The 137,788-nt window shown below is 61.0% G+C and overlaps 4 protein-coding genes across 8 annotated transcripts; 2 read left to right on the top strand and 2 right to left on the bottom strand.

Moving 5' to 3' along the window:
- The first annotated feature begins 36,150 nt into the window (after positions 1-36,150).
- TMEM198 (transmembrane protein 198) lies at positions 36,151-40,818 on the top strand. Its single transcript, XM_048868769.2, has 4 exons — positions 36,151-36,395; positions 37,199-37,774; positions 38,281-38,471; positions 39,352-40,818. Exons 1-4 carry the CDS (start codon positions 36,233-36,235, stop codon positions 39,496-39,498), a joined length of 1,077 nt encoding a protein of 358 aa, XP_048724726.1. The 5' UTR covers positions 36,151-36,232; the 3' UTR covers positions 39,499-40,818.
- Positions 40,819-47,646: 6,828 nt separating this feature from the next.
- Positions 47,647-115,440, bottom strand: OBSL1 (obscurin like cytoskeletal adaptor 1). 4 transcript variants are annotated; one of them, XM_075117662.1, is made up of 29 exons: positions 115,094-115,440; positions 114,142-114,360; positions 111,242-112,371; positions 103,262-103,531; positions 102,600-102,860; positions 99,800-100,105; positions 99,108-99,383; positions 97,881-98,156; positions 95,538-95,810; positions 90,147-90,419; positions 87,182-87,454; positions 77,622-77,897; positions 76,661-76,933; positions 75,651-75,926; positions 74,925-75,200; positions 71,487-71,762; positions 64,618-64,893; positions 60,323-60,598; positions 57,657-57,932; positions 57,215-57,481; positions 55,583-55,852; positions 54,061-54,327; positions 53,288-53,554; positions 52,797-52,909; positions 52,309-52,462; positions 51,939-52,100; positions 49,889-49,993; positions 49,354-49,620; positions 47,647-48,370 (listed from the first exon to the last, which is right to left on the bottom strand). In XM_075117662.1, the coding sequence occupies exons 3-29, from the start codon at positions 112,296-112,298 to the stop codon at positions 48,363-48,365; spliced, it is 7,350 nt and encodes a 2,449-aa protein (XP_074973763.1). In that variant the 5' UTR covers positions 112,299-112,371; positions 114,142-114,360; positions 115,094-115,440; the 3' UTR covers positions 47,647-48,362. The 4 variants fall into 4 exon arrangements, with proteins under 4 accessions (XP_074973763.1, XP_048724601.2, XP_074973764.1 ...); XM_048868644.2 differs by having other exon boundaries at positions 114,248-114,360; XM_075117663.1 differs by lacking the exon at positions 95,538-95,810 and having other exon boundaries at positions 114,248-114,360.
- A 9,290-nt stretch (positions 115,441-124,730) lies between these two features.
- On the top strand, positions 124,731-128,869 carry INHA (inhibin subunit alpha). Its single transcript, XM_048868777.2, has 2 exons — positions 124,731-125,933; positions 128,006-128,869. The coding sequence occupies exons 1-2, from the start codon at positions 125,687-125,689 to the stop codon at positions 128,767-128,769; spliced, it is 1,011 nt and encodes a 336-aa protein (XP_048724734.1). The 5' UTR covers positions 124,731-125,686; the 3' UTR covers positions 128,770-128,869.
- A 2,107-nt stretch (positions 128,870-130,976) lies between these two features.
- On the bottom strand, positions 130,977-137,340 carry LOC125644591 (gap junction gamma-1 protein). Of its 2 annotated transcripts, none has more exons than XM_075117664.1 (3): positions 137,249-137,340; positions 132,698-133,869; positions 130,977-132,545 (listed from the first exon to the last, which is right to left on the bottom strand). In XM_075117664.1, exons 2-3 carry the CDS (start codon positions 133,842-133,844, stop codon positions 132,538-132,540), a joined length of 1,155 nt encoding a protein of 384 aa, XP_074973765.1. In that variant the 5' UTR covers positions 133,845-133,869; positions 137,249-137,340; the 3' UTR covers positions 130,977-132,537. The 2 variants fall into 2 exon arrangements, with proteins under 2 accessions (XP_074973765.1, XP_048724714.1); XM_048868757.2 differs by lacking the exon at positions 137,249-137,340 and adding an exon at positions 136,210-136,724.
- Positions 137,341-137,788: the final 448 nt, after the last annotated feature.

The following is a 137,788-nucleotide window of genomic DNA, read 5'->3' as shown; positions in this document are numbered from 1 at the left end:
GTAGTCTGTTTCCACTGGCTGAGCAGCAAGGTGATGCTGCCTAAGATAGGAGACAGAGTTTGTGCCACCGTGGGTGCAGCTTAGGAGCCTGCAGGATAGATGGACGGACAGACGGTTTGTGTTTCTGCTTAACAACATCACAATGATCATGCAGAGAGCGTGATGCCTGGGGAATAGCAGTGCAGGGGAATAGCTGAACAGAGAAGACACAGAGTTGGGGGAGGGCTCTGAATGCAAGGACTGGAGCCCTGCTCAGTCTGTCTGGGAGCTAGAAGCTCAGCAGATGGGTAAGTCGCATCCCAGCTCTGAAAGCAAATTTCTTTGTGGTTTAACTGGAACAAGAGATAAAATGTCTGAGCTGGTTTAATCACAGGTTTCTCCGGGTCAGGGACGTTTGACTTCCTTCCCCTGTGATCTGGATACAGCTAATTGTCTCTCCCTATGGTTTGTAGCTGGCAGTAAGCGGCAGCAGATGACGGCTGCATATGGGATCTGCTCCCCGCCTCAGGAGCTCAGACTGGAAACAGCCCTGCTCAAAGCCAGGTCAAAGCAAATCCAAGGACATTTAAACAACCACAATCTCCTCCACTAATCTCCATCCAAGGGCACTCTTACTGGGGATCAGAACTGCTTCCCTCTCAGCGCTGGGCCGGGGCCAGTACTTAAACACTCCCTGCTCCTTTACATTTGAGCATCACGAAACAGAAGCAATATTGACAGAAATGTGAATATGGATTGATTCTGAGACATCCCCGTGGGCTCACTGATGGGAGGTCTGGCTGATCTATCGAGCTAGGGCCTTTCTGAGCTGTCTGCGGGTCTGAGAAAAGAGTCCAACTCCTGCTCTATCACAGGACTTCCAAGAAAAGCTGTGATGTCCACAAGAAGTGACTGGATCCTATCCACTCCCTTGAGCCTGCCGGCTGTAGCAGCTTGTAAGGGGAATTGGGGACTGCTCATGACGTCAGCAGCTGCCTGGCACTCAGCCAGGCTTTCAGACTTTGTGGGGAGCTGTGATGAACGCAGGCGTTTTGGGTCACATTTTTATTAGCCATATGAGTGTATCAGTTTACCTGCTCACGTTGTACGGCTACACGGGGAGTGGGCAGGGAACGAGGACGGGCAGCCTGTCTGAGCTGGGTGCAAAGGCACCCTCGAGAACTGAGTGAAATCAGTGCCTATGAATGGAAGGCCCAGCAGAGACAATGGGTGCCCCAAGGACTGAACAGTGGCTTTCCGGCCCCTCTGCATTAAAACAGACTGAGCATGTGAACGCAGCGTGGCCGGAGCTGGAGAACAAAGGGACGAGGTGCCAGGTATCTGTGTTAGGAGCTGGGTTTGTAGTCTGAGCATAGGCACCAACTTCCCCGCTTTCCCATGGGTGCTCTACCCCCACTATGCTCCAACTCCACCCCTTCCATGAGGCCCCGCCTCTTCCCACCCCTGCCCCACCCCCATTCCAACCCCTTCCCCAAATCCCCAAACCAGCCCCGCCTCCTCCCCGGAGCACGCCACGTTCCCGGTCCTCCCCCTCCCTCCCAGAGCATGCTAACGGCACCAAACAGCTAATTTGTCCTTGTGGGTGCTCCAGCCGCGGAGCACCAAGGGAGTTGGCACCTATGAGTCTGAGAGAGAGACAAGGAGATGGATGGATTTGAGGAGTCTCTGGAGGGTGTCCCACAGGATTCTACTAACATGGGCCACCTCTCTGCTACAAACTGCAGCTGACACAAGTTACGTCATTGTACTACTGCTGAAATACGTATATGGTTGAGGCACGTGCATACTTGGCTGAATGTACTCACCAGGTGTGCTTGCATCGATATAAAGCATGGTGCACCATGGGAAGGTATCCTGGTGTGCCACATGCCCCTGTCCAGTACACGCTGTCTTTTGGGACATTTTTGCAGTGTTTCGGGGGGACAGTAACAATTTGCCCAGGGATCCTGGTTGTTAGGGGTCAAGTTCCCAACATGCAGCTTTCACTGTCCCATAACTTTTGCACTGGTTTTTAACAATTTCCCTAACCTGGTGGAGTTTAAAATGTGAGCAGAGTGGTCACTGTCGCAGAGACTGGGGCATTGTGGGTCAACAGGTTATTCAGTGTCTAAATCACACTGCACCAACCATGGCTTTGTGCTATTTGGGGGTGCCATTTTATTGCACTGTCGTAATGGACACTTACACAAGCCAGAGACAAACTGGAGTGTAGACACATGCCAAGTTAGGTCAGCACAAGAAAACTTCTGTCATAAGAACGGCCATATTGGATCAGACCAGTCATCCATCTAGCCCAGTATCCTGTCTCCGACAGTGGTCAGTGCCAGAGCTTCAGGGGGAGTGTACAGAACAGGGCAATTTTGGAGAGATCCCTCCCAGCTTCTGGCAGTTGGAAGTTCAGGGCCACCCTGAGCATGGGGTTACATTGTTATGCTGATAAGAAGCACATGGGGTCTTTTTCAAGGGAAAAGGCAACACGCCCCGATTATTGGGGATACAACAATTAGCATGTGCATTCAGTCACACACACGTACACACACTCTCCCGCCAGTCGATGTTATAGTAACCAGTCCAGAGTCCGGATCAATCTAGTGGCCAGCTCAGTTGATCACAGGTAGGGAGGAGCCAGGTTCTGTCAGTCGCGACACAATTCTCTGGTTAAGTCTTGGCAGGTTGAACCCAAAGTTTCATGGCAAGGCACCCGGTTTATATAGTGATCTTCCTTCATTGGGACCAATGAATTTTGCACTGTCATGTTGTAATCAATCGCTGTTTGACATGTGCTCGTTTTCTTAAATTGTTCTTCTCGTTCTTTATCTTGTTCTTTTATCAGTCTCTCAAGGAGTTACCCCAGGCTGGTTTTGATCACAGCTATCTTGTCCCCATTGAAAGATGCCTGTCTCATCTTTAGAGTTGTCAATCTGCCCTCCTCTGACATCTCATTAGAGGCGTGTTGCAATCTCCTCGTGCCTTTCCATCTGTCCTCGATTCCTCCCTAGAACATCTGGTTCAGTGATGGCCTTCACACTTATCTTCTAACACACACATTCCTCATTCACACACAAAACATGATTGATTTACATAGAACATTTGAATGGGAACATCAAATTGCAATGCAGGAGAAAACAATCATTGCAGTCTCTAAGGTGCTACAAGTACTCCTTTTCTTTTGCGAATACAGACTAACACGGCTGCTACTCTGAAACCTGCATTCTTTTACTTATTTCAAAATACTAATTTTAAACCTACAACAAAGTGGTGACCCTAAAGGTCTATTACTGCCTTGAAATCAGCTTCAGATACAAGATTCTGGCTGATGCATCTTTACCAATGGCACACTAGGCCATTCCTTTCTGCTTTCAGAAAGGGTGGCTTGCAGGATATGGTCACATCAAACATCCTTCGTTCTAAATTATACAAAATACAAACATAAAATCCTACTACTACAACATCCCTGATCCTCGTGGCTAATAGCCATTGATGGACCTGTCCCCTGACTGACCAAGGGGTCTGATAATTCTGTTTTGTCATCCTACCGTTAGAGTGTAGAGCAGTCCATGGACTCTGACTTTAGCTTTGCTTCTCCATGCTGACCTGAAGCCTCTCCAGTGTTGTACTCCAGGTGATTAAGGAATGCTGCCTTGCTTTGAAAAGGCTGCCCTGCCTCACTGCCAATACGCTGCTGGTGGCATCACTCCCTAACAGACAAAGCCTCTCTCTGGAGTCTGAACGAAATTGGAGTCACTGTTAAGAGTCATGGTGACAAACAAGGGTGCTGGAGCTAAAGGGCCCAGTCTTGGAGCCATTGAAGGCCCATGGGCTGCCCTCATGGAAAGCTAAGCCTGCACAAAGAGACTATATAAAATCTGTGGGGCATAGTGCAGACTTTGTCAATCCAAAGCTGAACTTGCCACACTGCTTTGCAAGCTGTGGAGACATTTTTACATAGCTGGCCAAGCTCGCAAGGCTCTATGCTCAATTCAATGACGTTTCTCCGTGTGTCTCTTTGGATGCAATGCAGTGTAATTTCTGAATGCCATGTCCACTCAATTCCAAAACATCAGGGATGTACTATGTAGAGTCATAGATTCTAAGGCCAGAAGGGACCATTGTGATCATCTTGTCTGATCTCCTGCAGAGCACAGGCCAGAGACCTGCCCCAACATAGTTCTGAGAGCAGATCTTTTAGAAAAACATTGATTTAAAAATGGTCAGTGATGGAGAACCCACCACAACTGTTGGTAAATTGCTGCAATGGTTAATTACTCTGTTAAACATTTACGTCTTATTTCCAGTCTGAATGTATCTAGCTTCGACTTCCAGCCCTTGGATCACGGTAGACCTTTCTCCGCTAGACTGAAGTGCCCATTGTCAAATATTTGTTCCCCCTAGAAGTACTTCTAGACTATGACAAAGTCACCTCTTGACCTTCTCTCTGTTAAGGTAAATAGATGGATCTCCTTAAATCAATCACTGTAAGGCAGGTTTTCTAATCCTTTAATCATTCTCGTGGCTCTTCACTAAACCGTCTCCACTTTATCAACATCCTGCTTGACTTGTGGGCACCAGACCTGGACAATAAAATAACCTGTCTACTCCTATTCAAGATTCCCCTGTTACTGCATGGAGACTATTTAAAAACACCATAACAGAGTCTCAAACCCCACATGAAAAAATGGTTCATTGTCTGGAGTGTGACAATGACTAAGGCTACGTTTTAGTCCCGGGTATTTTTAGTAAAAGTCATGGACAGGTCACAGGCAGTAAACAAAAATTCGTGGCCTGTGACCTGTCCAGGACTTTTACTATATACTGCTGACTAAATCTTGGGGATGGGGGGCCCGCAGGTGCCGCGAGTGCTTGGGGCGGGGGGAGGCCTAGGGGTGTCAGGAGGCAGGCGGTGGCATGTGGCCCAGGACCTGTGCTGGGGATGGGGGCAGCAGCGCACAGCCCTGCCGGGACCTCGGATGGTATGGGGGGGAGAGTGGAGGTTGGCAGAGCCAGCAGGCTCCCTACCTGGCTCTGTGCCTCCCCGGAAGTGGCGATACCCCCCTCACTCAGCTCCTAGGCAGAGGTGTGGCCAGGCAGCTCTGAGCACTGCCTCCACCCTGGGAACCTTGGCCAATGGGAACTGCAGGGGCGGTGCCTGCAGGCAGAGGCAAGGCACAAAGCTACCTGGCCACGCCCCCACCTAGGAGCTGAGCGAGGGGGATGATGCCGCTTCTGAGAAGCCCCCCGGTCAGTGCCGCCCGGAGCCCACCTCACCCCATCCCATGCTCCAACCCCCTGCCCTCTCCCACATCCAAACTCTGCTGCTGCCTTAGCTGCCCCCAGGCTAGGCACACCAGCCACTGCAGAAGTGACGGAAAGCCACAGAATGCGTGACCTCCATGACCGACTCGCAGCCTTACTCATGACTGAGTGCCGAGCTCAGGGCAGGCTGCCAAAACCAGGCGAGCCACCCCAAACAGGTGGTGTGTTCTATAATTAGATTTCACCAAGCCAGTGACAAATGTGAATTCCTGGATCATTGCAGTAGTCTTATCCTGGAGTCACAGGCAAGTCCCCTTAGACTCTCCAGTCTATCTTGCCACCCTGACAAACTGGATTTAGTGATAAATGGTCATTTAAACCAAAAATCACAAACTATTCAGGTTGCTTCCAGTCCTAAGAGACCAGTCACTTACCCCAGATCAATTGGTACCCTAGATCTTACACCAAAGACAAGACCTGTAGCCAATCCTGTAACAAACTATCTAATGCTTTATTAACTAGGAAAAATAAACGAGAGACTTAATTTACAGGTTAAAGCAAGCAAACATATACACACAACTGAGTTACCATCTAAATCCTAAGAGTGACATATCTGTAGCGATCTGTCAGTTCAAAGTGTCTGGCAGACCCAGGGGCATAGGCAACGCCTTCCCCCGGCCCAGTGGATGCTCGCCCCCCCCCCCGCCCCTGCCCCACCTCTTCCCGTTCCTGCACTGCCCTCGCCCCACCCACATTCCACCCCTTCCCCAAAGTCCCCACCCCACCCCGCCTTTTCCCCAGCTCCGTCCCTTCCCACCCCACTTCCCCCAAGTCCTTGCCCCTGACCTGCCTCTTCTCTGCCTCCTCCCCTGAGTGCGCTGCGTCCCTGCTCTCCCCCTCCCTCCCGGAAAGTCCTACACCCCGCCAAACAGGAGCGGGGATGTGGCGCACTGTGTGGGGGAGAAAGAGGCAAGGAGGGGGGAGCTTGACTGCCAGTGGGGTTAGTTTTTTTCCCCATGGGTGCTCCAGCCCCAGAGCACCCACGGAGCTGGCGCCTATGCCCAGGGGTAACCCCTGGGGATCTCTGGCTTAGTTTAGTGTCTCTGGCTCTGAGAGAGTTCAAACAGCAAAGAGATGACAAATTTTCTTGTGACCCTATTTTATCTTTTACATTTGACTATCCAGTCCAAGAGAGGAACTCCCTCACACATAGCACTTCCAGGGTGTGATAGGTTTCAGAGTAACAGCCGTGTTAGTCTGTATTCGCAAAAAGAAAAGGAGGACTTTTTTTGCCTCTGTTTTCACTAACAAGGTCAGCTCCCAGACTGCTGCGCTGGGCATCGCAAAATGGGGAAGAGATGGCCAGCCCTCTGTGGAGATAGAGGTGGTTAGGGACTATTTAGAAAAGCTGGACGTGCACAAGTCCATGGGGCCGGACGAGTTGCATCCGAGAGTGCTGAGGGAATTGGCGGCTGTGATTGCAGAGCCATTGGCCATTATCTTTGAAAACTCGTGGCGAACGGGGGAAGTCCCGGATGACTGGAAAAAGGCTAATGTAGTGCCAATCTTTAAAAAAGGGAAGGAGGAGGATCCTGGGAACTACAGGCCAGTCAGCCTCACCTCAGTCCCTGGAAAAATCATGGAGCAGGTCCTCAAAGAATCAATCCTGAAGCACTTGCATGAGAGGAAAGTGATCAGGAACAGTCAGCATGGATTCACCAAGGGAAGGTCATGCCTGACTAATCTAATCGCCTTCTATGATGAGATTACTGGTTCTGTGGATGAAGGGAAAGCAGTGGATGTATTGTTTCTTGACTTTAGCAAAGCTTTTGACACGGTCTCCCACAGTATTCTTGTCAGCAAGTTAAGGAAGTATGGGCTGGAAGAATGCACTATAAGGTGGGTAGAAAGCTGGCTAGATTGTCGGGCTCAACGGGTAGTTATCAATGGCTCCATGTCTAGTTGGCAGCCGGTATCAAGTGGAGTGCCCCAAGGGTCGGTCCTGGGGCCGGTTTTGTTCAATATCTTCATAAATGATCTGGAGGATGGTGTGGATTGCACTCTCAGCAAATTTGCGGATGATACTAAACTGGGAGGAGTGGTAGATACGCTGGAGGGGAGGGATAGGATACAGAAGGACCTAGACAAATTGGAGGATTGGGCCAAAAGAAATCTGATGAGGTTCAATAAGGATAAGTGCAGGGTCCTGCACTTAGGACGGAAGAACCCAATGCACAGCTACAGACTAGGGACCGAATGGCTAGGCAGCAGTTCTGCGGAAAAGGACCTAGGGGTGACAGTGGACGAGAAGCTGGATATGAGTCAGCAGTGTGCCCTTGTTGCCAAGAAGGCCAATGGCATTTTGGGATGTATAAGTAGGGGCATAGCGAGCAGATCGAGGGACGTGATCGTTCCCCTCTATTCGACATTGGTGAGGCCTCATCTGGAGTACTGTGTCCAGTTTTGGGCCCCACACTTCAAGAAGGATGTGGATAAATTGGAGAGAGTCCAGCGAAGGGCAACAAAAATGATTAGGGGTCTGGAACACATGAGTTATGAGGAGAGGCTGAGGGAGCTGGGATTGTTTAGCCTGCAGAAGAGAAGAATGAGGGGGGATTTGATAGCTGCTTTCAACTACCTGAAAGGGGGTTCCAAAGAGGATGGCTCTAGACTGTTCTCAATGGTAGCAGATGACAGAACGAGGAGTAATGGTCTCAAGCTGCAGTGGGGGAGGTTTAGATTGGATATTAGGAAAAACTTTTTCACTAAGAGGGCGGTGAAACACTGGAATGCGTTACCTAGGGAGGTGGTAGAATCTCCTTCCTTAATGGTTTTTAAGGTCAGGCTTGACAAAGCCCTGGCTGGGATGATTTAACTGGGAATTGGTCCTGCTTCGAGCAGGGGGTTGGACTAGATGACCTTCTGGGGTCCCTTCCAACCCTTATATTCTATGATTCTATGACTTGTGGCACCTTAGAGACTAACCAATTTATTTGAGCATGAGCTTTCGTGAGCTACAGCTCACTTCATCGGATGCAATGTGTGATTGGTGTGATAGGGCCTTTCACCAATCCTTTGTATTGTGATGTTTCTTAATGGCTCATTTATTCTTGATAGGCCTCTTTCATATGGGGGGAGGACAGGATTCCCATGCCTGGGTCCACAAGGACAGAGCAAACATTTTTAAAGTTGTAAAGCAAAACTTGCATATTTCCTTATAGCTGTGGTCCCCAAACTTTTTCTGTCATGTCCCCTCCTTACCTGTAATGGAATCTGTTTGTACCCCATCTGGGGTGACCAGATGTCCCGATTTTATAGGGAGAGTCCTAGTATTTGAGGTTTTGTCTTATATAAGTGCCTATTACTTCCCACCCCCGTCCCGATTTTTCACACTTGCTATCTGGTCACCCTAGCCCCATGGGGAGCTGGGAGCAGAGCGCCCACCGGGGCTGGGGCCGAGAGCAGGGCTGGAGTTGGAAAGGGGGTCGGCGCAGCTAGGGCTGGAAGGGGGGTTGGAGCTGCGGCTGGAACCAAGGGCGTGGCTGGGGCCAGAGCTGCGGCTAGGGTGAGGGCTGCAGCTGGGTGGCGCTCCCTCCCCATCCCCATGGGGGCTGGTCTAGACCCCGCCATACCGGTTAGTATATAGGCTTGTTTGTCAGCCTGGGATAGAATTTGGGGTTTGTCTTTTTGATACTCTTATATTGTATACTAATATGTGTAAACAAAGGACAAAGACTGTGATGTTGCTTCTGCCTAGTCAGCTGGATTTCCTAGTACAATGGAAACAGATAAGAGCAGTTAAAGTGTTCCTCAGAGCACACTTGAAGATTGCCTCAACGCCTATCTCAAGGCAAAGTCAAGCAACCAGTGGGGAGGGACAAAGGGCTTGTGGGGGAGAAGGCATAAAACACGAAAAGATCAAAGAAATGCCCGTAGCACAACCTCACTCCTTACCCCTCCCACGGGGTAAAAAAGTGGTGGGACGAAGACCCCAGACCCAAAATGGAACATGACCCTAAGTTGTAAGGGGTGGGACTGTAGGCATGCATTGCAGGTGTATTTGGGCTTGCTAAGAAGGAGGAGTGGGGAATAGGGAGGGGGGAATGGGGAACGGGACACAGGCAAGGCTCTGCAGCATCAGAGCTGGGAAGGGGGACATGGGGTAAACGCTCTGCGGCGTCAGAGCTGGGAAGGGGGACATGGGGTAAACTCTCTGCGGTGTCAGAGCTGGGAAGGGGGACACTGGGGAACAGACTCTGCTGGCGTGTCGAGCTATGGATATGTCTGCTGGAACTAACCCCAATAAACATCGCATTGTCTGCACTTCGAACTTCTGGTCTTCTGCTTTCTGTCTGTGTGACAAGAACCAGGGGAGGGGGTGAAGGGAAAGCCCTCTAACAGTGCCCCCACGAATGTTCCCAGGGTGCACCCCACAGTTTGGGGACCACTGCCTTATAGCCTGGACTACAGGCCTCACACATGAGATTAATGCATGCAGCAATTTACAAGCATTTAATTGGCTATGTCTACACTACATGACTTACTGCGGTGCAGGTGCACGGATGCAGCTGCTCCACTCTAGCATGCCCGGTGAATTTGCTCTAAGCCGACAGGAGAGTCAACAAGCATGTGGACAAGGGCGATTCAGTGGGGATAGTGTAGTTGGACTTTCAGAAAGTCTTTGATAAGGGTAGGAATAAACGGTCAGTTTTCAGAATGGAGAGAGATAAGTCGTGGCGTCCCCCAGGGGTCTGTACTGGGACCACCCACACAACATAGTCATAACTGATCTGGAAAAAGGGGTAAAGCGTAGTGCAGAGCTGGGCAGGGTCCATGCTTCTGTCGGAGCTGGCGGGCAGCCAGGAGGGCCAGGAAGGTTTGTGGGGTATGGAAAAAAAGGCACAAAAATTATGGGCTACAGATACCATTATGGGATGCAAAAAGAAAAGGAGGACTTGTGGCACCTTAGAGACTAACCAATTTATTTGAGCTGTAGCTCACGAAAGCTTATGCTGAAATAAATTGGTTAGTCTCTAAGGTGCCACAAGTCCTCCTTTTCTTTTTGCGGATACAGACTAACGCGGCTGTTACTCTGAAACCTGTCATTATGGGATGGAGACAGTTGCAAACTGGGAAGTTGACTCCACACTCCCAGTCACCCCTGTATGACTCATTTCGGCCCCATCATGCATTGCCAAAACTTCCCACAAGACAGTGCACTGAGTTACACACTCAGATACCTACCTAAGGTGCACCCCACCCTGCACTGACTCAAGCACTGCTGGTGAGCGCTCGCACGGCCAGCACAAGGAGTCAGGTATGCATGCACACAAGTGATGTACTGACTGCTTCCTTCCAGACAGCTAAACCTCTCATCTGAGCTCTCTCCATCTTGCATCTGAATTACTGCAGCATCCAGCTCTCTGGCCCTGATGAATGCAGTCCTGATCCATGCCCAGGAACTAACGCAGGGCAGCAAATATTTGCAGTGACACCAAGCAGCCTTTGCAAACAGAGGCAGATTTATTAGTCACCTGGACACAGCACTGGGAGACCTTGGGTTAGCTCAGAGAAAGGAAAGTTAAAGCATCATCCATTCCCACAGCCAAGCTGTAGTGGATTATTCCATCTCAGGCTCTGTCTCTCTGACCCCTTAGTCAGTCCCAGGAGAGAGCAGCCAGGCTCCTGTCTTTCCTGTCAGACACATCTCACCCTTTGTTCTGCCCACGCCATGCTGAGTTCACAGCCCCCTGCCAGGTTTCAGAGGAACAGCCGTGTTAGTCTGTATTCGCAAAAAGAAAAGGAGTACTTGTGGCACCTTAGAGACTAACCAATTTATTTGAGCATGAGCTTTCATGAGCTACAGCTCACTTCATCAGATGTATACCGTGGAAACTGCAGCAGACTTTATATACACACAGAGAATATGAAACAATACCTCCTCCCACCCCACTGTCCTGCTGGTAATAGCTTATCTAAAGTGATCAACAGGTGGGCCATTTCCAGCACAAATCCAGGTTTTCTCACCCTCCACCCCCCCACACAAATTCACTCTCCTGCTGGTGCTAGCCCATCCAAAGTGACAACTCTTTACATAATCAAGTCGGGCTATTTCCTGCATAGATCCAGGTTTTCTCACATCCCCCCCACCCCCATACACACACAAACTCACTCTCCTGCTGGTAATAGCTCATCTAAACTGACCACTCTCCAAGTTTAAATCCAAGTTAAACCAGAACATCTGGGGGGGGGGGGGTAGGAAAAAACAAGAGGAAACAGGCTACCTTGCATAATGACTTAGCCACTCCCAGTCTCTATTTAAGCCTAAATTAATAGTATCCAATTTTCAAATGAATTCCAATTCAGCAGTTTCTCGCTGGAGTCTGGATTTGAAGTTTTTTTGTTTTAAGATAGCGACCTTCATGTCTGTGATTGCGTGACCAGAGAGATTGAAGTGTTCTCCGACTGGTTTATGAATGTTAGAATTCTTGACATCTGATTTGTGTCCATTTATTCTTTTACGTAGAGACTGTCCAGTTTGACCTCAAACTGGACAGTCTCTACGTAAAAGAATAAATGGACACAAATCAGATGTCAAGAATTCTAACATTCATAAACCAGTCGGAGAACACTTCAATCTCTCTGGTCACGCAATCACAGACATGAAGGTCGCTATCTTAAAACAAAAAAACTTCAAATCCAGACTCCAGCGAGAAACTGCTGAATTGGAATTCATTTGAAAATTGGATACTATTAATTTAGGCTTAAATAGAGACTGGGAGTGGCTAAGTCATTATGCAAGGTAGCCTGTTTCCTCTTGTTTTTTCCTACCCCCCCCCCCCCAGATGTTCTGGTTTAACTTGGATTTAAACTTGGAGAGTGGTCAGTTTAGATGAGCTATTACCAGCAGGAGAGTGAGTTTGTGTGTGTATGGGGGTGGGGGGGATGTGAGAAAACCTGGATCTATGCAGGAAATAGCCCGACTTGATTATGTAAAGAGTTGTCACTTTGGATGGGCTAGCACCAGCAGGAGAGTGAATTTGTGTGGGGGGGTGGAGGGTGAGAAAACCTGGATTTGTGCTGGAAATGGCCCACCTGTTGATCACTTTAGATAAGCTATTACCAGCAGGACAGTGGGGTGGGAGGAGGTATTGTTTCATATTCTCTGTGTGTATATAAAGTCTGCTGCAGTCTCCACGGTATACATCTGATGAAGTGAGCTGTAGCTCATGAAAGCTCATGCTCAAATAAATTGGTTAGTCTCTAAGGTGCCACAAGTACTCCTTTTCTTTTAGCCCCCTGCCAGAGCTTCAGACTGCTGAGTCATGAGTGATTGCAGCTGGCATTGTCTCGCTGGACCCCCTGTTGATCTGGGTCGGTTTCAACCAGTTCCTTAATGACTCTATTCCACCCAGACAGTGTGGTGACACACACACCTGTGTCTCCTGGCCTGTTCCAGGCCTGTTAATCCTTTTGCCCCCACTGGGTAGCAATGCAAAATATAGAGAGAAACTGAGGCGCACACAGGATTCATAAAAATGTTACAGAAAATTCCTACTTCACCCCAGGTGTGTTCACAGGAGCGTCGTATGTAAGACATGGGAGGTCACTGTCCCCCTCTACTCAGCACTGGCGAGACCTCAGCTGGCGTCCTGTGTCCAGTACTGGGCACTGCACTTTAGGAAAGGTGTGGGCAAACTGGAGAGAGTCCAGAAGAGAGCAACAAACCTGATAAGAGGGTTAGAAAACCAGCTGCGAGGAAAGATTGAAAGAACTGAATACGTGTAGTCTAGAGACGAGAAGGCGGAGGGGAGACCTCATAACTGTCTTCAGATACGTACAAGGTTGGGATGAAGGAGGAAAAGCATCACAGAAGAGCTAGGTCTCTCGTTGTTATTCAACTGGACGGTGATCAGTTGTTCTCCAGGCTCAATGGGGGCAGGACAAAGGATAACGGGCTTAACCTGCAGCAGGGGAGCCTTGCGTGAGATGTTAGGAAAAGCGTCCCAACTCGGAGGCCAGCAAAGCTCTGGAAAAGGTGGCCCGGGGAGGCGCCACGGGAATCCCCGCCACGGGAGGTTCTTCAGAACAGGGTGGCCAGACCCGGGGCAGGACCAGGTTTACTTGGCCCTGCCTCAGTGCCAGAAGAGGCACTAGCAGAAGAGAGGTGCAGGACTCTGCCCCAAGAAAGGGGCCGGCGAGAGGCCTGAGTTCTAAGTGGGGCTCTCAAGGCAGCCATGAAAGGGACAGAGATGCAGCTAGCTCTTAGCCTGGGGCAGGGGAGAAAGGAGGAGGCAGCGCCCCGGCAGGAGGTGGGTTTGCAGGCAGGCCCTGAAATAGAGGGGGATGGGAGGGTGCTGCACAGGGCCCACTGGTTTGTGCAGTGAATGCTAAGTCTGCACTGCACATACACCCACACCCCCCGCACACCCACACTGCACACCCCCATACACACCCACAGCCCTGCACCCACACACGTCACACACACCCCTGCACGCACACACTGCACACCCCCATACACACCCACAGCCCTGCACGCACACACTTCACACCCACAGCCCTGCACACCTGCACACCCCTGCACGCACACCCACAGCCCTGCACGCACACACTTCACACCCACAGCCCTGCACCCACACACTGCACACACACCCCTGCACGCACACACTGCACACCCCCATACACACCCACAGCCCTGCACGCACACACTTCACACCCACAGCCCTGCACGCACACACTTCACACACACCCACAGCCCTGCACGCACACACTGCACACCCCCATACACACCCACAGCCCTGCACCCACACACTTCACACCCACAGCCCTGCACACCTGCACACCCCTGCACGCACACCCACACCCCTGCACGCACACACTTCACACCCACCCACAGCCCTGCACGCACACACTTCACGCCCACCCCTGCACACCCACACTGCACACCCCCATACACACCCACAGCCCTGCACGCACACACTTCACACCCACAGCCCTGCACCCACACACTGCACACCCCCATACACACCCACCCTGCACACCCGCACACCCCCACACAGTCACTGCCCGGCGGCTCCCAGCTCCCACATCCCGGGCTCGGGGCCGTTTGTTCCCGAACGTGCCCGAGCGTCTCCCGCTTCTCACCCGCCCCCCCACGGCCCCGCCCGAGGCCCCGCCCCCAGCCCCGCCCCCGCGGCCGCGAGCCCCCCGTGACGCGACGCGGTGACGTCAGGCGGAGCTGTCCGCTCAGCACCGCGGGCCGGGGCCATGCGCCGGGGCGGGGCCGGGGGCGCAGGTAGGAGCCGGGGGGGGCCCTGGGAGCCGGGGGGGGGCTGGGCAGGCGGGGGGGCCCTGGGAGCCGGGGGGGTGGGGGGGCTGGGCAGCCTGGGGGGGCTGGACAGGCGGGGGGGCCCTGGGAGCCGGGCGGGTGGGGGGGCTGGGCAGCCTGGGGGGGCTGGACAGGCGGGGGGGCTCTGGGGCCGGGGGGGTGGGGGGGCTGGGCAGCCTGGGGGGGCTGGACAGGCGGGGGGGCTCTGGGGCCGGGGGGGTGGGGGGGCTCCGGAGAGGCTGGGCAGGCGGGGGGGCCCTGGGAGCCGGGGGGGTGGGGGGGCTGGGCAGCCTGGGGGGGCTGGGCAGGCGGGGGGGCCCTGGGAGCCGGGCGGGTGGGGGGGCTGGGCAGCCTGGGGGGGCTGGACAGGCGGGGGGGCTCTGGGGCCGGGGGGGTGGGGGGGCTCCGGAGAGGCTGGGCAGGCGGGGGGGCTCTGGGAGCCGGGGGGGGCTGGGCAGGCGGGGGGGCTCTGGGGCCGGGGGGGTAGGGGGGCTCCGGAGAGGCTGGGCAGGCGGGGGGGCTCTGGGAGCCGGGGGGGGCTGGGCAGGCGGGGGGGCACTGGGGCCGGGGGCGTGGGGGGGCTCCGGAGAGGCTGGGCAGGCGGGGGGGCCCTGGGAGCCGGGCGGGTGGGGGGGCTGGGCAGCCTGGGGGGGCTGGACAGGCGGGGGGGCTCTGGGGCCGGGGGGGTGGGGGGGCTCCGGAGAGGCTGGGCAGGCGGGGGGGCTCTGGGAGGTCGGGGAGCCCGGGGGAGGCTGAGAAGCCGGGGGGAGCTGGGAGGTGGGGGGCTCCGGGGGAGCTGGGGGGCCCGAGGAGAGACGGCCCTGGGGGGACGCTGGGGGGCAGGCTGGGGCTCCGCAAGGTTTATTTCCAGGCTTCTCTGCCCAGGGACTGGGGCCGACTGGTTTGGAACCGGTAACGTTGTCGCCACCCAACAGACAGCCCAGAAACGGCACCAGCACCCCACAGCCGGGGACTGCAGGGGCGCCGGCTGCCCCAGTGCGGGGGTGACAGGGATGGATGGGGATATCTGCCCTGGTGTGGGGGTGGCAGGGGTGGATGGGGATAGCTGCCCCAGTGCGGGGGTGACAGGGATGGATGGGGATATCTGCCCTGGTGTGGGGGTGGCAGGGGTGGATGGGGATAGCTGCCCCAGTGCGGGGGTGACAGGGATGGATGGGGATATCTGCCCTGGTGTGGGGGTGGCAGGGGTGGATGGGGATAGCTGCGCTGGTGTGGGGGTGGCAGGGATGGATGGGGATAGCTGTCCTGGTGTGGGGGTGGCAGGGGTGGATGGGGATAGCTGTCCTGGTGTGGGGGTGGCGGGGTGGATGGGGATAGCTGTCCTGGTGTGGGGGTGGCGGGGTGGATGGGGATAGCTGCGCTGATGTGGGGGTGGCAGGGATGGATGGGGATAGCTGTCCTGGTGTGGGGGTGGCGGGGTGGATGGGGATAGCTGCGCTGGTGTGGGGGTGGCAGGGGTGGATGGGGATAGCTGTCCTGGTGTGGGGGTGGCAGGGGTGGATGGGGATAGCTGTCCTGGTGTGGGGGTGGCGGGGTGGATGGGGATAGCTGCGCTGATGTGGGGGTGGCAGGGATGGATGGGGATAGCTGTCCTGGTGTGGGGGTGGCGGGGTGGATGGGGATAGCTGCGCTGGTGTGGGGGTGGCAGGGATGGATGGGGATAGCTGCCCTGGTGTGGGGGTGGCAGGGGTGGATGGGGATAGCTGTGCTGGTGTGGGGGTGGCAGGGGTGGATGGGGATAGCTGCGCTGATGTGGGGGTGGCAGGGATGGATGGGGATAGCTGTCCTGGTGTGGGGGTGGCGGGGTGGATGGGGATAGCTGCGCTGGTGTGGGGGTGGCAGGGGTGGATGGGGATAGCTGTCCTGGTGTGGGGGTGGCGGGGTGGATGGGGATAGCTGCCCTGGTGTGGGGGTGGCAGGGGTGGATGGGGATAGCTGCCCTGGTGTGGGGGTGGCAGGGGTGGATGGGGATAGCTGCGCTGGTGTGGGGGTGGCAGGGGTGGATGGGGATAGCTGTCCTGGTGTGGGGGTGGCGGGGTGGATGGGGATAGCTGCGCTGGTGTGGGGGTGGCAGGGGTGGATGGGGATAGCTGCGCTGGTGTGGGGGTGTCAGGGGTGGATGGGGATAGCTGCGCTGGTGTGGGGGTGGCAGGGGTGGATGGGGATAGCTGCCCTGGTGTGGGGGTGACAGGGGTGGATGGGGATAGCTGCGCTGGTGTGGGGGTGACAGGGGTGGATGGGGATAGCTGCCCTGGTGTGGGGGTGGCAGGGGTGGATGGGGATAGCTGCCCTGGTGTGGGGGTGGCAGGGGTGGATGGGGATAGCTGTGCTGGTGTGGGGGTGACAGGGATGGATGGGGATAGCTGCCCTGGTGTGGGGGTGGCAGGGATGGATGGGGATAGCTGCCCTGGTGTGGGGGTGACAGGGGTGGATGGGGATAGCTGTGCTGGTGTGGGGGTGACAGGGGTGGATGGGGATAGCTGCCCTGGTGTGGGGGTGGCAGGGGTGGATGGGGATAGCTGCCCTGGTGTGGGGGTGGCAGGGGTGGATGGGGATAGCTGCCCTGGTGTGGGGGTGGCAGGGGTGGATGGGGATAGCTGTGCTGGTGTGGGGGTGGCAGGGGTGGATGGGGATAGCTGCGCTGGTGTGGGGGTGGCAGGGATGGATGGGGATAGCTGCCCTGGTGTGGGGGTGGCAGGGGTGGATGGGGATAGCTGTCCTGGTGTGGGGGTGGCAGGGGTGGATGGGGATAGCTGCCCTGGTGTGGGGGTGACAGGGGTGGATGGGGATAGCTGCCCTGGTGTGGGGGTGACAGGGATGGATGGGGATAGCTGCCCTGGTGTGGGGGTGGTAGGGATGGATGGGGATATCTATGCTGGTGTGGGAATGGCAGGGGTGGATGGGGATAGCTGCGCTGGTGTGGGGGTGGCAGGGGTGGATGGGGATAGCTGCCCTGGTGTGGGGGTGGCAGGGGTGGATGGGGATAGCTGCCCTGGTGTGGGGGTGGCAGGGGTGGATGGGGATAGCTGCCCTGGTGTGGGGGTGGCAGGGGTGGATGGGGATAGCTGCCCTGGTGTGGGGGTGACAGGGGTGGATGGGGATAGCTGCCCTGGTGTGGGGGTGACAGGGGTGGATGGGGATAGCTGCCCTGGTGTGGGGGTGACAGGGATGGATGGGGATAGCTGCCCTGGTGTGGGGGTGGCAGGGGTGGATGGGGATAGCTGCGCTGGTGTGGGGGTGACAGGGGTGGATGGGGATAGCTGCCCTGGTGTGGGGGTGGCAGGGGTGGATGGGGATAGCTGCGCTGGTGTGGGGGTGGCAGGGATGGATGGGGATAGCTGCCCTGGTGTGGGGGTGGCAGGGGTGGATGGGGATAGCTGTCCTGGTGTGGGGGTGGCAGGGGTGGATGGGGATAGCTGCCCTGGTGTGGGGGTGACAGGGGTGGATGGGGATAGCTGCCCTGGTGTGGGGGTGACAGGGATGGATGGGGATAGCTGCCCTGGTGTGGGGGTGGCAGGGATGGATGGGGATAGCTGTCTTGGTGTGGGGGTGGCAGGGGTGGATGGGGATAGCTGTCCTGGTGTGGGAGTGACGGGGGTGGATGGGGATAGCTGCGCTCTGGTGGGGGTGGCAGGGGTGGATGGGGATAGCTGCGCTGGTGGGGGTGGCGGGGTGGATGGGGATAGCTGCCCTGGTGTGGAGGGGGCAGGGGTGGATGGGGATAGCTGCGCTCTGGTGGGGGTGGCAGGGGTGGATGGGGATAGCTGCCCTGGTGTGGGGGTGGCACGAGTGGATGGGGATAGCTGCCCTGGTGTGGGGGTAGCAGGGATGGATGGGGATAGCTGCCCTGGTGTGGGGGTGGCACGAGTGGATGGGGATAGCTGCCCTGGTGTGGGGGTAGCAGGGATGGATGGGGATAGCTGCCCTTGTGTGGGGGTGGCAGGGATGGATGGGGATAGCTGCGCTCTGGTGGGGGTGGCAGGGGTGGATGGGGATAGCTGTGCTGGTGTGGGGGTGGCAGGGGTGGATGGGGATAGCTGTGCTGGTGTGGGGGTGGCAGGGGTGGATGGGGATAGCTGCCCTGGTGTGGGGGTGACAGGGATGGATGGGGATAGCTGCGCTGGTGTGGGGGTGGCAGGGGTGGATGGGGATAGCTGCCGTGGTGTGGGAGTGGCAGGGGTGGATGGGGATAGCTGCCCTGGTGTGGGGGTGGCAGGGGTGGATGGGGATAGCTGCCCTGGTGTGGGGGTGACAGGGGTGGATGGGGATAGCTGCCCTGGTGTGGGGGTGGCAGGGGTGGATGGGGATAGCTGCCCTGGTGTGGGGGTGGCAGGGGTGGATGGGGATAGCTGCCCTGGTGTGGGGGTGGCAGGGGTGGATGGGGATAGCTGCCCTGGTGTGGGGGTGACAGGGGTGGATGGGGATAGCTGCCCTGGTGTGGGGGTGGCAGGGGTGGATGGGGATAGCTGTGCTGGTGTGGGGGTGGCAGGGGTGGATGGGGATAGCTGTCCTGGTGTGGGAGTGACGGGGGTGGATGGGGATAGCTGCGCTCTGGTGGGGGTGGCAGGGGTGGATGGGGATAGCTGCGCTGGTGGGGGTGGCGGGGTGGATGGGGATAGCTGCCCTGGTGTGGAGGGGGCAGGGGTGGATGGGGATAGCTGCGCTGGTATGGGGGTGGCAGGGATGGATGGGGATAGCTGCCCTGGTGTGGGGGTGGCACGAGTGGATGGGGATAGCTGCCCTGGTGTGGGGGTGGCAGGGATGGATGGGGATAGCTGCCCTTGTGTGGGGGTGGCAGGGATGGATGGGGATAGCTGTGCTGGTGTGGGGGTGGCAGGGGTGGATGGGGATAGCTGCCCTGGTGTGGGGGTGACAGGGATGGATGGGGATAGCTGCCCTGGTGTGGGGGTGGTAGGGATGGATGGGGATATCTATGCTGGTGTGGGAATGGCAGGGGTGGATGGGGATAGCTGCGCTGGTGTGGGGGTGGCAGGGGTGGATGGGGATAGCTGCCCTGGTGTGGGGGTGGCAGGGGTGGATGGGGATAGCTGCCCTGGTGTGGGGGTGGCAGGGGTGGATGGGGTTAGCTGCCCTGGTGTGGGGGTGGCAGGGGTGGATGGGGATAGCTGCCCTGGTGTGGGGGTGACAGGGGTGGATGGGGATAGCTGCCCTGGTGTGGGGGTGACAGGGGTGGATGGGGATAGCTGCCCTGGTGTGGGGGTGACAGGGATGGATGGGGATAGCTGCCCTGGTGTGGGGGTGGCAGGGATGGATGGGGATAGCTGCGCTGGTGGGGGTGGCGGGGTGGATGGGGATAGCTGCCCTGTTGTGGGGGTGGCAGGGGTGGATGGGGATAGCTGCCCTGGTGTGGGGGTGGCAGGGGTGGATGGGGATAGCTGCCCTGGTGTGGGGGTGGCAGGGGTGGATGGGGATAGCTGCCCTGGTGTGGGGGTGGTAGGGATGGACGGGGATATCTATGCTGGTGTGGGAATGGCAGGGGTGGATGGGGATAGCTGCCCTGGTGTGGGGGTGGCAGGGGTGGATGGGGATAGCTGCGCTGGTGTGGGGGTGGCAGGGGTGGATGGGGATAGCTGCCCTGGTGTGGGGGTGGCAGGGGTGGATGGGGATAGCTGCCCTGGTGGGGGTGACAGGGGTGGATGGGGATAGCTGCGCTGGTGTGGGGGTGGCGGGGTGGATGGGGATAGCTGCGCTGGTGTGGGGGTGGCGGGGTGGATGGGGATAGCTGCGCTGGTGTGGGGGTGGCAGGGGTGGATGGGGATAGCTGCCCTGGTGTGGGGGTGGCAGGGGTGGATGGGGATAGCTGCCCTGGTGTGGGGGTGGTAGGGATGGACGGGGATATCTATGCTGGTGTGGGAATGGCAGGGGTGGATGGGGATAGCTGCGCTGGTGTGGGGGTGGCAGGGGTGGATGGGGATAGCTGCCCTGGTGTGGGGGTGGCAGGGGTGGATGGGGATAGCTGCGCTGGTGTGGGGGTGGCAGGGGTGGATGGGGATAGCTGCCCTGGTGTGGGGGTGGCAGGGGTGGATGGGGATAGCTGCCCTGGTGTGGGGGTGGTAGGGATGGACGGGGATATCTATGCTGGTGTGGGAATGGCAGGGGTGGATGGGGATAGCTGCGCTGGTGTGGGGGTGGCAGGGGTGGATGGGGATAGCTGCCCTGGTGTGGGGGTGGCAGGGGTGGATGGGGATAGCTGCGCTGGTGTGGGGGTGGCGGGGTGGATGGGGATAGCTGCCCTGGTGTGGGGGTGGCAGGGGTGGATGGGGATAGTTGCCCTGGTGTGGGGGTGACAGGGGTGGATGGGGATAGCTGCCCTGGTGTGGGGGTGGCAGGGGTGGATGGGGATAGCTGCGCTTGTGTGTGGGGTGGCAGGAGTGGATGGGGATAGCTGCCCTGGTGTGGGGGTGGCAGGGATGGATGGGGATAGCTGCCGTGGTGTGGGGGTGACAGGGATGGTTGGGGATAGCTGCCCTGGTGTGGGGGTCGCAGGGAAGAATGGGGATTGCTGCGCTGGTGGGGGTGGCAGGGATGGATGGGGATAGCTGCGCTGGTGTGGGGGTGTGACAAATTGGGGATTTTCCCTCGTTATGTTGTATGTGAGTCTTACTTTTGAGCCTATGTGAGTTTTACTGTTTTGCATGAATACTGTGTGTGCCTCAGTTTCCCTGTGTGCCGCACCAATCGCTCGGTGGTGGGAAAGGGGGCAGGCGACTTTGGCTGAGACCTCTGGGGCAGGTGAGGCTGCTCCAGGTGCCTGCACATATCCTATGACCAGTGCTCTTCCTAACCTGAGACCCAGGAAGGGGATGCAACCAGGTGACGACCAGGTGACTTTTGGCCCGGGAAGGGAGACAAAAAGGAGGAGGAACAATGGGGTTGTCTGCGGTTGCATTGCTGGAAGCTGGCAGTCTGCTTGGCAGGACTGGATGAGGAGTCCAGGCTGCCTGGCCCGGGACTCCCCAAGATGGACTTGGCTGAAAGTCACTGATTTCTGTGCTAATAGGTTCTGTTCTACGCTGCATTCCTGTCAACTAATAAACCTTCCATTTTACACTGGCTGAGAGTCACGTCTGACTGCGGAGTTGTGGGGGCAGGACCCTCTGGCTCCCCCAGGACCCCACCCGGGCGCACTCGCTGTGGGAAGCACGCAGTGTGAAAAGGGGATGCTGAATGCTCCGAGGTCAGACCCAGGAAAGTCAAAGCTGTGTAAGCCTGTTGCCCTGTAGACAGTCTGCTCAGAGAGAGGAGGCTCCCCCAGAGTCCTGGCTGGGTTCATATGGAGCAGTTCCAGAGCATCGCCCTGGTGACTCCGTGACAACTGGTGGTAGCGGTGGGATAAACAGCACCCTGTGGACAGAGCATCCTGCAGTAAGTGACTGGGGAGCAGTAGAACGAAGGGGGATTAGCAGGCGTGCTGAAGGCTCTGAGAGGTGCGGTTCCAGGAGGCAGAGGAGCCTATGGCTTAACCCCGAGAGAGAGTGGACCCCCGGGAAGGGCCCTTCAAGGTCACTGAAGCGGTTCCTCCCAGTGACTGGAGGGAGCTGAGAGAGCACAGGCCTGTGAGTCCGTGACCACTTGGGAACAGCGTGGAGACGGCTTATCACCATCCCCTTAAGAAGGACATTGTAGAGCTGTGCAGAGAGAGGGCCGCACATTGCAAAGCTCCCTAAGGCACAGCTGATTGTTCAGTTGGAAGAGGAGGACTGCTCTAAGGAGCCGGTTCCTGACCCAGGTGGGAGTGCAAGAGAGGATGGGAGCAGCCAGGCAGCCCCAGGACCCGCATTGGTTCCTGACCCAGCTGGGGCTGCGAGAGAGGCTGGGAGCAGCCAGGTGTCCCAAAGACCCGTGTCCCAGACCAGCGGGGGGTCTCCACCGGGTTCTCTGTTGGTGGGTCTGAGATGGAAGGAATTGGAGCTGAGATCGAAGGAGTCGGAGGACCATGAGAGACAGGGAAGGCATGAAGCAGAACAGCAGGAGAGACAGCGGCAGCATGAACTGGCGATGGCTGAGCTGAGAGGTAGAAGGACCGGTCCAAGGGATCCTGCTCCTATAGTGGCCGAGGATTTGAATTTGAATCCAGGGAACCAATCAGCTGAGAGTGAAGGGGTCAGTGGAAATGCAAATGACCTGGCTGGCAGCAGGGAGGAGCGGCTAGGCTCAGGATACCTGCCTGCCTGTAACCAGAGCCCTGGAGCTGAGAGGGACAGAGCGATGCTTCCCACCCCCCTGCACATGGGGGAGGTGGCTCACACTGGCTCTGATGCTGTGAGCAAAGCAGCAGGCTCGCTGCCTGCCCTCACTAGGACATCAGGGGCGAAGCTGAGCCCAGGGGGATCGGAGACCCAGCTCAGTGTGGGGAACCACAGCCAGGGCAGGACAGCTGCCAACCAGGGCTGCCTTGTCCAGAGTGCAGAAGGCCTGGGACAAGGGTAAAGCAGCCTTGGGACACCTGCCTGTCACAGAGGAGCCTTTTCAGAAGGTGGCCCTGGGCTTGGCGGCGGACGGATGGGCGGGGAAGGCCTCCCCCAGTGGAGAATCAGTGCTGGAGCATGGACTGACTTTCCGGGAACAGCTCGCTGAGCTCATGGGTCCAGCCAGGGAGAACCTAGCCAGGGCCCAAGGGAGGCAGAAGGTCTGGTACGACCGCTCAGCCTATGGCACCGGGGACCAGGTGAGGGGTCTCATCCCGGTGAGGAAGAATAAGCTGCAATAAGCCCTGGCATGGGCCCTTCAAGGTCATCAAGCAGCTGAATGAGGAGAAGGATGTGGTGGAACTGCCCAACCGGGCTCACAGCCACCGAGGGGACCAGGTCAACGCGATGGAACCGCACTGTGACAGGGAGAGGCTGGTCCTGGCCATGTGTGGCCAGAGGGAGAAGGGAGAGGATCCCCTGGAGGGTCTCTTCCCTGAGACAGGAGCCGGCCCCTTGCTGGAATCAGTTCCCCTCTCTGACCAGCTCACCCCTGCCCAGCAGGCAGGGATCAGAGAGACGCTGCATTCGTACTCACAGCTGTTCTCCAACCGGCCTGGGCTCACTAACTGAGCTGTCCACTGGGTGGAGACGAGAGCCAGCCCTCCCATCATGTGTTCCCCATTCAGAATAACGGGGAACACTGCCCAGACCCTGGAGGGAGAGGTCAGAGACATGCTGGCTTTAGGGGTGGTCGAGCCACCCACCAGCCCCGGGGGCCTCTCCCATGGTGCTGGTCCCCAGGAAAGATGGGTCAATCCGCTTCTTTGTGGAGTATCAGAAGCTCAATGCCATCACCATGTCTGGTGCCTGCCCATGCCTAGGCCTGATGAGATCCTAGACAAGTTGGGGGGGATGACTCGGTACCCCTTGACCAGGGATCTCACCAAAGGTTACTGGCAGGTACCTTTGGATCCAGATGCCAGGTTGAAACCTGCTTTTATCACCCCATTGGGGCTGTACAATCCTTGGTCCTACCTTTCAGCTTCAAGGAGGCGCTGGTCACCTGCCAGTACCAGGGGGATCAGCTACTGAGAGGGATGGAGAATTGTACCCTAGCGGACATTGACGATATTTGTGACATAAGCCAGACCTGGGAGGACCAGGTGTCCCAGGTGAAGAGGGGGCTGAGTCGCCTCTAGGACGCATGGCTGACTGTGAAAGCTGGCAAGTGCAAGGTGGGGATGGCAGAGGTGTCATACCTGGACCACAAGGTGGGGAGAGGCTGCCTAAAGCCAGAGCCAGCCAAGGTGTGGGCGATCAGAAACTGGCCTGCTCCCCAAACTAAGAAACAGGCCCAGGCCTTTATTGGGATGGCAGGGCACTACCGGAGGTTTGTGCCCCACTTTAGCTCTGTTTCAGCTCCCGTCACTGAGCTATGCAAGAAGGGGAAGCCAGATAAGCTGGTCTGGACCGCGGACCGGGCAGTGCCAGAGGGCTCTCTGCACGCTGCAGGAGGATCTGGTCAAGGACCTGGTGCTGGGAAACCCAGACTTTCAAAAGCCCTTTATGATGTTCACCGATGCCCCAGGCACAGGGCTGGGTGCGGTGCCGAGGCAGGGCAACGCAAAGGGGGAGAAACACTCCATCATGTAGCTGAGCAGGAAGCTGCTGCCCGGGAGCAAGGCTATGCGGCCATAGAGGAGACGTGACTGGCCATGGAGTGGACTCCTAAAAGGCTGCAGCCGGATCTGTTTGGGTGGCACTTCACTGTGTACTCGGACCACTCGTCCTACCATGCCCGCACCAGATGAGAGAGGCCAATGCCAAGCTCCTAAGGTGGAGTTTGTCCTTCAGGATTATGAGACGAAGATGGTCCAGGTTAAGGGGAGTGCAAATGTTATAGCCAATGCGTTGTCCTGGAGAGGGGGGCCTGAACTTCCCCAGGCCACTGGTTAAAGTGACCCCGCTCAGTTCGGTCTCAAAGGGGGGAGAGATGTGACGAAGTGGGGATTTTCGCTTGTTATGTTGTTCATGAGTCTTACTGTTGAGCCTATGTGAGTTTTACTCTTTTGCATGAATACTGTGTGTGCCTCAGTTTCCCTGCGTGCTGCACCAATCGCTCGGTGGTGGGAATGGGGGTGTGTGACTTTGGCTGAGACCTCTGGGGCAGGTGAGGCTGCTCCAGCTGCCTGCACATATCCTATGACCGGTGCCCTTCGTAACCTGAGACCCAGGAGGGGGGATGCAACCAGGAGATAAAGAGAAGGAGGAGGAGGAGCAAGGGGGGTGTCTGAGGTCTGGGTGCAGGAAGCTGCCAGTCTCCTTGGGGGGACTGGAAGATGGAGTCCAGGCCACCTGGCCCACGACTCCACAAGATGGACTTGGCTGAAAGTCACCGATTTCTGTTCTATTCTGTGATCCTGTCAACTAATAAACCTTCCAATTTACGCTTGTTGAGAGTCACTCTGACTGCGGAGTTGGGGTGCAGGGCCCTCTGCCTTCCCCAGGAATCTCTGAGGTCAGCTATCCCAGTATGGGTGGTGTGGTGTAGGGTGTCAGGGATAGATGGGGATAGCTGTGCTGGTATGGGGGTGTCAGGGATGGACGGGGATAGCTGTCCTGGTATGGGGGTGGCAGGGGTGGATGGGGATAGCTGCCCTGGTATGGGGGTGTCAGGGATGGACGGGGATAGCTGTCCTGGTGTGGGGGTGGCAGGGGTGGATGGGGATAGCTGCCCTGGTATGGGGGTGTCAGGGATGGACGGGGATAGCTGTCCTGGTATGGGGGTGTCAGGGATGGATGGGGATAGCTGTCCTGGTGTGGGGGTGGCAGGGGTGGATGGGGATAGCTGCCCTGGTATGGGGGGAGGTGGGATGGCAGGGTGGATGGAGTGACCAGGTGGGGCAGTAGTAATTTCTCTGCACCTCACCAGCCCATGGCCTTGGCTTCCGATGAGTGTTTGGGGTTCAGAGAGCACGTAAGCACCTTTGGGGTCATGGCTCCATCAGTCTCTGCGCTCCGGCCCAGGCCTGGAAAACGCCAGGGTGAGTGGTTCTCTGCTCCGTTCTAGGAAGGCTCCAGGGCCCAAAGGGGCAGCAGGAGTCCAGCCAGCAGCCCCAGGTGGGAGCAGATGGATAGTGGGGGACACTGCCCGTGGGGTAACGGGGCTCCCATCCTGCTCCTTTCGGTGCACACTCGAGTGTGACTGGGACCCTCTGGCAGTAAGAGGCCTTCCCTCCAGAGACCCCTCCGAGCCAGACAAAGAGAGGAGGAGCCCTCTCCAGAAGGCTTTGCAGCACAGTATCCTAGCAACACCCATCCTTGCCGTAGCTTCCTGCCTTCTGGGAACATCCTGAGGGTGCACCTGGATGCTGGAAACAAATGAGACATTGTCAAGTGGCAGGATGGGATGGGATGGGGGAGGTGGGGTATGGGGATGGAGAGGGGAGGCCCTGGGACTGAACGGGGCAGAGAGCATGATGTGGTATGGGGCAGAAAGGGGAGTATGGGGCAGGACACTGGAGCATTGGGGGCACGTATGGGCAAGGGCAGAAAGCCTGGGACCGGGATGGGCAGCGCATATCTGCGCTGGGTGGAGTGAGCAGAGCAGAGTGGGCTTGGATGGGGCAGGAGAGGGTGGTGCAGGTCGGTAGGGGGTGGGACAAGGTGGGGAGGAGTCCAGTGGGTTGGGACGGAATATGGCATAGTATTGTCTGCATGGGTGGGTGGGACAGGGCAGGGCAGCATGGCTGGGGTGGGCTGGAGCATGTGCTGGGGAGGCGGGGGGGCGGGTTGGGATGGCGTGCGATGGGGCAGTGGAGTGACATGGTGTTGGAAAAGGGAAGCCAGAGTCCCAGTGGTGTGAGCAAGACGGGGGCCTGGAACCGTGTGGCGTGGAACGGGGCAGGTTGGGGTGGGACGTTTGCACTGACTGAGAATGAGCCTGGGCCCTGTAATTTAGAGCCTCAATTGCAATGATGCAGGCACGCGAAGGGCCGAGCCAGGGAGGCGTGGGAATCTGGGTGCTATCCCTTCCCGACTTTCTAGTGCTGAAACATGCAAGCCCAGCCCCTTGCTGGTCCAAGAGAGGGCAGGCCAGTGGCGCTGCTGGCAGGAGTAGGCGCAGTCATGGCTCCCGTCTCTGCGTATCCCGTGCTCCTGACTCCGGCAGTCCCAGGGCTCAGCTGGCCTGGGTCGGGTGGAGAACAGCACACACTGAAAGGCGGCTGGTGAAGGGGAATTGTCTGCTGCTGGCAGTTCACAGCCTCTGGGTCCTTGTGGCCACAGGGACCCCCAAGTTTCAGAAGTGCCCGTCTTCCTGCCAGGAGGCTGGCCCTGTGCTGTCAGATACAGGAGGGACTTTCAATCACTCCCAGCCTGGGGCCAGGCGCAGAGCAGGGGCAAACGCCCGAGCCAGCCAGTCCCCAGTGCTGGACCTTGCGATAGGAGCCGCAACAAGCCCTTGCTGTCCAGCCTCAAGGCTGGGGCCACCATCCACACTGTACCTGGTTCCCTAGGCTCCTGCCCTGCCCTCTGGGGCTCCTGCAGCCCGGCAGGCATGGAGCAGAGAGAAGGACTCCTCTCCCACGTGGCGTGGCAGGCCACCAGCAGGTGTGAATGCTGCTGAGCAGAGACAGGGGAGTGGCCGCAGCTGGCCCACCCCAGAGCGGCTCCCGCCTCCCCTCAGCCACGGAACTGACTGAAGGGCCTCAGCTTAAAAAAGCTCACATAGCTTCCACCTTCCTGGGTCTGACCTCGGAGCATTCAGCATCCTCTGCCCCTCTGTGCGCTTCCCACAGTGAGTCCGCTCAGCCGGGGCTCCTGGGAAAGCCAGAGAGTCCTGCCCCCCAACTTCGCAGTCAGACGGGACTCTCAACCAGACAGTAACACAGAAGGTTTATTAGACGACAGGAACGTGGTCTAAAACAGAGCTTGTAGGTACAGAGAACGGGACCCCTCAGTCAGGTCCATCTTCAGGGGGCAGGGAGGCCAGAGGCCCATCTGGCCCTCCCTCCATTTCCCCAACCCACTCTCCACCCCAGCTCTCTCCAGCCGTCTCCCCCAGCCTCCCTCTGGCTCCTCCTCCAGCCTTTGTCTTTTTCCTGGGCCAGAAGGTCACCTGATCTCTTTGTTCTCCAAGACTTTTAGTTGGCACCTCTGCAGAGGAGGGGCCCAGGCCATCAGTTGCCAGGAGACAGGGCACCGGCCTTTCTCTGTGCAGACACCATCACATTGGCCCCCTAGGGCTCCGGAAAAATTCGCACAGCTTACCCCACCACCTAGATACTTAAGAAATGCTTAGGGGAAACTGAGGCACCCACAAAGTATTCAGAGAGAACATAAAGAACAGTCCCACTTCGTCACATCCACCCAAAGCTCTCATTAACAGCTTTGCTGCAGGCTGCCAGTGTAATCTCCAGGGCTGGGAGAGGATGAAGCTCGGATGATTCCCTTCCACAGATCCATCCTGCCATCATTACCTGCACCATTCTCCGCAGCACCCTCTGCCGAGAGCGGCCGAGACATCGGAGAGCTCTTCCAAGCTAGCGCTCCGGAGCCATGCTCTAGGAGGGGCTGGCCCACAGAAAACCTTTACCACACATCATCAGTGCAAAGTTTCTGTTCCCCTGCGAGGAGCATCCCTTTTCCCAGGGGTTCGTCCGTCCGTCTGTCACGCCTGGTGTCTGGTATCTAAGCTGCTATCGCTGGTCCGTCGAAGGAACATGGCATTCTACTGCCCGCAGTGCTGGAGATGGCACAGGGCTCACGCTGCATGAGCCTGGAGCATAATCCCCGTCAGAGCCTGTAACGAGGCGGGTTCTGGCGGGACCCCACGGAGAGGGGCCAATTCAGGACCAACTGCTTCACGCAGGGCAGTCACAGCCCCAGGCTGGGGTTTTTCCACCTCTACGGCAAACCCAACCAGCCAGACAGAGAGGACTTTGGTTTTACCCTTTGGGTAACCACAAGTCACACAAGCAATTCCCTTAGACACTCAAGTTTCCCAGTATCCCTACCAGGGCCACTCGTTATGGGGACAAATGGTTACGAAAACGAATACCCCAGTAAAAGAACAAAGGTTCTCTCGATCCCAAAGGACCAAGCCCCAGACCCAGGTCAATATACAAGTCAGATCTCACCCACAAATCATGCCAATCCTTTAGAATCTAAAATCTAAAGGTTTCTTCATAAAAGGAAAAAGATAGAGATGATTTAGTTGGGATTGGTCCTGCTTTGAGCAGGGGGTTGGACGAGATGAACTTCTGAGGTCCCTTCCAACCCGGATATTCTAGGATTCTATGAGAGCCAGAATTGGTGAAATGGACTCAGTGACATACAGTAACGGCAAAGCTCTTGGTTCAGGCTTGTAGCAGGGATGGAATAAACGGCAGGTTCAAATCCAGTCTCTGGAGAACATCCCCAGCTGGGATGGGTCCTTCAGTCCTTGGTTCAAAGCTTCAGTGTAGCCAAGTCCCTCCAGAGGTCGGAAGCAGGACTGAAGACAAGATGGAGGAGCTGCAGCAGCTTTTGAAAGTCTCTTGCCATGTGGCCTCTTTCTTTGTCCTAAGGACAAGCTGCCCATCCCATGGCCTGGAAACACCTCAGAGTCCTGTCCCTAGGCAGGTCCCTGCACACCTGGCTGAGTCCCCAGGCGTGTCTGCCTTCTCTCAATGGGTCAGTTGTGTCGCTGATGGTCCTTAATGGGCCACCCAGCAGGCTAGGCAGAGCTGACACCAACTTGTCTGGTTTCAGAGTAGCAGCCGTGTTAGTCTGTATCTGCAAAAAGAAAAGGAGGACTTGTGGCACCTTAGAGACTAACCAATTTGTTTGAGCATAAGCTTTCGTGAGCTACAGCTCACTTCAACTTGTCTGGGGTGTCACCCAGAAGCAGAGCATAAGTTTGAAATACAGACAGTACAGAGCCAATATTCATAACTTCAACTACAAAAATGATACACACATGTAGACAGCATCATCCTAACCAGCCAACCATCACCTCGTCTGAGACACCTCATTTGACCCCCTTTATACAAGATTTGGTGCCACTACAGGACCTTGGTTGCAACGATCTATACGGTCCCAGTTCATGTCAATAACGTCACAGAGCACCACAGAAGGGTCAGTCAACTACCATCACTGCGGCCAGCTGTGCAATCACATGAGGCAGCTGTCAGGAGGCTGCAGACATGGTCTGTGAAGCCCCAAGACACAAATTCACTCCTGGCCCTGCCCCAGGGAGCTAGATGGGAATTGCAGACACCAGGACTTGTTTGGTTTCAGCTAGCTCAGCTCCTCGTCCAGGACAGGACCTTCTCTCCCTTTAGTGGCTAGTCCAGCCCAGCTGTGCATGTTCCAAGTGAGGGGTGTGTTCCCATTCCTTTCCCGGGAACAGGGCTCCCCCCAGTCCCCAGGAGTGAGCTCCTCGCCTCCCCTGTGACCCTAGATCGGAGAAAGGCAGTGCCCCTGTGTGACAAAGTGGGACTGTTCTTAATGTTTCCTTTGAATAGTGTGGGGGTGCCTCAGTTTCCCCTAGGCAGTTCTTAAGTATCTAGGTGGTGCGATAAGGGTGTATGATCGTTGCAGAGCCCTAGAGGGCAGGTGTGTGCAGGGGTCTGGACACAGAGAATGGCCGACACCCTGTTTCCTGCTAAAGGGTTGGAGAACAAAGGAATCAGGTGCCCTCCTGGTCGGGGAAAGGGACAAAGCCCAGAGGAGGGGGGGCTGGAGAGAGTTTCAGTTTGGGGCTGGCTGGAGACATGGAGGGAAGGGCAGACGTGGTTGTCTGGCTCACTGCCCCCCAAAATGGACCCAGCTGAGGGGTCCTGTTCTCTGCACCTGCAAGCTCTGTGTTAGACCATGTTCCTGTCGTCTAATAAACCTTCTGTTTTCCTGGCTGGCTGAGAGTCCCGTCTGACTGCGGAGTTAGGGGGCAGGACCCTCTGGCTTCCCCAGGAGCCCGCCTGGGCGGACTCGCTATGGGAAGCGCCTGGAGGGGCAGAGGATGCTGCATGCTCCGAGGTCAGACCCAGGAAGGGGGAAGCCGGGTGAGCTGTGTGTCCTGCAGACAGGCTGCTCCCCGAGAGGAGACTTCCCCAGAGTCCTGCCTGGCTTCATAGGGAGCAGTTCCAGAGCATCGCCCGGGGACTCCGTGACACCCTACGGTCAGATCCGGTGGCGGGGGTAGAGGCAAGCCTGCGGGCTCCAAGGGCGCTGGGAGTCCCTGCTCTGAGGTTATCCCTGTTTGTTACAGGGGGTAATGGGACTTGGGCTGGGTGCAAGGAGGGACTGTTCCAGGAGCCGTACACCCACATAGCTCTCGACGGTTTTCATCCTCCAGCAAAGGCCAACATTAAACTCCGTCACCAACAGACTATTTACAGGGCTGGAAACATAACAAAGCAAAGTGCATGCAGCAGAACCTGAGAAGATACAGTGCTGGGGCCTTTGGGGGACTGGAGATAGCAAAGGTCCTGTCATGGAGGCCCTTAGGTAATCAGCAGCGCCTGGATTTCAGGGCATGGAACTGCCAGCCAGCAAATCGCCTCTCCCCTGTGTGTGTGAGGGGGGTGCTCGGAGTCAGCACCTGTCTCCCAGCTGGTGCCTGCTCCAGCCGGAGCTCAGCCTTTCGCCAGGCCAGGATGAGACCACGGGCGTTTCAGTTTCCTTTCCCTTTGCTGCAGCACTGGTGCCTACCCTAGCGGAGGTGGACCTGCACCTGTGCTCAGCCCTGTCCCTGTGGGAAACTTCTCCTGATGGTTTGGAGCCCCAGACTTGCACAGGTGCAGAGGGGCTGCCCCCCAGCCCTGCCTGGCAGCCCCGCCTGGCAGCCCCGTTGGGTGGGGGGTTGGGGGGGGCAGCAAGGCTGCTCCCCCAATTCCCTAACCTCTGATCAGATCCAAACTGTATGTTAGGGGGTGTGGGTCAGTACTGAGGAGCATCAGCAGAGCTGCGTGTGGATGGGGAGTCTCGGGCTAGAATACCAGAGAGGCTGCCAGGTGGGGCCCGGGAGGGGCGGAGGAGCATCACCAGGCAGGGCTGGATGGGGGCATCTGGCAGGGCAGATGCAGGGGCAAGGACACCAATGGGCAGACCTGGGGAGAAGGTGCGGCTAGGCAAGGCTGGGGGGCAGGAGGAGGGGAAGAGCTGCTGTAATAGGCAGGGGGCAGGCAGGGCAAGAAGGGATGCTGGGGGGCCAGGGGACCGGTCAGGCAGGGCTGTGGGGGGAGGTGGAGGGGCAGGGCTGGGGTAATAGGCAGGTCTTGGGGGGCAGGCGGGGCTGGGGGGGGCAGTGCTGAGGGGGAGGCAGGTCAGGGAGGGGGCCGAGGGAGAAGGGGCACTGCCAGCTGGGGCTGTGAGGCCTGGGAGGGAGGTAGGGTGGGGGGAGGTGGAGGGGCAGGGCTTGGGGGGCAGGCGGGGCTGGGGGGGCAGGTGGGGCAGGAAGGGGGCGGGGGGGCGGGGGGGAGGTAGGGTGGGGGCAGGTGGAGGGGCAGGGCTTGGGGGGCAGGCGGGGCTGGGGGGGCAGGTGGGGCAGGAAGGGGGCGGGGGGGCCGGGAGGGAGGTAGGGGGGGCAGGTGGAGGGGCAGGGCTGGGGGAATAGGCAGGGGGCAGATGGGGCGGGAAGGGGGTGGGGGGGTCGGGGTGGGAAGTAGGGTGGGAGCAGGAGGAGGGGCAGGGCTGGGGGAATAGGCAGGGGGCAGACGGGGCGGGAAGGGGGTGGGGGGGCCGGGGTGGGAAGTAGGGTGGGAGCAGGAGGAGGGGCAGGGCTGGGGGAATAGGCAGGGGGCAGGCGAGGCGGGAAGGGGGCTGGGGGGCCGGGGGTAGGTAGGGGGGGCAGGTGGAGGGGCAGGGCTGGGGGAATAGGCAGGGGGCAGACGGGGCGGGAAGGGGGTGGGGGGGCCGGGGTGGGAAGTAGGGTGGGAGCAGGAGGAGGGGCAGGGCTGGGGGAATAGGCAGGGGGCAGGCGAGGCGGGAAGGGGGCTGGGGGGCCGGGGGTAGGTAGGGGGAGCAGGTGGAGGGGCAGGGTTGGGGGAATAGGCAGGGGGCAGACGGGGCGGGAAGGGGGTGGGGGGGCCAGGGTGGGAAGTAGGGTGGGAGCAGGAGGAGGGGCAGGGCGGGGGGAATAGGCAGGGGGCAGGCGAGGCGGGAAGGGGGCTGGGGGGCCAGGGGAGAGGTAGGGTGGGGGCAGGTGGAGGGGCGGGGCTGGGGGGGCAGGTGGGGCAGGAAGGGGGCAGGGGGGCCGGGGGTAGGTAGGGGGGGCAGGTGGAGGGGCAGGGCTGGGGGAATAGGCAGGGGGCAGGTGGGGCAGGAAGGGGGCGGGGGGGCCGGGGGGGTATGTAACAAGAGGCGGTAGCAGAGCACACAGCTGGTGGGTAGTTTCCCTGCAGCCAATCAGCAAGTGTCTTGCCTCCCTTAGCAACAGCGAGCGCTCCAATGGGTGGCAGTGGGGCTCCCCCCACACCCCGCCCGTGGCCCGGGGATCCCCAGCCAGGAGGGGTCACTCCAGGGCCCTGCCCGTCCTGGGGAGCCGGCCCGAGCCGGCGTCTGCGGGACCCTCCTCCTGCCGGAGACTGCCCGGCCCCAGCGCCCCTGAGCTGGCCCCACAGCCAGGCCCCCTTGCGGGAGGGCGGCGAGGGGCGCACGGTGCAGTGAACCCAGACCCTGAGAGCAGCCCAAGTCCCTGCCATGCTGGGCACCCCTCGCCCCCGGCCGGCCAGCTCAACCGCGGCACGGCACCCCTCGCCCCCGGCCACCCAGCTCAGCCGCGGCACGGCACCCCTCGCCCCCGGCCGGCCAGCTCAGCCGCAGCACGGCACCCCTCAGCCCCGGCCAACCAGCTCAGCCGCGGCACGGCACCCCTCGCCCCCGGCCACCCAGCTCCACCGCGACACAGCACCCCACAGCCCCGGCCAACCAGCTCCGCCGCGGCACGGCACCCCTCAGCCCCGGCCGGCCAGCTCAACCGCGGCACGGCACCCATCGCCCCCAGCCACCCAGCTCAGCCGCGGCACGGCACCCCTCGCCCCCGGCCGGCCAGCTCAGCCGCGGCACGGCACCCCTCAGCCCCGGCCACCCAGCTCAGCCGCGGCACGGCACCCCTCGCCCCCGGCCACCCAGCTCCGCCGTGGCACAGCACCCCTCGCCCCCGGCCACCCAGCTCCACCGCGACATGGCACCCCTCGCCCCCTGCCACCCAGATCAGCCGCGGCACGGCACCCCACAGCCCCGGCCACCCAGCTCAGCCGCGGCACGGCACCCCTCGCCCCCGGCCACTAAGCTCAACCGTGGCACGGCACCCCTCGCCCCCGGCCGGCCAGCTCAGCCGCGGCACGGCACCCCTCGCCCCCGGCCGGCCAGCTCAGCCGCGGCACGGCACCCCTCGCCCCCGGCCACCCAGCTCCGCCGCGGCACGGCACCCCTCGCCCCCGGCCACCCAGCTCAGCCGCAGCACGGCACCCCTCGCCCCCGGCCACCCAGCTCAGCCGCGGCACGGCACCCCTCGCCCCCGGCCGGCCAGCTCAGCCGCGGCACGGCACCCCTCGCCCCCGGCCACCCACCTCAGCCGCGGCACGGCATCCCTCAGCCCCGGCCACCCAGCTCAGCCGCAGCACGGCATCCCCAGCCAGCTGGCTTAGCTGCAGCACTAAGGGCTCTTCAGTCTGGCAGAGACGTCCAGAACCAGAGCCCCCGGCTAGACACTGCAGCTGGACAAATCCCAATTAGAAATAAGGTCCCGATGTTTAACCATGCAGGTGCTTCACCCGTGGATTCCCCTTCGCTTGAAGGCTTCCCATCCACCCTGGGGCCCTTCGGGGGGATGCCATGGCTGAACACAAGTTACTGGGCGCAGTGCGGCGGTGGCTGGGTAAAATCCTCTGGCCAGGGCTTCGCGGGAGGTCCGACTAGCGCTCCGAGGTCCTGTCTGGCCTGGAGTCCTGTGGGGCGGTGCTGTGGTGTGGGCTTGCTCGGTTAGCGCCCTGTGGCTGCCTTCTCTCGGATCAGTGCCGCCAGGCGCAGTGAGTCCTGTCCGTTCGGGTTGGGTTCTCTCTGTGCAGGGCGGTGCTGTTGGGTCAGGCTGGAGATCTCTCTGTATCAAAGCCTCTGGGTTAGTGCCCAGGCTTTGAGTTGGGTTCTTGAGGGGGTTAGCACCTGTAACAGTTCTTACCTTGCCAGCATTGCTGCCTCAGTTTCCCTTCTGGTTTACATCTTGCTCTTGTAGTGGGGCAATTATGGCCTCAGTTTCCCTCCTCTCAGAGTAGTTTGGCCCTTGAGCCAAACTAACAACCCTTCACTTCTGGGGGAGCCAATAGGACCAAAACAAAACAGCCCTTTATTGACTTTCCTGAGCCCCAGTTGCCCTCCATCGCCTCTCCAGCCCCAGTCCCCTCCCAGACACTGGGGGAGCTGCTCCGTGGCCATCCCCGGCCCCAGTCCCCCCACAGACACTGGGGGAGCTGCTTCATGGTCCTCCCCACCCCCACACAGACACTGGGGGAGCCGCTCCATGGCCAGCCGCAGTCCCCCCCGCCTCAGACACCCGGGAAGTTGCTCCATGACCCTCCCTGCCCCCCTCCCTCCAACGCAGGGCAAATGGCTCTCTCACGCTAACTAGCCTTTTACACACGCTGTAGTATGGCAAAGCCATCCCTGCAGTCTCCCTTCCAGGGGCCCCTGTCTCCTGCCTGCCTGGATGCAGGGGGGTTCCTCGCACCTCTGCTGGGAGCCCTGGGCTGGGCCCCCATCAGGAAGCTCCCCCTGGGTTCCCATCCCAAGCCCCCTTCCCATAGCCTCCCCCAGCTCCTGTCAGAGCCCACTGGTCCCTGAGCCTTCCTCCCCCCAGCCACTCCAGGGCTGCCTCCCTGCTCCAGCCTAGCTCCCCTGGTGCCATCACAGGGTCCCGCTCTGTCCCACGACCTGCGAGGACACCAGGCATGGGGGGCGGGGGCGGTGTGCAGCTGAGCTCCCCGCACTGTGGGGATCAGGGGGGCTCTGGGGCGGGCAGCCAGCCTGCAGTTCTTGCTACGGAGGTGGGTGCTGCGTGGGGCCGGCAGGCGCTGGGTGCTCGGGGCAGGCTAGCTCTTACCCCCTCCCCTGTCGCTCTGTCCTCTCTCCAGCTGCAGGAGGCTCCTGGGTGCAGCGCGGCCTGTGGGGAGTGGGGGGGGCGTGGGGCATCTGACCCCCGCCAGGAGCGCCGCGAGCCATGACTTCAACTGTGCAGACGCTACGGTTCAAGCTGCTGCCGCACGGCACCGAGCAGGAGTGGGGGCACAGCTGCCAGCAGCAGCTCGAGCGCCGGTACCAGGTGGTGCCCTCGGCCGTGTGCGCCATGTGCTGCGTCTTCGGGATCATCTACTGCTTCTTCGGTGAGTTGGGCGGGGCCGGGCGGGCCGCCTCGGCTGTGCCACAGGGGCAGGGAGTGTGGGGAGCGGGGCACGAGATGGGGGCTCGGAGAGCGAGGGTGACGGGGAGGGCCGGCCAGAGAGTGGCAGCAATAAGCGGCATGCTTTGCAGCCCTTCCGTCCCCTGTACATGTGGGGACACTGAGGCGCAGGGGTGGGGCCGGCCTCCCTCCAGCTTACAGCGAGTCAGTGGCAGAAGTGAGAAGTCCTGGTGCCCAGCCATGCTGCTCGGGCCCACTTGAGCCCACTTCTCTGTGCCCTCCCGGAGCCGGAGAGCAAGCCCGGGGCCCCTGGCTCCCAGCCTGTGTTCCTCCCCACAGCCCGGGAGAGCGAGCGGATGGGGCTGAGGCCGAGTTGGGGGAGAGGAGCCTGGGGCTGGGGGCAGGGCCAGGGCCAGGGCAGCAACTCCCAGCTGAGGCTCCAGTCTGACCCTCAGAGCTCAGGGGTTCGGGCACCACAGTGATGGGCATTGCCCACGAGGGCCCGGGAGTGGGAATTCGTTCTGCCATGGACTCGACGTAATTCTCCATGTGGTGTCATTTTATCACGTGCTGAAAGCCGCCGGCTCGTCAGCCAGGCCGTCACGCGGTGTTTAACGCCGCCGAGCCGCAGCCAGCATCTCTGGCCGAGCGCATCTGTGCTGCGCCAAGACTGCCTGCGGCGAACCCTGGCGCTGCCCCCCCAGCAGGAGCCCCCCTGCCTTCGGGGGGCTCCTGCCAACGCTACGTCCCCGCTGGCCGGGCAGTGACCAGCCCGGCTCTCCCTAGGCTACCGCTGCTTCAAGGCCATCATGTTCCTGACCGGGCTGATGTTTGGCTCCATCGTCATCTTCATGCTGTGCTACAAGGAGCGGGTGCTGGACACGCAGCTGAGCGTGGAGGCCTCGGTGGGCATCGGGCTGGGCATCGGGGCGCTGTGCGGGCTGGTCACCATGCTGGTGCGCAGCGTTGGGCTCTTCATGGTGGGGCTGCTGCTGGGGCTGCTGCTGGCGCTGGCCACGCTGGTGGCCATGGAGCAGTTCTACCACCCGCCCACGGTGTGGGTCCCCATCGGGCTGCTGCTGGGCGTGGGCATGCTCGGCGCCGTGCTCACCCTGCAGTGGCAGAAGCTCTTCACCACCCTCTCCACGGCCGTCTTCGGCAGCGCCGTCATGACCGTCACCGTCGACTACTTCACGGAGCTTCTGCTGCTGCTGCAGTACGTCTACGAGCGCGTCCAGGCGGCGCCCGCCCGGCCCATGTGCTGGTACAGCTGGGTCATCCTGGGCGTCTGGCCCGTCCTCGCCACGCTGGGCGTGCTGGTGCAGTGGAGAGTCACGGCCGAGGGGTACTCCCACACCGAAGGTGCGGCGGGACGGGCAGGCGAGGGACACGGGGAAGGTGGGATCAGAGGTGGTGGGTGTTGTGGGTGGTTCACGGGCTCTGAGTGATTGGGGGGTGTTGTGGGGAGGGAGTCACAGCTCTCAGTCATTGGAGGGGTGACACGGGGGGCAGGGTTGCAGGGTCCGGGTACCGTGCACGGCAGGAGTGCAGGGTCCAGGTACTGTTGGGGGGGGTTGTAGGATCTGGGGGTGGGGGGGTCGCAGGGTCCGGGTGCTGGTGGAGGGGGGTGGGGTTGCAGGGTCCAGGTACCTTTGAGTGGGGGGGTTGTAGGATCTGCGGGCAGGGGGGTTTGCAGGTTCCAGGTGCCAGGGGGGCGGTGCAAGTTCCAGATGCCAGGGCATGTGCGGGGTTGCAGGGTCTGGGTACCATGCAGGGTGGGATTGCAGGGTCCGGGTGGTGAGGGGTTGCAGGGTCCAGGTGCCATGGAGGTGCAGAACAGACCCCTCACTCCCCATCTCGCCATGCAGTGGTTATCAGCCGGCAGCAGCGCCGGGTGCAGCTGATGAGGATCAAGCAGCGGGAGGAGCGGAAGGAGAAGAAGAAGAAGCGGAGGCTGCCCCATCCCTCTCCCCACCCACACAAGGCCCACCTGCCCGAGCCCAGCTACCGACGCAAGCCAACCCCCGTGCGCCGCTTCGACGGGGACGTGCTCTCCCCCGTGAGTGCCGTGTCCCGGGCAGAGCTCTCCCCAGGCACTGGGGCTGTGTGTGGGTCAGGGGGAGGCAGGAGCCCAGCGCTCTGGGAACGGGTGGGCTTCTTCCCTGGCACCCCAGGTGGGCTCTGCCCTCCACACTCGCAGCTTCGCCTCATTCTGCCAGAAATCTTTACAGCAGAGTGAAACAGAATAAACTGGGGGAGGGACTGAGCCAGCCTGCAGCCTCCTTGCCCTGTGACTTCCCCATGGGCATCAACCCCGGCTGGGGACCCTTTGCCTTCTCCCTCCAGTGTCAGGGGTTCTGGACAGAGCCTGAACCAGAACTGAACCTGCCCCACTTTCGGGGGGTGGGGGTGAGGAGAGCTTTCCCATCCCCGGTCCTCAGCTACAGCTGACGGGGGAATGCCAGGTCCTGCACCCCAGTGTGAAGGCATCAGACACCCCCAAACAGCCCCAGTGCCTGCCAGCCAAGGGAGCTTCCCAGTGAGCCGTAGCAGGGCTGTGCCAACCCCCGGGAGTTACCCGGGCCTAGACTCCCCCTGTGGCCCCACCCCTGGGGGGGGCCAGTGACAGCTGCCTTTTCTCCAGACTCCCACACGCTGCCCCAGGCCGCAGAGAGCGGGACCCATTGAGCAGAGCGGGCAGGGGAGAACCACCTGGCTGCAGCAACCTGAACTCGGGCAATTACTTCCCCTCCCCGCGGGTGGGCTGGGGGGTGTAGCGGCGGCCCCACCTGCAGGGGAAGGGCTGAACTGCAGCAGCCTGGCTGGTCCTTCCCCCAGACACGGGCAGCAGAGACCCAGAGCTGGGGAAGGGGAGAGGGGCTGAGGTGGCAGCGGGAGGGCTGGGGACATGGCGCCCATTTCCCTCCTCTCTCCTCCAGAGCTACATCCAGAGCTTCCGGGAGCGGCAGACGGGTACGTCGCTGAGCAGCCTCATCACAAGTGCGCACGCCGTGGTCGACCTGGACTATGACTGCGGCTCTACCGTGCCCTTGACCATGGGCTCTGGCCCAGCTCTTCGGGTATAGCCCAGACCCCCCGACCCCTAGTGACACCAGCAGCAGGGCCCGCGCAGGGCCAGCTTGGACCGACACACAGAGCCCGCACGGACCAGCCCTCCAGTCACCCCGGGGCCCAGCCAGGGCCCGCACGGACCAGCCCTCCAGTCACCCCGGGGCCCAGCCAGGGCCCGCACGGACCAGCCCTCCAGTCACCCCGGGGCCCAGCCAGGGCCCACACGGACCAGCCCTCCAGTCACCCCGGGGCCCAGCCAGGGCCCGCACGGACCAGCCCTCCAGACACACCGGGGCCCAGCCAGGGCCCACACGGACCAGCCCTCCAGACACACCGGGACCCAGCCAGGGCCCGCACGGACCAGCCCTCCAGTCACCCCAGGGCCCAGCCAGGGCCCGCACGGACCAGCCCTCCAGTCACCCCGGGGCCCAGCCAGGGCCCGCACGGACCAGCCCTCCAGTCACCCCGGGGCCCAGCCAGGGCCCGCACGGACCAGCCCTCCAGACACACCGGGGCCCAGCCAGGGCCCGCACGGACCAGCCCTCCAGTCACCCCGGGGCCCAGCCAGGGCCCACACGGACCAGCCCTCCAGACACACCGGGGCCCAGCCAGGGCCCGCACGGACCAGCCCTCCAGACACACCGGGGCCCAGCCAGGGCCTGCACGGACCAGCCCTCCAGTCACCCCGGGGCCCAGCCAGGGCCCGCACGGACCAGCCCTCCAGACACACCGGGGCCCAGCCAGGGCCCGCACGGACCAGCCCTCCAGTCACCCCGGGGCCCAGCCAGGGCTAGCACGGACCAGCCCTCCAGTCACCCCGGGGCCCAGCCAGGGCTAGCACGGACCAGCCCTCCAGTCACCCCGGGGCCCAGCCAGGGCTAGCACGGACCAGCCCTCCAGACACACCGGGGCCCAGCCAGGGCCCACACGGACCAGCCCTCCAGTCACCCCAGGGCCCAGCCAGGGCCCGCACGGACCAGCCCTCCAGTCACCCCAGGGCCCAGCCAGGGCCCGCACGGACCAGCCCTCCAGACACCCCGGGACCCAGCCAGGGCCCGCACGGACCAGCCCTCCAGTCACCCCAGGGCCCAGCCAGGGCTAGCACGGACCAGCCCTCCAGACACACCGGGGCCCAGCCAGGGCCCACACGGACCAGCCCTCCAGTCACCCCAGGGCCCAGCCAGGGCCCGCACGGACCAGCCCTCCAGTCACCCCAGGGCCCAGCCAGGGCCCGCACGGACCAGCCCTCCAGTCACCCCGGGGCCCAGCCAGGGCCCGCACGGACCAGCCCGCCAGACACACCGGGGCCAGCAGGAGTCAGATGCCGGGGGGGGGGGGGGAGTTTGAGGGGACTGCAGTGGCCCGTTTGGGGCAGGAAGGCTATCCCTGGGGCGGTCTGACGGGGCATGCGCAGGACCCTGCCCAGGGATCCCGAGCCGGCGAGCAATGCAGGGAGAGGGTTAATCCCACTCGTTGGCACAGACACTGCATGCTGGCATGGTACACGTGGACTCCTGGAGCAGGGTGAGCGCCCCACCGCCACACCCTGAGGGGGGCACAGCCCATGGCAGGGGTGATGAGCCACGGCCCCATGTGCCAAAGGGGCCCCAGAGCACCTGGTACTAGCCAGCTTTCTCCCAGAGGCCCCCAGGAGCAGCTCCCTGCATGCCTGCCCTTAGCCCCCCAGTGTCCCCCAAGCAGCTCAGTGAGCAGCTTCCTGAGTGCCTCTTTCCCCCACTCCCACCCCCCCAGCACAGCTCCATGGTGCCTCTTTCCCCCACTCCCACCCCCCCAGCACAGCTCCATGGTGCCTCTTTCCCCCACTCCCACCCCCCCAGCACAGCTCCATGGTGCCTCTTTCCCCCACTCCCACCCCCCCAGCACAGCTCCATGGTGCCTCTTTCCCCCACTCCCACCCCCCCAGCACAGCTCCATGGTGCCTGTTCCCCCCTCTCAGCCCCCCCCAGCGCAGCTCCATGGTGCCCCTTCCCCCCACTCTCCACCCCCCCAGCGTAGCTCCATGGTGCCCCTTCCCCCACTCCCACCCCCCCCAGCGTAGCTCCATGGTGCCCCTTCCCCCACTCCCACCCCCCCAGCGTAGCTCCATGGTGCCCCTTCCCCCACTCCCACCCCCCCAGCGTAGCTCCATGGTGCCTCTTTCCCCCACTCCCACCCCCCCAGCATAGCTCCATGTTGCCCCTTCCCCCCACTCTCTGCCCCCCCCCCAGCGCAGCTCCATGGTGCCTCTTCCCCCCACTCTCCGACCCCCCGCAGCGCTGCTCCATGGTGCTTGTTCCCCCCACTCTCTGCCACCCCAGCATAGCTCCATGGTGCCCCTTCCCCCCACTCTCTGCCCCCCCCAGCGCAGCTCCATGGTGCCTCTTTCCCCCACTCCCACCCCCCCAGCACAGCTCCATGGTGCCTGTTCCCCCCTCTCAGCCCCCCCCAGCGCAGCTCCATGGTGCCCCTTCCCCCCACTCTCCACCCCCCCAGCGTAGCTCCATGGTGCCCCTTCCCCCACTCCCACCCCCCCCAGCGTAGCTCCATGGTGCCCCTTCCCCCACTCCCACCCCCCCCAGCGTAGCTCCATGGTGCCCCTTCCCCCACTCCCACCCCCCCAGCGTAGCTCCATGGTGCCCCTTCCCCCACTCCCACCCCCCCAGCGTAGCTCCATGGTGCCTCTTTCCCCCACTCCCACCCCCCCAGCATAGCTCCATGTTGCCCCTTCCCCCCACTCTCTGCCCCCCCCCCAGCGCAGCTCCATGGTGCCTCTTCCCCCCACTCTCCGACCCCCCGCAGCGCCGCTCCATGGTGCTTGTTCCCCCCACTCTCTGCCACCCCAGCATAGCTCCATGGTGCCCCTTCCCCCCACTCTCTGCCCCCCCCAGCGCAGCTCCATGGTGCCTCTTTCCCCCACTCCCACCCCCCCAGCACAGCTCCATGGTGCCTGTTCCCCCCTCTCAGCCCCCCCCAGCGCAGCTCCATGGTGCCCCTTCCCCCCACTCTCCACCCCCCCAGCGTAGCTCCATGGTGCCCCTTCCCCCACTCCCACCCCCCCCCGGCGTAGCTCCATGGTGCCCCTTCCCCCACTCCCACCCCCCCAGCGTAGCTCCATGGTGCCCCTTCCCCCACTCCCACCCCCCCAGCGTAGCTCCATGGTGCCTCTTTCCCCCACTCCCACCCCCCCAGCATAGCTCCATGTTGCCCCTTCCCCCCACTCTCTGCCCCCCCCCCCAGCGCAGCTCCATGGTGCCTCTTCCCCCCACTCTCCGACCCCCCGCAGCGCCGCTCCATGGTGCTTGTTCCCCCCACTCTCTGCCACCCCAGCATAGCTCCATGGTGCCCCTTCCCCCCACTCTCTGCCCCCCCCAGCGCAGCTCCATGGTGCCTGTTCCCCCCTCTCAGCCCCCCCAGCGTTGCTCCATGGTGCCTGTTCCCCCCTCTCAGCCCCCCCCAGCATTGCTCCATGGTGCCTGTTCCCCCCTCTCAGCCCCCCCCAGCATTGCTCCATGGTGCCTGTTCCCCCCTCTCAGCCCCCCCCAGCGCAGCTCCATGGTGCGTCTTCCCCCCACTCTCCACCCCCCCAGCATAGCTCCATGGTGCCCCTTTGTCACGGAGTCCCTGGGCGATGCTCTGGAACTGCTCCCCATGAAGCCAGTCAGGACTCTGGGGCAGTCGCCTTTCTGTGAGCAGCCTGTCTGCAGGACACACAGCTCACACAGCTTCCACCTTCCTGGGTCTGACCTCGGAGCATTCAGCATCCTCTGCCCCTCCGTGCGCTTCCCCCAGCGAGTCCGCCCAGGCGGGGTCCTGGGGAAGCCAGAGGGTCCTGCACCCCAACTTCGCAGTCAGACGTGACTCTCAGCCAGCCAGTAACACAGAAGGTTTATTAGACGACAGGAACATGGTCTAAAACAGAGCTTGCAGGTGCAGAGAACGGGACCCCTCAGCTGGGTCCATTCTGGGGGGCAGTGAGCCAGACAACCACGTCTGTACTTCACTCCATGTCCCAGCCAGCCCCAAAACTGAAAACCCCCCCAGCCCCTCCTCCTCTGGGCTTTGTCCCTTTCCCGGGCCAGGAGGTCACCTGATTCCTTTGTTCTCCAACCCTTTAGCTCTCACCTTGCAGGGGGGGAAGGGCCCAGGCCATCAGTTGCCAGGAAACAGGGTGTCGGCCATTCTCTGTGTCCAGACCCCTGCACACACCTGCCCTCTAGGGCTCTGCAATGATCATACACCCTTACCCCACCCCCTAGAGACTTAAGAACTGCCTAGGGGAAACTGAGGCACCCCCACACTATTCAGAGGAAACATTAAGAACAGTCCCACTTCGTCACACCCTTCCCCCCACTCTCCGCCCCCCCCAGCGTAGCTCCATGGTGCCTCTTCTCCCCCCCACTCTCCGCCCCCCCCAGCGTAGCTCCATGGTGCCTGTTCCCCCCTCTCAGCCGCCCCCAGCGCAGCTCCATGGTGCCTCTTCCCCCCACTCTCCACCCCCCCAGCATAGCTCCATGGTGCCCCTTCCCCCCTCTCAGCCCCCCCAGCGTAGCTCCATGGTGCCTCTTCCCCCCCACTCTCCGCCCCCCAGCGTAGCTCCATGGTGCCTCTTCCCCCCACTCTCCGACCCCCCCCCCAGCGTAGCTCCATGGTGCCTGTTCCCCCCTCTCAGCCCCCCCCAGCGCAGCTCCATGGTGCCTCTTCCCCCCACTCTCCACCCCCCCAGCATAGCTCCATGGTGCCCCTTCCCCCCTCTCAGCCCCCCCAGCGTAGCTCCATGGTGCCTCTTCCCCCCCACTCTCCGCCCCCCAGCGTAGCTCCATGGTGCCTCTTCCCCCACTCTCCGACCCCCCCCCAGCGTAGCTCCATGGTGCCTGTCCCCCCCCACTCCCACCCCTCCAGCATAGCTCCATGTTGCCTATTCCCCCCACTCTCCGCCCTCCCCAGCGTAGCTTCATGGTGCCTCTTTCCCCCACTCTCCGCCCCCCCCAGTGCAGTTCCATGGTGCCTCTTCCCCCCACTCTCCGACCCCCCCCCAGCATAGCTCCATGGTGCCTGTCCCCCCCCCACTCCCACCCCTCCAGCATAGCTCCATGTTGCCTGTTCCCCCCACTCTCCGCCCCCCCAGCATAACTCCATGGTGCCTGTTCCCCCCCACACTCTCTGCCCCCCCAGTGCAGCTCCATGGTGCCTGTTCCCCCCACTCTCCGCCCCCCCCAGCGTAGCTCCATGGTGCCTGTTCCCCCCACTCCCACCCCCCCCAGCGCAGCTCCATGGTGCCTGTACACACCCCAGCTGCCTGAGAGCTGCCCCCCAAAGGCCTGGGGCAGAGCAGCTCCAGCAGAGGCCGTTCCCGCGGAGCACTGGCCAGGGTAGGTGCTGTCCCATGCCCTCACCGTGTGTTCGCCTGCCAGGCTCTGGGCTGGGGGCTGCGGGCGCCACCCGCCCGGAGGGGCAATGCGAGCATGGCAGCTCTGCGCCCCAGTGCACGTGAGGGATATTCTCGTCCCCGGGACTGGGCCACCACTCCTGCCCCAGGGCCAGCTGCTGCCTGGGGCTGGGGCAATTCCAGCTGTGTATGTGGCCCTTCTGCAGGGGGCAGGTCTGCCCTTCGGCCTCCCGGCAGCCGGCCCTGGGGCCAGGCTGGGCACCCAGCACAGCCCCTGCCACCTGCATCTCGCTTTCCATTCTGCTGGCAGAGAACAAGAGGCGCCTGGCTGGCATGAGGTGGGGAACGTTCCCCCCGCAGGGGACCCTGCCACTGAACCTGGTCGGGATGGGACAGGCTGGCTGCGGGGCTCAGGAAGGGAAGCCGGGGTGCTGGTTATGGACCAGTCCCAGGGCCGGGGGACTGGCTTGCTCAGGGATATGGGGCCTTTCACCCCGGGACCAAATCGGGACACTTACTGGCGCTGTTTGCGGGTGACTGGATTTCTCATGGGGATGGGGGCGGGAGGGGGCCCCGACTGTGGGCTGGGCTGGGGGATTGCAGAGCTGAGGCGGGTGCGCTGGGAGGCTTGGGGCTGCGTTTTGCAGCTGGGGCAGGGGGGGCACAAAGAAGCGTCACCTCCCTCCAGCTGCTGCAGGACCCCCTGCCCCAGGCGTCGCGGGCTGCAGCCAGCCCCAGCCCATGTGCTCTTTGTGTTGCTGTGAGTTGTATTGATTTATTACTGACTGAACGGGGACATCCAACCTGGGATGACCCTGCCCTGCCCCCGGACTGGAGCTGGGCCCCAGGAGGCTGCTGGATCTGGACAGAGCCCGAGGAGGCTGGGGCAATGGGGCCGTTTGCTTGGCGTGGTCGGTGCAGCCCGAGGGGCTCCCCCGGCTCGCGTCCCTCCCGCCGTCGCGGCCCCATCCGTCACTGGGCGTGCCCTCAAACGCCCCCCAGGGAGCCCAGCCAGCGGACAGGAACCGCTGCTGCTTCCTGCCCCCCAGCAGAGGGGCCCCAGCAAATCGACTGGGACCAGGGAACTCCTGCCCCCCCTTTCCTCGGGGTAGGGTCATACCTGCGCGCTCAGCCACAGCCTGGCAGGCCCCCTCCCCGTCTAGCCGTGGGACGCTGCATGTTTCTCTTGCCCCGATGCCCAGGCCCCTCGCGCCCTGGTTTCTTTCTCCCTTTTCAGTCTTTTTGTAAATGTGCCAAACGCTGCCGGGCCAGAGCCGCGCAGTAAAGAGCCTTTTGGAGCCGCGCCCCTCTGTCTGTGCTTGTGGGGCTGGGCTCGGCGCGGAGGGGCTGCAGCTGGTGCACCTGGCAGCTCCCACCCCCCACCCCATGGGGTGCCTCAGAGCCCTGCTCGCAGAAGAGCCAGGATTGGCCCAGGGTGCTGTCAGTCTCTGCAGCACTGGGTGGGACAGGGTTCCCCAATGACCCCCACGTGCTGGTGGCAGGGGACCAGGGAGGGGGGCATGGAATGGGGACCCGCCGCAATGGGCCTGGCAGAGTCACCAGCCTGGGGACCAGGGAAAGGCCCCACCTCCATGTGCCCCTCATCCCTCCAGCTCTCACTATGGGGGGGGGTGGGGGTGGGGGGCATGGCCATGATTGAGGGGAGGGGAAGCTGCCAGGTGATCTGGGGACCTACAGGGGCTGGGCAGTGCCAGGTGATTGGGGGGGGGGGGGGGCTATGAGGGCTTGGCCCTGCCAGGTGATTTGGGGGCATATGGGGCTGGGCAGTGCCAGGTGATTTGGGGGGCATACAGGGCAGGGGAACTGCCAAGTGATTTGGGGACGTATGGGGGTATCCTGGAGTCCCAGGCTGGGGGCTCGGGCACCCACTGAGTGACGCCAGCCAGGGCTCTGGGGCAGCGTCTCCCCTCAGGGCCACTCCCCAGGGCCAGGAGCCTGCCTGGCTTCAGCCCCTCCTCCCCCTGCTCCCCACCCCACAGCGAGTCCCCCTGGACAGGACCCCTGGGGAGCCTGCCCCCCACTTGCAGATAGCCATGACTCCCAGCCAGCATGGGACACAGACGGGTTATTAGTCGTGGGGACCCCAGCGTAGGACAGAGCTTGTGAGCACAGTAATCAGGGACCTGCCGCAAAGTCCAGCTCGGGGGGACCCAGAGCTCCGGGTGTCCCCTCCCCGCAAGTCCCCAACCAGATGACTGACTCGCTTCCAGGAGCCCGGCCTCCGTCACCCCCAGCTGCCCCCCTGCGGCCTTTGCCTCCTTCCTGGGCAAACAGGTCCCCTGGTCTCTGTTCCCCAGCACGCCGGCTGGCTCTGGCAGGGGAGGGGCCCTGCGGTCAGCTGCCGGGATTCAGGGTGTCGGCTGGTCATGCCTCCACGTAGGAGCCGGAGAAGGGACATGCCACTGCTTCCAGGAGCTGCTTGAGGTAAGCGCTGCCTGGAGCCTGCACTTTTGACCCCCTCCCATGCCCCAACCCGCTGCCCCTGCCCTGATCCCCCTCTCGCCCTCCAAACCCCTTGGTTCCAGCCTGGATCACCCTCCTGCACCCCCAAACACTCATCCCCAACCCCACCCCAGAGCCCGCACCCCCAGCCGGAGCCCTCACCCCCTCCCACACCCCACACCCCAATTTTGTGAGCATTCATGGCCTCACCATACAATTTACATACCCAGATGTGGCCCTAAGGTCAGAAAGTTTGCCCATCCCAACCTAGATACTTGAGTAACACACAGGGGAAACTGAGGAACACACAATATTCAGAGAAAACATGAAGAACTTTCCTAATTTGTCACAGGGGCAGGAGCACTGCCAGGTGATTTGGAGGTGTACAGGACGGGGGATGGAGGGAGAGTCTGTGGGTGCTGGGGGCAGGGGACACCTGCTCCCTTGCCCACACAAGGGCACCATCTGGATATAGTTCCTCTCTGTTAAGTCCCAGCCCCCCCCCACCCTCCCCCCCAGTGCTGCCCCACCCAAGTGCGTGGAAGCTGCTGGAGGAGCCCCTGTTGGGGCTCAGCACCCCCACCCCAGGGAGAATTGCCGGCCCAGTTCCTTTCTGCCCATACCCCCATGGGGCTTTGTGGGGGAGAAGCGGGGCCTTTCCCTGGTCCCCAGGCTGGTGACTCACTGCCAGGCCCCTCAGCTGCTCCCCCCCGCAGCCCCTCTATCGCAAGGTGCAGGGGTGGGGAGCGGAAATGGAGGCCTGCCCTCATGTTGCTGAGGAACAGGGAAGTGTAGGGTCCCACTGGGAGGTCAGTTCAGCCACGTTGGGAATGGGGGTCACCCCAGAGCACCCCCTGCCCAGGGCCGGGCAGCCCTGCTTGCTCAGGACACCGCCCTGCTCAGGGGGTGGGGGGGCAGCAGGACGTCCCCCAGCAACGTGGGGCACTGGAGTGGTTAATGGGCAGCCTCCGCCGTGGCCAGCCAGGACCCATCTGTCCAGCCGCAGTCAGGTTCCTCCGATGCCAGCACCTAATGCCCTGCAGGGGAGAAGGGGAGGTCAGGGAGCAACTGACCCACCCCCGTCCAGAGACCCCCTCCCACCATGACCTGGCAGGGCCACGGACCCCAATGGGTGGGGCGGGGCCCCGTGGCAGAGACGGATCCTGGGTGGGGGCGAGGGGGCCCCCAGCACAGTGATTGACCCCAAGCGAGGCATGGAGGGGCCCCGCGGCAGAGCGATGGACCCTGGGTGGGGAGGGAGCCCCATGGCAGAACGACGGATCCAGGCCGGCTGGGGAGGGGGCCCCATGGCAGAGCGACGGATCCAGGCCGGCTGGGGAGGGGGCCCCATGGCAGAGCGACGGATCCAGGCCGGCTGGGGAGGGGGCCCCATGGCAGAGCGATGGATCCAGGCCGGCTGGGGAGGGGGCCTGCGGCAGAACGACGGACCCCGGGTGGGGAGGGGGCCCCACAGCAGAGCAAAGGATCCAGGCTGGGCGAGCAGAGGCCCCGTGGCAGCGACGGACCCTGGCCAGGGGCCCCACAGTCGGGGGACAGGAGTTGCCCGGGCTGCCAGGCACACCCATGGTGGAGCCTCGGTGCTGCGCCCACAGACGCGGCTGGGACACACGCGTACCTCGCACGGTGAGCGGGGCCTTGGAGCGGGCTCTGCCGACGGAGACCTTCAGCTCACCGCTCGTGCTGGGCGAGGGCCAGCGCAGAGCCAGCCTGTGCTCGTGGCCCACGCTCGCCATGCGGCAGCACCTCTCCGTTCGGGCTCCACGGGGCGTGCGCGGCGGGGGGCGGACACCTCGCACTCAGAACGGGCCCCAGCGGGGGCCAGCACCTCCACGTTCCGCAGCACCCGGAGCTCCTTGGCTGCAAGGCCACAGCGGCCCGCCAAGGGCGCGCCCAGCCTGGCCCAGGCAGCTCCCAGTGGCACCCAGCCCCACGAACGGTGCCAGCCCCCTCCCGCCCAGGGCCAGCCCCACCCTCCTGCCCCGGCCCCCCTGCGCCTCACCCTCCACCAGCAGGCGCGCGGTGCAGCGGTCGTCAAAGGCGTCGCAGGTGTAGGAGGCCTCGTCCTCGGGCCCCACCCGGTGGATGATGAGGGTCCGAGAGCCGTCCAGGCTGCAGATCTCGTACTTGTCGCTGGCGAAGATCTCGGTGTCTCCGCGGAACCAGCGCACACGGCCGCGCGCCTGGGACACCGTGCACTCCAGCGTGGCCTTGTGCCGCACCAGCGCCGTCTTGTCGCGCAGCGGCTTGACGATCCGGACAGGGAGTGCTGCCGAGGGGAGGCGCCTGTGAGCCGCGGGGATGGGAGGGGACCAGCGAGGGGCTGGGGCCTGGGGTCACTCCCACCTCCCTCCCCCGGAACCCAGTGCTAGCCCTCCCAGCCCTCAGCAAAACCCCAGCTCGGCGCTCGCCCGGCCCTCAGCCGGCACCTACCAGGCGCACTACACCTGCCATCCACTCGCCCCTTCCCCGCACACCGTCCAGCCCCCCCTGCTGCCCCCCTAGTCACCCCCCAGGGCTTTGTGGGGACACATTACCCTCCACCTGCAGGCTGGCTTCGGAGGCAGCTGCCTTGGCGACAAACCGGATGCATCCCGCATCCTCCGGGCGCACGTTGCAGATGAGCAGGAAGTGCCTGGGGCCTGTGGAGGAAGGCGCTGGCGTGACGCCGTGCACCGCGACCCAGCCGTTGCTGGGACGACGGGTGAGCAGCCCCCTGCCCCTGGCTGGGACGGGCAGATGGGGAGGGATAAGCAGGGAGATCTCCTTGGGGCCGGTGCCCCACCCTAGAGAGCCACAGAGTCTGGGGCTAATACAGGGTTAATGAAGGGCCCAAGCCTGGCGGGTGTGAGTGACCTCAGCTGGACTCTGGCGCCCCCCCGCGCTGAGAGATGCCTGGGGCAGCAGGCAGTGGGAGAGGCAGTGTACGTGTGCGTGTGAGCGTGTGCGTGTGCGAGCGTGTGTCACAGTGAACCAGTGTGCCCGTGTGCATGTGCATGTAACAGTCACCATGTGGGCATGTGTGTGAACTAGGCACCAGCTTGTGCATTCGTGCATGTGCGAGGGAGCCAGTGTAGGCACCGGTGAGCCACGGCGCTGTCCGTTCACCGTGTCTGGTGGGCTGAGCAAAGCGAGGCCTTAGGCTTGTCTCCAGGCAGCCATTCCTGCGACCCGAGCCTGGGTGACTCTAAAGCGCCCAAGCTCCCTAACGTGTGGAGATGCGCAGCCTGGGTGTGGGGTCGGTTAATCTGGCGTGGCACCCTGCCTGCGGAGCCGGCACATCCACAGGGAAAGCTGCTGTGCCAGAGCTGCCCGGGGCTTGTTCCCATGTAGACAGGCTCTTGCGGTGAGGACACACTGTCTAATGGGCGAGTGCCACCAGCCCATCGATTCCAGCCCGCTGGGGACTGGTCTGGGCCTGGTTGGGCAGAACCCCCTGAGCTGGGTGACAAACACCACCAGGAAACGGACACACGGAGCGCCTGGCACCTGGCGAGCAGGGTCACGGCTTCAGCCACCTCTGTAACTGTCTATAGACCCACGAACTATCTGGGGGCAGCTGCTGACATCGTCCAGCACAGCACTCCCCCAGCTTGTCTCTGCCCCGCTTTCCCCTGGAGTTTAAACCCTGGCGCATATGGTGCGTCTACACCGCCAGGGAGGTGCCAGTGTGGCATGGGACGGCAGAGCCCAGCCAGCGTTAGTCTGGCTAGCACGGGTAACAGCAATAGTGTAGGCACAGTGGCACGGGCTAGCAGCCCACGCACAAGCCCCCCGGGGACCCTGTGTATGTATTCGAGTGGCTAGCCCGTGCCACCACGTCTGCACTGCTGCTGGTACCCAGGCCAGCGAGATTAAATACCCCTGCTACAATCTCACCGTCTCTTCCAGTTAGACTTACCCCGGCAGACAGGGAAGAAATGAAGAAGGGGGAATGGCCATGCACACAGATCCCCTGGTGGGGGAAGAAGTGTGTGGGGGGGTCACACAGAGGCCCTAGTAGGGGGAGAAATGGGGGACACACACAGAGCCCCTGTCAGGAAGAGAGAAGGGGGACCTGCCATGGGGAGGAGGGGGAATGGGGACACACAGAGCCCCTGGCCGGAGGAGTGAATGGAAGACATGGGAGGGCATTGGGGACCCTCTCAGGAGGAGAGAAGGGGGACCTGCCATGGGGAGGAGGGGGAATGGGGGCGCACAGAGCCCCAGAAGGTGGGAGGGTCTGGGCTATGTTGCAGGAGTCACTGAGGTTGCGGATGGGGTGGGGCACAGGGAGCTGCGGAGGGGGTTGGAGGAATGCAGGAGCCCCAGGGAGTGCCTGAGCTCACGCCACTCCACGCCACTCCAGGAACTCCCTGCGGTGAGTGTCGGTGTGGGTGTGAGTGACAGTCCTGTGGCACCTGACAGACTCACAGACGTCTTGGAGCATCAGCTTTCGTGGGTGAATGCCACAGGACGCTTTGCCGCTTTTACAGATCCAGACGAACACGGCTACCCCTCTGGTGTGAGTGAGGCAGGCAGAGTGGGACAGTGAGCAGCAGGGACACCAGGGCCCCCGGGAGCGGCCTGGCTGGGGGGGACACTCACCCTCTTGCCGAATTTTCACAGTGCTGGTGACTTTGATTTTCTCACCGCCTCTGAACCACTCGCCCTTCACGTCCTCGTGCGACACCTGGCAGGTGAAGACGGCGTTCTCGTTCTCGCGCACAAGCACGTCCGCCAGCTCCTGCACAATCTGCACCTGGCGCTCTGCAAGGGGGACAGGGCCAGAGCGTGGGCCCCGGCGGGACAGGAACAAACCCCTGGGGTGTCCACCCCCACACAGCTCTGCAGGGGCCCTGGTGTGACTAAGGGAAGCCCCATGCCCCAGCTCAGAGCCCAGGGGCCACCCCCAGCTCTCAGCCTCCCCCCCACTGTCCCCCACCCCCCGGGAGTCCCCTCGGCTGCCCCGTCGTACCATAGACGCGCAGCGTGGCGGAGGCCCGGCAGCTGCCTGCATCGCACGTGTACTCCCCTGCGTCGTCCAGGCTGCAGTGGCTGAGCTGCAGAAAGCGCCGCCGGCCCACTGAGTAGATGCGGCACTTGGGCCCCGCTCGCAGCGCCGTCCCGTCCTGCCAGGGAACGCGGAGCAGGACGCAGTCACTGGGCTGCCGGGGGGCTGGGGCCATGCAGGGGGCAGGGGCCCCGGCAGGCAGCCTGGGAGGGACGGGGCAGGACGAGGGGCTCGGGGCTGAGCTTGGCCATGCAGTGACACCGCCCGCCAGGAGGCAGGGGAGCCCGTGGCTGGGGCACCCCCCTGCAGCTCGTCCCCACGTGGGCCACCCTCCCTCTGAGCTTTAAGCTGGTCCTGGCCCAGGGCAGAACGCCTGCCTGCAGCCCAGAGGGGGCCCGGGCCGGGTGAGGCCAGGCCCTGGGGCCCAGATGTTTTCACACAGCCGCCCTCACCTTGTACCACTTCACCTCCGCAATGGGGCGGGACAGCTCACACTCGAAGCTGGCAGCCCCTGTCTCAGGGACACCCACATCTCGGGGGGCCTTCACCATGGCAACTGGTGGCTCTGAGAGGAGAGGAGACACAGGCCCAAGAGTTAACCAGATGCAAGGAGCTCAACTCAGGAGTGGGACCAGAAGGGCACAGGACGCTGCTGTGGAGAAGTTCACAGCGCTGGCGTCCCCAGTGGGGCACTGCTGCGGAGAAGCTCACAGCACTGGCGTCCCCAGTGGGGCACTGCTGCGGAGAAGCTCACAGCACTGGCGTCCCCAGTGGGGCACTGCTGTGGAGAAGCTCACAGCGGGGAGGTCGCGGCTGGGCCCTGCTTCGCTGCAAGTGCTGGCCCGTGCCTGTGATCTGCTCTTAGGGCAGGGGCTGCAGACCCCAGTACACAGGCTGCAGCAGCAGGGTCTGACACGTGGCCCGACCCACAGACAAGCCCCACCTCTGACAGTCAGGTGGGCGCTGGAACGCAGGGTGTCGGCGGTGAAGGTGACGGTGCCCGAATCCTCCAGCGTGAGCCCCAGCAGCCTCAGGCTGTGCACGCAGCCCGCGGCGCTGACCCGGCAGGTCCGGCTCGGCTTCACCCGGATGCCGTCCCGTGTCCACATCCCGGGCACATCAGCATGGGACAGCTCCAGCTGGAACGTGGCCGTCTCCTTCTCAAAGGTCTCCACGTCCGACAGTGGCTTCCGCACAGACACCTTTCGGGCTGCAGGGGAGAGAGAGCGGCGCCAGGGGGCAGGGATGGGTCCGCACCCGGACCGGCGCCAGGGGGCAGGGATGGGTCTGCACCCAGACCGACACCAGGGGGCAGGGATGGGTCCGCACCCGGACCGGCGCCGGGGGCAGGGATGGGTCTGCACCTGGACCAACACCGGGGGGCAGCGATAGGTCTGCACCAAGGGGATGGGCCAGCCATGAGCCCCCACAGCCCATCCCAGGGATGACTCCCAGCCAGCTGCAGCTGCCAGGGAACTTCCCCGAGATACAGCCTCAGACGCTCAGCTCCCATTTGAATCCCCTGCCCACCTCAGGCCACCCCACAGCCTCCCCGCACCACCCCCACTGCCCTCTCCAGGCCACCCCACACACACCATTACCTCCCCTCCGCACCACCCACACCCTCCCCTCCCTGCAGCCTCTCCCATCCTTGGCACGGCCTGGCCAGGCCCTACTGCAGTAAAGCTGCCCCAGAGCCAGGGCAGGGTCACCTACGCTCCACTCTCAGCTTGGCCTGCGTCCGGTCATGGAGGCTCTCGCAGCGGTAGGTGCCGCGGTCCGAGGGGCTGAGGCTGCGAATGGTCAGGCCCCGTCTGCACCCAGCCTCCTGCAGCTGGTACTTGCAGCCCGGCTGGATGAGCACCCCCTGCTTCAGCCACTGCACCTCGCCGGCCTCGCGGCTCAGCTCCACCTCGAGCAGCACGTCCTGCAGCTCCTCGGCCACCACATCCTGCAGCTTCCGCACAAACAGCACCTGGGCCTCTGCAAGGCACCGCAGGGCAGGACTTCCAGCGGGCCCGACGGGCAGCCCTGGGAAGCCCCCGCCGCCCAGACCCTGTGAGAGACCCTCTGGGGAACTACCCCCCAGGAACTACGCTCCCGTCCAACAGCCCAGAACGTGTGAGAAACCCACCCTGCCATTCCCGCCACCCCCAGGAGACCTCTTGGCACCCACCCCAAGCCATCCTAGACCCCTCCCATGAGAGACCCCTCCCAACAAAATACCTCCCTCTGGGAGAGACCCCCTGTGACGAAGTGGGAATGTTCTTAATGTTTTCTCTGAATACTCTGTGCGTGCCTCAGTTTCCCCTATGCAGTTCTTAAGTCTCTAGGTGGGGGGATCAGGGGGTGTGATTGTGGCAGAGCCCTAGAGGGCCAGTGTGATGGGGTCTGCACAGAGAATGGCCGACACCCTGTCTCCTGGCCACTGATGGCCTGGGCCCCTCCCCTGCAAAGGGGCCCACTGAAGGGGTTGGAGAACAAAGAGATCAGGTGGCCTCAGGGCCTGGGAAAGGGACAAAGCCCAGACGAGGGGCGGGAGAGTTTCAGTTGGAAGCTGGCTGGGGAAATGTGGGGAGGCTCAGAGGTCCTGTCCTCTGTACCTACAGGCTCTGTGCTGTGTGAGCTTCTTGCCCTGGGAAGAGGAGGCTTCCCCAGAGTCCTGACTGGCTTCGTATGGAGCCATTCCAGAGCATCGCCCGGGGACTCCGTGACACCCCCAAACAGGATGGACCCTCCCTGAGACTCCATCCCCAACGAGACAGACCCCGAGAACCATGTCCTGACATCCCCTCGCATCCCTCTGTCCCTCAATGAGATTCCCCCCAAGACACACACACTTGGCTAGGATGGGCTGTGGCCAGCCCCAGGCCCCTACCCTTGACACTCAGCCAGGTGGGCCCACCCTAGGCTCCTCCCCTTGCACGCTCAGACAGGCCACCCCACCCCAGGCCCTCCCTTGCACACTTAGCCAGGCCACCCCGCCCCAGGCCCCTCCCTTGCACACTTAGCCAGGCCACCCGTGCCCCAGGCCCCTCACCTTGCATGCTCAGGTGGCCCCACCCCAGGGTCTTCACATGCACGCTCAACCAGGTGGCTCCGCCCCATGCTCCTCCCTTGCACACTCAGACAAGTGGCCCCTCCTCCAGGCACCTCCTTAGCACACTCAGAGAAGCCACCCTGTCCCAGTCCCCTCCCTTGCACACTTAGCCAGGCAACCCCGGCCCAGGCCCCTCACCTTGCACGCTCAGCCGGGCTGTGCTCACAAGGCCCTCAGCGCGGGCTGTCACGGTGGCTGCGTCCCCCAGCTGGCACTGCCGGATGGTCAGGGCGTGGCACAGCCCGTTCCTGGTCACCACCAGCCGCTCGCAGGGGGTGACAGCCTGGCCGTTCAGCTGCCACGTCAGGGCCACGTCATCCGGGGACACCAGGCACTTGAAGGTGGCATCATCCCCCTCCAGCACTGTCCGGTTGAGCAGCTCCGAGATGATCTCCACCACCCTGGGCACTGGGGTCAGAGCAGGTGAGAGCGGGAGGCTCCCTCTGGGCCTCTGGCCCATCTCCCCCCACATCCCGCTCGACCCCTCCCTCCCCCACACCTGCTTGCCCCCCTCCCCCGCTCACACCCCATCCCCACACCCTGCTCGCCCCCCTCCCCTGCACCCCGCTCGCCCCCTCCCCCCACACACCACCTCCGCCAGCGCCCCGCTCATCCTCCTCCCCCTGCACACCACACAGCTCTCTCCCCCAGCACCCCTGGTTCCACTCTCCTGACCCCCCACTTTCAGTCCCTGCTCCCTCTGGCCCTGCCCCCTCCCTCCGTCCCGTTCCACATCACTCAGCCACTCCCGGCTGCTGGGAGCCAGCGTGGGCTGCAAGAGGGCGCCTGGCTCTGCACCCCCACCCCGGGCACAACCTACACCCCCCAGTGCCCAGCCAAGGGCAGCGCCCAGGCTCAGAGCAGCTGAGTGAAGGGCACCCTGGGCAAGAAATGGGTGATGCTGTTCGGAGGAACTCATGCCCCCTCCCCCGGCGCATGGCACCCACCTGGGATTGGTACGTCCCTCCCCAGATCCAGAGAGCCACGGCCACAAAATACCCCCTTTCCCTGGGCCGGTGTGACTGGGCTGTCAGTGCGTCCCTCCCCTCCCATGGGGCACAGCCCAGCCATGGGGACCCGCCTGCCTCACGCCAGCTTGGGGACTGCAGTGCACTCTGTTGGGGGTCAGGCCACTGGGCTGGGACAGGTCTTGGGAGGGGGGCTGGGTCACAGAGGCTGTGTCTGCTGGGGAGTTGGAAGGTCCCTGGAGCTGGTCTGGTCTCGGGGGTTCAGGGCCCTAGGGCTGAGGGCTGAGCCCCGGTGGCTGGGCTGGGCCCCAAGGGCTGGGCTGGGTCTCAGGGGATCAGGTCCCTGGAGCTGGTCTGATCTGGGGGTGTCAGGGCCCCAGGGGCAGTGGATCAGGGCCCCATGGCTGAGGGCTGGGTCTCAAGGCTGAGGGCTGGGCTTTGGGGGCTGGGTTGGGTCTCGGGGGTTCAGGTCCCTGGAGCTGGTCTGGTCTTGGGGGGTCAGGGCCCCCAGGCTGAGGGCTGGGCCCCAGGGGCAGTGGATCAGGTCCCTGGAACTGAGGGCTGGGCTGGGGGGGGTCAGGGCCTTGGGGCTGAGGTTGGGCCCCAGGGGCAGTGGATCAGGGCTCCGGGGCTGAGGACTGGGTCTCAAGGCTGAGGGCTGGGCCTCGGGGGCTGGGTTGGGTCTCGGGGGTTCAGGTCCCTGGAGCTGGTCTGGTCTGGGGGGGGTCAGAGCCCCGGGGCTGAGGTTGGGCCCCAGGGGGATCAAGTCCCTGGAGCAGGGCCCCATGGCCCCGTGACTCACCCTGCACAGTCAGCGTGGCCAGCGTCCGGTCATCCTTGGACTCGCAGGAGTACTCGCCGGCGTCCTCAGGCCCCACATTGCTCAGAGCCAGGGAGCGCTCCCGCCCCTCTGCCTTGATCTCCCACCTGCCGCTGGACTCCAGCTCCTGCCCATCCTTCAGCCACACCACCTGCCCCTTGGCCTTGCACAGCTCGCACCACAGCAGCACCGTCTCGCCCACGTGCGCCTGCACGTCCGACAGGCCTCGCACAAATTTCACCAGCAGCTCTGGGAACACGAGCAGAGGCCAGTCGGTATCTGTGCCCCAGCTGGGGGGCCCAACCTGCCTCCAGCACCACTGGATCCCCGCTGCCATGGGGTGGCCCTGTCCTGCCCCAGCCCTGCTCTGCCTTGGGGCTGCAGGGCTGCTGCCTGGGACTCCCCCCGGTGCCGCTGCCCTCACCTTTCACGCTCACTTCAAACTGCATCTGGTCATGGCGGGAGAGGCAGGTGTAGAGGCCGGCGTCGTCCTTGCCCACGTTGCTCAGCACCAGGCTCTGCACCCGGCCCTCTCGCCGCAGCTCGCAACGCTGCCCTGCTGCCAGGGGCTGCCGGGGGCCCCTCCAGCTCACTGAGGCCTGCTCCTTGGAGACAATGGCTGAGAGCACGGCACTGCCCCCCTCCAGCACCAGCACCTTCTCCGGCTTCTCCTGCTTGTTCACAAACACCACTGGAGCCTCTGCGGAGACAGAACCATGAGCAGGGAGCCGGGCGCAGGCAGGAGCCGGGCCAGGGAGCCAGGCAGGGGCCAGGCGCTGGCTAGAGCTGGGCAAGGAGCTGGGCACTGTCAGGATCCAGGCATGTAGCAGGGCAGGGAGCCAGGCAGGGAGCTGGGCACAGGCAGGAGCCGGGCAGGGAGCCAGGCAGGGAGCTGGGTAGAGAGCCGGGCACAGGCAGGAGCAGGGCGGGGAGTCAGGCGCTGGCAGGGAGCCAGGCATGGAGCTGGGCGCTGGCAGGGAGCCAGGCAGGGAGCTGGTTGCTGGCAGGGAGCTGGGCACAGGCAGGGGGCCGGTCAGGGAGCTGGGCAGGGAGCCGGGCACAGGCAGGAGCAGGACGGGGAGCCAGGTGCTGGCAGGGAGCTGGCAGGGAGCCGGGCAGGGAGCTGGGTGCTGGCAGAGAGCTGCGCAGGGAGCTGGGCACAGGCAGGATCCGGGCAGGGGGCCGGGCAGGGAGCTGGCAGGGAGCTGGGCACGGGCAGGAGCAGGGCGGGGAGCTGGGCAGGGGGCCAGGCAGGGAGCTGAGCAGAGAGCCGGGCACAGGCAGGAGCAGGGCGGGGAGCTGGGCAGGGGGCCGGGCAGGGAGCTGGGCAGAGAGCCGGGCACAGGCAGGAGCAGGGCGGGGAGCAGGGCAGGGAGCCGGGCACAGGCAGGAGCAGGACGGGGAGCCAGGTGCTGGCAGGGAGCTGGCAGGGAGCCGGGCAGGGAGCTGGGTGCTGGCAGGGAGCTGGGCACAGGCAGGATCCGGGCAGGGGGCCGGGCAGGGAGCTGGCAGGGAGCTGGGCACAGGCAGGAGCAGGGCGGGGAGCTGGGCAGGGGGCCAGGCAGGGAGCTGAGCAGAGAGCCGGGCACAGGCAGGAGCAGGGCGGGGAGCAGGGCAGGGAGCCGGGCACAGGCAGGAGCAGGACGGGGAGCCAGGTGCTGGCAGGGAGCTGGCAGGGAGCCGGGCAGGGAGCTGGGTGCTGGCAGGGAGCTGGGCACAGGCAGGAGCAGGGCGGGGAGCTGGGCAGGGGGCCAGGCAGGGAGCTGAGCAGAGAGCCGGGCACAGGCAGGAGCAGGGCGGGGAGCTGGGCAGGGGGCCAGGCAGGGAGCTGAGCAGAGAGCCGGGCACAGGCAGGAGCAGGGCGGGGAGCAGGGCAGGGAGCTGGGCAGGGAGCTGGGCACAGGCAGGATCCGGGCAGGGAGCTGGCAGAGAGCCGGGCACAGGCAGGAGCAGGGCGGGGAGCTGGGCAGGGGGCCAGGCAGGGAGCTGAGCAGAGAGCCGGGCACAGGCAGGAGCAGGGCGGGGAGCAGGGCAGGGAGCCGGGCAGGGAGCTGGGCACAGGCAGGATCCGGGCAGGGAGCTGGCAGGGAGCTGGGCACAGGCAGGAGCAGGGCAGGGAGCTGGGCAGGGGGCCAGGCAGGGAGCTGGGCAGAGAGCCGGGCAGGGAGCTGGGTGCTGGCAGGGAGCTGGGCAGGGAGCTGGGCACAGGCAGGATCCGGGCAGGGGGCCGGGCAGGGAGCTGGCAGGGAGCCAGGCACAGGCAGGAGCAGGGTGGGGAGCAGGGCAGGGAGCTGGGCAGGGAGCTGGGCACTGGCAGGATCCAGGCAGGGAGCTGGCAGGGAGCTGGGCACAGGCAGGAGCAGGGCAGGGAGCTGGGCAGGGGGCCAGGCAGGGAGCTGAGCAGAGAGCTGGGCACAGGCAGGAGCAGGGCGGGGAGCAGTGCAGGGAGCTGGGCAGGGAGCTGGGCACTGGCAGGATCCGGGCAGGGAGCTGGCAGGGAGCTGGGCACAGGCAGGAGCAGGGCGGGGAGCTGGGCAGGGGGCCAGGCAGGGAGCTGAGCAGAGAGCCGGGCACAGGCAGGAGCAGGGCGGGGAGCTGGGCAGGGGGCCAGGCAGGGAGCTGAGCAGAGAGCCAGGCACAGGCAGGAGCAGGGCGGGGAGCAGTGCAGGGAGCTGGGCAGGGAGCTGGGCACTGGCAGGATCCGGGCAGGGAGCTGGCAGGGAGCTGGGCACAGGCAGGAGCAGGGCAGGGAGCTGGGCAGGGGGCCAGGCAGGGAGCTGAGCAGAGAGCTGGGCACAGGCAGGAGCAGGGCGGGGAGCAGTGCAGGGAGCTGGGCAGGGAGCTGGGCACTGGCAGGATCCGGGCAGGGAGCTGGCAGGGAGCTGGGCACAGGCAGGAGCAGGGCGGGGAGCTGGGCAGGGGGCCAGGCAGGGAGCTGAGCAGAGAGCCGGGCACAGGCAGGAGCAGGGCGGGGAGCTGGGCAGGGGGCCAGGCAGGGAGCTGAGCAGAGAGCCAGGCACAGGCAGGAGCAGGGCGGGGAGCAGGGCAGGGAGCCGGGCAGGCAAGGACGGTCCCCACAGCCTGGCTCACCTCTCACTCGCAGGGTGAAGTGCACCTCGTCGTCCCCAGTGTCACAGCTGAAGGTGCCGCTGTCGCCCGGCTCCGCCTGCTTGATGGTGAGTCTGCGCGAGGGCCCCTGGCTGCCCAGGAGGAGCCGCGCCCCGGAGCCCAGCGCCCGCTTGTTCTTCAGCCACTGGACTGGAGCCTGCTCCTGGGAGAGCCGGGCAACCAGCGTGACGCTCTCCCCTTCCAGGACCTCCACGGGCGTCTTGGCCTCCTCCTTATTCACGACCCGAATGGGGGGGGCTGGAACCAGAGGGGAAAGGAAATCAGCGGGCAGCCCTGGGACAGGTTTTCCGGGGCGCTGTGGGGAGCAGGCTGGGAGAGGGTGGCTATATTCCCAAAGGGAAAACAGGACACCGTGAGGAGCTGGCCTGAGCCACTCGCCGAGCCCCCCTCCTTGTGCAGAGCTGGCCCACACTGCTCCCCCAAGCCCCCCGCCCGCACCTGAGCACGGCCTCCCCCCGCGCGGGGCTGGCATCGCCGCTCACCCTCCTGCACGCTCCTGCACACCCCACTTTTCTGACAAAAATGGCCATTTGTCCCCCTGATCAAGTCAGCAAAGCAAACAGCACAAATACCCACTTCAGCAGGTGGCGCCGTGGGGAGCGGGGTAGGGGGTCACTGGCTGTGGGGGGGCACTCGCAGCTACCCCAGCCCTGCCTCTCCCAGCAGGGGGCGCCGTGGGGAGCGGGGCAGGAACGCTGGCTGGGGGGGCACTCGCAGCTACCCCAGCCCTGCCTCTCCCAGCAGGGGGCGCCGTGGGGAGCGGGGCAGGAACGCTGGCTGGGGGGGGCACTCGCAGCTACCCCAGCCCAGCCTCTCCCAGCAGGGGGCGCCGTGGGGAACAGGGTAGGGGGTCACTGGCTGTGGGGGGGCACTCGCAGCTACCCCAGCCCTGCCTCTCCCAGCAGGGGGCGCCGTGGGGAGCGGGGCAGGAACGCTGGCTGGGGGGGCACTCGCAGCTACCCCAGCCCAGCCTCTCCCAGCAGGGGGCACCGTGGGGAGCGGGGCAGGAACGCTGGCTGGGGGGGCACTCGCAGCTACCCCAGCCCTGCCTCTCCCAGCAGGGGGCGCCGTGGGGAGCGGGGCAGGAACGCTGGCTGGGGGGGCACTCGCAGCTACCCCAGCCCTGCCTCTCCCAGCAGGGGGCGCCGTGGGGAGCGGGGCAGGAACGCTGGCTGGGGGGGCACTCGCAGCTACCCCAGCCCTGCCTCTCCCAGCAGGGGGCGCCGTGGGGAGCGGGGTAGGGGTCACTGGCTGTGGGGGGGCACTCGCAGCTACCCCAGCCCGGCCTCTCCCAGCAGGGGGCACCGTGGGGAGCGGGGCAGGAACGCTGGCTGGGGGGGCACTCGCAGCTACCCCAGCCCTGCCTCTCCCAGCAGGGGGCGCCGTGGGGAGCGGGGCAGGAACACTGGCTGGGGGGAGCACTCGCAGCTACCCCAGCCCCGCCTCTCCCAGCAGGGGGCGCCGTGGGGAGCGGGGCAGGAACGCTGGCTGGGGGGGCACTCGCAGCTACCCCAGCCCTGCCTCTCCCAGCAGGGGGCGCCGTGGGGAGCGGGGCAGGAACGCTGGCTGGGGGGGGCACTCGCAGCTACCCCAGCCCAGCCTCTCCCAGCAGGGGGCGCCGTGGGGAACAGGGTAGGGGGTCACTGGCTGTGGGGGGGCACTCGCAGCTACCCCAGCCCTGCCTCTCCCAGCAGGGGGCGCCGTGGGGAGCGGGGCAGGAACGCTGGCTGGGGGGGCACTCGCAGCTACCCCAGCCCAGCCTCTCCCAGCAGGGGGCACCGTGGGGAGCGGGGCAGGAACGCTGGCTGGGGGGGCACTCGCAGCTACCCCAGCCCTGCCTCTCCCAGCAGGGGGCGCCGTGGGGAGCGGGGCAGGAACACTGGCTGGGGGGAGCACTCGCAGCTACCCCAGCCCCGCCTCTCCCAGCAGGGGGCGCCGTGGGGAGCGGGGCAGGAACGCTGGCTGGGGGGGCACTCGCAGCTACCCCAGCCCTGCCTCTCCCAGCAGGGGGCGCCGTGGGGAGCGGGGCAGGAACGCTGGCTGGGGGGGCACTCGCAGCTACCCCAGCCCTGCCTCTCCCAGCAGGGGGCGCCGTGGGGAGCGGGGCAGGAACGCTGGCTGGGGGGGGCACTCGCAGCTACCCCAGCCCAGCCTCTCCCAGCAGGGGGCGCCGTGGGGAACAGGGTAGGGGGTCACTGGCTGTGGGGGGGCACTCGCAGCTACCCCAGCCCTGCCTCTCCCAGCAGGGGGCGCCGTGGGGAGCGGGGCAGGAACGCTGGCTGGGGGGGCACTCGCAGCTACCCCAGCCCAGCCTCTCCCAGCAGGGGGCACCGTGGGGAGCGGGGCAGGAACGCTGGCTGGGGGGGCACTCGCAGCTACCCCAGCCCTGCCTCTCCCAGCAGGGGGCGCCGTGGGGAGCGGGGCAGGAACGCTGGCTGGGGGGGCACTCGCAGCTACCCCAGCCCTGCCTCTCCCAGCAGGGGGCGCCGTGGGGAGCGGGGCAGGAACGCTGGCTGGGGGGGCACTCGCAGCTACCCCAGCCCAGCCTCTCCCAGCAGGGGGCACCGTGGGGAGCGGGGCAGGAACGCTGGCTGGGGGGGCACTCGCAGCTACCCCAGCCCTGCCTCTCCCAGCAGGGGGCGCCGTGGGGAGCGGGGCAGGAACACTGGCTGGGGGGAGCACTCGCAGCTACCCCAGCCCCGCCTCTCCCAGCAGGGGGCGCCGTGGGGAGCGGGGCAGGAACGCTGGCTGGGGGGGCACTCGCAGCTACCCCAGCCCTGCCTCTCCCAGCAGGGGGCGCCGTGGGGAGCGGGGCAGGAACGCTGGCTGGGGGGGGCACTCGCAGCTACCCCAGCCCAGCCTCTCCCAGCAGGGGGCGCCGTGGGGAACAGGGTAGGGGGTCACTGGCTGTGGGGGGGCACTCGCAGCTACCCCAGCCCTGCCTCTCCCAGCAGGGGGCGCCGTGGGGAGCGGGGCAGGAACGCTGGCTGGGGGGGCACTCGCAGCTACCCCAGCCCAGCCTCTCCCAGCAGGGGGCACCGTGGGGAGCGGGGCAGGAACGCTGGCTGGGGGGGCACTCGCAGCTACCCCAGCCCTGCCTCTCCCAGCAGGGGGCGCCGTGGGGAGCGGGGCAGGAACGCTGGCTGGGGGGGCACTCGCAGCTACCCCAGCCCTGCCTCTCCCAGCAGGGGGCGCCGTGGGGAGCGGGGTAGGGGTCACTGGCTGTGGGGGGGCACTCGCAGCTACCCCAGCCCGGCCTCTCCCAGCAGGGGGCACCGTGGGGAGCGGGGCAGGAACGCTGGCTGGGGGGGCACTCGCAGCTACCCCAGCCCTGCCTCTCCCAGCAGGGGGCGCCGTGGGGAGCGGGGCAGGAACGCTGGCTGGGGGGAGCACTCGCAGCTACCCCAGCCCCGCCTCTCCCAGCAGGGGGCGCCGTGGGGAGCGGGGCAGGAACGCTGGCTGGGGGGGCACTCCTGGCTACCCCAGTACAGCTGTGGTGTCTGCACTGGTCCTGCTGGTGACACAGGGCAGGAGGCTGGGAATCCTCCATCCAGGCGTCTACGGCAAACAGGAGCAGGCTGCGGGCTGGGCTGGGCATGGCAAGACAGCAGGGCGTATCCAGCCGAGCCAGCACCTCTCACTCTGCCCTCTCCCGTGCGCCCGCTGGCAGGGATTGGGGCAGCCCCTCCTGCACTGCCAGGGCTCAGCCTCCATCAGAGGCCAGGACAGTGTCTTCAGCCCCAGCCCCACCCCAGGGAGCAGGGACACCTCACGCACAGCCCTTTACCCCGGCTGATAAACGCCCAGCTCAGCCCCTGGCAGCACCAGGAGGGGCACCTGGGAGCCGGCCACGGTGAAATGTAACCAGCCCCCGCAAGGCTCCTGCTGCTCTAAGGGGGCCGCCTTGCTCCTCTGGCTGCTGGGAGCAAGCGGCTGGGACCTGCGCATGGCTCCCGCAAACCCTGAACAGTGAAGGCGGAGCTCTCCCCGTTCCCCCACCCCACGGGCTGATCCCCAGAGCCCCCCTTCTGTTTGTATGGGGAGCCTCCGAATCAACAGCGAGGGGAGGCATGGGGGGGACATTTGCCATGGGGCCGGGGCTCCCAGCCCAAAGCCCAGGCCCCGTAAGACAAGGCACACCTAGCCAGTGAGAGCTGACAGGCCCCCAGCCTGGTTGGGACCGACAGCGTCCCAACTCTGCTCCTCGTCCGCCCAGCCCACCTAGCTGACATGTGCAATGCCCCCTGCCAGCTCACCTGCCACCACCACGGCCGTCACCATTCGGTCACTGACAGCGTCACAAACATAGGAGCCAGAGTCGCTGGGCCGGGCCCCGAGGATGGTCAGCTGCCTGAAAGATCCCCGGTCCTCGATCCGGACTCGTTCGCTGGCCACCAGCTCCTGGCCGTCCCTGAGCCAGCGGACGGCAGCGCTGGGCCGAGACACCTCGCAGGCCACCACCAAGTCATCACCGGCCACCAGGCGCTGCTGCTTGCGGACCCGCTTGCTCCTCACAATGCACACAGGGGGCTCTGGGGAGTCAGAGAGAGGCAGCATCACTGCATGGGGCAGAGGCCAGGCTCGGGGCAGGGTGTGCCTCACGTCCCACAGAGTATGGCACGCAGCAACCAGAGCGACCCACTGCGTGCATGCTGGGCAGGCTGGCACACAGACAGCATGCCAGACAGCCTGACAGACAGCACTGCCTGGACCACCAGACGTACCAGCTGTGCTGTGGAGGGGCCGACTGACACAAACAGGCAGACTGTACAACAGGCAACTGACAGATGGAAGTAACAGCCACAGACTCCAGACAGGCCAGGGAGAGACTTTGGCCAAGTTCCAGCTGGTGGGGAGGCACACCTTTGAGGAAGGGGGACTGTTCTTAATGTTTCCTCTGAATACTGTAGGGATGCCTCAGTTTCCCCTAAGCATTTCTTAAGTCTCTAGGTGGTGGGATAAGGGTGTAATTGTTGCAAAGCAAAGGGCCAGTGTACCTAAATGGCCGACACTCTTGTCTCCTGGCAACTGATGGCCTGGGCCCTTCCCCCCTGCAAGTTGATAGCTAAAGGGATGGAGAACAAAGGAATCGGGTGATGTCCTGGCCCGGGAAAGGGACAAAGCCCAGAGGAGGAGGGAGTGGAGAGAGGGGGAGTCAGTTGGGGGCTGGCTGGGGATGAGGAGTGAAGGGCAGACGTGGTTGTCTGGCTCACTGCCCCCAAAAATGGACCCAGCTGAGGGGTCCTGTTCTCTGTACCTACAAGCTCTGTGTTAGACCATGTTCCTGTCGTCTAATAAACCTTCTGTTTTACTGGCTGGCTGAGAGTCCCGTCTGACTGCGGAGTTGGGGGCAAGACCCTCTGGCTTCCTCAGGACCCCGCCTGAGCAGACTGGCTGTGGGAAGCGCAGGGAGGGGCAGAGGAGGCTGAATGCTCCGAGGTCAGACCCAGGAAGGGGGAAGCCGGGTGAGCTGTGTGTCCTGCAGACAGGCTGCTCCCCAAGAGAAGACTTCCCCAGAGCCCTGCCTGGCTTCGTAGGGAGCAGTTCCCGAGCATCGCCCGGGGACTCCGTGACAACACCCCCTGCCTCAGCTGAGCTCCCCCACTCCGCTCCAGAAGGTACCCGGGACAATCCCAGCCGTGGCTGAGACAGCAGGCTGGGGTCAGAGCCCCACTCTGGGGCACGGGGAGAGGGGCTTCTCCAGGGGCTGCAGGGGGATGTCTCAGCTGGGAGAGACCTTCCCCTGAATATTTCACTGGGGCACAGCTGGAAGAGAGGTTTCCTATAACTGTCCCACACACGGCTGCCTATATTCTCCCAAATACCCCCCAAGGCTGCCTATATAACCCCCCATCCCCCACACACCAGGGCTGCCTATGACCCCCATCCCGCCCCACATCAGGGCTGCCTATAAACACCCCATACACAGCCACACCAGCCTATAACCCCCCATCCCCTCCACAGCAGGGCTGCCTATAACCCCCCATCCCCCCACGTTTGTGACCTCCCAGCGTCCCCCTGCCCAGAGGTCCTGGGCTGACAGCACTTGCCCCACTAGCCCCGTAGTCCTGTAGTGGCTTGGCCTGGAATAACCAGCCTGGAGTGAGATTCTCTCCCCACCTCCAGCCCTTAGGGCAGGGGTGGGGCAAACGCTTTGGCCCGAGGGCCACATCTGGGCATAGAAATTGTGTGGCAGGCCATGAATGCTCACAAAATTGGGGGTGGGGTGTGGGAGGGGGTGGGGGCTCTGGTTGGGGATGAGGAGTTTGGGGTGTAGGAGGATGAGCCAGGCTGGGACCGAGGGGTTTGGAGGGCGGGGTGGTGGAATCCGGGCTGGGGCAGGGGGTTGCGGTGCGGGAAGGGGTGCAGGCACTGGCTGGGGGTGCGGGCTCTGGGGTGAGGCTGGGGATGAGGGGTTTGGGGTGCAGGAGGGTGCTCCGGGCTGGGATCGAGGGGTTCAGAGGGCAGGAGGGGGATCAGGGCTGGGGCAGGGGGTTGGGGCACAGAGGGAAGCTCAGGGGTACAAGCTTCCCTCGAGCAGCTCCAGAAAGCAGCAGCATGTCCCTTCTCTGGCTCCTACGTGGTTCCCGGCCAGTGGGAGCTTCAGGAGCAGTGCTTGGGGTGGGGGCAGCGTGCAGAGCAGAGTCCCCTGGCTGCCCCTATGCGTAGGAGCCTGAGGAGGGCCATGTCGCTGCTTCCAGGAGCCATGTGGAGCGGCCCCCGACCCTGCTCCCTGGCTGGAAAGCCAGAGCGGGGCAAGCCCCAGACCCTGCTCCCGAGTGGGAGCTCAAGGGCCGGATTAAAACGGCTGACAGATTAAAACTGATTAAAATGGCCGTAGTTCGCCCACCTCTGCTCTAGGGCTAGGATGGGTCGCGTGGGCTGACAGCCCTTTCAGGGCTATTATAGCTCATATAACTGGATGTTCCCAGGATCCATGAGAACACTACTGCTCTTTGAATCCCACTGACCTCTTGGCCTCAAGGATACCATGTGGCAGGGAGTTCCACAGGTTACATGTGCATTGTCTAAAATACAACAGCATTTCCTGATGCCGCTATTAAATATACTGCCTTCCCATTACACTGAGCACCCCATGTTCTGCTGTTAAGGGAGGGGCAACCAGCCACGCCCAATCCCCCTCTCTGTGCCGCTCATAGAGACACACCTCATCAGCCTCTGGTATGGGTCTCCTCTAAACCAAACTGCCCCAGCCTCTGCAGTCTCTTTATACGGAAGCTCACCCAGGCCCCTTCCCCCACCCGGGACCCCACCAGACCCCTTCTAAAGCTGGGAGACCACAGCCTGGAACTGCACCCCAGGCTCGGCCTCCCAGTGCGATCGCAGCAGATGCTGTCCATGCACTCTCCAGCCCTGCGCGGCTGCAGCTGGGGATACTCTTGGCCCATGGCCATGCATCAGGTGTGCGTGGGGCTGCCCAGGGCTCTCCCCTGAGGGGTCACAGGGAGTTCAGAGGCCAGGGCAGAGTGTGAGGGTCCAGATTACTCCTTCCAGTGGAAAGAAAAGGAGGACTTGTGGCACCTTAGAGACTAACCAATTTATGTGAGCATAAGCTTTCGTGAGCTACAGCTCACTTTATCGGATGCATTCAGTGGAAAATACAGTGGGGAGATTTATATACACAGAGAACATGAAACAATGGGTGTTACCATACACACTGTAAGGAGAGGTTTCAGAGGAACAGCCGTGTTAGTCTGTATTCGCAAAAAGAAAAGGAGTACTTGTGGCACCTTAGAGACTAACCAATTTATTTGAGCATGAGCTTTCGTGAGCTACAGCTCACTTCATCAGATGTATACCGTGGGAACTGCAGCAGACTTTATATACACACAGAGAATATGAAACAATACCTCCTCCCACCCCACTGTCCTGCTGGTAATAGCTTATCAATACCGTGGAAACTGATAAGCTATTACCAGCAGGACAGTGGGGTGGGAGGAAGTATTGTTTCATATTCTCTGTGTGTATATAAAGTCTGCTGCAGTTTCCACGATATACATCTGATGAAGTGAGCTGTAGCTCACGAAAGCTCATGCTCAAATAAATTGGTTAGTCTCTAAGGTGCCACAAGTACTCCTTTTCTTACTGTAAGGACAGTGATCACTTAAGATGAGCTATTACCAGCAGGAGAGCGGATGGGGGGGGAACCTTTTGTAGTGATAATTTCCAAATGGCCCACCTTGATTATCACTACAAAAGGTTTTCTTCCTCTCCCCCCTCCCTCCTACTGGTAATAGCTCACCTTTCCTGATCACTCTCCTTACAGCTCTCCAACACAAGTTTCTACAAGCCATTACCCTATGATCCCACTGAGAGTTACCAAAAGCAACTACAGCATTTGCTCAAGAAACTTCCTGAAAAAGCACAAGATCAAATCCGCACAGACACACCCCTGGAACCCCGACCTGGGATATTCTATCTACTACCCAAGATCCATAAACCTGGAAATCCTGGGCGCCCCATCATCTCAGGCATTGGCACCCTGACAGCAGGATTGTCTGGCTATGTAGACTCCCTCCTCAGGCCCTACGCTACCAGCACTCCCAGCTACCTTTGAGACACCACTGACTTCCTGAGGAAACTTCAATCCATCGGTGATCTTCCTGATAACACCATCCTGGCCACTATGGATGTAGAAGCCCTCTACACCAACATTCCACACAAAGATGGACTACAAGCCGTCAAGAACACTATCCCCGATAATGTCACGGCTAACCTGGTGGCTGAACTTTGTGACTTTGTCCTTACCCATAACTATTTCACATTTGGGGACAATGTATACCTTCAGATCAGCGGCACTGCTATGGGTACCCGCATGGCCCCACAGTATGCCAACATTTTTATGGCTGATTTAGAACAACGCTTCCTCAGCTCTCGTCCCCTAAAGCCCCTACTCTACTTGCGCTATATTGATGACATCTTCATCATCTGGACCCATGGAAAAGAAGCCCTTGAGGAATTCCACCATGATTTCAACAATTTCCATCCCACCACCAACCTCAGCCTGGTCCAGTCCACACAAGAGATCCACTTCCTGGACACTACAGTGCTAATAAACAATGGCCACATAAACACCACCCTATACCGGAAACCTACTGACCGCTATTCCTACCTGCATGCCTCCAGCTTTCACCCTGACCACACCACACGATCCATCGTCTACAGCCAAGCTCTACGATACAACCGCATTTGCTCCAACCCCTCAGACAGAGACAAACACCTACAAGATCTCTGTCAAGCTTTCTTACAACTACAATACCCACCTGCAGAAGTAAAGAAACAGATTGATAGAGCCAGAAGAGTTCCCAGAAGTTACCTACTACAGGACAGGCCTAACAAAGAAAATAACAGAACGCCACTAGTCATCACCTTCAGCCCCCAACTAAAACCCCTCCAACGCATTATTAAGGATCTACAACCTATCCTAAAGGATGACCCAACACTCTCACAAGTCTTGGGAGACAGGCCAGTCCTTGCCTACAGACAGCCCCCCAACCTGAAGCAAATACTCACCAACAACCACATACCACACAACAGAACCACTAACCCAGGAACTTATCCTTGCAACAAAGCCCGTTGCCAACTGTGCCCACATATCTATAGAGGGGACACCATCACAGGGCCTAATAACATCAGCCACACTATCAGAGGCTCGTTCACCTGCACATCCACCAATGTGATATATGCCATCATGTGCCAGCAATGCCCCTCTGCCATGTACATTGGTCAAACTGGACAGTCTCTACGTAAAAGAATAAATGGACACAAATCAGATGTCAAGAATTCTAACATTCATAAACCAGTCGGAGAACACTTCAATCTCTCTGGTCACGCAATCACAGACATGAAGGTCGCTATCTTAAAACAAAAAAACTTCAAATCCAGACTCCAGCGAGAAACTGCTGAATTGGAATTCATTTGCAAATTGGATACTATTAATTTAGGCTTAAATAGAGACTGGGAGTAGCTAAGTCATTATGCAAGGTAGCCTGTTTCCTCTTGTTTTTTCCTACCCCCCCCCCCCAGATGTTCTGGTTTAACTTGGATTTAAACTTGGAGAGTGGTCAGTTTAGATGAGCTATTACCAGCAGGAGAGTGAGTTTGTGTGTGTATGGGGGTGGGGGGGATGTGAGAAAACCTGGATCTATGCAGGAAATAGCCCGACTTGATTATGTAAAGAGTTGTCACTTTGGATGGGCTAGCACCAGCAGGAGAGTGAATTTGTGTGGGGGGGTGGAGGGTGAGAAAACCTGGATTTGTGCTGGAAATGGCCCACCTGTTGATCACTTTAGATAAGTTATTACCAGCAGGACAGTGGGGTGGGAGGAGGTATTGTTTCATATTCTCTGTGTGTATATAAAGTCTGCTGCAGTTTCCACGGTATGCATCTGATGAAGTGAGCTGTAGCTCACGAAAGCTCATGCTCAAATAAATTGGTTAGTCTCTAAGGTGCCACAAGTACTCCTCTCCTTACAGTGTGTATGGTAACTCCCATTGTTTCATGTTCTCTGTGTATATAAATCTCCCCACTGTATTTTCCACTGAATGCATCGGATGAAGTGAGCTGTAGCTCACGAAAGCTTATGCTCAAATAAATTGGTTAGTCTCTAAGGTGCCACGAGTCCTCCTGTTCTTTTTGCGGATACAGACTAACGCGGCTGCTACTCTGAAACCTGTCCTTCCAGTGGGTATGTCCTGCATTGCCCACACTGAACTTCACCTGCCCCCACTGCAGCCCGCTTCCCTGCCTGGCTGGGCCCTCTGCCCCCACCCCACACCTGGCTGGGCCCTCTGCCCCCTCCCCTCAGGCTGGGCCCTCTGTCCTTCCTCAGTCCCCTCTGATTTTAACTAGCCTAAGTCATGTGGTGTCATCACCCACCTTCCTATCGCCCTGCGCACCCCCTTCCCCCCTTCGCAGACCATTAGTCCACTGAATAAGGCTCCTCACACCCTCATTCTGTGTGGCCCAGCAGCAAAGGGCCTGTCCCTCCAGAGGGGCTTCCCGGCTCCTGCATTGCTCCCCAATGCCAGGCAGGGCCCTCACCCACCCGCCGGACGGGAAGTCGGCGGCAGGCCAGCAGGTGTGGGGCCAGCTCAGCCGTACCTTCCACGGTGACACAGAAGATGAGGCTGTCGTCGTGGCTGTCACACAGATACTCCCCTGCGTCCTTGCTCTCCATGCCCAGAATGACCAGTGCACGCCGTGCCCCGTCCTCCTCCAGACGCACGCGCCCCGTGTCCTGCAACTTCTCACCATCCTTGTACCACTTCACCTCTCCGTGGGCATGGGAGAGCGTCACCTCCAGCACCAGGTCCTCCGCGGCCAGGCAGCGGCGGTGGGTCTGCAGCTCACCCCGCCCCAGGATCGTCACGGGAGGGTCTGGCAGAACCAAGACAAACAGCAGGTAGGATTAACCAGCCTATGGAACTCCCTGCCACAAGGTTTCACGGAGGCATCAGAAGGGTTCAATGTTTGCATGCACAACAGTGACAAGAGCCCCCATGATACTGCACAATATACAAGGGCACTGAACCTTCCCGCGCCAGTGTAGGGGATAAGAAGGAGATTCCCCTGGGCCCATCCCCCATGGCAGGGTTGTTGTACCTTCCCCAGAAGTGCCTGGGGCTGTTCGCTGTCAGAGACGGGCACCAGATTAGAGGGGACCTGCTCCACTCCAGCCTGGAAACTCCAACACAAGCCCAGGACTCGGCCCGCTCTGAGCGCAGGCCCCCCGGGACCACGGTGGGCACAACTGGTAACTGAGCATCCTGACAGAAGGGGCCTGCAATTAGCCTGTTTCATGTCACACCCCTCGGTTCCCGGTTGGGAGGAGACAACCAGCTCAGCTGCCAGGGCTCTGGCAAATTGGGCACTGCACCACTGGCCTGCTGTGCCCAAGTGGCAATTGTCTGTACTATTTTTATCAAGTCTGTGTCTGCCTCAGTTTCCCCTATATGCTGCATTGTTACCTATTGGGAGCAGGGGAAGAGACAGGTGTGAAGGGCTCCCAGTTGTCTGGGGCCTGAGGTCCCACATCAATGGAGCTCTGGAGAAGACAATGGCAAATCCAACTGCCCAGACACGGATGCCTAGCAACCAATGACTCAGAGAGATCTGCACTCCCCACCACTGGGCAGGGGGCTGAGCCGCATCCCTCAGCTTGGGAACAAAGGGCTGGGGGGTGGGGAGGGAGTTGTGTTGGATGCAGGAAGCAGTGGCGGGTACACTGGGGAGTCTGACTGAGGAGGTCAGTTGGAGTGACAGAGGGATGGGGCTTTGGGCTCCCCAAGGTCTCCCTGTGCTAGATCCAGGTGACTAGTAACCCAGCTGTCGGCCCGCACTGGATGCGTGTCCCTGCAGATGCTGGCAGAGGGGGCGTTGACCCCTAAGATGGTGTGACACTGTGGGTTTTTCCTCCTTATTATGTTGTACGTGAGCCTATGTGAGTCTTACTGTTTTGCATGAATACTGTGTGCCTCAGTTTCCCTGCACACTGCACCAATGCCTAGGTGGTGGGAATAAGGGTATGTGTCCTTGGGGACAGGTGAGGTGGCTCCAGCCACCTGCACATAAGCAATGGACAATGCCCTTCATAACCTGAGACCGAGGAGGGGGTACGACCAGATGACACTTTGCCTGGGAAGCGAGACAAAGATCAGGAGGGCGATGGGTGTGTCTGAGGTCAGGTTGCTGGAAGCTGGGCAGTCTGCTATGCGGGACTCAGAGAGTGGGGAGTCCAGGGCATCCAGCCTGGGTCCCCCCCAAGATGGACTTGCCTGAAAGTCACTGATTCCTGTGCTAACAAGATCTGCTCTACGCTGTGCTCCTGTTGACTAATAATCCGTCTGTTTCACCGGCTGGCTGAGAGTCACGTCTGACTGCGGAGTTGGGGGGCAGGGCCCTCTGGCTTCTCCAGGGGTCCCATCCAGGTGGACCCGCCAAGGGGAAGTGTACGGTGTGAACAGGGATGCTGACTGCTCCAAGGTCAGTCCCAGGAAGGCCTTAGCCGAAGAGGCTCCTTGCCCTGAACAGCAGCGTGCCCGGAGGGTCCTGCTGGCTTCGTACAAAGCAGTTCCAGAGCATCGGACTTGACTCCGCCATACATGGTACACCTCTCTCTCAGGGTCTGTCTCCGTGGGACTCGTTGCCCAGGGGTCCAGCCCCAGGAGGCAGTTAAGCCGCGTGGCTTCCCCTGGAGGCGGAGTGAGACCCCTCGGGGGCATGGCCCACTGACGGGGCCTCCTAGAGCCTGTCCCCATGCGGGGGCCATGGCCCCCATCCTGTGGGTCCGTGACACCTTCCCCACCCCATTGCTGACCCCCCACAGACTCACCATGGCTCTCCAAGCGCTCCCAGTGGGGCCTATGCCGGGGCGCAAGCCCTGAGCCTGAGTGCGCAGATGCAGCAACTGTCCCTGGACACACTAGCCATTGGAAACAGAGCAGACGGGCAGAGCCCACATGAACACCAGTGCCCCGGTGCATGCGGCTGCCACACAGGCAGCGACAGGCATGCCCAGGCCTGCGCATGGGACTCGAGTCTGGTTCTCAGGGGGCAGTGTGAGGCGGGGGCAACAGACTCGGCCTGGGACAAGAGAGGGTTGTGGGGACACCACTTGATAGCCTGAATCTGGCTGCAAAGGTGTGACGGAGTCCCCGGGTGATGCTCTGGATCTGCTCCCCATGAAGCCAGTCAGGACTCTGGGGAAGTCTCCTCTCTGGGAGCAGAGTGTCTGCAGGACACACACCTCACCCGGCTTCCACCTTCCTGGGTCTGACCTCGGAGCATTCAGCCTCCTCTGCCCCTCTGTGCGCTTCCCTCAGCGAGTCCGCCCAGGCGGGGTCCTGGGGAAGCCAGAGGGACCTGCCCCCCAACTCCGCAGTCAGACGTGACTCTCAGCCAGCCAGTAAAACAGAAGGTTTATTAGACGACAGGAACATGGTCTAAAACAGAGCTTGTAGGTGCAGAGAACAGGATCCCTCAGCTGGGTCCATTTTGGGGGGGCAGTGAGCCAGACAACCCCGTCTGCCCTTCACTCCATGTCCCCAGCCAGCTCCAAACTGCCTCTCCCTCCAGCCCCTCCTCCTCTGGGCTTTGTCCCTTTCCCAGGCCAGGAGGGCACCGGATTCCTTTGTTCTCCAACCCTTTAGCCCTCACTTTGCAGGGCGGAAGGGCCCAGGCCATCAGTGGCCAGGAAACAGGGTGTCGGCCATTGTCTGTGTCCAGACCCCTGCACACACCTGCCCTCTAGGGCTCTGCAATGATCATACACCCTTATCCCACCACCTAGAGGCTTAAGAACTGCCTAGGGGAAACTGAGGCATTCCCACACGATTCAGAGGAAACATTAAGAACAGTCCCGCTTCGTCACATCAGGCACCTCCTTCAGTGCCAATGCCCCCACCCAGGGGCCAGTTCTAGGCCCAACTCATGCTGCTGGAAACTCGCTTCCCACAGCACTGCCCTGCTCCCTGGGCCAGTCACCAGCCCACCCCCAAGCAGCTACTCAGGTCTCTGGGCTCTCCCCAGCCTCTCACTCACCACACACTTGGACAGTAAACGTCCTGGTGTCATCAGCCGCATCGCAGACGTACTTCCCAGAATGCTCCACTCCAGCTGCAGGGATGACCAGCCGCCGATGGGCACCCTCCTCCTCCAGGATCAGGCTGCCACCAGCCTCCAGCCTGGTGCCATCCTTAACCCACTGCACTGGCATGTTCCCGCGCGAGAGCTCGCAGGCCAGAGTCACCGTCTCCCCCAGGACAGCCTTCAGGGTCGGGGGAGCTCGCCGCGGCTGCAGGATCTTCACTGGGGGCTCTGAAAGGAGAGGGCAGCGCTGGCCCAGGCAGCGAGGGGACAATGCTGCCCCACCCTGCCCTGTTGGTTTGAATCAATGTCCGGCACAGCCATTTTCTCCTTTCACGCCACGACAGAGCAATGGTGGGCGTAAGAGCTGGAGGGAGCAGATCACGGGATGGCTCCTGGGGACTGAGGAGACACAGCGCGTATGGCTGTGCCTCGGGGCACGTGTATGACACAGAGCGGCGCAGCAGAAACTCACCACTGGCAAACGTATGGGCCACTCTCCCCAGCTACTCCGTGACCATAAGCAGAGCGGGAACCCAGGAGACATCAAGTGCAGCCGAGAGAGGGAGATGGATCCGGAGCAGGGGAAGAGCTTTGCTCAGTTTATCGAGGACAGTCACAGAGGAGATGTCACAGAGATGAGGAAGCTGTGCCCCACGTTACCTGGCCCCCCACGCTCACCTGACACCCTGATGTCAAAGGAGACAGACTCGTCCCTTGTCTCACAGATGTACTCGCCGGCATCCTCGGCCCGGGCCTGTGGGACAATCAGCCAGCGCTGGGCCCCCTCTGCCCGCAGCAGCAGGTTCTCTGTCTCATCCACCTCCAGCCCGTCCTTGAACCAGCACACCTGGGCATCTGCACTAGACAGCTCACACCTCAGCTCCAGGCGCTGCAGCACCAGAGCCCGCAGCTCCAGGGAGCGCTCCTGGGGGTGCAGGATCCTCACTGGGGGCTCTGTCGGGCACATCGAACGGAAGGGACATGATGGGTTCAGGGAGACCCAATCTCTACCCGCTGCAGGGCAGGGGGTCTGCTTTACCTAACCCCAGCCTGCCTGCTCCCATGGGCCCCACTCTGCTCTAGCGAGACCCCCGGCCACTGCCCGTGTCCATCAGGAGGCCTGGGCTCCCCGGTGCTCTGGGAGATATGGGTGGGTGCTGGGGCTGCAGCCTGATGGTCTTTAGGAAAAGTCTCTGCCAGCCTTGTGCTACATGTAGGGAAGCAGCTGCCCACGGAGCACAGGGGTTACAGCCTCTGTCAGATCCAGACCCCAGTTCTTCCAGGGCCATTGTGGGCTGGGCACTGACGGGGCGCAGGGCTCTCCCTGAGGGGCAGGGTCCGGGCGCTGATGAGGCGCAGGGCTCTCCCCTCACGGCCAGGGGCCGGGCGCTGACGAGGCGCAGGGCTCTCCCCTCACGGCCAGGGGCCAGGCGCTGACGGGGCGCAGGGCTCTCCCTGAGGGCCAGGGGCCGGGCGCTGACGGGGCGCAGGGCTCTCCCCTCACGGCCAGGGGTCGGGCGCTGACGGGGCGCAGGGCTCTCCCTGAGGGCCAGGGGCTGGGTGCTGGTGAGAGCCCTTCCCACCTGTCATCTCCCCCCAGGGGACCGGGGCTGTCACTGACCTGCCAGCTGGGGTAACGGGGGGGCGCTGCTGACCCACCCGCCGGGAGGCCAGGGGACATCACCGACCTGTCACCGTGATGTTGTAGAAGACGGAGTCGCCGCCCGCGTCGCACACAAACTCCCCCGTGTCCTGCGGCCGGGCCGAGGGGATGACGAGCCTGCGATGGGGCCCCTCGCGCTCCAGGAGTAGGCAGTCACCCTCCTCCACCTCCACCCCATCCTTGTACCACTGCACCGGGCCGTCGGCACGGGACAGCTCGCATGCCAGCACCACGCGCTCCGAGGCCAGGTAGGTGTGCGCGGCGTCCTCGTTAGAGCTGACGATCCTCACAGGCGGCTCTGGGCAGGGAGACAGGATGGGCTCAGCAGAGAGGATGCCGCCTGGGTCACTCACATCCAGCCGCCCCGCCCATCCTCCAAGGCAGGATGCCCAGAAAGAGGGTGAGGAAGTGATCCTGGGGGTAGCTATCTGGGGCGATGCAGAGCCTGGACTGACCATCCCTCATCAGGTGGGGATGTGGCTCATTCTGCTTTAGATGGAGCTGCAGAGTCGTTTGCATTCTCCATGTCTGGAGGGAGCTGCTGCTTCCCTCCATTAGGGCCCAGCTCCCTGAAGCCACCCCCGTGGCAGAGAGAGCCAGGGCTCAGGACTCTGAGGGTCTTCATTTAGCTTCAAGGCAGAGCTGGGCAGCAGGCTGGTCCCCCGCTGCCCGCACAGGGGACCTGGAGTCAGAGCCCAGGCCCTGCTGGGGCTGACAACTGCCAGCTCTGGTAATGCACCGTCAAGCCCAGACGCTTCACTGGCAAGCCCCCTGTGCCATGCCTGCTGCCCTAGCTGGGGTCCAAGGCAATGGCAGCGCTGGGTACAGGATCAGACCCACAGAGTAACTGACCACCAGGCCAGGCAGCACCTCAGGGCAGAGACCCCAGCTTCCTGTCTGAGTGTAAGGCTTCGGCCCCCCCAGCACTGCCTGTGGGCGTTCACCCTGCTCCTGGGGAGGGGACCGTCGCCCAGCCCCCAGCTCACCAGTCACGGTCACTGTGAAGCTCAGCGCATCCTCGCCCACGTCACACGTGTATGTCCCGGCATCCGAGGGGCGGGCAGAGCGGATAAACAGCCTCCTGGCGCAGCCCTCTGCCTGCAAGGCGACGACGTCGTCCGCGGGCACAGCCTCCCCGTCCTTGAGCCACTGCACAGGGGCGTCGGGCGCGGAGACCTCACACTCCAGGAGCAGGGGCAGCCCTGCCAGGAGCTCCCGGAGGCGCTGGGCCTCGGGCACCGAGGCGATGCGCACCTGCGGGGCTGAGAGAGCAGGTTCTTTATCACACCAGTGCGGCAGCACCCTCAGAGGTAGGGCTATTTTGAAGCCCAGAGGAGGCTGCGGTCCCAGCCCCACGGAGCTCACAGCCACAGGCCGTAGGAGCACCGTGCCTGGGGTGACATTGCTACACACACTAACGGCCTGCAGGCTGCACTCCCAGGCTGGGGGGGACAAGCAGCCAAGGGCTGAGCCCACAGGACTCCCAGGCAGCAGTCCCAGGGTGAACGGGGGAGAGGAGGTGGTGGTCTGACACACCGGCTGGAATGGGGGGCAGAAAGCAGGGAACTGGGGAAGGGGCATGTGGGCGAGCCAGGAGGGACGGGGCAGAGCGGGGCAGGGAGGCCGGGAGGGAGGGGGCTGAAGAGTGAGGAGATAGGTGAGGATCCTCCCAGCAGCTGTGTCTTAGCAGGGGTTGCAGGGTGTCTGGGAGGCTGCAGAGCAGAAGGGGGCAGTGATCTGGGGGGAGCCTGGAGAGAAGCATTCGCCATGCGACCAGAGGATCTTGCCAATTTCTGCCAAGAGAAAGTTGGTGAAATGTGACCTGCCCTTCCCCCTCCCCTCAGCTCGCCTGCCCCTCCCACAACTCTCCCCCCTCCTCCCCAGTCATACAGAGTCTCTGCTCTGCTCCTCTAGCCCCTCCACTTGTTCCCAGGACCCCATCCAATCCCATCTCCTGGTCTCCCTGAACCCCCCTCCTCCCTCCGTTTCTCACTCTCCTCTGGCTCTTCCCCTCACAACACGAAGTGCCAATCACAGCCACCCTGCCCCACTTGCCTCTCCGACTATCGCCCCATCTCCCTTCCTCCCCAAGCTCCCTGCACACACTGGCTGGAGTTCCTCTCCTCCTGCTCCCTCCTGGACCCGCCAGCCCCCAGCATGCCACAGAAACTGCTCTTGCTCAAGTCGCCAGTGACCCCTTCTAACCAAGGCTCAGGGCCAGCACTCCATCTTCATCCTCCCCGGTCTGTCAGCCGCCTTCACACAACTGGCCATGCTCCTCCTCTTGGCTTCCCTGATTCTGGCCTCTCTGGGTCCCTTACTCCCCCTTAAATCGCTCCTTCAGAGGAGCCTCCAGACCCAGGCAACAGCCGGGCATTGCACAGTTCTGAGTCTGTGCCCAGGGACATGTCCAGACGGGCTAAGACCTTGCTGGCAGCCACAGCTATTGTGGGGTGGAGGGATGGAAAGTTATCAAAGAGTGTGGGGGAGTCAGAGCCCTGCACCCCTCACTTCCTGCGATCCACTGTGACTCTCAGCCAGCCAGTAAAACGGAAGATTTATTAGACGACAGGAACACAGTCCAAATCAGAGCTTGTAGGTACAGACAACAGGACCCCCTCAGTCATGTCCATCTCGGGGGCAGGGAGCTTAGTCCCAGCCCTGGGGCTTCCTCTGTTTTCCCAGTCTCCTTCCAAACTCCAACCCCCTCCAGCTGTCTCCCCCAGCCTCCCCCCGGCTCCTCCTCCAGCCTTTGTCCAGCTTCCCGGACCAAAGGTGTCACCTCGCCCCAACCCCCTTCTTGGGCTCAGGTTACAGGCTCAGGTCTCATCCCTCCAGTGAAGCCCTCCCCTGCTATCCCATCCCCAATGCCGACAATCCCAGTAAAACTCCACCGCAGCATCCCCAGGTCAATCCTCCCCACTCCCTGATCCATCACAAAAGTATTTCCAGAGATATGTACCGCAGACGATTGTGTTCCAAAGCTGCTGAAGGCCAGACAGTCCCGGGGCGGGGAGGTTCTCAGAGCTCCCAGTGAGCACAATTGACACCCTTCCCCCCAGCCCAGCCAAGAGTTTACAGGCCAGACAAGGTGGGGACTTGGGCCTTAACACAGCACTAAAGAGCCCAAGAAAAAGACCTGGAACAGGGGGGCCATCAGGAGAAAGAAGGCATGAGATTGTATGCTCTGCCAGCGGGAGAGTCTCATGAAAAGTGTGGACCCCAGCTCTCTGGACTGGCCCAGCACTGGCCAGATGGGCCAGTGGGTGAGAAACACCTTCTCAGACAGGAAAGGAGCTTAACAACATAAGAACAGCCATACTGGGTCAGACGAATGGTCCATCTAGCCCAGTATCCTGTCTTCTGACAGTGGCCAATGCCGGTGCCCCAGAGGGAATGAACAGAACAGGGAATTGCCCAGTGATCCATCCCCTGTTGCCCATTCCCAGCTTCTGGCAAACAGAGGCTAGGGACACCATCCCTGCCCATCTTGGCTAAAAGCCATTGATGGACCTGTCCTCCATGAACGTATCTAGTTCTTTTTTGAACTCTGTTATAATCTTGGCCTTCACAACATCCTCTGGCAAGGAGTTCCACAGGTTGACTGTGCAGTGTGTGAAGAAATACTTCCTTTTGTTTGTTTTAAATCTGCTGCCTGGTACTTTCATTGGGTGACCCCTAGTTCTTGTGTTAGGAGGAGTAAATAACACTTCCTTATTGACTTTCTCCACACCAGTCATGATTTTATAGACCTCACTCATATCCGCCCCTTAGTCATCTCTTTTCCAAGCTGAAAAGTCCCAGTCTTATTAATCTCTCCTCATAAGGCAGCCATTCCACACTGCTAATAATTTTTGTTGCCCTCTGTGACGAAGCGAGACTGTTCTTAATGTTTCCTCTGAATAGTGTGGGGGTGCCTCAGTTTCCCCTAAGCAGTTCTTAAGTATCTAGGGGGTGGGGTAAGGGTGTATGATCGTTGCAGAGCCCTAGAGGGCAGGTATGTGCAGGGGTCTGGACACAGAGAATGGCCGACACCCTGTTTCCTGGCAACTGATGGCCTGGCCCTTCCCCCCCTGCAAGGTGAGAGCTAAAGGGTTGGAGAACAAAGGAATCTGGTGACCTCCTGGCCCGGGAAAGGGACAAAGCCCAGAGGAGGAGGGGCTGGAGGGAGTTTCAGTTTGGGGCTGGTTGGAAACATGGAATGAAGGGCAGACATGGCTGTCTGGCTCACTGCCCCCCAAAATGGACCCAGCTGAGGGGTCCGGTTCTCTGCACCTACAAGCTCTGTGTTAGACCATGTTCCTGTCGTCTAATAAACCTTCTGTGTTACTGGCTGGCTGAGAGTCCCGTCTGACTGCGAAGTTGGGGGGCAGGACTCTCTGGCTTTCCCAGGAGCCCCGGCTGAGCGGACTCGCTGTGGGAAGCGCACGGAGGGGCAGAGGAGGCTGAATGCTCCGAGGTCAGACCCGGAGGGGCAGAGGAGGCTGAATGCTCCGAGGTCAGACCCAGGAAGGTGGAAGCTGTGTGAGCTGTGTGTCCTGCAGACAGGCTGCTCACAGGAAGGCGACTGCCCCAGAGTCCTGACTGGCTTCATGGGGAGCAGTTCCAGAGCATCGCCCGGGGACTCCGTGACAACTGGTGGTAGAAGTGGGATGTACTGCACCCTGCAGATGGCGCTTTCTGCAGTAAGTGACTGGGGAGCAGTAAAATGAAGGGGGATTGACGCGGACCAGGTGTGCTGAAGAGTCAGAGAGAGACGGTTTCAGGGGGTGGTTAACCCCTGGGAGTGTGTGACCAGAAAGAAGGACTTTTGCAGTAACAGGGTTCCCCTGGGGATTGCAGTGAGCGGTCCCAGGAGCGGAGGAGTCTGCACCTCAACCCTGGCAAAGGGGGGGTGACCTCGAGAAGGGCTGGCACACTAGGGGTTCTCCCTGGTGACCCTGGGGAGCTGAGAGCACACAGGCCTGTGAGTCCACAACAACTTGGGAAGAGCGGAGTGATGGCCTGTCACCGTCTCCTGAAGGACATTGTAGCCCTGTGCAGAAAGAGAGGGTTGAGCATTGGAAAGTTCACCAAAGCACAGTTAATCGTGCAGCTGGAGGAGGATGACCGCTCTAAGGGACAGATTCCTGACCCCAAATGGGGCTATAGCAGGATCTGGGAGCAGCTGGAGTGGTAGCCAGGCACCCCCAAGACTCCTGTCCCCAACCAGACGAGGGTCTTCACGATCAGGTTCCCCATCGGGGGATCGGAGACGGACGGGATTGGAGCTGAGTCCGAGAGAGCAAGAGGACTGTGAGAGACAGCGAGAGCCCGAGAAAGAGCTGCAGAAGCAGCAGCAGCATGAACTGGCGGTGGGGGAGCAGAGAGGCCTAGGGGACCTCCCCGGGGTGAGTGGGGATAGACCCCGGGGGGCCAGTTCCACAGGGAACCTCAAGACTAAATTGTTGCCCCTGGTTAAGGAGGGGGGGATGTGGATGCCCACCTCACTGCCTTTGAGCAGGCTGGAGATTTGAACCAGGGCGACCCTGCGGAAAAGCCCCGGTGTCTAGCTCCCTTGCTGGGTCCCAAGGCCATAGACTCCATCAGCCAGATGGGTGGGGAGGTAGACAGGCTCCCACTCCCGACCCCAACCTCTATACCTGTGTGGAGAATTGGGACAGTGAAGGAAATGGGTCTCTGTCTGTCAGGGGTATTGACTTGCCCATGGAGGGAGCTACCCTAGTCTCCAAGCAGTTGTCTGTGACCAGCCTTGTGTGCTGGGACAAGGGGAAAGAGATCCCAAGCTCTGTGTCTGGGAAAGGAGAAAGTGTGTCCGGCTCTTCTTGGTCTGCGGAGCAGACAGAAAGGGCCTTTCAGCCTGTGATGGTTGAGGATAGTGCAGTTGTCTCAGAGCTGGTTCTGGATTCAGCTAAAGCCCAGGAAGGGAATGGCCCTAAGTTTGTGTCTGCTCGGGAGAATGGCCCTGTAACTAGGTTGCATCCAGTTAGTGTCTATGTAAAATCCCAGAGCCCAGGCAATTCTGGTGCTTGTATTTTGCCTGTTGCTAGTGTGTTGTTGGGAAACTGTGTCGCAACTCTGACTAATCAGGGTGAGATCCTAGCCAGGGCACAAGGAGAGCGTGAAGGTGATTTGATTGTGTTACCTACTGAGGGTGTGAAAAGATTCCTGAGCTTGTGTGTGGCAAAGGGAAGGAGAATGTTTCTAACCTTTTACCTAGGAAGTCTGACAGTTTGCCTGAAAGGGGATTGTGTAGGAATCCGCCGGATGGGCCAGAGGTAATTCTGGATGTAAGGGAGACCCAGAAAGAGTCTGTTGTTGCTCAGGAAAGTGTTCCTCTAGAGCAAGCCCTAGGTGAAGAGGGTAAGGGCAGAATTTCTGTGAGGAGTAAATTGTTGCATAGAAAAGCCCTAGGGAAGGGAATCCTCATGGAGTCTTTGCAAGCAGTTTATGGCAACTGAAGGGTGTGAAAGTGATTTAATCAAGAAAGGTTTCAGAGTAACAGCGGTGTTAGTCTGTATTCGCAAAAAGAAAAGGAGGACTTGTGGCACCTTAGAGACTAACCAATATATTTGAGCATGAGCTTTCGTGAGCTACAGCTCACTTCATCAGATGCATGTGAGCTGTAGCTCGCGAAAGCTTATGCTCAAATAAATTGGCTAGTCTCTAAGGTGCCACAAGTCCTCCTTTTCTTTTTAATCAAGAAAGTTTCAGTTCCTAACGGCCAGAAATTTTCTGTTGTGAATGGATCCACTGACTGTCCTGTTGAAAGACCCAGTGTGGAGAGCTTTGAGAAGGTCTCAGATGAAGTGAAAGTGGTTAAGAAAGTTAAACAGTCCTATAACCAGGTGGCTGTGTTTCACCAGCTTGTTGGGGAGAAGACCCAATCCCAGTTTGACCCCCTTGGGTTTTGGGGTGGCCAAAGGGCACGGGCCGCATAAACCTTCCCACATGCGGCCTGCGAGTGCTATCGACCACCCCCGACCTAAGGGAGGGCGTGAAACTGGAAGGGCCTGGAGTAACTCCTACCAAGGAATGGGAGAGATGCTGGGGCATCCATGGGAACCTTGGTGGCTTCGAATTTCACCAGGTTACTGGCTAAAGTGACCCCACTCAGTTCAATCTCGAAGGGGGGAGAAATGTGATGAAGTGGGACTGTTCTTAATGTTTCCTCTGAATATTGTGGGGGTGCCTCAGTTTCCCCTAGGCAGTTCTTAAGTATCTAGGGGGAGGGATAAGGGTGTATGATCATTGCAGAGCCCTAGAGGGCAGGTGTGTGCAGGGGTCTGGACACAGAGAATGGCCGACACCCTGTTTCCTGGCCACTGATGGCCTGGCCCTTCCCCCCCTGCAAGGTGAGAGCTGAAGGGTTGGAGAACAAAGGAATCTGGTGCCCTCCTGGCCCAGGAAAGGGACAAAGCCCAGAGGAGGGGGGGCTGGAGGGAGTTTCAGTTTGGGGCTGGCTGGGGACGAGGAGTGAAGGGCAGACGTGGTTGTCTGGCTCAGTGCCCCCCAAAATGGACCCAGCTGAGGGGTCCTGTTCTCTGCACCTGCAAGGTCTGTGTTAGACCATGTTCCTGTCGTCTCATAAACCTCTGTGTTACTGGCTGGCTGAGAGTCCCGTCTGACTGCGGAGTTGGGGGGCAGGACCCTCTGGCCCCCCCAGGACCCCGCCTGAGCAGACTCGCTGTGGGAAGCGCACGGAGGGGCAGAGGAGGCTGAAGGCTCCGAGGTCAGACCCAGGAAGGGGGAAGCCGGGTGAGCTGTGTGTCCTGCAGACAGGCTGCTCCCCGAGAGGAGACTCCCCCAGAGTCCTGCCTGGCTTCGTGGGGAGCAGTTCCAGAGCATCGCCCGGGGACTCCGTGACACCCTTTTCTGAACCTTTTACAATTCCAACTTTCTAACAAGTAGTACAAGCTCTGGACTGCGGGTTGCACAGGCGCTGACTTTGCGGGGGGTGCTGGATCCCCCATCTCTGCCCCAAGTCCCACCCCACCTCTTCCTGCCCCCACCCCACCTCTTCCTGCCCCGTTCTCCTGAGCATGCCTTGTCCTTGCTCCCCCCCCCCCCCCCAGCCTCCAGCTGATCGTGGCAGGCTGGAGGTGCAGGGAGGGAGAGGGAGATGCTGACTGGCAGGGCCCACCAGCGAGCAGGAGGTGCTGAGGGGAGGTGCTGATTGTCACGGAGTGTGGGGGAGTCCGGGGCCTGCACCCCTCTTCCTGGGATTCACTGAGACTCTCAGCCAGCCAGTAAAACAGAAGGTTTATTGGACAACAGGAACACAGTCTAAAACAGAGCTTGTGGCTACCCCCAGGACCCCTCAGTCAAGTTCTTCTGGGGGAGCAGGGAGCTTAGACCCCAGCCATGGGGTTCCCTGTGTTCCACCCCCCAGCACCAAACTGAAACTAAACCACCCCCCCCCACCACCCCCCCGCCCCTCCACAGGCCCCCTCCTGCAGCCTCGTTCACATTCCTGGGCAGAGGTGTCACCTCCCCCTCCCCCTCCTGGCTCAGGTGACAGGCTCTCAGGTCTCCCCTCCCCAGGGCATATTCCCAGGTCAACACTCCCCCCTCCCTGCTGAGTCACATCGTCACACTGATAGGGAGGCTGCCAGTGGATGCTCAGCCATTTTTCCCCGTGGGTGCTCCAGCCTCAGAGCACCCATGGAGTCGGTGCCTATGCTATTACCAGCAGGACAGTGGGGTGGGAGGAGGTATTGTTTCATATTCTCTGTGTGTATATAAAGTCTGCTGCAGTTTCCACGGTATGCATCTGATGAAGTGAGCTGTAGCTCACGAAAGCTCATGCTCAAATAAATTGGTTAGTCTCTAAGGTGCTACAAGTACTCCTTTTCTTATGGCAGGTTGTGTTTTTGTTTGGTCTGTAGCCAGATGTTTCCAGCCCATCTCCTGGCTTCTGTCTGAATCTCTCTGCAGCTTTGTCAAAACCCCTGTTTGGTTTTACTGCAGCCCCGGCTACGTGCTGGGTGCTGAGGGCTGAACGGAGGGGAGCTAGTGAACGGGGGCCCTGCTTGCACAGAGGTAGCAAATCTGTGCATTGTGGGGGCCAGGAGTTGAGGCCTGGGCATTGGGGGGGTGCGCAGTGGGGTGCACAGACAGGCTGGAAGGACCTGTGCCAAGCTCAGGGGGTAATGATCTCCAGAGATTTAGCCACAGGTTCTCTGTGCTGCCCAAGGCCTCACTCAGGGGGCCGTGGGCTGCGGGTGCCAATTGCTGGCCTGCAGAGGGAAAAGCGGGGCTCGCGGAGCCCGGAGGGGGGCGCTCATGTAGCCAGCAGCAGTCGTTTGGGGCGAGTTTCCCCTGGTGGGCACAGACAAGGATCCCCCACGCTGTGAGCAGGGGGTAGCGAGTCACCTTGGGTAACCCCAAAAGTGTCACACCCCCTCCAGCTTCCTGAGGGAGTTCCACAGGGCTCTGGCCTTGGTCCCCCACCCCATCATGTCTCTGGGTAATCTCATCTGCAAACACAAATTCCCACCCCACCTCCTGTGCTGACAGCTCACAGCCCAACTCCCACTCCCCAGCTGAGTTCTTCCCTCCAAACTAAGATCTCCACAGCATGGGATCTGACCTCTCCTGGGGGATGTCTAGCCCTCAGCTCGAATCCAACATGGCTACAATGGGTTCTTCATGCCCCAAGCCCTCCGGCTGCCTTACTTCTCCATCTCTGTGGGAGGCATCCAGGCCCGTAGCTAGGCATCGGCTTCGCCTTAGCTGGGATGTGAGGCCCTGGAGAGACCTGTGGCCAAATCCGGCTGATTCGGCCTGGATAGCATCTCTAGAATATGGCCTTTCCTACCCACCCACCCAGCTAACCCTTGTGTCCAGGCCTCATCCTCTCGTCTCTCTACCACTGCAACAGCCTGCTCTCTGGCCCTGACGAATGCATCCTGCCCCACTCAGCTGCTGCTGCCATGGTCATTTTCCTGGCCTGTCACTGTGGCCATTTCCCCCTGCTTTGGTTCTCCCCACTGGCTCCTCCTTCTCCATCACACCAAACGGAAGTTGCTCCTTGTCTCACATCCAAGGCGCTTCGTGACCTCTCCCCACGTACCTCCCACTGGCTGTCAACTCTTCCCTCCGATCGGCACATGGTGCCTCCACGGCCCACCGGTTACATGTGCAAACAAGCCCCTTTGTGCTTCCGCCCCGGCTGCCCCTCCCGCCTGGGCAGCGCTCCTGGAAAGAGCCGTAAGGCGACCTCATTACACCCCCTCCAAACTCTCCTTTGCAGGGAGGCCTGCGAACAACGTGACGACGGTAGGCTGCCGGTGAGCAGTGACCACTGCCCATCAAGCTGCCCATGCTTCTGTGTGTTCTCCCGTCCGTCCGTCTCCTGGCTCACACTCGGACTGTGAGCCCCTTTGGGAGGCACTGCCTGTGATCTGTGTTTGTACCACACCTAGCAGAGGGGGGCCTGGGCCATGACGGGGGCTGCTGGCACTTTGAGCGGGGCGGGAGCAGTGAAGAAAAGGGGGGACAGCTCAGTGGGGGGAAGCCGGAGCAGGGAGGAGCCGACACCGACCTGTCACCATGATGTTGTAGAAGACGGAGTCGCCGCCCGCGTCGCACACAAACTCCCCCGTGTCCTGCGGCCGGGCCGAGGGGATGACGAGCCTGCGATGGGGCCCCTCGCGCTCCAGGAGTAGGCAGTCACCCTCCTCCACTTCCACCCCGTCCTTGTACCACTGCACCGGGCCGTCGGCACGGGACAGCTCGCACGCCAGCACCACGCGCTCCGAGGCCAGGTAGGTGTGCGCGGCGTCCTCGTTAGAGCTGACGATCCTCACGGGCGGCTCTGGGCAGGGAGACAGGACGGGCTCAGCAGAACGGCTGCCGGCTGGGTCACTCACAGCCAGCCGCCCGCCCATTTCCCCAGCACGGGGAGGAGAGATGGGAGCCCAGCCTCTCCAGGACATCAGAGAGGGTGTCGCTCCCCGTGGCTCTGTCACACCTGACCCTCTTCCCACAAAGCAGCACCATCCCACCCGGGCCCAACAGGACGTGCCCCTGTGCTCTCAGGCGTTCCTGCGGGCCAGCCTCGCCAATCCCACACGCTAGAGCCAGGCTAGAGCAGCTCACGGAGGGGAGGCTGCAAGGCACAACCCCGGGGCTGCAGAGAGGGGGCGGGGGTTCAGCAGTTCAGCAGGGGGCGCTCTCCCCCGGCGGTAAGTGCTGGCCCCAGCATGGCACTAGAGGGTGCTGTGCTGCAGGGAGGGGTCAGGGACTCCATGGGGGGGGCTCTCCCCTGGCAGTCAGTGCCAGGGCCACCGGGGGGGGGAGAGAAATGGGGCAATTTGCCCCAGGCCCTGGGCCCCGCAGGGGCCCCCACAAGAGTTTTCAGGGGCCCCCACGAGAATTTTAGGTGGCACTTCGGCGGTGCATCCTTCAGCGCCGCCGAACACACCTGGAGTGAAGGACCCGCCGCCGCTTCTTGGGGTCCTTCCGCTCCATGTCTTCGGCAAAGTGCCCCGAAGACTGTCCCCTGAAACAACCCGGAGCGGAAGGAGCCCCGCCGCCAAAGAGCCGAGGCCCCCTGAGTCCTCTGGGCGGCCCTGGCCAGCACTGACCCCAGTGCCCCTGTGCAGCAGGAGGGGGCGCTGTGCTGGAGGGAGCGGGGTGGGGGCTCCGTACGGGGGACTCCATCCCTTTGCAGTCAGTGCTGACCCCAATGACCACCGTCTACCACCATCTTTCTTACGAGACCCAAGGCTTTGGCCCAGTAAATACAGCCAGAAAGAAACCATCAGGGGAGCCCTGCTAACCCACCCACTGGGGGGCCAGGGCTGTCACCGACCTGCCAGCTGGGGTAACGGGGGAGCGCTGCTGACCCACCCGCCGGGGATCAGGGGTGTCACCGACCTGCCAGCTGGAGTAACGGGGGGGCGCTGCTGACCCACCCGCCAGGGATCAGGGGTGTCACCGACCTGCCAGCTGGAGTAACGGGGGAGCGCTGCTGACCCACCCGCCGGGAGGCCAGGGGACATCACCGACCTGCCAGCTGGGGTAACGGGGGAGCGCTGTTGATCCAACAGCCAGGAGGCCAGGGGTGTCACCGACCTGCCAGCTGGGGTAACGGGGGGGCGCTGCTGACCCACCCGCCAGGGATCAGGGGTGTCACCGACGTGCCAGCTGGGGTAACGGGGGACTGCTCCTGACCCACCTGCCGGGAGGCCAGGGGACATCACCGACCTGGGGCCGGTTTTGTTCAATATCTTCATAAATGATCTGGAGGATGGTGTGGATTGCACTCTCAGCAAATTTGCGGATGATACTAAACTGGGAGGAGTGGTAGATACGCTGGAGGGGAGGGATAGGATACAGAAGGACCTAGACAAATTGGAGGATTGGGCTAAAAGAAATCTGATGAGGTTCAATAAGGATAAGTGCAGGGTCCTGCACTTAGGATGGAAGAATCCAATGCACCGCTACAGACTAGGGACCGAATGGCTAGGCAGCAGTTCTGCGGAAAAGGACCTAGGGGTGACAGTGGACGAGAAGCTGGATATGAGTCAGCAGTGTGCCCTTGTTGCCAAGGCCAATGGCATTTTGGGATGTATAAGTAGGGGCATAGCGAGCAGATCGAGGGATGTGATCGTTCCCCTCTATTCGACATTGGTGAGGCCTCATCTGGAGTACTGCGTCCAGTTTTGGGCCCCACACTACAAGAAGGATGTGGATAAATTGGAGAGAGTCCAGCGGAGGGGAACAAAAATGATTAGGGGACTGGAACACATGACTTATGAGGAGAGGCTGAGGGAGCTGGGATTGTTTAGCCTGCAGAAGAGAAGAATGAGGGGGGATTTGATAGCTGCTTTCAACTACCTGAAAGGGGGTTCCAAAGAGGATGGCTCTAGACTGTTCTCAATGGTAGCAGATGACAGAACGAGGAGTAATGGTCTCAAGTTGCAGTGGGGGAGGTTTAGATTGGATATTAGGAAAAACTTTTTCACTAAGAGGGCGGTGAAACACTGGAATGCGTTACCTAGGGAGGTGGTAGAATCTCCTTCCTTAGAGGTTTTTAAGGTCAGGCTTGACAAAGCCCTGGCTGGGATGATTTAACTGGGAATTGGTCCTGCTTCGAGCAGGGGGTTGGACTAGATGACCTTCAGGGGTCCCTTCCAACCCTGAGATTCTATGATTCTATGATTCTATGACCTGCCAGCTGGGGTAACGGGGGAGCACTGTTGATCCAACAGCCAGGAGGCCAGGGGACATCACCGACCTGCCAGCTGGAGTAACGGGGGAGCGCTGCTGACCCACCCGCCGGGAGGCCAGGGGACATCACCGACCTGCCAGCTGGGGTAACGGGGGAGCCCTGCTGACCCACCCGCCAGGGATCGGGGTGTCACCGACCTGCCAGCTGGGGTAACGGGGGAGCACTGTTGATCCAACAGCCAGGAGGCCAGGGGACATCACCGACCTGCCAGCTGGAGTAACGGGGGAGCGCTGCTGACCCACCCGCCGGGAGGCCAGGGGACATCACCGACCTGTCACCGTGATGTTGTAGAAGACGGAGTCGCCGCCCGCGTCGCACACAAACTCCCCCGTGTCCTGCGGCCGGGCCGAGGGGATGACGAGCCTGCGATGGGGCCCCTCGCGCTCCAGGAGCAGGTGCTCGCCCTCCTCCACCTCCACCCCGTCCTTGTACCACTGCACCGGGCCGTCGGCACAGGACAGCTCGCACGCCAGCACCACGCGCTCCGAGGCCAGGTAGGTGTGCGCGGCGTCCTCGTTAGAGCTGACGATCCTCACGGGCGGCTCTGGGCAGGGAGACAGGACGGGCTCAGCAGAGATGTAAGTAACTGATCTACAAATTCTGTCGAGTCCTTGCAGCAGCCAGCCACCAGACCCCAGAGCTTGGGACTGGAAATGAAGTTGAATCCTTTATACAATTGATAGGTTATAAGACAGAAGGGGCCAAAGTGATCATCTGCTCTGCCCCCGTGTCACACAGGCCATCGGACTCCCCTGAGTTAATTCCTGGTTGAACCAGGGCAAATTTATTAGAAAAACATCCTACCTTGATTTAAAACTTGCCAATGATGGACACCACAACTTGTGGTAAATGGTTCCAATGGTTAATTGCCCTCACGGCTAACAACTTGCACCGTATTTCTCATCTCAATTTCTCTTGCTTCAACTTCCAGCCACTGGATTCTGCTGTGTTAGACTGAAGTGCCCAGGATCAAACTTCTGTTCCCCACATAGGTACTTACAGACTGATCATGTCATCCTAACCTTCTCCTTGTTAAACTTAGTAAACTGAGCTCCTTGACTCTGTGACTACAAGGGTGGTTTTCCAATCCTTTATTCCTTTTTTTGGCTTTTCTCTGAACTCTCTCCCATTTATCAACATCCCCCTTGAACTGTGAACACCAGAACTGGGGGCAGGGTCCAGCACCGGTCGCACCAGAGCCAGATACAGAGATAAAATACCCTCTCTACTCTTACTTGAGATTCTCGTTAAGAGGCCAAAAGAAATCTGATGAGGTTCAATAAGGATAAGTGCAGGGTCCTGCACTTAGGACGGAAGAACCCAATGCACAGCTACAGAGTAGGGACCGAATGGCTAGGCAGCAGTTCTGCAGAAAAGGACCTAGGGGTGACAGTGGACGAGAAGCTGGATATGAGTCAGCAGTGTGCCCTTGTTGCCAAGAAGGCCAATGGCATTTTGGGATGTATAAGTAGGGGCATAGTGAGCAGATCGAGGGACGTGATCGTCCCCCTCTATTCGACATTGGTGAGGCCTCATCTGGAGTACTGTGTCCAGTTTTGGGCCCCACACTACAAGAAGGATGTGGATAAATTGGAGAGAGTCCAGCGAAGGGTGACAAAAATGATTAGGGGTCTGGAACACATGACTTATGAGGAGAGGCTGAGGGAACTGGGATTGTTTAGCCTGCAGAAGAGAAGAATGAGGGGGGATTTGATAGCTGCTTTCAACTACCTGAGAGGTGGTTCCAGAGAGGATGGTTCTAGACTATTCTCAGTGGTAGAAGAGGACAGGACAAGGAGTAATGGTCTCAAGTTGCAGTGGGGGAGGTTTAGGTTGGATATTAGGAAAAACTTCTTCACTAGGAGGGTGGTGAAACACTGGAACGCATTACCTAGGGAGGTGGTAGAATCTCCTTCCTTAGAAGTTTTTAAGGTCAGGCTTGACAAAGCCCTGGCTGGGATGATTTAATTGGGGATTGGTCCTGCTTTGAGCAGGGGGTTGGACTAGATGACCTCCTGAGGTCCCTTCCAACCCTGATATTCTATGATTCTATGGACAAACAGGAGAAATGGTCTGAAGTAAATAAGATGAAACTCAATCAGGACAAATGCAAAATACTGTATTTAGGAAGGAACAATCAGTTGCACACACACAAAATGAGAAATGACTGTCTAGGAAGGAGTACTGCGGAAAGGGATCTGGGGGTCATAGTGGACCACAAACTAAATATGAGTCAACAGTGTAATGCTGTTGCAAAAAAAGCAAACATCATTTTGGGCTGTATTAGCAGGAGTGTTGTAAGCAAGACACAAGAAGTAATTCTTCCACTCTACTCCGCTCTGATTAGGCCTCAAGTGGAGTATTGTGTCCAGTTCTGGGCGCCACATTTCAGGAAGGATGTAGACAAATTGGAGAGAGTCCAGAGGAGCGCAACAAAAATGATTAAAGGTCTAGAAAACATGACCTATGACGGAAGATTGAAAAACTTGGGTTTGTTTAGTCTGGAAAAGAGAGACTGAGAGGGGACATGATAACAGTTTTCAAGTATGTAAAAGGTTGTTACAAGGAGGAGGAAGAAAAATTGTTTGTCTTAATCTCTGAGGACAGGACAACAAGCAATGGGCTTAAATTGCAGCAAGGGAGGTTTAGCTTGGACATTAGGAAAAAACCTCCTAACGGTCAGGGTGGTTCAGCACTGGAATAAATTGCCCAGGGAGGTTGTGGAATCTCCATCATTGGAGGTTTGAAGAGCAGGTCAGACAAACACCTGTCAGGGATGGTCAAGATAATACTCAGTCCTGCCAGGAGTGCAGGGGACTGGACTAGCCGACCTCTCGAGGCCCTTCCAGTCCTATGACTATGATTTACCTGTGCCCAATTTTATGTGTCATCTGCAAATTTTATAATTTTGTTTTCTTCTAGGTCACTGATAAAAGTTAAATTGTGTAAGGCCAAGAACCAGTCCCTGTGGGGCCCCCCTAGAAACACACATGCTCAGTGATGATCCCTCAATTACAGTTACTGTTTGAGACTTAACAGTGAGCCAGCCTTTAATCCATTGAATATGGGCCATGTTGAATTTATATTGTTCTAGTTTCTTATTCAAAATCTTGTGCAGTACCAAGTCAAGTGCCATACAGAAGCCTAAGTATATTACATCAAGACTACTACCTTTATCAACCACACTTCAGGATAATTAACTATTGGAACAAATTACCAAGGGCTTTGGTGGATTCTCCATCATTGGAAATTTTTAAATCAAGATTGAATGTTTTCTAAAAGCTCTGCTCTAGTTTAAACCAGAATTACTTCAGGGCAGTCTTATGGCCTATGCTATACAGGAGATCAGACTACATGATCACAGTGGTCCCTTCTGGCCTTAGAATCTGTGCCCCATACCAGCCATTCTATTATGTTGTCCAGGATCAAAGTCAGGCTGACAGGCCTATAATTACCTGGATCATCCCACTGACCCTTTTAAAATAATGGCACAACATTAGCTTTCTGCCAGTCCTCTGGAACTTCCCAGTGTTCCGCAGTTATTGAAAATCAACATTAATGGTCCAGCAAGCTCCTCCGCCAGCTCTTTTAAAACTCTTGAATGAAAATTATCAGGACCTGCTGATTTTAAAATGTCTAGTTTTAGTAGCTGCTGTTTCACATCCTCCTGAGATACTAGTGGAATAGAAAGAGAGCCATTATCATATGATATGACTACATCATCTGTTATTTTCCCAAATACAGAGCAGAAATATTTATTGAACACTTCTGCTTCATCTGCATTATTACTGACTAGTCTATCTTATAATGGAGCAATAGCATTGTTAGGCTTCCTTTTGTTCCTAATATACTTTAAAAAACCTCCTTCTTATGGTCCTTAATTCTGCTGGCCATAGATTTTTTATTTTATCCTGTTGCTTCCCTTATCAATGTTTTGCAAATCCTAGCTTATATATATAATTTTTATAGCTACTTTCACTTCCCCTCTAAGCCAGGTTGGTTTTTTAACCACTGTAGCCGACATTCTGGGCTGTGGCTTTTGGGGCATCTAGTAAAATCAGAGAATCATAAAATCATAGGGCTGAAAGGGACCTAGAGAGGTCTCATTCTTAAACAATTCCCAATGATTATTTACATTTTTCTGTTTAAATCTCCCAGTTGATCTGGCGCCCATTTTTTGTCAGCTTTTTTTAATGGGCCCTTTTAAAGCACCAAGTAGACATGTGACTGGTCTGGACTTTATCCTGTTTGCATATTACCAAGTACAATCAGGTCATGATCACGTCTACCTAAAATGTCACCAATTTTTAATTCTGTGATCCGTGTCTCTGTCACAACAAGATCTAACATGGAACCCCCCGTGGTGGATACAGCACATATTGAGTTAGGGAATTGTCATCTATAATATTTAGTGATTCCAAGGATGTTTTAGTCTGGGCAGCATGAGACCCCCAGCGCGTGTCACTCAAGGTCAAGCCTCCCCACCCCCTTTTCCCCTACACATTACCCATAGGAGTGCAAGGAGCTGCTCATCCGGCTCCCTGTGGAATTTGGCGGGGGCACCCATTAGTGCTTGTTCTGTGCTTTGCCTGTTAGAACAGAGATGCTGCAGAGCAGCATCAGGGAGGCAGGGTGGTTTCACCTGCATTAGCATTTGGCCAGGATGTCGGGGTTCTTGCCTTTGCCTGTACAACTGAGCCCGGGGCTTTATCGCAGTGAGACTGACACGTCCCGTCCACAGCGCAGGGAGGCACATGGTGCTGGCAGGTGGGTCCCTGCCCCAGACTGGCCGTTAGCTGAAGCGCAGGCAGAGGTGGGGAATGAGGGTGACAGAGTCCCGCCGGGGCAGGTTCTGGAGTGCGCAGTGTTAGGCAGGTTACAGTCTGCGTCTCTCCTGGGAACAGGCTGCTCGGCAGGCAGAGGGAGGAGCTCGGGGACATAAGGGAGACCTCAGGAGGAAACGGAAGAGAGTGATGGGGCTTAGTATGGCGCAGTGACCAGCGCAATCTACTGAGTCACTGAAAGCACCACCTGGTCCTTCCTCACTGGTCCCCCATCCACTGTGTGGCCAGACCAGCCACTGCTTATCTTACAAAGGGCAGCAGGCTCCCTTCACCTTCCTGTACAGCAGCATGACCCCAGCCCTGTCCCCTCGCCACAGAGCGCTCTGTTAACCGCTGGCTGGAGAGGAGAGATTGCAAGTCCCCGGGGCGCAGCCAGTAGCAATGGAGTAAAACAGAGCAAAGGGCAATAAAACGTTTCCCCTCCCTGAGCGATCTCTCTCAGTGTGAGCAGGGCTGGCAAGCCCAGGCCCCGAATCCCCAGCCTCACCCGCTACCGATGGGTCCCTCCAGCTAATCTCAGCTCTTGGGCATTGAAGCTGCAGCAGAAGACAGCTGATGGGGAGGACGTGCTGGGCCAGGAATGCGTGTATGTCACTAGGAGCTTTCTGATGGAGGGGAGCGAGGACAAGAGACGCTGTGGCCCGGGAGGATGAGGGCAGAACAACAAAGCACAAAGAGGGGAAAGAGCTGGACAGACCGAGGGACGGAGAGCAAAGGGGCTGAACATGTGGACACTGCAGCGACAGAGCTATCTAAGCGCCTCAGACAGACGGCCAGAGACCCGCAGCACCTGTGCCAGTGAACTGGGATCAACCCACCTGTCACCGTGATGTTGTAGAAGACGGAGTCGCCGCCCGCGTCGCACACAAACTCCCCCGTGTCCTGCGGCCGGGCCGAGGGGATGACGAGCCTGCGATGGGGCCCCTCGCGCTCCAGGAGTAGGCAGTCACCCTCCTCCACCTCCACCCCGTCCTTGTACCACTGCACCGGGCCGTCGGCATGGGACAGCTCGCATGCCAGCACCACGCGCTCCGAGGCCAGGTAGGTGTGCGCGGCGTCCTCGTTAGAGCTGATGATCCTCACGGGCGGCTCTGGGCAGGGAGACAGGATGGGCTCAGCAGAACGGCTGCCGGCTGGGTCACTCACAGCCAGCCGCCCCGCCCATTCCTCAGTACTGGAGGTTATTGCTCGTTATTACAAGGGGCTTCCAGTGCCCATCGACTGTGGGGAACTGGAGCACACTTGGATTCCGCCGCTGGTGGGGGCAGCCGTGGCCAGGCAGGCATATCGCACCATGCCTGAGCGGCTAGCGAGAGCCCACCGTGGGGAGTCGTGCAGTCCCTGCCGAACGCTAAGCACGAGCTGAGTGTCAGGGTTACTGCATGGGCACTGCTGGAAGAGGTGTGTCAAATGTAGAGCACGATGCTCCAGACCTGCTGGAGGTGCAGCCAGTCACCTGAGATGGCTGGGGCTCTGCTAATTCGGTGAAGAGTGAGAACAACTGACCCAGCCCAGCCCTGGGTTTACAGACTGGGCCAGACGCAGGCCGAGCATTTACAAAGACAAAAGAGCCGCAGAAAAAGCCTCTGACCGGGGGACCCTCGGGCTGACCTGGAACCAGGGAAACGCCTGGCTTATGGAAAGAGACAAAGGTCTGCGGCTGTGTACGAGAAGAAGCCAGGGTGCAAAAGCTTCCTCATCCAGAGGAGGTGCCCTGCCAACAGACGTGTCTCCGGAGAGGCCGATCCCAGCTCAGTGGACTGGCCCCGTGCTGGACGGACTGATCATTGGGTGAGACAGGAAAGGTCAGAAAGTCCAGGCTCTGATTGCGTGCTGTGTTTTCCTTTCCCTTGTAACCTGATGTTTCCAAACCCTTTTACATGCTTGTATGTGAATGTTTATCTCAAGCGCCGTTAAATAATCTTCTGTTTGGTTTTATTATAGACATGACTAAGGGTATGTCTACACTGCAATTAGACACCCATGGCTGGCCCAGGCCACCTGCCTTGGGCAGCGGGGTTCAGGCTAAGGGGCTGTTTCACTGCAGTGTAGATTTCCCGGCTCGGCCTGGAGCCCAGGATCTAGGACCCTGTGAGGTAGGAGGATTCCAGAGCTTCGGCTGCAGCCCGAGCCGGGAAGTCTACACCATAAGGAAACAGCCCCGGATGCCCGAGCCTCACTGTCTGAGTCAGCTAGCACAGGCCAGCTGTGGGTTTTTTCTTTGCAGTGTAGACGTAATCTTACAGCACATCTACAGTGCAAAAAAACCCCTTGGCAGGAGGTCTCAGAGCCTGGGTCACCTGGCTTGCGGGACTCACGTGATGGGGCTAAAAGAAGCAGTGTACACATTCCCGCTTGGGCTCAAGCTAGGCTCTGAAACCTGGCAGGGGGCCGGGGTTCAGAGCCCAGCTGCAGCCTGAGCGGGAACAGCTACGCTGCTACTCACAGCCATGGAGCACGAGCCCCAGTCAGTGACCCATGGTTTGAGACTCACTGCTGCAGAGCTTGGTTTGGTTTTCTTTGCACGGGAAACAGACCCGAAGTGCTTTGCGATGAGGGGCCAGTGCTGAAGGGAGGTGAAGCCAGTAACCGGAGGTGCACTGCAGGTGTCCAGACAAGGAACTGGGCACTCCGGGTAACAAGGAGGGGTGGGTAAGTCACTCGCCTGCAGCCCAGCGTGGAGACCGTGCGCTGCCAGCAGCCGGCAGCCTTGGGAGATCATCCCCCGTGGGCACAGCCACAGCTCCCTCACTCCGCGAGCAGGCAGCAGTGATTCACAGGGCGCAGCTGCCGGTCACTTGGCCTCTGCTTACCACCCAGCAGGGTGGCAGAGCCCCTGGGGCTCACATGGCCATAGGCCTCCCCTGGGGCAAGGGACAGAATCCGGCCGTGGCAGCTCCAGAGGATTTGATTTCAGTGGCCAGAGGAGCCTGTGAAGGCCAGAGAAGGCAGGTCTCTGGGGGAGAAGCAGTGAGGAAGAGAGGCTGAGTGGGGGTGGATGGGGCAGGAGGGGAGAAAGGAGTCTCAGGGCCACACATCTGCCGTGGTCCTGCTGGGATGTGATGGGACGTCTCCAGCTGTAATGCCCTGAGCCCACGCCTGCAAGTAACCTGCAGGAGGGGCGGGGCTGCAGGGCTCCTGAGGGCCAGTCCCCAGCTCACCAGTCACGGTCACTGTGAAGCTCAGCGCATCTTCGCCCGCATCACACGTGTATGTCCCGGCATCCGAGGGGCGGGCAGAGCGGATACACAGCCTCCTGGCGCAGCCCTCTGCCTGCAGGGTGACGACGTCGTCCGAGGGCACAGCCTCCCCGTCCTTGAGCCACCGCACAGGGGCGTCGGGCGTGGAGACCTCACACTCCAGGAGCAAGGGCAGCCCTGCCAGGAGCTCCCGGAGGCGATGGGCCTCAGGCACCGGGGCGATGCGCACCTGCGGGGCTGAAAGAGTCACCGTGAATGAGCAGAGAATGGAGGCGAGTCCTTGCTCTCACAGGGCAGCCAGGACAATGCCCCGGGTCCCAGCAGGCCCCGGGGTAGACCCCATGCAGATTGGTCTATGGGATTGGGCTCTGCAAGACAGTGCATGCTGCCTGGCATCCCACGCAGGCCAGCTTCCTGCTGCTCAGCCCATCCCACCGCAGGCCAGGCTGCCAGATGGCCAGGAGCCGCTCTCCCGTGCATCGGTCAGCAGTGTAGCCCCTGGAGATTGCAGCACCCAGCATGCAATGCTCCACCCCCACCCCAGAGCACAGCTTGCTGCAGAAACAGAGCTCGCTTGTGTCTCACAAGGCTGCACCTTCACACTGGAGCCCAGGGCAGATTGCTCCCAGCCCCAGCAGGGCAGGTGAGAACCTGCTGCCACCCCAGGGAGCCCAGCACAGCCTCTCCCTGGCCGAACCCTCCTGTGGGCTCAGCGCAGGGAGATGCCCTGGGCCTGAGCAAGCAGCATGCTCTCTGCGGGGAGGGAGAGAGCTCTCGCAGGCCAGGGAAGCAACAGGAGCTATGTCAGATGCCTCTGGGTGCTGAAGAGGCTGCAGTGAAAGAAGGATTAGCACCCTAGCCAAATGTCCCCAAAGCAGCTGCCACCACCCAGGCCAGAGGGGGCTGCATTATATTGCTGGATGAAGTGGTGCCTGCCTGTCCCTCCCCCACCTCCCACGGGCTGGGAGGATTATTTGGCCTTTGCCAAGGACTCTGAGCTGCTGGGAGGACAGGTGTGTGGGAAGGGCAGGCCCTTGTTGTAACTCTTGTGTTCATGCTGCCTGGTTCATCCCCTCAGCTCAGTGATCTCAGCTGATATCCCAGGAGGGTGGTCTGGAGCCTGGATATAGTGCCCCCTGCCCCCCCCCCCCCGGTTTGGGGGCTGATCCGCAGCAGGAGAGCACTTACCTTGCACCCGCAGAGTGGCAGAGTCCCGCACGCCGCTGGACACAAATGTGACCTCGGCCCCGCTCTCCTCCAGCCGCACACTGCGGAGCAGCAGGGAGTGCTCGGTCCCGCTGCGCTTTATGCAGTAGCTCTGGCCTTCCTCTTCCTCCTGCAGCTTTGCCCCATTCAGGAACCAGTTCCCCGCCACGGAGGCTGAGAGCTCCAGGGAGAACTGGGCATCCTGGCCCACCTGCACCTGCACGTCCTTCAGGGCTCTCCGCACGCAGGCTACAGGGACTAGAGCACAGTGCAGGATCCTCAGCCAGAGATGGGCAACACCTCGAGCAGAGCTCCGGCCCCCCTGCCCTTCAGCCCCTGGCCATGGGCCACGTTACCCATTCACCCCTCTGAGCTGGCCACTAGCACGCTGGGTGCAGAACCAGGGGCTGCCCGTCAGCCATGGGCCAGCTCCCCAGGGCAAGTGCCCTTCAGCTGGTGGGCCTGCGCCATGGCCCCGTCCCATTCTGTGTTGGGAAGAAGGGGTCACTGGACCAGCACTGGACTCAGTCAATCAGTGCTCTGCACAAGCCAAAGCAGGCTGTAATTCCCAGGATCCTGGCATCCAGCCGTGTCTGGCAGGGCTCAGGCAGGAGCAGAGCCTGGAGGGAGCAAGCTCAGGAAGGGAACAGGCCCCAGAGGGCTGTGGTACGTACCAAGGTGCACAGAGCCAGGGAATTCCACGGGCCTGCTCCTCCCGTACTTGTTGACGGCACAGATGCGGAAGCAATAGTCTGCCTCGGCAGGCACGCTATCCCCGAGCACCTCCACCGTGCTGGCCAGGTCCGTGGTAAGGTACTGCACCCACTCGGCCGTGCTAGCCTCCTGCCGCTCCAGGACGTAGCTGCTGGGGGGGCTCCTGCGCACATCAGGCCCGGGGCACCACGTCAGGAGGGCAGCATTGCTGCGGTCCATGCTCATCTCGGCGGCCACGGGCGCGCTCGGGGGAACACGCTTTGCACCTAACACAAACCCCACATCTGGTTAGCTCCCTGCTCTGAGATGTCGACCGAGCAGGTAAACAACCAGCTGAGACACGGGGCCTTCCCCTCTGGGGGCTGCCAGCCCCGACCCCCAGTGCAGGGGCCGCCTGGCGTCAGGGGACCGGGAATGGGATACAACGCCTTCCCCTCTGGGGGCACCGGCTCCAATCCAGCTCCAGGGGACGGATACACTGCTCTGGACACATGGACTATTAAAATACTCCTGCATCAGCTTTATAAAAATGATCTGTGTGTCTTACGGCTAGTGTGCTAAGATGTTTCAAGTAGGAACTAAAATCACCAGTACAAATCCCTCGTGCCGGTAACACGGCTGTGAAAGCCATGCTGGGGACATTGCATAGATTGGTTTGACCTTGGGTCACGAGGCCAGGGAAATAAAGAGCTCTCAAGTGTATCGAGTGACCCCCCACCATCCCCGACAGAGAGAAACGTCACCCGCACTCGATCCAGGAACTGACACGAAACTGGGACCAGGGGGCCAGGCCTTGTGGAAAGGAGCTGAAGTAGTCTAGGCCTAGCAGGGTTTGCATGTGGCAGATGAAGGACGCTGGGCAAAACAGACCTGCATTAGCAGCTGTTTATTGTTTTATGCTTTTGTTCTGAATAAACAGCACTTGCTTTCATGAGTGCTGGCTGGTCCCTGGTTAACCCCAGACTGCCAGTGCTGAGCTGAAGTCAGACCTGCGGACAGAATCACCATACATTGCAGGGTTCTGCAGCCGAAGGCCCGCATCTAGCAGAAGGGAGGTGCAGAACTCAGCCCAGAGAAAAGTGCCGGCTAGAGGCTGGAGTGGGGTGCCCTCAAGAAGGCCACGAAGGGGCCAGAAGTGCAGATAACTCAGGAACCGTGACACAGGGCCATGCTGCGCTAGGGATCACCAGCTCCAATCTGGCTGTTGGCTATAGGTGTGACGCTGCCAGGCCAGGTGCCAACTCATGCTCAGGTCCCCATCTCTCAGCTGGACACTGACCTATAGAGAGCTGCGATCTGTCTGGCTCACTTGTGGGGTAATAGTGGTAAAACAGGGATCAGCATTACAAGGAAGTGTTCGCACTCGTGAAGGCTTATCAGCTGCTGCCTGCGTTAATCTCCCCTGCACTAGCTGTATTCAATATTGCCCTGCACTATTGGAGCGGGCGTATTGTGAGCCTCTGAAACCGTGTGAATCACCATGCAGGAGAGACACATTAGTGAGCGAGCGCCTCGCTTACAGAAATTGTTCTGTCCCTCCTGAAAGAGGAGACCTGGCAGTACCGGACAGGCTAGGGGTGGCTCTTGCAACTGGAAACTCCCTACATGTGGAGTGAGAAACCGTCAGCAAAATGCTGCTTTTCTCCCTGTGACGATGAGTTGTGTGAGTGGACGTCTCCCATCAGCTGAGTCTGCAGTTGGCAGGAGTGGGGGGACCCCAAATCAAAGGAACTAGGTATCTCTGTGCTGCTTGGACTCTGGGGATCAAGGTGTTTCTAAGCATAAGCAAGAGATCCCCAGCTACTTAGCCTGGGTTAGCCCCAAAGCTACACATAGAGCTGGCTGATTATAGAAACTTACATCACCTTTTGAAACCTAAGCCTGTAAGTCATTTGTGTATCTATGTTCACCTGGTTTAGCCTCATAAACAACTCATTTCCTTTTTCTACTTAATAAACCCTCATATAGTTACTATAGGACTGGCTACAAGCATCGTCTTCAGTGTGAGACCTAAAGCACAAGTTACCTGGGGTAAATGACTGGTCCTTTGGGACTGGGAGTAACCTGAATATTGCTGTGATCCTTGGCATAAGAGGCCGCCTGTCACAGAGCTAGGCTCGCCCAGTAACGGGACAGATCGGCGTACCAAGGGGACTGTCTGTGACTACATGTTAAGGCTGGTAAAGTGCCTGAGGAGTTTGCACTAGGCACAGGAGGTTGGTGAAATCCAAGTTTAGAGCTCACAGCCAACATGGGGTTTGTGCCCTGGTTTGTACCCATCCGCCCTGAGGTTGGTGTTCATGCTCATGCATCACCGCTGGGAGCATCACGCTAGTTTCACAGATGTCACTGGGTCTAAGGCCAGAAGGGACCAGATCACTTATCACAGGCCCGTCATTTTTACCCAGCTACCCCTATATTAAACCCAAAGATTTGAGTTAGACTCAAGCGTTTTGACCCTCAGGAGACGGAGCTGTGGCCACAGGCAGCAAACAGGAGAGACTGAGGGGCCGCCAACAACCCAAGCCCCACAGTGGCAGGGACCTGATTAGGGAGAGGTGCCCAGATGATCCCAGCAGGTGAGCCACAGCCCAAGCTCCAGAGGAAGGCGAAAAGCCCAGAGGTCCCTAATGGGGTACTGGGCCTTTCCCCTCTAGGGGACGCTGGCTCCAATCCAGCCCCAGAGCAGGGGGACCCTGATCCACAGATCGATGGGCTCCATGCTCCAGAGAAGTGCCACCCCCCTGGTGGGGCTCTCACATTTGACGCGGAGCTGGGCTGACGTCTGCGACTCCCCCACGCTGAAGGAGATGACCCCAGCGTCCTCCCGTGTCACATGCACCAGGACCAGCAGGTGGGTTTTGCCAAAGCTCTTCAGCACGGTGCACGGTGTCTCCCGCAGCTCCAGCCCGTTCCGGCTCCAGCAGATTCCCTCCACAGCCTCCCGGGTCTCCACACAGAAGGCAGCATTCTCCCCCTCCATGACGTCCAGCTTTCGTGGGAGCCGCTTCACGATCGCCCCTGGGAGAGTGTCCAGGAAAGGCCCAGAGTCACATCCGAGCGGGCAGCTCGGGACCCTGGGGCTGCGGAGCTGGGAGGGACATGGGGAGCCTAGGGCCCGAGGGTGCAGGAGCAGGAAAGGGGGGTGTCAGGAATGGGGCTGGCTTGAGGCAAAGAAAGGGGGCAGGAATGGACAGGCTGGGAGCCGAGGCAGAGTACTATGGGGCAGGTTGGGCAGCTGGGGCAGGCGTTGGCTGGTTGGTGGCAGGGACAGGGCAGGGGAAAGCCAGGACCGGACAGGGACAGGGCAGTGAGAAGCAGGACCAGGCAGGGCAGGGGGCTGCAGCAGCAAGTGGCACAGGGAAGACGGTCTCCATGTCCCTCTGCTCAGGCTCCGTGCACCCCAGGCCCATCCCTCTCACCTCTGACTGAGACCTCAGCAATGCTGCGCCCTTTGTCCTTCATCTCGCAGAGGTAGATGCCGTCGTCGTCAGTGCGGGCATCACGGATGGTCAGGCGTCGCACCAGGCCCTGCTCCTCAATCACATACTTGTGGCTTGACTGCAGCTGCTTGTCCTCCAGGTACCAGGAGGTGGGGATGGTTTCCAGGGGCACCTTGCACTCCAGCACGGCGTCCTCACACTCCTGCACCTCCACATCCTCCAGCTGCATCTGGAACCGCACCTGGTGCTCTGGTGCCAAGCAAGAGAGAGACAGGAACTGCAGAGAGCACGTGGGGCCCAGGACGGGCCCAGCCTGGACGGGGCCACCACCACAGCAAGCCCAGGTCCCACAAGAGCTGCGTCAGAGGAAGGCAAAAGCCCCACAACGCACCCAGCCCATTGGGCAACCATCAGGGGGCAACTTCGAAAAGACATGGAAAGAGTGAGCCAGCTAAACCCCGCTTCTGCAACCAGGCGAGGGCCAGTCCATGAGGCCACCTCCTGCCCCGTGACTGAGCGCAGACCCCTCACTGGGCCAGCAAGCAGGGGTCCTGGGCCCCCACCCTTCATTCTCCTTCCCGTGCAGGCCTGTCCGGTCCCCTGGGGCCCAGCTCAGGAGTCAGGCTGGCCCAGCCCCTGCCCAGAGCCGTCTGTTCCAGGGAGGGGGCAGCTCTCCATTCCCAGTGGGTTATTTTGAGAGGTGGCAGGCGACACGGGGGTGGCACTTGGTCCCTTCAGCGCTCAGCCCCCTGCTGTCAGCTCTTCATGCTGTCACCGGCCCCCCTGCAGAGACACCGCTGCTCCAAACTCCCTGGGCCCCTCTCAGCCTCCAAAGGGCTGGGCCCCACCGGGCAGGCCCCTGCACACCGCTGGGCAGGCCAGGGTGTCTCTGGGGCTTGATTAGCATCACACTTTCCAAGCCCCAGTGCAGAGTGACAGACACTGTGCCTAGGAAATGGATCCCCCAGAGTCGCGGGGAAGCGCCTTCCGTGGAGGCTGGGTAGCTGTCTGTCTGGGCTGGGTTAGACCCAGCAAATCCTGCATCGCGGCAGGGGGCCATCCTACCTGACCCTTGCGGTCCCTTCGAACCTGATGATGCGAATACAAACCATACAGGCATAGTTCAAGGGAGGCCCAAACCAGCCCATCCTGCCAATGCCTTCATGGCAGCTGCCGTGTCACTGCCTGTCTGGGCGACACCCAGCACAACGGGGCCCCGAGCCCCACTGGGAACCCCAACTGCTCCAGCAACACACATGTGACGCACGTGTAAGGCCGGGTCTACACCGGGAAATGAGATCAGTAGAAATCATCTCCCAGGGGTCTGAAAAATCCACACCGCCAGCGTGCACCAGTTCTCCCGACCTCAGCTCTGGAGTAGACAGCGCTAGGTCGCTGTCAGTGGGAGACCCTCTCCCGTCGCGGTTTACGTGTCGCCAGCCCCTGGACAGTGGGTGGGGTGAGGGAGGTGGCATCTGGGGCTGTGGCAAAGCGCGGGTGTCACTGCCCCTCATTAGGAGCTGAAAGCCGTGGGGTGGGCGCAGACACAGGGTGGGCGCAGACGTGGGGTGGGCGCAGAGGCAGCCTCTCCCCAGGAGGGAGCCAGGGCTGGCTGGGGCACGCCCGCTGGGCGTACGGGAAGGCGTGACTGTTAGCTGGGCAGTAAAGCAAGGTTGCAGCAGTTCCGTTAATGCCTATTGGGATTCGGGAGCCATAACGAAGCGGAAGCGGGGACAGGGGGATTCCGTGGGAGGAGCCAATGTCCCCCGGAGGCCAGCCCTGTGCCTTGAGCTCCCTTCATCTCCGGCGCTGGCAAGCAGGCATAGGCGCCGACTCCGGGGGTGCTCCAGGGCTGGTGGGTGGGCCCCGGCCAATCACTCGCTCTCACGCCCCAGAGACACGAAGGCCCCACACACACCCCCCGCCCAGGTTTGCCTCCTTGGCCTTCACAAGCATAACTCCCCCCAGGCCTCACCAAGGGCCGACTTTCAGGGGAGCTCAGCATGTTCCCCCTGGGTGCAGCATCCACCACCCACAGTCTCCCCCTCACAGCCTCGAGCACCCTCCCTTGGGGCCCGCCGAGGAGTGAGTCGCCCCCTGTTCCTGGCTGCCTTCTTGGGGGCTCAGCACATGCTGGGCAGGGAGGGAGGGAAACACTTCCAGCACAGACGCTTGGCTCCCAGCCTCACGCACTCAGGGCCAAACCCACTCAGCACTTCCCTGGGAGATTGTCACTAACAGCTCACAGCCCCCCCCCCCCCCCCCAAATACATCAACCCCCTCCCACCCAACCTGGCTCCTGGCTCAGTGCCAGAAAGGATACATGGCCAGGTGTGATGAAGTGGGAGATGTTCTTAGTGTTTTGCATGGACCCTGTTTGTGCCTCAGTTTCCCTGTGTGCTGCATGTATAACCAGGGGGTGGCAGGGGGTGTTGTTGCAGACGACCATGTGTGATCTCACCTAGCAGCCTGGACCATGGATAACTGCCTGGAGACTGGGGACAAAGTGACTGGTGACCAGGAGGCCCACCCCAGCTTTGCAGTCAGCCGGTTCTGGCCAGTGGGACGACAATGGGCTGCAAAAACAGGACCCCTGTGACCTGACCAGCCAGTTTCAGCCAGGGGTGGAAGAGAGGAGCCCAGGTGACCTGTTTACCTGGGACTGAAGACAATGGACAGGGGAGGAGCTGTTGGGGGAGATGATATCGGCTGGAAGGAGGGGGGTGGCTGGACTGGGGAGAGAGCAGCCAGAGCCCTCCTAGGTGCAGGGGAGGCTTGGATGTGCTGTGCTGAGGGAGGCCAGGCCTGAGGCCTGGAGAGTTTCCTGTGCTGGATTCAGACACTTAATAAACGTCCTGTTTCTAGAGATCAGGGTGGCAGTGGGGAGTGCGGGGGACATTATTCCCCAGGGGGCATTCCCTCTGGGGGTGGAGGCCCTGGGGGTCCAGAGCAAGGGGACTCCCTGAGGGGGCCCACGGCAGAGACAGGCGTGCTGGAGGCTCAGAGAGGTGTGGTGCCGGGAGGCGGAGGGGCTTAACCCCTGAAAGAGAGAGGACCCCCCGAGAAGGGCTGTCGCCCTGAAGGGGATTCCTCCCAAGGACCATATGGAGCCAAGAGAGAGCACAAGTCCTGAGAGTCCGTGCCACCAGGACCCTTCTGTCCTGCTCCCCTGTGTCTCTTCTCGCTTGAGCCTCCAAGCCCAGATAGCAGCACCACCAAGCTGGGGTGAAGGCGGGACAGCCAGAGAGACAGGCCCTGATCCATGAATCTGCCACCAGGCCTGGGCTGGCCAGAGCAGTCTTAGGTCATCGTGGTGTCCCAGCCTATGTCCTAGGGCTGGTGACTGGTGCAAGAGCCTCCCCTTCCCGTGCCCTTTTACGCTGGAACTGGAGACCCCCCTCCCAACCCACCAAACAGGCTTCTGCGTCCCCAAGCCCACCCTTCTGCCTTGCAATGTCCTAACCAGAAACACCACTGTGATAAAGGGGGAATTGGCTGTAATATTTTCATTGAGCATAGGTGTGCCTCAGTTTCCCCATGTGCTGTAGTTACCTCAGGGATAGAAAGGCCTGTTCACTCTCTGGGCAGGCTAACACAGGTGTGAAGGGCTCCCAGATGTCTGGGCCCTTAAGTCCCATATCACTGAAGCTCTTGAGAAAATAAGGACAGGTTTCAGAGTAACAGCCGTGTTAGTCTGTATTCGCAAAAAGAAAAGGAGTACTTGTGGCACCTTAGAGATTAACCAATTTATTTGAGCATGAGCTTTTGTGAGCTACAGCTCACTTCATCGGATGCATACCGTGGAAACTGCAGAAGACATTATATACACAGAGAGATCATGAAACAATACCTCCTCCCACCCCACTGTCCTGCTGGTAATAGCTTATCTAAAGTGATCATCAAGTTGGGCCATTTCCAGCACAAATCCAGGTTTTCTCACCCCCCCACCCCCCTCCAAAAACCACACACACAAACTCACTCTCCTGCTGGTAATAGCTCATCCAAAGTGACCACTCTCCCTACAATGTGCATGGTAATCAAGGTGGGCCATGTCCAGCACAAATCCAGGCTTTCTCACCCCCCCCCCTTTTTTTTTCCAGGACACACACACACACACACACACAAACTCACTCTCCTGCTGGCAATAGCTCGTCCAAACTAACCACTCTCCAAGTTTAAATCCAAGTTTAACCAGAACGTCTTGGGTGGGGGGGGGTAGGAAAAAACAAGGGGAAATAGGCTACCTTGCATAATGACTTAGCCTCTCCCAGTCTCTATTTAAGCCTAAATTAATAGTATCCAATTTGCAAATGAATTCCAATTCAGCAGTTTCTCGCTGGAGTCTGGATTTGAAGTTTTTTTGTTTTAAGATAGCGACCTTCATGTCTGTGATTGCGTGACCAGAGAGATTGAAGTGTTCTCCGACTGGTTTATGAATGTTAGAATTCTTGACATCTGATTTGTGTCCATTTATTCTTTTACATAGAGACTGTCCAGTTTGACCAATGTAAATGGCAGAGGGGCATCGCTGGCACATGATGGCATATATCACATTGGTGGATGTGCAGGTGGACGAGCCTCTGATAGTGTGGCTGATGTTATTAGGCCCTGTGATGGTGTCCCCTGAATAGATATGTGGGCACAGTTGGCAACGGGCTTTGTTGCAAGGATAAGTTCCTGGATTAGTGGTTCTGTTGTGTGGTATGTGGTTGTTGGTGAGTATTTGCTTCAGGTTGGGGGGCTGTCTGTAGGCAAGGACTGGCCTGTCTCCCAAGATTTGTGAGAGTGTTGGGTCATCCTTTAGGATAGGTTGTAGATCCTTAATAATGCATTGGAGGGGTTTTAGTTGGGGCTGAAGGTGACGACTAGTGGCGTTCTGTTATTTTCTTTGTTAGGCCTGTCCTGTAGTAGGTAACTTCTGGGAACTCTTCTGGCTCTATCAATCTGTTTCTTCACTTCCGCAGGTGGGTATTGTAGTTGTAAGAAAGCTTGACAGAGATCTTGAAGGTGTTTGTCTCTGTCTGAGGGGTTGGAGCAAATGCGGTTGTATCGCAGAGCTTGGCTGTAGACGATGGAGCGCGTGGCGTGGTCAGAGTGAAAGCTGGAGGCATGTAGGTAGGAATAGCAGTCAGTAGGTTTCCGGTATAGGGTGGTGTTTATGTGACCATTGTTTATTAGACCCCTCCAACGCATTATTAAGGATCTACAACCTATCCTAAAGGATGACCCAACACTCTCACAAATCTTGGGAGACAGGCCAGTCCTTGCCTACAGACAGCCCCACAACCTGAAGCAAATACTCACCAACAACCACATACCACACAACAGAACCACTAACCCAGGGACCAATCCTTGCAACAAAGCCCTTTGCCAACTGTGCCCACATATCTATTCAGGGGACACCATCACAGGGCCTAATCACATCAGCCACACTATCAGAGGCTCGTTCACCTGCACATCCACCAATTGATATATGCCATCATGGGCCAGCAATGCCCCTCTGCCATGTACATTGGTCAAACTGGACAGTCTCTACGTAAAAGAATAAATGGACACAAATCAGATGTCAAGAATTATAACATTCATAAACCAGTCGGAGAACACTTCAATCTCTCTGGTCACGCAATCACAGACATGAAGGTTGCTATCTTAAAACAAAAAAACTTCAAATCCAGACTCCAGCGAGAAACTGCTGAATTGGAATTCATTTGCAAATTGGATACTATTAATTTAGGCTTAAATAGAGACTGGGAGTGGCTAAGTCATTATGCAAGGTAGCCTATTTCCCCTTGTTTTTTCCTACCCCACCCCCAGATGTTCTGGTTTAACTTGGATTTAAACTTGGAGAGTGGTCAGTTTGGATAAGCTATTACCAGCAGGAGAGTGAGTTTGTGTGTGTATGGGGGTGGGGGGGATGTGAGAAAACCTGGATTTGTGCTGGAAATGGCCCACCTTGATTATCATGCACATTGTAGGGAGAGTGGTCACTTTGGATGAGCTATTACCAGCAGGATAGTGAGTTTGTGTGTGTGGTTTTAGGGAGGGGGGTGAGAGAACCTGGATTTGTGCAGGAAATGGCCCAACTTGATTATCATGCACATTGTGTAGAGAGTTGTCACTTTGGATGGGCTATCACCAGCAGGAGAGTGAATTTGTGGGGGGGGGGGGTGGAGGGTGAGAAAACCTGGATTTGTGCTGGAAATGGCCCAACTTGATGATCACTTTAGATAAGCTATTACCAGCAGGACAGTGGGGTGGGAGGAGGTATTGTTTCATATTCTCTGTGTGTATATAAAGTCTGCTGCATTTTCCACTTTATGCATCCGATGAAGTGAGCTGTAGCTCACGAAAGCTCATGCTCAAATAAATTGGTTAGTCGCTAAGGTGCCACAAGTACTCCTTTTCTTCTTGAGAAAATAGTGGCAAATCCAACTGCCCAGACATGGACCCCTAGCAACCAATGACTGTGATGAAGCAGGACTGTTCTTAATGTTTCCTCTGAATAGTGTGGGGGTGCCTCAGTTTCCCCTAGTCAGTTCTTAAGTATCTAGGTGGTGGGATAAGGGTGTATGATCATTGCAGAACCCTAGAGGGCAGGTGTGTGCAGGGGTCTGGACACAGACAATGGCCGACACCCTGTTTCCTGGCCACCGATGGCCTAGCCCTTCCCCCCTGCAAGGTGAGAGCTAAAGGGTTGGAGAACAAAGGAATCAGGTGACCACCTGGCCTGGGAAAGGGACAAAGCCCAGAGGAGGAGGGGCGGGAGAGAGTTTCAGTTTGGGGCTGGCTGGGGATGAGGAGTGAAATGCAGACAGGGTTGTCTGGCTCACTGGCCCCAAAATGGACCCAGCTGAGCGGTCCGGTTCTCTGCACCTACAAGCTCTGTGTTAGACCATGTTCCTGTCGGCTAATAAACCTTCTGTTTTCCTGGCTGGCTGAGAGTCCCGTCTGACTGCGGAGTTGGGGGGCAGGACCCTCTGGCCCCCCCAGGACCCCGCCTGGACGGACTGGCTGTGGGAAGCGCAAGGAGGGGCAGAGGAGGCTGAATGCTCCGAGGTCAGACCCAGGAAGGGGGAGGCCGGGGGAGCTGTGTGTCCTGCAGACAGGCTGCTCCCCGAGAGGAGAGTTCCCCAGAGTCCTGACTGGCTTCATGGGGAGCAGATCCAGAGCATCGCCCGGGGACTCTGTGACAATTACCCAGAGAGATCTGGACTCCCCGCCTCTCCCAGCATCCCCCAGCTCGGAACAAAGGGCTGGGGGGAGGGGAGAGTTAAGTGTGGGCTGCAGGCAGCAGTCAGTGCACCTGGCCTGGGACACAGTCAGAGGGACGGGCCTTTGGACTCTGGGCTCCCCAAGGGCTCCCTGTGCAGGGTCCAGGTGACTAACCCAGCTGTCGGCCCACACTGCCTGCATGTCCCTGCAGACGCTTGGTGCTGCCCCCCAAGATGGTACAAGTCTCCCTCTGGGTCTGTCTCCGTGAGACTTGCTGCTCGGAGCTCTCGGGGGCGGGGGGGGGGGGGGGGGGGGATAGGCCCATGGGGCCAGCCCCAGGAGACGGTGAAGCCGCGTGGCTTCCCCTGGAGGAGGAGCGAGACCCCTTGTGGGCCTGGCCCACTGACGGGGCCTCCCAGAGCCTGTCCCCATGCGGACCATGGTCCCGATCCTGATCCCACCACTCCCACCACCACCTAGTCCAGACCACCAGGGCCAACCCTACAGCCCCAGAGCCCTGGCTTCTCTGCAAATTGTTCCATTGGCAAATCAGGATCCCGTTTTCGCTTCCTCCTGATCCAGCCCCCCTGGGTAGCCCCAGCCCATCAGGGAACCAGCGCGAGCGAGTCAGGCTTGCCCCTCCATAGACCCGGGCTAATGCCATTGGACAGCAGCAGCCTGCTCTGACCCCCGCTCGCCCGCTGTGGGCAAGGCCCCTGCATCTCTGCACCCCCCACAGGGCCCTACCTCTCACATGGAGCTGCACCGCACTGAGGGTCTGGCCAGCCGTGTTGGAGGCGGTGCAGATGTACAGCCCCTGGTCCCGGGCCTTGCAGTACAGCACTTTCAGGATGAAGAAGCCTTCCCTGTCCTCATAGACCAGGTGCCTCCTGTCTGGCGCAACGACCTTCCCGTCCTTCTTCCACACGATCTCGGGCTTCGGCTTGCCCGTCACGCGGCACCGGAACTTGGCGTGCTTCCCCTCGCTCACAGCAAACGCCTTGGCTTTGGGTGCGCTGGGAGGCACCTCACCATTGGACCGGGCCGGCCAGGGCGCGGAGAGCTGCCCATGGCAGTGTCTCCTGTCACCGTGCTGATCCGGCTGCTTACTGAAATGGCTCAGGGGCCAGCAGTTCCTGGGGGAGCCCAGGAAGGGGCCGTCTGGCAGCCCACGAGCCATGGGGTCAACCAGGAGTACAGCTGCTGCCAGGGCTTCCCCTGAGCGGTTCTGTGCCCGGCACACATAGACCCCTCCATCCGGGGGCCGGGCGCTAAAGATCTTCAGGAAATGCCAGTCTTCCGGCTCCCTCCCCACGGAGAAATGGCTGCTCTCAAAGAGATCCGACAGCTGGCGCCCATCCTTCTCCCACTGCAGGATAGGGCAAGGCTGCCCCGAGACCCTGCAGGTGAACACCACATCCTCCCCCCTGCAGACCTGCCAGGACTGGGGCTTGCTCAGAAAGGCGGGAGGCACATCCTCAGGGTCTCCCTCCTGCTGCAGCTCCCCCACCTCCACCTTGAGTGTGGCAGCAGCGTAGGTCTCCCCGATGGTGTTCTTGGCCTTGCAGATATACTGCCCGCTGTCCTCTGGGGTCACCTGGGAAATCGACAGGCTGTACACATTCCCCTCGGCCTCAACCTGGAAGCGGCCCAGCAGCGCGATCGGGGATTTGTCCTTCTCCCAGATGATGCTGGGGCGTGGGTCGCCCGCGATCTGGCACTTCAGGATGGCATCGGCACCACTCTGCACTGTGAAAGTGCGGGGGTAGGCAAGGAACCGGGGGGCCCCGCCAAACACATCCATCTCAGGACTCAGCTGGGGCACTGCGGGGACCCACACCAGGGGCTCAGCCAAGACAGCAGCTGGGCCCAGACACCTGGAGGGACAGACAGACAGAGCGCTCGGATTCCAACTCAGCTGCGGGAGAAGGCTATGGGGCAAGCAGAGGAATTCCACTGTATGGAGAGAGGGCCTCATGGCACTCCCTCAGGGAGCCAGCCTCCCCTCAGCAAGGCCACGGCAGGGTCAGCCCAATGGAGAAGCAGCCCTGTGGCCTGCCTCTTTCAAAGCAGAGCCCCCTGGACCCCTCAGCCCAGGGCCATGTGGGGTGCAGGCCCCTGGCCAAGCAAAGCAGCTGCCCAGACCTTTGGGAGTTGGAAGTTCAGAAGAATCTTGTGCCGAGTCCTTCGGCCAAAAGACAGCGGTCGCCCGCAGACAGGTGGGCCCTGGACATGTTTAGTCCCCAGCCCCCTGGATTCCACCCCAGTGCATCAGGTTTCCCTGCAGGCCGCCAGCTCGAGCCTATTGTTAGACAGTTATTTCGGTCTCGCTGGGCCCTCACCCCCGGGAGACTCCACTCACTTCCTGGATCCCCTGATGGCGCGAACACAACCGGTCCACACTGCCGGGGCTCTTATCAGCCAGTGCCGGCCTCGGGCACCAAGCCAGGTAGCCCTGTGGTGGCTCGGACAGGCCTGGCCCAGGCGGTGGCAGGGACGCCCCAGGAGCCTGTGCAATGACACATCCATCGTCTCTCCCCCTCTCCCAAAGGCCCCCTAGGTCTCCTGTGCCCTGCAGGTCCTAAACCTGGCACCCAGAGCCTGCCTCTACCCTCCTGGGCCTCACAGGGCTCTGCTGCCCCAAGACTGCGTCACTGCTGAAAGCCAGCTCAGCCGGAAACCGACATGCAGGCAAATCCGCTGATGCCAGGCTGGCTCAAGGAGTGGGGAGTGGGACACAGGACCCCCTCTCGGGGACAACCGCTCTGATCTGGCCCCCAGGCAGGGTACTGGCTGGCTTTGGGGGTGGGGAATGGTGCCCTGAGCCTGTCCCCTCGAGGGCACCAGTCCCAGTCCGGCCGGTTGGCAGCGACCAATGTTTTTCCTCGGGCTCCCGTTTGGTGGCCTCCTTCCCGCATGTGACTTGATTCAGGGGTGGGATGCAGCAGGGGGAGGAGGGGGAGCCCATCCAAGGTCCTGTGGCACAGGTGTCCAGATCCCAGCACTATGGCACGAGCCAGCCCCCTTCACTGGCAGTCTCGGCCCTTGGGGAGCCCAGAGCCAACCTGCCCCGACTCGTCTGCCCTGGGTCCCCGGCAAAGCCAGGCTGGAGCCCCCGTCACCAGCCCAGCGCTGAAATGAAACAAATACCACCAGGCCCCGGCCTTCCCTCCCCCACAGGAGACAGCGGGACAGAGAAGCCCTCCTGGGCCTGTGGGGCAGAGAGGCAGGAGGGGCAGAGACCCCCCTTCCTGGGCCTGTGGGGCAGAGGGGAGCAGAGAAGCTCCCTTCTTGGGTGGGGCAGAGCAGGTAACGGGCAAAGGCACCTCCATGCTGGGTGTGGGGCAGAGGGGCTGAGGGGCAGAGGCAGCTCCCTGCTGGGTGTGGGGCTGAGGCAGCTCCCTGTGGTTGTGTGGGGCAGAGGGGGCAGAGGGGAGTTTTGGGGCAGAGGCAGGTCCCTGCTGGATTTGTGGGGCAGAGGAGGGAGGGGGCTGAGGCAGCTCCCTGTGGGGGTGTGCGGCAGAGGGGGTGATGGGGACAAAGGGGCAGCGATGCAATAGGGCAGGGAACCACTGGCTCCTTCCCCTCCATTCCTGCAAGATCATATGGGGTGGGGCTGCATTCCTGCAGCATCTGGCCTGGCTCACCCGAGGGGCTGATAAGGGGCTGTCACTCCGGGCAGCAGAATCCAGGCTGGCGGGAGGTGGCCATGGGCAGCCTGATCTCCCTGCCAGATGGGCCCACTCCACTTACCGGCCCACCGAGGAGGCACCTGGGGCGACACTCCCTGAAGCCGGACTGGCAGACCAGGTGCCCGATCCCCCCGTGGGCCCCGGGGACAGAGCGGCACCGGGCGGCTGAGCGGCCTGCAGGGGAGAGGGGGTCACACTGTGAGTGGGCAGCAGAATTAACCCCTCCGGTGGGAAGAACAGGCAGCTCCCCCCGGCACTGGGGCAGGCAGGGCTCCAACGGGGAGAGGGGCAGGCAGCCTCCCCCCCCCCCCCCCCGCTGGCACTGGGGCAGGCAGCCCTTCCCCCCGGCACTGGGGCAGGCAGCCCCCCCCCGCTGGCACTGGGGCAGGCAGCCCCCCCCCCCAGCACTGGGGCAGGCAGGGCTCCAACGGGGAGAGGGGCAGGCAGCCTCCCCCCCCCCCCCCCGGCACTGGGGCAGGCAGGGCTCCAATGGGGAGAGGGGCAGGCAGGCCCCCCCCTCCCACTGGCACTGGGGCAGGCAGGGCTCCGGTGTGGGGGAGGGCAGACACAGCCCCTCCTGGGCTGCAGCATGGAGGGCTCCCGCTGGGAGGAGGAGGTGCAGAGGTTCCCCCATGGCTGCCAGGCAGTAAATTGTGACTGGTGTCAGGATCACACTGGGTGAACCTGGGACCCAGCTCCAACGGGCCCCTCTGCTGCTCTCAGACTCCATAGGGCGGCCCTGCACATAGCCCCTCATGCAGGGCTAAGACCCATGGGCCCCCGTGCCCTGACCTAGACCCTCACCCCACATCCATCATGGGAACCTGGGGAGGGGCATCCCCCACGAGGCCTGCGAATTCCTCGCGGGTTCCTTGCGGCTGGCAGAGTAGGCGGCCGAGATACTTACGGTGCCAGGCACAGAACCAGGCCAGCGGGGCCGGAACCACCTTTGCCTCAGGTAGGCTCAACCCACGAGCCCGCAAGCCCTCCCTGCTCGGAGAGCCTCTTCCCCGTCCGTCCGTCCGTGCAACGCTGCTGCTCCGTCGGTCACACACGCTCCATCTGTCCGTCCAACTCTGCTCCTCGTTGTCCTGTCAATGCGCCCCACACCTGCACGCCAGCCCAGCTGTGCCCTGGCACCTCCTCCGGGCACACACGCACCTTGCTCCACTGCTTCCCTGTCCCCACGTCCGTCACCCTGCTCCCACTACCTCTGCCGGCACAGCTCCAGGGTGTCAACATGTAGGGACCAAATGTTACAAATGCCTGCAGCTGCTGTCCCCAAAAATACCCTCCGATGACACGCAGGGCTGATAACGCGGGGCTGGGCAGGGCCAGCTATCTATAGCGCCCCAGCAGGAGTGCAGCCCTCGGCCCCAGCCAGGCCCTGCCCTGCTGCTCGCCTCGGGGCACACAGCTCAGCACCGCCCAGGACAGACCCTGCTCAGGACCCTTGGGTGTCAGCACGGCCTCCGGTGACACCACGCTGCACACACTAGACAGGGTGCTCAGTGACCAGAGGCCAGCAGCTCCCTGCTAGCAAGCAGCCAGGAAGCCGGGAGTTGTTATACCAATAAAATAAAAACCAGCAGGATCTTATTAAAGGGGAAAAGGCAAAATGCCACATTTATTGTGACGACAGAAAGAATCCTAGTAAGCAGTTAGTTATAGCTATAACATTCCATTCAATTTCATATTTATTCACACATTCATTCATACACACACACACACACACACACACACAGGTTCTGCAAGGTTGTTATCATAGTTACCAGCCTTAGAGTTGCTCATGCCAAGCCACTGGCCAGGTGGCCTGGACATGAGGCGGGAGCAGGGCCTTGTCAGATGCTCATCTGACGCTCCTGGAAGTTGATTTGCAGAATCAGACCCCAAAGTTCTCACTTTCCAGAGTCCATTTTTATAGAAATCTCTTCCTATGCCAGTCTGTGGGAATGGCTTCATCGTGCTGTTGCTGAATCCATCAGCAGATGACACATTCCTGACGGCTCCATGCTGCCAGATGTTATCTTGTTCTTTGGTTCTCCCATTCTTGAGGCTGTTGGGTGGATTCCAGTCTGCCCTCCGGGGGTTCTCCGGTTATTTCCACTTGACGCCTTCTTCAGCCGATGGACACTGGATTCTTAGGCTGGCACCTCCCTGATCATTCAGTTGTTATCCACACCAAGCATCCATCCGCATACATCCTCTATCTCTATTATAATCACTATTGTTAACACAGGTTTCAGAGTAGCAGCCGTGTTAGTCTGTATTCGCAAAAAGAAAAGGAGGACTTGTGGCACCTTAGAGACTAACCAATTTATTTGAGCATGAGCTTTCGTGAGCTACAGCTCACTTCATCGGATGCATTCAGTGGGAAATACAGTGAGGAGATTTATATACACAGAGAACATGAAACAATGGGTGTTACCGTACACACTGTAAGGAGAGTGATCACTTAAGATGAGCTATTACCAGCAGGAGAGCAGGGGGGGGGGGGGGGGAGAAAACCTTTTGTAGTGATAATCAAGGTGGGCCATTTCCAGCAGTTAACAGGAACGTCCAAGGAGCAGTGGGGGGTGGGGGAATAAACATGGGGAAATAGTTTTACTTTATGTAATGACACATCCACTCCCAGTCTCTATTCAAGCCTAAGTTAATTGTATCCAGTTTGCAAATTAATTCCAATTCAGCAGTCTCTCCTTGGAGTTAACAAAGCAAGATGAATACAACAAAAGGGTGGGGAATCTCTGGCTGCTGTTTCTGTTGTTACAGAAAGAAAAGGAGTACTTGTGACACCTTAGAGACTAACAAATTTGCTATGAAACCTGTTGTTACCGAGTATTGCTTTGAGTCTCTCTCTGTGTGAGTAGTTGTTGTTACAAAGAATTGCTTTGAGACCAGACTCTGTCTTAGAATGTACTAACACAATTAGCAGCTTGCAAGTTTCACACATAGAGGGAGAGAAACAGCACCAAAAGCCAAGAGACCTCTTAATTAGTAATACCCTGGAATATAAACTATGGGGAATCAAACTTATTTGTGATTTTAATACAGAACTTCTTTAATATGATCCAACAGAATGGGGTGCAGGGGATGCCAGCCTATAGCTGGGGGCTGAATCCTGCATGAAGGTGGAAGATGGGGAGGCAGGGGACAATGGAATGCAGCTGGGGTGGGATGGAGTGCAGGGATGTGGGTGGCAGGGATGTGGGATGTGGGAGAGACCAGGCTGCAGCAGGGGGTGGGATGGGGCGCAGGAATGTGGGGCACAGGGACATGGGGTATGGGAGAGGCCAGGCTGCAGCGGGGGTGGGATGGGGTGCAGGGATGTGGGGGGCAGGGACATGGGGGGCGGGAAAGGCCAGGCTGCAGCAGGGGATGAGAGAGGGCACAGAGATGTGGGGGGCAGGGGCGCGGGAGATGCCAGATTGCAGCGGTGGTGGGATGGGGCACAGGGACATGGGGCACAGAGACTAGGGTGTGGGAGAGGCCAGGCTGCAGCAGGGGGTGGAATGGGGGTGCAGGGACATGGGGTACGGGAGAGGCCAGGCTGCAGCAGGGGGTGGGATGGGGGTGCAGGGACATGGGGTGTGGGAGAGGCCAGGCTGCAGCGGGGGTGGGATGGGGGGCAGGGACGTGGGGGGCAGGAAAGGCCAGGCTGCAGCAGGGGATGAGAGGGGGCATAGAGATGGGGGGGCAGGGGCGTGGGAGATGCCAGGTTGCAGCGGTGGTGGGATGGGGCACAGGGACATGGGGCACAGAGACTGAGGTGCAGGAGAGGCCAGGCTGCAGCAGGGGGTGGGATGGGGGGCAGGGACGTGGGGCACAGAGACTGGGGTGCGGGAGAGGCCAGGCTGCAGCAGGGGGTGGGATGGGGGTGCAGGGACATGGGGTGCGGGAGAGGCCAGGCTGCAGGAAGGGGTGGGATGGGGCACAGGGACATGGGGCACAGAGACTGGGGTGCGGGAGAGGCCAGGCTGCAGCAGGGGGTGGGATGGGGGTGCAGGGACATGGGGTACGGGAGAGGCCAGGCTGCAGGAAGGGGTGGGATGGGGCACAGGGACGTGGGGCACAGAGACTGGGGTGCGGGAGAGGCCAGGCTGCAGCAGGGGGTGGGATGGGGGTGCAGGGACATGGGGTGTGGGAGAGGCCAGGCTGCAGCGGAGGTGGGATGGGGGGCAGGGACGTGGGGGGCAGGAAAGGCCAGGCTGCAGCAGGGGATGAGAGGGGGCATAGAGATGGGGGGGGCAGGGGCGTGGGAGATGCCAGGTTGCAGCGGTGGTGGGATGGGGCACAGGGACATGGGGCACAGAGACTGGAGTGCGGGAGAGGCCAGGCTGCAGCAGGGGGTGGGATGGGGCACAGGGACATGGGGCACAGAGACTGGAGTGCGGGAGAGGCCAGGCTGCAGCAGGGGGTGGGATGGGGCACAGGGACATGGGGCACAGAGACTGGGGTGTGGGAGAGGCCAGGCTGCAGCAGGGGGTGGGATGGGGGGCAGGGACGTGGGGCACAGAGACTGTGGTGCGGGAGAGGCCAGGCTGCAGCAGGGGGTGGGATGGGGCACAGGGACATGGGGCACAGAGACTGGGGTGTGGGAGAGGCCAGGCTGCAGCAGGGGGTGGGATGGGGGTGCAGGGACATGGGGTGCGGGAGAGGCCAGGCTGCAGCAGGGGGTGGGATGGGGGTGCAGGGACATGGGGTGCGGGAGAGGCCAGGCTGCAGGAAGGGGTGGGATGGGGCACAGGGACATGGGGCACAGAGACTGGAGTGCGGGAGAGGCCAGGCTGCAGCAGGGGGTGGGATGGGGGGCAGGGACGTGGGGCACAGAGACTGTGGTGCGGGAGAGGCCAGGCTGCAGCAGGGGGTGGGATGGGGCACAGGGACATGGGGCACAGAGACTGGGGTGTGGGAGAGGCCAGGCTGCAGCAGGGGGTGGGATGGGGGTGCAGGGACATGGGGTGCGGGAGAGGCCAGGCTGCAGCAGGGGGTGGGATGGGGGTGCAGGGACATGGGGTGCGGGAGAGGCCAGGCTGCAGGAAGGGGTGGGATGGGGCACAGGGACATGGGGCACAGAGACTGGGGTGCAGGAGAGGCCAGGCTGCAGCAGAGGGTGGGATGGGGGTGCAGGGACGTGGGGTACGGGAGAGGCCAGGCTGCAGGAAGGGGTGGGATGGGGCACAGGGACGTGGGGCACAGAGACTGGGGTGCGGGAGAGGCCAGGCTGCAGGAAGGGGTGGGAAGGGGGGCAGGGATGTCGGGGACAGGGACGTGCAGTGCAGGAGACACTAGAGTGCAGCAGGGGTGGGATGGGGCACAGGGATGTGGGGGCAGGAACATGGGGCATGAGAGACGCCAGGCTGCAGCAGCTGAAGGCAGAATGTGCAGGAAGGAAGCAGAGGCCTTTCCAATATCAAGTGAAGCCACGGGAACAGCACCGTGCCTCCAGTCCCGTCCCGGCCTGGCACAGCACCGCGCCCCCCAGACCCAGCCCGTCCCGGCCTGGCACAGCACCGCGCCCCCCAGACCCAGCCCAGCCTGGCACAGCACCGCGCCCCCCAGACCCAGCCCAGCCTGGCACAGCCCCACGCCCCCAGACCCAGCTCAGCCCGGCACAGCACCACACCCCCGAAACCCAGCTTGGCCCAGGCTGGCACAGCCCCACGCCCCCAGTCACGGCCTGGCCTGACTCAGCACCGTGCCCCCGGACCCAGCTTGGCCTGGACTGTCACAGCCCCACGCCCCTAGTCCCGGCACCCGGCCTGGCACAGCACTGCGCCCCCAGTCCCAGCCCGGCTTGGCTCAGCCCTGCGCCCCCCCAGAGCCAGCTCAGCCCAGCCTGGCACATCACCACACCCTCAGTCCTAGCCCGGCCTGGCTCAGCACCAAGCCCCCAGTCGCAGCACGCGGCCTGGCTCAGCCCTGCGCCGCCCCAGAGCCAGCTCAGCCCAGCCTGGCTCAGCACCGCACCCTCAGTCCCAGCCCAGCCTGGCACAGCACCGCACCCTCAGTCCCAGCACGCGGCCTGGCTCAGCACCATGCCCCCCCAGAGCCAGCTCAGCCCAGCCTGGCACAGCACCGCGGCCCCAGTCCTAGCACGCGGCCTGGCTCAGCACCATGCCCCCCCAGAGCCAGCTCAGCCCAGCCTGGCACAGCACCGCGGCCCCAGTCCCAGCACGCGGCCTGGCTCAGTACCATGCCCCCCCAGAGCCAGCTCAGCCCAGCCTGGCACAGCACCGCGGCCCCAGTCCCAGCACGCGGCCTGGCTCAGCACCATGCCCCCCCAGAGCCAGCTCAGCCCAGCCTGGCACAGCACCGCGGCCCCAGTCCCAGCACGCGGCCTGGCTCAGCACCATGCCCCCCCAGAGCCAGCTCAGCCCAGCCTGGCACAGCACCGCGGCCCCAGGCCCGCCCTAGTTTCTTGGCCTCCTCCCCAGCTCAGCAAGCCCAGCCCGGCCCAACCTCCTGTCAGGGAGGCTGGGCCTGGCCATTCCTGGCTCTCACTGAGGCAGCAGCCGAACTGGTGCCGAAGGGGCTCGGCTACAACAACCCCGCTCAGGCGCCCGCCTGGCCACGTCCCAGCTGCACACATGGGCTCCTGCTGGAATTTCCTTGGGCCAGGGGCTGGCGCTACCTCCGCAGCTGTTTCCATGCCGGGCCCCGTCGGCTCCTCAGCGCCAGACCTGGCTCCCTGGAGCCTCTCGGACAGTCCCAGCCTCCCAGGCCTAACGGGACGATGCGCTCGGCTGGGCTGGCCCCTGGCACTGCAGAGGCCACAGACCGTCCCTGAATTCATTCCCGTTTGCCCTATAGCTCAGCTCGGGAAACCTGCTAATCCTGGTCCCATCCTGGCCAGTGATGGAGACGCCCCCCCGGACCCTGGTACATTGTGCCAGCAGTAACAAACTGTGCCCGATGGCTACTGGATGTGCCTGGCTTCTGATCCAGCCACTGGCTCGGGCCATAATTTGTCAGCTGCACTGATGCGATGGCCACTCCTGCCACGCCCCAGCCAGGGTTACACCTGGGAGCAGGAAAACAAGCCCCTGGCCAGAGAACCTATTAATTATCATAGGATGTGGATAAATTGAAGAGTGTCCAGTGCTAGAGGAGCCAACTGGGGGGGGGCGCTTTTCTTGACCTGCTGCTCATAAACCGGGTAGAATTAGTGGGGGAAGCAAAAGTGGATGGGAATCTGGGAGGCAGTGACCATGAGTTGGTTGAGTTCAGGATCCTGACGCAGGGAAGAAAGGTAAGCAGCAGGATACGGACCCTGGACTTCAGGAAAGCAGACTTCGACTCCCTCAGGGAACGGATGGCCAGGATCCCCTGGGGGACTAACTTGAAGGGGAAAGGAGTCCAGGAGAGCTGGCTGTATTTCAAGGAATCCCTGTTGAGGTTACAGGGACAAACCATCCCGATGTGTCGAAAGAATAGTAAATATGGCAGGCAACCAGCTTGGCTTAATGGTGAAATCCTAGCGGATCTTAAACATAAAAAAGAAGCTTACAAGAAGTGGAAGGTTGGACATATGACCAGGGAAGAGTATAAAAATATTGCTCGGGCATGTAGGAATGATATCAGGAGGGCCAAATCGCACCTGGAGCTGCAGCTAGCAAGAGATGTCAAGTGTAACAAGAAGGGTTTCTTCAGGTATGTTGGCAACAAGAAGAAAGCCAAGGAAAGTGTGGGCCCCTTAATGAATGAGGGAGGCAACCTAGTGACAGAGGATGTGGAAAAAGCTAATGTACTCAATGCTTTTTTTGCCTCTGTTTTCACTAACAAGGTCAGCTCCCAGACTGCTGCGCTGGGCATCGCAAAATGGGGAAGAGATGGCCAGCCCTCTGTGGAGATAGAGGTGGTTAGGGACTATTTAGAAAAGCTGGACGTGCACAAGTCCATGGGGCCAGACGAGTTGCATCCGAGAGTGCTGAAGGAATTGGCGGCTGTGATTGCAGAGCCATTGGCCATTATCTTTGAAAACTCGTGGCGAACGGGGGAAGTCCCGGATGACTGGAAAAAGGCTAATGTAGTGCCAATCTTTAAAAAAGGGAAGGAGGATGATCCAGGGAACTACAGGCCAGTCAGCCTCACCTCAGTCCCTGGAAAAATCATGGAGCAGGTCCTCAAAGAATCAATCCTGAAGCACTTGCATGAGAGGAAAGTGATCAGGAACAGTCAGCATGGATTCACCAAGGGAAGGTCATGCCTGACTAATCTAATCGTCTTCTATGATGAGATTACTGGTTCTGTGGATGAAGGGAAAGCAGTGGATGTATTGTTTCTTGACTTTAGCAAAGCTTTTGACACGGTCTCCCACGGTATTCTGATCAGCAAGTTAAAGAAGTACGGGCTGGATGAATGCACTATAAGGTGAGTAGAAAGCTGGCTAGAGTGTCGGGCTCAACGGGTAGTGATCAATGGCTCCATGTCTAGTTGGCAGCCGGTGTCAAGTGGAGTGCCCCAGGGGTCGGTCCTGGGGCCGGTTTTGTTCAATATCTTCATAAATGATCTGGAGGATGGTGTGGATTGCACTCTCAGCAAATTTGCAGATGATACTAAACTGGGAGGAGTGGTAGATACGCTGGAGGGGAGGGATAGGATACAGAAGGACCTAGAGAAATTGGAGGGTTGGGCCAAAAGAAATCTGATGAGGTTCAATAAGGATAAGTGCAGGGTCCTGCACTTAGGACGGAAGAATCCAATGCACCGCTACAGACTAGGGACCGAATGGCTAGGCAGCAGTTCTGCGGAAAAGGACCTCGGGGTTACAGTGGACGAGAAGCTGGATATGAGTCAGCAGTGTGCCCTTGTTGCCAAGAAGGCCAATGGCATTTTGGGATGTATAAGTAGGGGCATAGCGAGCAGATCGAGGGACGTGATCGTTCCCCTCTATTCGACATTGGTGAGGCCTCATCTGGAGTACTCTGTCCAGTTTTGGGCCCCACACTATAAGAAGGATGTGGATAAATTGGAGAGAGTCCAGCGAAGGGCAACAAAAATGATTAGGGGTCTAGAACACATGACTTATGAGGAGAGGCTGAGGGAGCTGGGATTGTTTAGCCTGCAGAAGAGAAGAATGAGGGGGGATTTGATAGCTGCTTTCAACTACCTGAGAGGTGGTTCCAGAGAGGATGGTTCTAGACTGTTCTCAATGGTAGCAGATGACAGAACGAGGAGTAATGGTCTCAAGTTGCAGTGGGGGAGGTTTAGATTGGATATTAGGAAAAACTTTTTCACTAAGAGGGTGGTGAAACACTGGAATACGTTACCTAGGGAGGTGGTAGAATCTCCTTCCTTAGAGGTTTTTAAGGTCAGGCTTGACAAAGCACTGGCTGGGATGATTTAACTGGGAATTGGTCCTGCTTCGAGCAGGGGGTTGGACTAGATGACCTTCAGGGGTCCCTTCCAAGCCTGATATTCTATGATTCTATGATCATAGGAAGCCAGGCAGGGCCCTGCCCCCGAGGCTGATAGGGAAGGCCTTCACCGTGACACAAGGGTGAGTAGGAGATGGTGGGGCAGGGGCAGGCTCTGTCATTGCTTACTGTAAAGGGTACAGGGTTACGGTTGCCAGGTCTCCGGTGTTCGACCGGAACGCCCGGTGAAAAGGGACGCTAGCGGCTCCGGTCAGCCGTTAAAAGTCTGGTCAGCAGCGCAGTGGGCTAAGGCAGGCTCCCTGCCTGCCGTGGCAAGCAGTGGTATGTCTCCCCTCTGGCTCCGAGGCATAGGGGCAGCCAGGGGGCTCCACACGCTGCCCCGCCCCAAGCGCCGCTCCGCAGCTCCCATTGGCTGGGAACCACGGCCAATGGGAGCTGCAGGGGTGGCGTCTGCAGATGGGGCAGCGCACAGGGCTGTGTGGCCACGCCTCTGCGTAGGACCCGAAGAAGGGACACGCTGCTGCTTCTGGGAGCTGCCTGAGGTAAGCACCGCCCAGAGCACCCCGACCCCTCCTGTGCCCCAACCCCCTGCCCCAGCCCTGATCCCTCTCCTGCCCTCTGAACCCCTCAATCCCAGCACGGAGCCCCCTCCTGCACCCTAAATCCCTCATCCCTGGCCCCACACCACTGCCCGCACCCCCAGCCAGAGCCCTCACCACCCCTGCACCCCAACCCCCTGCCCCAGTCTGGAGCCCCCTCCTGCACTCTGAACCCCTCATTTCTGGCCCCACCCTGGAACTCGCACCCCTAGCCCAGAGCCTGTACCCCTCCCACACCCCAACCCCCTGCCTCAGCCTGGAGCCCCCTCCCATACTCTGAACCCCTCGGCTCCACCCTCCAGCCCAGAGCCCCCTCCTGCACCCCAAACCCCTCATCCCTGGCCTCACCTCAGAGCCTGCACCCCAAGCCAGAGCCCTCATCCCCTCCCACACCCAACCCCCTGCCCCAGCCTGATGAAAATGAGTGAGTGAGCGAGGGTGGGGAGAGCAAGCAACAGAGGGAGGGGGGATGGAGTGAGAGGGGCAGGACCTCGAAGAAGGGCCAGGGCCTCAGAGAGGGGGCGGGGCAAAAGGTGTTTGGTTTTGTGCAAGTAAAAAGTTGGCAACCCCATAAGGGTATGTCTGCACTGCAGTCGGGAGGTCTGATGGCACCACCTGAGCTAGCTCTGATCTAGCTAGAAAACATTTCCAGTGTGTGTCGTCGTCCCCCCGACCCCACAAACTGGATGAGCCATTAAAAAAACTGTAACAAAAATTAAATCATATTTTAGAAAGGCAAACGGGCCCAGTCAAGCAACGTGATGGCCTTGTCAGCCATCCGCTCTGCTTGCCTGCCCCTGGCTAAACTCCAGTGGAAACCCAAGAAACAAACCCTCTTTGTCCAGGAACCCCAGCAGTGACAGCTGCTGAGCGGAACCAGGCCAGTTCCCCTCGCTGCAAAGACACGACAGCACACCAGTCAGGCGCCACCCAGCCCCGCTGTGTAACCAGGGGTGCTAAGAGCAATAGTGTCAGGCAGGCTGCAGAGCCAGGCGCTGGTGACAGGCGGGCACACCCAGCAGGAGTGTCAGGCGGGCTGCAGAGCCAGGCGCTGGTGACAGGCGGGCACACCCGGCAGACTTGTTACAAGCAGAAGCACTAAAAACAGGCACAGTGTCTGGGCTGTCGCTCAGCAGTCCTTGGCACAGGACGGGGTGGACAGCTTGATGCTGTCTTTGCAGCTCCCTGGTGGTACCTTCACTCCCCCCCAACCACCCCCCGGCCTGGGCTCCATACCCCAGGCTGCACCATCCTTGTGCCCTGCACGCAGGGCATCGTGACCTCCCCCTGCCCGGGGCTGCGTCCCCCTGCCCTCCGTTGTCCTTGCAGTCCTTGCATTCCAGACGTCTCGCTGTTTCCATCACCCAGAGATAATATTCATGGCTAGCAGACGTTTGCGTCAGTGTCAGATACGTCTCAATGCCACCGTGCCCAGGCAGAGCCCAGCCAGGAGGGCCCAGCGAGTGGCGCTGGCTGTGCAGATAGACGCTCACGACTGAGACCCCTGCGCGTGCCAGAGCCATGTGGCTGCTGCACCTGTTGCTGGCCCTGCTGGCTCCTGTCCCTGCTGCAGGCTGCCAGGGTGCTGAGCTCGACAGGCAGCTCGTCCTGGCCAAGCTCCGGGCCCAGATCCTGGAGTATCTCAGCCCCAGCAGCCGGGCCCAGCAGGAGAGCAGGGGGATGCACAGGAGACACATCCCAGGGACTCCAGACCGGCGGGGCCAGGAGCTGGAGGACACCTCCCAGGTGATACTTTTCCCCACCACAGGTGAGAGAATGGGGGGAGAGCTGGGGAGGGGAACTAGCTTGGGCTAGTTGGGGGCAGTGGGGAGAGTGGGGGGCTCATGCTACTGGGGCAGTGGGGAGAGCTGGGGGGGCTTGAGCTGGGCAGGGGCAGTGGGGAGAGCTTGGGCTGGGCACAAATGGGGGGCAGTGGGGAGAGCAGGGGGCTCGGGCTGGTCAGGGGCAGTGGGGAGAGCAGGGGGCGCTCAGGCTGGGCAGGAGCAGTGGGGAGAGCCATCCTGACCCACAGGCCTTGCTCGTTGAGCCCTGGGCTCCTCAGTATCCCCCGCTGTGCTGGTTTGTGGCTTGGCTGGCAGGGGCGCAGTTGAGACCCCAAAATGAAGTTGTGACTGCAGGTGAATTTGAACCCTGGTCCCCTCTCTCCCCAGGGCATCTGACAGCGCAGGAGGGGTTGGGGGCGCTACTGGGGATCTGCCCCAGCCTTTACCTGTGGGAGGAGGGGTTAAGACCCCATGAGGGTCAAGAGAGCTGGGGGTCCCCCTCCCTGCCAGCAAACCAGAGCCACTTACGGCAGCCCAAGCCGTGGTGTAGGTACCACGCTGCCCATGGGACAGTCACACCGGCCCCCCCAAGGCTCCACGGACGGGGCCCGGGATGGGGGCCCCTCCGGCCAGAGTGAGCAGCCCCCAAGCACATGTGGAGGTGGTGTGGGGGAAAAGCACAATGCTGAGGGATGGAGGTGCAGGCTAGGTGCCCCCAGAGATGGAGAAGCTGCTTTGCATGGGGCAGGAAGCTGGACCTGGTGGGGCTTGATCGGAGCTGGGGAGGGTGGGTGAAGGAGTTGGAGCAGAGCTTGGAGGGTCTACATCAGAGATGGGGGAAGTAAGGGGGGGTGGAGTGGAGCTGGGGGGAACAAAGGCAGGGAGCTGGCTGGGGGAGGACTTGTGGGGGCCTGACTGGGCTGGAAGTGGTCTGGGAAGTGGGGGGCAGCAGAGGAGCTAAAAGGACCTGGAGGGGTGAGTGGATCAGGGCTGGGACAGCTGAGGGCTGGATCGAAGGAGTGGTGGTGGGGGGGGGGGATGTAGGGGCTGGATCAGCACTGGGCCTGGGGAGCAGGGGGAAGTGACTCAGCCAGGCGGGCTCCCGGGGGCGGGTTTGCTGCTGTTAGCCCTGTGGCCTGCACGTCCGGCTGCTGGTTCTCTAGGCACGTGTTCCAGCAGGTACGGATACGGGTGGGGGGCAAGGCCGGTGCAGTGGTGGGGCCGGAGTCTCCAGGAAAGTCTCCCCTCCACCCTGGGGCCGGTGTCCTGGAGCGCACAGCCCGATAGCTCAGAGCTGCTTTTGGAAAAAAGGCTGTGCCTGTAAGCGGCTGGTGCCTTGTCCCCCTTCAGCCCTGGGCCGAGTGGGTGTGACCCCAGGCCCGAGCGAGCCCTGCCCCAGGCCACACTGCAGAGGGGGCACCGCAAAGGTGTCTGGCTCCTGCCCCTATGAGATCCCGAGTCACACCGAGCCATGCAGTTGCTCCTGTCTGACACGAAGAGTCAGGCCCTTCTTGTCCTGCCAGGCACCTCCCCTGGGACAGGGCATCCAGCTCTGGGGAAATGTGAGACGCTTGGCGCCAGGTGTAACTGAGATTGGTGCCTGGAGCTGCCAGAGGCCCAATGGGCCAGGTAGCAAAGCTCCCTGCCCCCCCCCCAACACACACACACACACACACCTCTGCTGATGCCCCGCAGGCCCCTGCCAGCCCAGCCCAGGTTCCCCCCATTCTGCCAGTACCCCTCAGTCCCAACCCACAGCTCCCTGCTATCCCAGCCCTGGCTGGGCTCCCCTCACGCATCTCTGCTGGTGCCCCTCCATCCTGACCCCCAGCGGTCCCACCGAGGCCCTCCTGAACTCAAGGGTTAATGCTGCAGACCCAAATTCCTGACCTGCTGTTCCAAAGCCTGGCTTGGTGTAGCCAAGAGCCCTGGCTCCTGGTTCCCACGTTCCCCCCACTCCCTGAAGGCACCTCCTGTAGGGGGGCACGCTGGGCAGGCCCAGGCCCAGGCCCCGGGACTCCCGGCTGCTCTGCTGACCCTTGCCGCCCGTTTGCAGATGTGCCGTGTGAGCCGCCCCAGCCGGACGAGCTCCCAGAGGACGAGAGTGTTTTCACCTACCTCTTCCAGCCTTCGGCTCACACCCTGAGCCGCGTGGTGACGTCCACCCAGCTCTGGTTCCACACAGGCCCCGTCGTCGTCGTGCCCCCCAGCTCGTCAGCTGCGGGCAACCGCTCAGCGGGGGGGGCCGACGTGCTGGTCCTGTCGGGGCAGGGCCGGGTCACCGTGGCAGCCACCGTGGTGCAGGCCGCCGAGCAGTGGACGGTCTTTCACTTCGCGGCGCCCTTCCTGCGTTACGTCTCCCGGCAGCTCTTTGTGCTGCTCGTGCGCTGCCCGGGCTGCCCCTGCACGGCCGCCGCAGACAAGATGCCCTTCCTCATGGCCACCACCAAGCCCAAGGGGCCGGACAGAGCCCGCCGCGCCTCCGTGCCCTGGTCCCCGGCTGCCCTCAACCTGCTGCAGCGCCCGTCGGAGGACGCCGCAGCCCACGCTGACTGCCACCGGGCCGCCCTCAACATCTCCTTCGAGGAGCTGGGCTGGGACAAGTGGATCGTGCACCCCAGCAGCTTCGTCTTCCACTACTGCCACGGCAGCTGCTCCGACGCCCACACCCTGAGCCACGCGCTGGGCTTCCGGCTTTGCTGTGCGGCGCTGCCCAGCACCATGCGCTCCCTGCGCGTCCGCACCACCTCCGACGGCGGCTACTCCTTCAAGTACGAGACCGTGCCCAACATCCTCACCCAGGACTGCGCCTGCATCTAGGGCACTGGGCGCCACGGCAGCCCTGCGCTGGGCTCTGCCGCAGCCGGCCCGATTCTCCCGGGAGCTCCCCGCCTCCCCAGCCCCACGCCTGGCTCCCTGAGACAGGGGCTGTTTTCCTGCCATGCGGCATTGGGATGACCCAGCATGACAGAGCCAGGTCATTGATCCCAGCTCCAGAAGTGGGGGGGGTCATTGCATTCAGCGAACCCAGTGGGCTCACAACCCCCTGCCCAAAGGATCTGCCCATCCCAGAGCAGACAAGGGGTTTGTGAGCCAGAGTTCAGGCTGCAGCTTCCCTACAGCCCCTGGAGTCAAGGAGCCAGCCAGGTCCCAGCTGGGGCAAAGGGAAGCATGCGGTTCAACTCGCCAAACCTGCTCCGGGGTCAGTCCCTGCAGCTGCACAACTGAGACCACCCCCCCCCCCCCGGCTGCTCCCTTGGTGCCTTGGCAGAGGAACCTTCATTACCCCAATCCCCCGCCCCGCCCCGCAGCTGAGGCCTGAGCAGGGAGGACTGGCCAAGGCTCTGAATGCCCCAGCCAGAGCCGGGGGAGGGAGGGAGGGAGGCAGGCGCTGAGCACCGGGACTAGCAGGATATTGCTCAGCCTGATGGCAGCCGTGGGGTGGTGCCCAGCCATGTGTAGCAGGAAGGGAGTTTACCCCTCAGGAAATCACAAGACTGGGGCTAAGGGAACTGAGCCGTAGCAGAGCCTCTGCCCTGCCGGGCCACTCCTCAGATAGGCCCCAGGCTGCTCACCTCACCCGGCCCCGCCCCAGGGCAGTACTGGTCCCCCTCAGCGTGTGGGATTGCTTCAGCTGCCGGACTGGCTGACAAACTTGGAAATAACAAGGGAATAATCTCCCCCTGCAACCCATGGGAAAGCAGGAGCAAGCGCTAGCCCTGGCTCAGAGGGGACAGCTGCCTGCTACCTGGCCTGACCAGGCTGGGACAGGGGGCAGAGTGCAGGGGCTGGGACATGCAGCCTCCACCTGCACCAGGAAGCGAAGGGCCTGGGGGGCAGGCTGCTATAAAGGTGGTTTTCTCACAGGGTAAATTAAATAAATCCTTGTTTCAAGGGAGTGGAAATGCAAATTCTGATCACATGCAACCCTACAATTCCCCCCAGGGTGTAACTGGCAGGATTTGAACTCCACCATCAGAGCACCAGCACAGACCAGGGCCAGCTTGGCACACGGGAGTACCTGGCGACCAGCCCAGCGTGCGCACTTTGCCAGCAGGTTACAGCTATTTGCCAGCTCGCAGTAGGAGACCAGTGATGAGGGACCAGGTTCTCTGGACCTGGGAGGGCTTAGCAGGGGTCACGGCTGCAGTGGTCAGACAGAGCGATCTGGCCACACTGTCCTTCAGGCTAGATGAGCCAAGCAATGGAGATGCGTTTGCCATAATCGAGAGCCATGTTCTAGTCAGAATTAGGCCAGAAGTGACCTTGTGCCCCTATTTTACCAATACTGGGCTCCCTGCTCCGGCGGGGGTGCAAGGCCTCACACAGGAGGGAGCTGTGAGGAGCACAGGAAAGATGAAACCAGAACTTCTATCTCCTGGTTCCCAACTCACTGCACCTCCGCCGATTGCATGGGAGAGGTCTCTCACCTGCCGATCGCCGCCTGACATGATGGCACGAGGCGGCCAAGCAGCCAGACACACCCAAGGGCTGAACATTAGGCCCAGTCTGGCACGCAGCGCTTGCAGGGGACGAGGGGTCACCAGAGCTGGAGGACGAGGGGTCACCAGAGCTGGCTGAAATAGGAGACACTCTGTGTGGAGACCAGAGACTCTCAGCTCAGCTCTGGAGCTATAGCACTCACGCCAATAGAGCCCCGGGACAGGGGACTGGCTGCCTCGGGAGCTGGGGGGGGCAACAGGGCCTTTCTCCTCCACATGGCCCAGGTTCCCATCCAGCCGCAGGGCGGACCAGGATTCACTCTGCTCTGTCCCCAACCCAGATATGGCCCTGGTCAGTAGGTCTCTGTGATGAACACCAGCGAGCTGGAGGAGCGCCCCATGTGTCAATGCTCCATATTTTCTAATCTGGCAAACCACAGCTCAGTGGTCTCCCTGTGCACACAGACAGTGCCTGGGTCAGGAGGAGGAGGGGAAGCCATGCCGGGAGTGAGAGATCCGGGGCGGTACTCTGCTTTTCTATGCAGCTCCCCCCAGCGCTCCCCACTGAAGAACCAGCTGCAGGGCTCTGTACAAAACATCTCCAGGTTTTACTAAAATATAAAAACTTCATAATCATTTGAGTAAAAAGCAAAGACACAAAATAATCACGTGACCCAGGCTGAGATGATCAGACACACCCAGCATTTCCCAGCTGGTTCTGGACTGTCCGAAGGCACGCAGGCCCCCTGCCACGGCACAGGAACCCGCATTAGCCGCGCCACGCCCCAGACAGGAAAGCAGATGCCTCCAGGATGCCGGAGTCTTGGAATGTAACCAAATCAGCTTTGGCCCAAGCACCAGCCAGCCAGATGCAAAGCTGCTGGCAGGGGAAGTGAAGGAGACAGGCTGGGCCAGGGCCCCTTCCACACCGGCCCCACTGGCAGGGAGCCAGAGATGCCAGCCCCTCTGCCCCAAGCACTGCAGACACCAGGCCCTGGGCAGAAACCCCAGCCTGGCAGTTCGTACCTACGTGTGCGGCGTGGGGGGGCCTTGTGCCGCTGCCACCACAACCTGCGTTACAATCAATGCGGGTCTTTGGCCCTTGGGGCCAAGTTTGCAGCACAGCTGCCCCCTCAGCGCGGCCTCTGCCCTCCCTCCCACTGGGTAGCCTGTAAACCCCCACCTCATAGTGCCCTATTCACCCCCCCCAGAGACCTGCTCAGCCTCTGGCTAATCCACAACTCCCTACACCAGCCAATACAGAGAGCATGAGCATGAGGTGGAGGGGACACCCAGGGGCCTGTCTGGAACAGAAGAACCCTGCAGGTCCCCTGACAAAAACCCAGGGTGGCCAAGGCTCTCCCGCGCAGAGACTTGCCATTGCCCCTGGCAGCTCAGCTGGGAACCAGCTCCCCTCCCCTCCCCAGGAATGGATGCCCCATACTGAGAGCTCAGTGCGACCCATTCTGCCCGCAACTCTGGGTAGGCATCTCCACTGGCTCGGCTCCCCCAGGCCCAGCGCAGCCACAAGATCGAGGTGAAGACGTCAGACCCAGCTGGGAGGAGGGACCCCAAGCGAATAGTGCACGTCGGCCCAGCCCTGCTGGATCCCCTGGGATTCCCACTCAGACAGCTCCCTGCCACTGTGGGAAAGCAACTGAGCATCAACCACCTCCATGCGACTGCAAACCTTTCCCCATGCCAGTGCAGCGACCCTCATTGCTGGGGGCGGGGGCGGGAGGGAGGGGGGGAGAGGAGAAGGAGGAGGAGAGTGTCCCAGGGCTGGGAAGGGGCTGGCTGAAGGTCCCAGAGGGGAGGAGGGCCGCAGGTGTTTGGGGCGGGGGCTGGGGCTGTGCACTGAGAAGTTTTATAAAAAGTACAAAAATAAAAGATTCCCTTTTCTAAAAAAAAGTGAGAAGAGTGAAGGAATGTTCCTCCCCATGCCAGCCTGCCCTGCTGGAGCCCCACAGGAGGCAGAGGGCTTCCCAGCCCAGGCCTCCTCCCTCCTTGGAAGCTCAGCCCCCAACCCTGTCCATCCCCCACCCCGTTTCCCCAGCACAGGTTGTCCAGGTTCCAGTGGTCTCCTCTGGAGCACATTGCCAGTCCCTGTCGCCATCTCTGCAGCCGCCCCGAGGAGCCTAGCTGCTCACAATCCTGTGGAGAGGAGAACACGCACATTAGGGTCCTGCTGCAGCACCCCCAGAGGAGTCAGAGAGAGCCCCGCGGTTGGGGACACAGATGTGGGCAGGCTAGCGCCTGGGAGACAGCTGGGAGCACGGCCCAGGCAAGGCCCAGACCTTCCTCACCTGTGGTTCTCTCACAAGCAGACCCCTCCTTTTCGTGGGCCAAGTTGAGGCGGTTCTGCTCAGCAGCGAGACCGTTGGCCTCAGGGCTGCTGCTGCGCGAGGGGCTGGCTGTCTCCAGAGGGCGGTTCAGCTGGAAGGCCATCTCCAGGTGCTCCTGGGCCATGCAGAGGTGCTTGCGCAGCCGGGCCAGCTCGTGCTCACGGGAGCACTCGGCTGCAGAGCTGGCCAGGTTCTCACTGTAGTCCAGCTTCCCGTTGGCCAGCTGGCCCTTGGGGGATTCTTTCTTCAGTGAGTGGTAGGTGGGAGGCGCGCTGGGGGCCTTCTTGGCATAGGGCGGCCCCGGGTGGCTGTCATGGGGGCTCGGGCTGTCACTGCCCTGACGCAGCAAGTCCCGGATGCGGCCAACCCCCAGGTGACAGAGCTCGAGGAGGTTGAGGAAGAGGCAGAGCCCGCTGACCGCGTACATGATGAGCAGGAAGATGGTCTTCTCGGTAGGCCGGGAGACGAAGCAGTCGACGGTGTGCGGGCAGGGGCTGCGGGTGCACACGTAGGAGGGGCTCACCTCCAAGTGGTACAGCATGTACTGCCCAAAGAGGAAGGCCACCTCCAGCACCGAGCGACACAACAGCTGCAGCACGTAGGCCTTCATCAGCCCATCCTGGCGGATCTGCCGGCGCCCATCGTGTTTCTCACCCCGCTCCCCGCCCTTCTCCTTCTCCACCTCTATCTCCTCGAAGATCATGGGATCCTCCTCGTTATCCTCCTCTGCCTCCTCGTAGTCCCGCCCGGCGCCCCGCCGCACCATGGGCATGTGCCCGCCCCCCCGCTGGCGGCCCTCTGGCCCGCGGGCGAGGCGGTGCATGGCGAAACCCAGGTACATGACGGAGGGCGTGGCCACCATGATGATCTGGAAGATCCAGAAGCGGACATGGGAGAGGGGCGCGAAGGCATCGTAGCAGACGTTCTCGCAGCCCGGCTGCTGCGTGTTACACACAAACTTGCTCTGCTCGTCGTAGTAGATGGACTCGCCGCCCACAGCGGTCAGCACGATGCGGAAGATGATGAGGACAGTGAGCCAGACCTTGCCCACAAAGGTTGAGTGGTTGTTGATCTCCTCCAGGAGCCGGGTCAGGAAACTCCAGCTCATCCTGACCCAGACGATGGCTCAGACCCTACAGGAGGCAAGGGGAGGAGACAGCTGATAAACCTCAGAGTGAACGCAGCCCACTAGCCCCAGCTGAGCCCCCGCACCCCCAGACCCCACAGCACTCACCGCCAAGAGGGGACGCCCCCCAGGGCAGCAGGGCTCCAGCCAGAGCACAGCATCATGGGTATAGCACAGAAGGGAGAGGGGCCTGTTCCTCGGCAGGTCACTGCAGTAGCCCCCGATACCGTGTCCCTCCCCCACTGACTGCAGCCCCTGTCCCTGCTCGCTCGTCCACCAGAAGGGTTCCAGGCACCTCACACATGGGGCAGGAGCCAACGGCTCAAACACTGGGTGCATCTCCCTTCCCCACATGCCTATTCAGTATGACGCCTCCAGTGTCCTCCCCCCAGCACGTCCGCCATGCGATGGCTGTCTCCCCCACTGGACATTCACCCCACCACCACCCAGTGCATCTCACCCCCCCAAACACAGGCTACAAGCCTCTTCCCCCTTGTACCCCTGCTACCCGCATTCACCCTCCATGCGGAGGCCCACAGGGATCAGACATCCCGCTTGCCGGAGGTCTGCCAGGAGCGCGTGCTAAACCAGGCTCCTCAGGGGCAGGTAGATAGGTGCACACACATGCTCCCTCCCCCAGACATGCTGTTGGCTACTGGAAGCCAAACTCCCCACAGGGCACAAACGCACCCACAAGACAAGACAGGACAGTCCAGCCCCTGCCCCTACCCCCACCAGGGGTTAGGTCAACAGCAACCTGGGCCTACTTCAAACACAGCGCCACTCCAGAATCAATCCAGAGCCAATCCGGTGACATTCCCTGCTCCAACCTGACCCAGCCAGAGACCTTGCTCCCAGAAAGCACCTGCCATGGACTGTGGGAACAGAGACCCCCATCCAGAGGGCAGTGTGAGACGCCTCCCAGCATAGCATACAGCCACCCAATTCACTGCTCCTGCACCCTGCTGGGGGAGAGCGCAGAAAAGTCAGTCACAAAACTGATCTGAGGACTGGAGAAAATGGCTCTCAGTGCGGGACGCACGGAGCTCAGCCTGTTTATTTTATCAGAACAAAGACAGAGAAATGACTGGATTGCAGTCTACAAATACCTTGAGGGGGACACATTCCAGGGCACTACAGGGCTCCCTAATCCAGTGGAGAAAGGCGGGACAAGAACCAATGGCTGCCAGCTGAAGCCAGACAAATCCCAATGAGAAATTAGGCACAAACTAACAGTGAGGCTCATTAACCATGGGAATGGGCCAGGGAGGTGGCAGATTCTCCACCCCAGCCTGGAGGCCTCTCTGGAAGGTGCGTTAGTCAAGCCCAGTTCAGGGGGCTCCATCCAGGGGTCACTGGGGGAAGGTTTCTGGCCTGGGCTCCACACGGGAAGTCAGACAAGATGATGTAATGGTCTCTTCAGGCCTTAATCTCTGTGACTCCGGCAAAGGAGCAGGAGAGAGAAGGCTGGGGCAGAGGGGACGTGCACCCGAAGCACTGGGGAGGTGGGAGGCAGGAGAGAGCTGGGAAACGGCACTGAGATGAAATGAAGAGGCAGCCGGCACCAGCTGGGACAGGCAGCCAGCCAGCATCCCTCCAGCGCAATTCCCTGCAGAGCAGCCCATCCCAAGCACTGCTCCCGTTTGTCCTTGTCACATGGACTCACGCGGGTCTGGCACCAGTGCCACATCCTGGAACGTGGGCAGGTGCTTTGCGAAGGGAGCACCGCCCCGGTCTGGTGCTCACACACAATGAACACCTGGGGGGAGGAACCCTGCTCTGGCCGTGGAGACACCGCGGCCTGTCCCAGCACCACCACGTGGCAGTAGGGCAAGAACTCAGACCAGCCAGTGCCCACTCCCAGCGTCAGACCCACCAGGCCCGGACACCCCACAGTCCCACACGCAGCAATGGGGAAGATTCACAGAGGAAAGAGTTGGCAGAGAGGCCGGTCAGTGGGGAGCAGAGCCCAGCTGCAGGAGGGAGTGGATAGGTGGCCAAGAAATTGCAGGGGGTCCACGAGGGGCAGCTGGCCCCAAAGGTCCTTTGCAGTAGGGGTCAGAGAGGATAGGGGGACACTCTGAGCAGAGGGAGGCCCTGGAGCTGCTTGTGGGGAGACCCAAGAAGGGGAGGCTTTGTAGGGGACGGAGGAGACACCCCTTCTCCCCTGGCTATACTCAGGGGGGCTGGCTGCAGCCTGGTGCAAAGCCTGAGGTGTGGCAAGGCAGCCACAAGAGAGAGGCCGGGTGCAGCCCGGGTGCAGCCCAGGGGCAGGGTCGGGGCACGGCTCTTCCGCAGCACACAGTGTAATGGTAATCTCTGTGCAGCCCCTTCAGCGCCCGCTCACCTCGCCGAGGTATTTCTGGGCGTGTCCACATGACAACTCCTCCAGCCGCAGGAGCCTTGTTGGGGCGCCCTTGCCAGCACTCTGCTCCCCCAGTCCAGCGTCAGAGCGGCGTGCCCAGGGGAGGCGCACCAGCACCGCACCAGCGGTTTAAACCCGCACCTTGGCTTGTGCCCGGTAACTGTCCTGTGTAGACGCGCTAGGGCGCCAGCCCAGCCCTGCGCGGTGCCGACGCTGCAGCCGGGCCCGGAACACGAGTTAGCGCCGCGCCGCGCCGATACTGGACATTTTAAAACCGCCCAGCGGCCCCGGCTGGAGGGCGAACGCCAGGACGGGCAGCGTGGAAGCTCTATGGGGCCCGTGGGGCGGGGGCGGGCAGCGTGGAAGCTCTCTGGGGGGTAACGGGGGGCGGGGCACCCCCGCCCAGAGTTTCCAGCTTCACACAAAGCCCCTTTTCCCTGCAGCCCAGGGCCGGGCCGCTCCCGCCAACAGCCCCGCCGGTGTCAGGGAACAGGGTCCGGCTCGGCTCGGCACAAACCTGAGACCCCCCCACTCGGCTCCTGACCCCCGCGTCCACCCCCGCCCCGTGCCTGGCTCCTGACCCCCCCCCGGCTCCGGGGCTCCCCGAGCCTCTGCCAGCCCCCGAACCCTCCCACTGCCCCCCCGGCCGAGCCCCACCCCAGGCCCCCCCGTGCAGCAGCCCGGTGGGGGGGGCGGGGGGCTCAGGCTGCCCCGGAACCCGCGGCTCCCCCGAGTCAACTCCAACGCGAGAGCGAGACCCGGGACCCCCGGCTCCGCTCCCCCCCGGCCCGGCCCCTCCGAGACCCCCCAGCCCCGGCCCGGCCCCTCCCCGCTCCGCTCCCCCCGGCCCGGCCCCTCCGGGACCCCCCAGCCCCGCTCCGCTCCCCCCGGCCCGGCCCGGCCCCTCCGGGACCCCCCAGCCCTGGCCCGGCCCCTCCCCGCTCCGCTCCCCCCGGCCCGGCCCCTCCGGGACCCCCCAGCCCCGCTCCGCTCCGCTCCGGCCCGGCCCGGCCCCGCTCACCAGAGCCGGACACGCTCCCGGCGGGACAAAGCGCAGCGCCTGGCTCCCGGCCGCCGAACAAAGCGTGGCCCGGCCGGCCCCGCCCCACGCCCGCCCCCAGCCCCCGGCGCGGCCCCCTGCCCCGGCCGCGGGCCAGATTGCTTCACATGTTGCAATTTTCCGGGAACCAGCCCAGAGCCACCAGCTGCCGCCCCTCTCCCTGTCCCCTAATTAACCACCGGGACACCCCCTCTCCCTGCCCCCGGGATACCCCCTTTCCCTGCCCCGAATCAACCGCTGGAACACCCCCCCATCAACCACTGGGCCACCCCCCTCCCTGCCCCCTAATAAACCACCAGGTCACCCCCTCTCCCTGTCCCCTAATTAACCACCGGGACACCCCCTCTCCCTGCCCCTGGGATACCCCCTTTCCCTGCCCCCAATCTACCACTGGAACACCCCCCCATCAACCACCGGGATACCCCCTCAGTGCCCCCCATCTATCCCCCAGGATGCCCCCTTCCTGCCCCCTAGCACCCAGAACACCCCCTCTCCCTGACC

Source organism: Caretta caretta, chromosome 11 (assembly GCF_965140235.1).
Source record: "Caretta caretta isolate rCarCar2 chromosome 11, rCarCar1.hap1, whole genome shotgun sequence".
NCBI lineage: Eukaryota > Metazoa > Chordata > Testudines > Cheloniidae > Caretta > Caretta caretta.
Note: the sequence above shows the minus strand (reverse complement) of the source record. Positions and strands in the feature narration are given on the sequence as shown.

Excerpts from the sequence above, each read along its gene's own strand:
- TMEM198 (XM_048868769.2), top strand. The coding sequence starts at position 36,233 with ATGACTTCAACTGTGCAGACGCTACGGTTCAAGCTGCTGCCGCACGGC. Across the intron at positions 36,396-37,198 it reads GATCATCTACTGCTTCTTCG|GCTACCGCTGCTTCAAGGCC; the intron begins GTGAGTTGGGCG and ends GGCTCTCCCTAG. Across the intron at positions 38,472-39,351 it reads ACGGGGACGTGCTCTCCCCC|AGCTACATCCAGAGCTTCCG; the intron begins GTGAGTGCCGTG and ends TCTCTCCTCCAG.
- OBSL1 (XM_075117662.1), bottom strand. The coding sequence starts at position 112,298 with ATGGATGTGTTTGGCGGGGCCCCCCGGTTCCTTGCCTACCCCCGCACT. Across the intron at positions 71,763-74,924 it reads GTTTACTGTCCAAGTGTGTG|ACCCTCCCGTGACGATCCTG; the intron begins GTGAGTGAGAGG and ends TGGTTCTGCCAG. Across the intron at positions 52,463-52,796 it reads CGGAGGTGAAGTGGTACAAG|GACGGGACGGCGCTGCGAGC; the intron begins GTGAGGGCGGCT and ends GTTCCCTGGCAG.
- INHA (XM_048868777.2), top strand. The coding sequence starts at position 125,687 with ATGTGGCTGCTGCACCTGTTGCTGGCCCTGCTGGCTCCTGTCCCTGCT. Across the intron at positions 125,934-128,005 it reads GATACTTTTCCCCACCACAG|ATGTGCCGTGTGAGCCGCCC; the intron begins GTGAGAGAATGG and ends GCCCGTTTGCAG.
- LOC125644591 (XM_075117664.1), bottom strand. The coding sequence starts at position 133,844 with ATGAGCTGGAGTTTCCTGACCCGGCTCCTGGAGGAGATCAACAACCAC.